We start from the raw sequence: 144,179 nt of genomic DNA on the forward strand, positions 1-144,179 counted from the left end.
AGTCTGATGTGGGGATCATGACCTGAGCAGAAGTCAGACACTTAACCCATTGAGCCACAGAGGTGCCTCTTGTCTGTGTTTTGCAATCTCTTAACAAATTGCCTGTGGTGCACATTACATTCTGGCTTAATGATTCCTCAATAATAAAACTCTTTCTTTTCTCCCTTTGTGGAGAGGTGTTCTGGACTGGCAGGAGATTTTGTTTTCATTTCCCCAGAAGAGGGCCCAGTGTCTTTCCATAATCGTTGTTCTTAGACGTCTCTCTCCCTGAAAGGTGATGCGACACTGTGAAAAGAGCCATAGCCTCTCATGGCTCTGCCACTTAGTGGCTGGGTAACTCTGAGCATTTTATACTAGCTTTGTGAGCATCAATTTCCTCCTAAGTACCTTGCAAGTAAGTATGGTACTTACTTTACTGTGTCATCATGAGGATTAACCATGTTTTGTGAATTGCCTAGCATAGTGGATTAAAAATGAAAAAACCTGAAAGTAGGCACCACAGCTTGGATCAGATACACTCGAAACTTCACTTGTGTCCCGGTATATGTTCTGACAGGGAATATGGAAAGGACTTTTCCTGCTTTCAAGGAACTCCCTCTCATGGTGACTGGAGGTCCATTCACCACTTCCCACAGCCATCGGGCTGCAAGACCTATGAGCTGAAGAATCCTCTGACCTACCACCTCCATTCAGATCAATCATTTCTAAGAGCACTTTGGACACACTCCATGCTCCAGGAGCTTCTGAAAACATACCGTCGATGTCAAAGGTCACACTCAGAGACCCTGGGTTGGGGGCCACATTGCTGCACATAATATGCTGTCAGCCCTAGGTTAGTCCACAAGGGAACGCTCTAACCTGAGACAAGTGTTATGATTCACTTTTAGGATTCATTGCTAAATGAAGAATGAAAATCTCTGAAACAGAGGGTTACGAATTTAGGTCAGGGTAGAGGAGGAGGAGCAAGAGAATATGTGGGCCAGAGAATTGTTAATAATGTGCACAATCCTGCTTTCTCATCACCCATTTTCTTTGCTTTGCTTTGCTTTGCTTTCTATCTCCAAAAGCCAAAATAAAGTTGGAGATTAAAATAAAACAATTTGTGGGGTAGCTGGGTGGCTCAATCGGTTGGGTGTCCAACTTTGGCTCAGGTCATGATCTCATGGTTTGTGAGTTTGAGCCCCATGTTGTGCTCTGTGCTGACAGCTCAGAGCCTGGAGCCTGGAGCCTGCTTCAGATTCTGTGCCTTCCTCTCTCTGTGCCCCTCCCCCACTTGTGCTCTCTCTCTCTCTCAAAAATAAATAAACATTAAAAATTTTTAAATTAAAAATAAAATAGAACAATTTGTTTCATATTTCTGTAACTTTAGAGTTTCATGAATCCATATTTTTTAGTATCAGGGACCAATATAAGCTTTCACTTATTTGTCTAGAAATTGTTGTCTTTCTCTAAACCATGCTCTTACCTCCTATAAGATCAGAAACTCAAAGATAAGAAAAATAAAAGCAAAGAAAGAGGCGAAGAAAGAAGAGGGGGAGTACATATGGGCAGAAGCAGGTGGAGAAAAAAAAGGGTAAAAGAAAATGGCAGAGGGTTGTTTGAACTGAAAATCATTACATGAGTTTCTCAACAGCAGCTTTGGGGCCAGAATCTGGGGAGAGGGGCTTTCCTGTGCATCGTAGGTATTTAATAGCATGTTTGGCTTCTACTCAATAGATGCCAGTAGCAGCCCCTCCCTTCCCCAGTGTGACAATCAAAAATGTCTCCAGGCATTGCTAAATATCCCCTGGGGAGCAAAAGTCCTGATTAAAAACTAATGATCTATACATAAACTTGATAAAGTGGAAACTTTCAGAAGATAGATAGATAGATAGATAGATAGGAAGGAAGGATAGATATTTCAGGTATTATTTATACTTGCCTAAAAGTTTTTACTCTATCAATTTAACATATAGACTATTTAATATTCACTTCCTCAGTCTTTTTCATGTATAGATAGTAGATAGATAGATAGTAGATATAGATATAGATATCTATAGATATAGATACACATATATAGATATATATAGATATAGATACATCCTGTATTTTTTATATACAAAAAAAACTGAGGAAGCAAATATTTTTCTGTCTACTATTATGATTCATATATCTTGAACTGTTATCATATCATTTGACTTTGATAAATGCAACAAATAAGATACAAGGAATGTAAAGAATGGAAATAGGTTATATATTTGTATTATTTACAAATATACTAATAGCATATGTAATGTGTATACAATTTACATATAACAAGTAATTCACAACTGAGAAGTTTCTCAGTCTGATCTTGTCTCAGGTTTCAGCTTCGTCAGTATCTCTTACTTATAACATATAAACTATTTCTCTGTTCCCCCTCTAAGCTAACATCTCCCCATTTTTCACATAAATTATTCTATTCAGAGTTTAAAACCTCAGAGTTTAAAGAAAAAAATATTCTTAAATGCTAAAAGACAACTCCTCCATTATCCCCAACACACACACACGAGCGCGCGGGTGCGCGCGCGCACACACACACACACACACACACACAAACGCGCACACACACGTGCACCGGCTCATGCAAGCACCCTACAGTGCAGAGGTGGACTAAGCCACAAGTAGGCGGAGCTTCCCACTACAAAGCCGAGTGAAGGTGCTTAGGGGCCGCCACTGCCAGATCTATATCATGAAGCTGATGGGTTACAGCAACAAAGTTAGCCCCAAATTCAAAGTATGATGCATATCAGTATTTAAAGGGACTTGCCATTAAGGTGTGTCCATACTGCCAAGGAGTCAAGAACCATGCAGACACAAATGAGAGTCTTGCTGGGCCTCCTGTGGCTACAGACTTGCTGTGAGTTGAGAACATCCCAAAGGGAACCTGAAGAAATTTCACAACTGAATGGGGAGATGCAAGGGAGGAAAGGAGAGGTGGAGGAAGAGAGAGAACACAAGTCTCTTGGGCTGTGTCCTCTACTATGAGGATGGAAACTAGAGAAAAATTTCCTGTACTCAGAAACAGCTACGGTCATTTTGCAGTGACCCTCCACTGTGTCTATTTTTCTCTTTCTCAACAGGGGTAAGAGTCCAGATGAATGTGGAGCAGAGTCCTGGGGTCCTGAACCTCCAAGAGGGGAGAAATACCTCTATGATGTGCAATTATTCTAGCATCATAACCAGTGTGCAGTGGTTCCAACAAAATCCTGAAGGACACCTCGTATCCTTGTCGTTCATCACTTCTGGAATGCAGCGAAAAGGAAGACTAATATTCACGCTCAACTTCCAGGAACGTAATAGCCACCTGCATATCACAGACTCGCAGCCTGGGGACTCAGGCACTTATTTCTGCACTGTGGAGGCACAGTGCTCTGCAGACACCTGTGGCCTGTACATGAAGCCATAGCTGGAGACTAACCCAACCCACAGAGCGGGGGGCAGGGGCCCAATATGATCAGAATTGTGTGTCCATTGCCTTGTCTCTCCTGGTTCATGCATAAAGCATTTCTAAATGAGCTACAACTTGACACTACAGTGCAGGCATGTACGTGGCTCATCCTGAGATCTCCATGGGGCTAGTGTTACTAGGTAAATACTGTAGATTGATCAACTCTCTCATATCTGCTTCTGTCTTTCTGGGCAGAATGAGCAGTCAACTCAACGTGGAGCAGAGCCTCCCTCCTTCATCTCTACAAGCAAGAAAATACCAATCTCACCTATATCTCCTGGGCATCTTTCTAACTTACATTGGTACATACAGAACCCTGAAAAAAGCTCCATGATCGTTTTTCTAATATACTCAAATGGGGAATGAAAAGAGGAGAAAAAAACCAAAGGGCCACTAGTAGTATGAAGGATGGGCAGAGCTTTCTGCATCTCAGCCCAGAGACTCAGGCACCTGCTTCCATGCTGTGGAGGCACAGAGCTTTCTAGGCACCTAAGGCCTGAATCGAGACATGTGGCCGCAGCCACCAAACCCAGCAACACGAGAGAGATGTTTGTATGCTTTCCCTCACTTCTAACGTGGTGTTGAGAAGTGCACACTTGATCAGTCGAAGTGGATCAAACATTTGATTCCACTTTCAAAAAACTTGGAAATGCTGATGAATATTCAATCTAGTAACCATCTCTGTCCTAAAATAAACCATTCCTAACACGCTAACCCCTAAACAAGGGAATCAGTAAATTAGCAATCCACTCATGACTTCTAATCACGAGTATGCTGTATCATCTTGAGCAAGGGAGTCATACTCTTTCTACCTCGGAATCCTCCTATAGGTGAGGAGAGTATTTTCCATTGCTGTTACTCGTATTTTCATACATTCAATCATTCAACAAATATATATTGAATACCTGTGAGATCCTGGATAGGGGGCTTTGAATAAATGAAGAGCTCCTTCCCTCGTTGAACATACAGTTTAGTGGGGAGCTCGTTTTTGTTATCATAAAGTCCCTGCAAACTAAAGAGAAGAACTAAATTCGGAGAGAAAAAGAGATTATGAAAACAGTCAGTTAGAGAAAGCTTTCTGGAGCATTTGACGTCCCAGCCTGAAACCTTATAGTTTAATAGGAGTTCATCAGGCTGAAGGACAGAAGAGGGTGGAGGAAAAGTGTTCTGGATCAAGGAAAAGTGAGCACAAGGGCACATGCTTTTGTGTGTGTGTGTGTGTGTGTGTGTGTGTGTGTGTGTGTGTGTGTGAAGCAAGGCATATCATGGCAAATTTAAGTCCTAAAATACAATTAGTGATCAAAACAAGTGATAAAACACAGTGCATGGGTGACTTTCATGCTATGAGAGTCTTAAAATGAATAAGATCCTTGAAATTCATTGTCTGTATATTACAATACAGTAAGATGAAGGATATGGGGACCACTTAGCATGCCTACATACTCACAGAGCATGGGCAGGGATAGATAACTGCATTGAGAACCAATAAAAAGAATGGTGAAACTAATTAGTGATAAGAAATATTACTTTTCTAGAGACCTTGATTCCTTTTTAAATGCAGAAAGCATTTCTAAATAAGCTGCACAAGGTATGATAAACATGATTCATAAACATGATATATTTTGACTGTTGAATAAAACCGACAATTGCCTTTAAAAGGAAATATGTGAGTGTGTTATCTTAAGAGAAAAGAATTTTCTGGCTCTTGCGGTATACCTGATAGTGGAATTATCTTCCAACTGTAAACTACTATAACATTGGGAAACATAGGAAAGAATTGTTTTTGAGGAGTGCAGACAGGGAATGCTTTCAGTCCTTGGGAGAAAGCAAGCCTGCCAAGTGATTCCCACATGCAGGCAACATTTCTCTCCTGAGGGTATTTTCTAAACCTCAGCATAAGGACTTGAAGCCCCAGCGGAGAGCAGCAGACTTGCTCAATGGCAAAAACAGAGATAAGAATCAGGGCTGTTAAATAACTGGCCTTTGAGGAAAACGGGTATTGGAGAGACATGAGCCTCCTATGATAGGACTGTGAAATCTGCATAGGGGGTTATCTGAGCCTACACTTCAGCTGCACATGTGCAGAGAGAGACATTGGCAAGCCTAGCAGAAAATAGCATCTGAGGGTGTAAAATCTCCGAATTTCCAGAGCTTGCACTGTGCTGGGAAGACATTGGAGCTCTGGCCTTTCCAGAGTGAAGACATCTTAGTAAATACCTTGGACTTTCAACTGAATCACCAGAAGAAGGACAGAAGTAAGGGCTATGGCCTAGAAAAAAAAACTGGAAAAGAAAATCTCTGCCTTACAAAGATTAAAGTAAGCCTCAACGAAATCTAAGTGATCTGCTAGTAATTTAACAGAGTTAACATTTTTCCAAGGGAGGCAAAATAATCCAGAGTTTCTGCTCATTATGACCCACATTGTGTAGCATACAATAAACAAAGTCACTAAAAATGTAATGAAGCAGGAGCAGGGGTTACATAAGGTATAGAAGCAGCCTCAAAGATGATTCACATTTGGAGTTAACACCAAAGGGTTTCAAAATAAATATGACTAAATTGTCCAACACTTTTTCCTGTTGCTGACTCTGTTGACCAACCACCACCGTATATCTGGCAATGGACCCATGGAGATGGTAGCCACACGTGGCTCTAGCTTCTCTAGATTTCTCCATCAGTTTCCCCTTCAAATCACACTTTCATAGATAGACGGGCTTGGTCCTCAGATTGATTGACTGGTTAGGGATTCTTTCTCTCTGACTACCCAACTACCCTTAGACCTTCATTTCCCCAGCTCTCTTCACAACCGTGTAAGATCAAGTTCCTGTAATTTAAGCCCCTATCCCATAGCACTTATGATAACTCTGCTGCACTGACTGTACCCTGATTTTCTAGGAAGATATAAATGAATAGCATTAGAATATTCTTTGTTTTCAGGAAATGAGTGTCCAGATACCGACTGGAAGAAATAATAATCAGAAACCTAGTGTGTGTGTTCGTTAGGGCCATCATAACAAACTACCACAGACTAGGTGGCTTAAACAAGAAAGATTTACTTTCTCATAGCTCTGGAGCCTAGAAATCCAAGATCAAGGTATTAATTGGTTTGGTTTCTCCTGAGGCCTTGCCTTCCTACTGTGTACTCACATGAGTTACAAAGTAATTTGCAACAGATGTAAGACTGTCAGCTGTCAACAAGCCACAGTCATCCACAGTTTGGTAAAAAAAAAAATTGCTCCAAAAAATTTAGAAAATGATAAACATGTTCCACCCTTTCTCCCAATCAAACCAATTTCCTGTGTAAGAGACAGACTATGATCCAACTCCAGTGATTCTGCATGGGGCTTGTGGCTTGTGCTTAAATATGTGCATTGTGTGTCATATGTTTTTGTTTACCAAAGTAGTGTGTGTGTGTGTGTGTGTGTGTGTGTGTAAAAGGGGGAGGTGTGTGCATTGCGGTCCAGCAGTTCCCCTGGGCCTAGAAAATCAGCCTTCTTAGTGTGTCAGATGTGGTACCTCGTGAACTGTATGTCATTGTCCTTTCTGACATCAGTTTAGAAACTTCCTACTGCAAACACTTAACTCCAGCTATAATGAACCAAGTTTCCCCCAGCACTCTGAGCTATAATTTGCCTGTTTTCTTTCGAAATCTGACCTTCCCCTACAAAGTCAATTTGTCAATCTTCCCTAAAATCAAGCTAAAGAGCTCTGCCTTTGTGAGGTCTTCCTTGACTCCACATTTCTAGCTTTCTCAGTAGAACTAACTGATAACCATTATGTTTTCCTCATTAAGCACCCTTATGTGTCATGTCGTGTTGTAAGGATGTAGTCTTTCAGTTTAGACCACCAGATATTTAAAGTTGAAGATAGTTCCATAGTCGTGTTTAAAACCTTAACCAAGCACAGTGTCAGGTACTTCAGAGAAATGAAATAAATGTTGATAAAATATATAAATACAATAATGAATCCGAAAACATTTCTTCACTAGAAAGTTTGAATTATGAAAGTTTCAACCACGTAATATGAAACAAGGACAACTTTCCAGATTGTCCTGAATTGGATAATTAGTGTAACCTCCCAGCTTGTTAGTTTCATTATAATTCAAATAAAAATTTTAAATGTTTCTTCCCATATAAAATATACATTGGAAATTGTTTTGTGCTCTGTGTCTTTGCTCAAACTAATTCCAAAAAGTTATTTTGAGATTTACCATTGGCAGTAATGACTAGTTGCCCTACTGATTTAGCATTGAAAGCACAATAGATTCTTCTTGCCTCTTCCATTGGATTAAGCTGGGAAGACATATACTAGATATAGACCAAGAGCGAAGACAAACAAACATGTTGCCTTTTGACATCTCCTGGTGCCTTTCAAGTTTATGGCTTCATTCTGTCTATAAACTTTACAGGATTGTGTAATGCTTTCTCATTTGTGAACACAGAACACACCAAATGATCACATCCAAGTTCTCAGAGAGGAAATCCAGTGCAGAGGGTGATTTAATATAGGGAATAAGTTTTGTTGTGTTAATTTGTGGTTTTAAGGTAAGTGTCCAGAATTTATATCAGATTAATTTTTTTTTTTTTAATTTTTTTTTTCAACGTTTGTTTATTTTTGGGACAGAGAGAGACAGAGCATGAACGGGGGAGGGGCAGAGAGAGAGGGAGACACAGAATCGGAAACAGGCTCCAGGCTCTGAGCCATCAGCCCAGAGCCTGACGTGGGGCTCGAACTCCCGGACCGCGAGATCGTGACCTGGCTGAAGTCGGATGCTCAACCGACTGCGCCACCCAGGTGCCCCAGATTTAATTGCCTTGTGGCATTTATTCATTCAGACCAAATATGGGCACCTCTGAAAACCATCTTGGAATGCAATTACATTAAAGGCTAAGCTATCAAACTCCTTGTATTCTAAATTTGTAACCATGGTAAAGATAGCACCATACCTTTGTGTTCTCCCCCAAACACCGCCAATACCTTATTTTAACTTCTTTATGGGGGAGGGAGTGCAAATTGATTTTAAGGAAACACAGAAATGCATTTTCAGAATTTTTCTACATGTGGGCTAAAGGGGGCAGTGCTTCCTCTCATAAAGATAAAGAGCTAAAAACAGTACTGTTCATATGTGAAATAGAAGCCTCTGTGGAAGGAAATGAAAGAAGTGCAGGAAGTTGAAGTCAGATTTATGGTTGTTTGGGCAGGAGAGAAGACAACCTGAGTCCACAGGAGAAATGGGCAAGCTCCTGGGGGTATCACTGTTGATTCTGTGGCTTCAGCCAGACTGTGAGTTCTGGGTGGGAGGTCTGAATACAGTAGAAAACCTTCAAGAAACACCACAAGGCTGGGAGACGAGATCATTGGGAAGTTTTGCTTTATTGTGTTTTGTTTTCTAGCTCATGCTGGTTTTCTGTGGGGACTTTAAGAATATAATTTAAAATTTACTCTCTTCCCAAACAGGGGTGAATAGTCAACAGAATGCTGACCAGCAGCAAGTTAAGCAAACTCCATCCCTGAGTGTGCAAGAACGAGAGATTTCTATTCTGAACTGTGACTACAATAATAATATGTTTGATTACTTCATATGGTACAAAAAATACCCTGCCAAAAGTCTTGAGTTTGTGATATCAATACGTTCCATTGTGGATAAAAAGGAAGATGAAAGATTCACAGTCTACCTCAACAAAAGTGCCAAACACCTGTCTCTGCACATCGCAGCCTCACAGCCTGGAGATTCAGCCTTGTACTTCTGCGCAGCGAATGCACAGTGCTCTCCAGGCACCTGCAGCCTATACACAAAACTGCAGCTGGGTCCATGCCTCTTTGGGGGCTCATACTTGGAGGCACATACTTGCTTCCACTTAAACAGAGCAGTAAGAGAAGGTATGCTTTAAAGTAGGTGAGTGGGATGAGCTTTAAGGAAGATCAGATACATAGTAAGTCCCTCAAATGAGTTAAGGATATTCCTTGGGTTTTAGGGTGTCAAAGAGTTTAATCATTCTCCTCTTTCACTTTCAGAGAGAGGTTGCTGGTTTAACTAAAGCATCAATCTCTGGTGATGCTTTGATCCCGCTAGACCTTGGAATGAGGATACCATTTCCCCTGTAGCTTAGGGGAAAAGATACCCTGGAGATGGGGAAACCAGCATTCTACTGCAAGTTCTCCCAGTGAATGTTTATGTGCCTATATGTACCAGCAATCATGTGCTTCATTTTTGTGTTAAATGAACAAAATAATCCCTAGTTATTGCTTCTGAATCACTGTGCCTTCACATTAAATGCATTTCAGGATGTATATGTTTTAAGTTACATGCATTTATTTGTTTCATCGCTCACAAGATACTTCTAGGCATTGCTTCAGTGAATCACTTACTGTGTATTCTTTTCCCCAGGCGGACATGGAACTATTTGACACACTGTCCATCAGTAAAAGGTGCTGCCCTGTGGATCATCATAATAAATACAGGCATGTCACGAACTTACCAGCTGCAAGCATCTTGTTTTGGGTAGCCATCCTGATTCTCTGTTGAGATGGATGTATCACACTGGAGCCTTTAGGATGCAGTTCGAAGGGTGATGAACCAGGCCAACATCACCCTAGGACCATAAGAAGTTAGAAGATGTAAGAAATATCCCAAACGTTTATTAATTATAAGTCTCCAGTAGGTTGTCAGTTAATCAAAGATACAAGCAGTTTTCAGCTTCAAACTTAAGTGATCTAAATGGCCCAAGTTACCTACGTGGGATTCCCCTTTCCTAACAAATAAGTGGTAATGAAATGAGCATGATGACTAATAAAAAATATCCTGATGTTTTATATTCTAAGTTCCACTGTCAATTTGTATGAGCTTGGCAATTTCATTAGTCACTCAGGTTCCTGTGAAACATGGGTTAGAACTAGATGAAATCATTTCCCTACAGCCCAATAAGTGTATGATTCCATTCACCTCAAACATTTACTGACCACTGGTTTTACGCTTTTCACTTATGTGATGAATAGAAGGAAATTAGTTAACCTGAATTTCTATGAAAAATTTTCTTCTTTTTAAAAAAATGTTTAGTGTTCATATATTTTTGGGAGAGAGAGAGAGACAGACAGAGCATGAGCAGGAGAGGGGCAAAGAGAGAGGGAGACACAGAATTTGAAGCAGACTCCAGGCTCTCAGCTGTCAACAGAGAGCTTGATGTGGGGCTCGAACTCACAACCTGTGAGATCATGACCTGAGCCGAAGTCAGACACTTCACTGACTGAGCTACCCAGTTGCCCTGAAAAAGTTTTCTTCTTCATGTCATGAATTCTCAGTCTCTTAAATGTAGAATTTCATGCTGAAAGAGAAAAAAAAGATGCCAGCTATCAGAATGAAAAAGAGAATTAGGATGAGACATCCATGGCTTTCTTGAGGGAACAAGATACTACTTGTGTAAATAATATATATGTAGAGACTAGGTGTCTGTGTGTGTATGTGTGTAATATTTGCAAAGGAGCTGTCTCCTGATTCTTCATCACCATAAAGCTAAAGGCGTCCCTGAAATACCTTTCTAAGAATAAAATCTGTGGCCATCCAACGTGGTCCCTGAAGAAGCTATTTATTTATATTACACAAGAGACAGTTGCAATAGTCATTCCATTTGGGATAGGTTCAGAGATCCCAGATCTCTGGACCCATGAGACATCTAATCATGGAGTCAACACAGAGTTCACTGGAGAGCCTACCTACTCTACTGTAATGCAATATAGTCTTATCTTCTAGAAGCCACACCATAGGCTGTTCAACTAAGCACCCACATCTCCTTTGCTATATCTGTAAGCTATTGTTACAATAATGGTGCATAACTCTAAAACTCAGGGGCTGAGGGGCGCCTGGGTGACTCAGTCGGTTGAGCATTCAACTTCTGCTCAGGTCATGATCACACAGTTTGGGAGTTTTAGCCCTGCTTCGGATCCTCTGCCCCCTCTCTGCCCCTCTCCTGCTCATGATCCCAGTCTCAAAAATAAAAAAATATTTTTTAAACAATAAAATAAAACCTAGGGGCTTAAAACAATAAATTATTTCACTCATAAATTTGTGAAGTGAGAATTTAGATTGGACTCAGATGAGCATTTCTTCTGGGTTTGGCTGAGCTCACTGTTAATGTCTGAAGACAGCTCGCTGTTGGCTGGCCTAGAATGGCCTTGTCTAGGATAACTATCACTATTCAACTCTTCTCCATGTGCCTTATCCTCTGGCAGCCTAGGTCAGGCATACATCAATCACAGGGGAGCAAGACTTGAGACATGAAAGCATCATTTAAACCTCTACTTCCATCACAATTTGCAATGCCAAATTGGCCAAAGCAAGTCTCAGATGCCCATCATATTATATCACTATATATTGTACATATATTGTGTGTATATATACCTGCATGTATATATGTATATTCCACATATGTATATTCCACAACGGCAGGGCATGGCTGGCGAAAAATACATAACATGACATAATATTATGTATTATTTTACATAACACATACTATTTATCTATATGTGTATTCTAATAATTATTATATGCTGTCTATTATTATGAATTCAATTTTTTATCATTTATTTTTAATAGCTTTTCCCCAACCTCTCCCTACTTCTCTTACTGCTCAGCCCCTCACAACCACTTTTCCACTCCTTTCTATGAGTTCAACTTTTTAAAAAAAGATTTCACATATAAGTGATACAATGCCGTCCATCTAAATTTCAAAATGTATGGAAATATGGATAAAAGTCTAGTTATTATACATTCCTCTTCTTAACAAAACTATTTCTAACATCCTAAGTCAATAAATCAAATACCTTTTCTTATCTTCAGATATATATTTAACATGATTTATAAATTATTCAAATTTAGTTATAAAGTTCCATTACAATGGACAGTTTTCACTCTGAGTGCCATTTATATTTACCCTAGTTCATGTCTATGTATGAGAGAGGCTATAATAAGGCAGTAGATTGATGTATTTCTACATTCCTAAGATGATATAAAAAGTCATACTAGAAAAGAGAATGCTTTATACAATCTCATCCCTATTATTCTTGTTCAAGCTCTTTATACTACAACGTTCACATTTTATTAATTCCCACACTCATCAGTCTATAGCCTTTTCTTATTTGATACACTTGAGAAGTGACATTAATAAAGAGTTGCTTTCTACCATTGACCTCGTCATGAGTGTGCTAGGTCATCGTGAGCAAATGATCAGCTTTTTAGCATCTTATATCAGGAGTAATTCATTCATACTCAAGTATTCATGAGTAATGCAAGGACAAAAATTTCCAGCTAACGCTGCTCTCAGATTTTACTCATTTGATCAATCAACAATTATTCATTGAGTACCTGCTAAGTTCTACACACATAGAACTTAAAAAGAGCTGTGAGAAAATGCAGAGTATAGTATCTTCTGTCACTCGATTTGTACTCTAAAGTGAATCAAGGACTAAGCTTAAGAAAGCAAAGGGTGATCTGAAGGCATATAGCATCCCATCCCCACCCAGCCTTAGTAGTGAGTCAAAGACAGTGTAGAGTCTGTGATGTGATGCCCAAGCTAAGACAGGAAGTTTAGCAGGAGTTAATCAGGTTGCAGGACAGAAGTGATGGAAGTGATCTTAAAAGTAGGAATAACACATACAAGGCAATAAAGATCATAGTGAATGTCAGGACTAAAGGCCAAGATTATGTCATGAATAACATTATATATTGTTTTATTTATATTTCTCAAACTAACACTGCAAAGCAGCCATAATCTCAGTTTTACAAATGAGCAATCATAATCTTTGTGGGTTTGCCAAATGTGTCCTCTATTGACTTGAGATTCTTATAATAGTTCATTCATTTGACACCCAACATGTGCCTTAGACTTCAACATAGGAGATGCAATCAGAAAAGAAATAGACATTGTGTATGCCTTCAGGAATCATGTAATATTGTGCAGTGTGTTACAAAATAGGGTAATCAAAGCTATCACAGGAGGCAAAAAAAATTAAACTACCTAACAGAGGCGTCTAAAGGGAAGGCTACCTGGGAGAGGTGACATCTAAATTAGGACTTATAAAAGCATTCGTCAAAGAGGGAGTCAGGCAGACTATTACAGAAAAAGAGAAATAGAATGTGCAAAAGTATAAAGACAAAATTAGAGAATTACATTAAAGGAATTCAGAATGTCTGGAGCATACAACTCAAAATAGGCAACAGTAAATATAAAACTAAAGCAATAAGCAGAATCCACTTTGTGAAAATAATTATAAGCCATTTTAAGAGGCCTTTACATTATCCCGAAGGCATTAATGAGCACTAAAAGGGATCTGAACAAGCAAATGGTACAGTGAAATGTTACACTATTTGAAATATTCTTCTGTTTTCATATATGCATACATATGTTTATATATAATTGCATACATATTTTTCCCTTGATTTTCCTTTTTCTCTTCATCCTGGAGTAATTCTCTCTCTAACCCAGTAGATTGATAGGCTCTTCCTTACAGCAAGAAAAAGACATATCTTAGATGTAAACTTATTAAAGAAAAGCCGAAATCCATTTTAATCAACATTTCTCAGCTTGGCCACAGGGAAGCATTGCTTTAAAAGTATTCTAGCTAGAGGTCTGTAGTTCTGTATGAAGAGTGAAAGAGCTGTGATGTCTCTCTGGTTGGTGGTCCTCCAAAGTTACAGTGTTCTGGAAACAATTGCAAACAGGCCTCACTCGGAACTTAACCATTGGCTGAGGAAGCCCATTCAGAAGCTGACTTGGTCCACTGGATTTCCTGGGGAGCCAAAGGATGGAGGCCCTCCTGAAAATGGTTTTGGGCACTCTGTTGTGGCAGTGGGCCTGGGAGTACAGGGTTCAGTCTGGGAGAGGCTTATAACAGTGACTGCAGCCTGAGGGCAGGAACTGGGTCATCCTTCTGTCCTGGGAGGGATCGTTTTGAAAACCAGATGCAAGAGGAAATGTGGGAAATGTTCTGTAACTATGTGGTGATGTTTATGTTTTGACTAAAGGAGGGGAGAAAATCACCCTTCCTTTTATGAGATTGATATATCATGTTCTATGTTCTGATCAGGCATGAGAAGCCATGAGACCTCAATCCTTGATCATCCAAGAAACGCAAGACTCAAAAATTTGCAATTCCTCAAAGACTTTATATTCCTAGGGCGCCAGGGTGGCTCAGGCTGAGTTAGTCAACTCTTTTGATTTTAGCTCAGGTCATGAGATCTCAGGATCTATGAGCCCCACCTTTGGGCTCTGCATTGACAGGGCTGAGGCTGCTTGAGATTCTCCCTCTTTCTCTGCCCCCGCCCCCCACTTGTACTCTCTGTCTCTCTCAAAAATAAGTAACTAAAGTAAAAAAAAAATGACTTTATATTCTTTAAACTGGTACAGGCAGAAGAGTGGTGAAGGTCCCATCTTCTTGATGATGTTACTGAGAGATGGCGAATCAAAGAGTCATGACAAAATAGGTGTCCCACTGAATGAGAAAAAAAAGCAGCAAAGTTCGCCATACATCATCATGGTGTCCTAGCTTGGTCATGCATATGATATGACTCACAGTCAAGAAGAAAGCAAATAGAAACTAACTTTGGGAGGGCACCTGGGTGGCTCAGTCATTAAGCATGTGGCTTCTGTTCAGGTTATGATCTCACAGTTCATGAGTTCGAGTCCCACATGGGGTGAGCTCGAGCCCCACTTCTGGTGAGCTTGTGCCCTATTTCAGGTGCGCCCTGCTCCTCTCTCTCTCTGACCCTTGCTCACTTGTGTTCTCATTTTCTCTCAAAAATAAATAAATAAATAAATAAATAAATAAATAAATAAATAATAGAATTTTAAAGAAGAAAATAACTCTAGATGGCTCAAGTTATTGAATTTAGCAGACAAATATTATAAAGTGCTAAGCAATTATGTACAAAGAACTAAAAGAATATATATCCCAAAAATCGAATCAAAATGTTCTTAGTAAGTGAACAGAAATAAAATCTCAGCAAAGAAATGCAAACCATGAAAAAGGAAACAAATGAAAATCTTAGAACTTAAGAATATAAAAACTGAATGTTTCGTGAGATGGTCTCAACAGCAGATTGGAGATGGCAGAAGAAAGAACATGGAGAAGAATAAAGAAACTGATATATTCACAAAATTGAATACTACTCAGCAACAAAAATAAATGACCAATTCATTCATTAATGTGTATGAATGTTTAAAACATTATTCTAAAGGGGGCACCTGGGTGGCTCATTTGGTTGAGTGTCTGACTTCAGGTGAGGTCATGATCTCACAGTTCGTGAGTTCAAGCCCCACATTGGGCTCTCTGCTGTCAGCACAGAGCTTGCTTCAGATCCTCTGTCCCCCTCTTTCTGCCTCTCCCCCACTCTCTCTTTTTCTCTCTATCAACAATGAATAAATATAAAAAAAAAAACATTACTCTGAAAGAAGCTAGGCACAAAAGAGTACCTCCTTGGTTACTTCACTTATAAGAAATTCCAGAAAACGGCAAATTTAATACAAAAATCATACAAGTGGTATGATTTTTTTCCATCTTGGTCCCCAAGGAAGGCACTGAGCACAGTGGATCATAAGGAAACCGATAGGGTGATAAAAAATAATCTATGCGTTAAGTGGTGTAGTGGTTACACAGGAGTATACATTTGTTAAACTCTCTAAGTATTACATTTGAAACGTGACTTTACATTACATAACTTAGATCCCATAAAACTGAGTTAAAAAATAAGGTGGATAAAAGCTGTTTAGTTTCTACATCTCTCGACAACAGTAACAGTTCTTTCAACTCAAGAGTTAAAGTTGTGGCAAGATGGCAGCTTAGGAGGACGCTGGGCTCACCGCACGTCCTGCTGATCACTTAGATTCCATCTACACCTGCCTAAATAACCCAGAAAACCGCCAGAGGATTACCAGAACAGAGTCGCCGGAGCCAAACGCAGACGAGAGGCCCACGGAAGAGGGTAGGAAGGGCGGCGAGGCGGTGCGCGCTACACGGACTGGTGGGAGGGAGCCGGGGCGGAGGGGCGGCTCGCCGGCCAAGCAGAGCCCCCGAGTCTGGCTTGCAAAAGCGGAGGGGCCTGACGGACTGTGTTCCCACAACAAGCGCGACTTAGCGTCTGGGAGGTCATAAGTTAACAGCTCTGCTCAGAAACGGGGAAGGCTGGAGGACAAAGGGAGGGAGAGCTGCTGAGCCCCCTGACAACAGAGCTCAGTTTGGTGGGGAACAAAGGCGCTCGCCAGCGCCATCTCCCCCGCCCATCCCCCAGCCGAAATCCCAAAGGGAACCGGTTCCTGCCAGGGAACTTGCTCGCTCCGCGCAAACACCCAACTCTGTGCTTCTGCGGAGCCAAACCTCCGGCAGCGGATCTGACTCCCTCCCGCTGCCACAGGGCCCCTCCTGAAGTGGATCACCTAAGGAGAAGCGATCTAAGCCTGCCCCTCCTGCCCCCGAGCACCTTGCCTACCCACCCCAGCTAATACGCCAGATCCCCAGCATCACAAGCCTGGCAGAGTGCAAGTAGCCCAGACGAGCCACACCACCCCACAGTGAATCCCACCCCTAGGAGAGGGGAAGAGAAGGCACACACCAGTCTGACTGTGGCCCCAGCGGTGGGCTGGGGGCAGACATCAGGTCTGACTGCGGCCCCGCCCACCAACTCCAGTTATACACCACAGCACAGGGGTGGTGCCCTGCAGGTCCTCACCACGCCAGGGACTATCCAAAATGACCAAGCGGAAGAACTCCCCTCAGAAGAATCTCCAGGAAATAACAACAGCTAATGAGCTGATCAAAAAGGATTTAAATAATATAACAGAAAGTGAATTTAGAATAATAGTCATAAAATTAATCGCTGGGCTTGAAAACAGTATACAGGACAGCAGAGAATCTCTTGCTACAGAGATCAAGGGACTAAGGAACAGTCACGAGGAGCTGAAAAACGCTTTAAACGAAATGCATAACAAAATGGAAACCACCACAGCTCGGCTTGAAGAGGCAGAGGAGAGAATAGGTGAACTAGAAGATAAAGTTATGGAAAAAGAGGAAGCTGAGAAAAAGAGAGATAAAAAAATCCAGGAGTATGAGGGGAAAATTAGAGAATTAAGTGATACACTAAAAAGAAATAATATACGCATAATTGGTATCCCAGAGGAGGAAGAGAGAGGGAAAGGTGCTGAAGGGGTACTTGAAGAAATAATAGCTGAGAACTTCCCTGAACTGGGGAAGGAAAAAGGCATTGAAATCCAAGAGGCACAGAGAACTCCCTTCAGACGTAACTTGAATCGATCTTCTGCACGACATATCATAGTGAAACTGGCAAAATACAAGGATAAAGAGAAAATTCTGAAAGCAGCAAGGGGTAAACGTGCCCTCACATATAAAGGGAGACCTATAAGACTCGTGACTGATCTCTCTTTTGAAACTTGGCAGGCCAGAAAGAATTGGCACGAGATTTTCAGGGTGCTAGACAGAAAAAATATGCAGCCAAGAATCCTTTATCCAGCAAGTCTGTCATTTAGAATAGAAGGAGAGATAAAGGTCTTCCCAAACAAACAAAAACTGAAGGAATTTGTCACCACTAAACCAGCCCTACAAGAGATCCTAAGGGGGACCCTGTGAGACAAAGTCCCAGAGACATCACTATAAGCATAAAACATACAGACATCACAATGACTCTAAACCCGTATCTTTCTATAATAACACTGAATGTAAATGGATTAAATGCGCCAACCAAAAGACATAGGGTATCAGAATGGATAAAAAAACAAGACCCATCTATTTGCTGTCTACAAGAGACTCATTTTAGACCTGAGGACACCTTTAGATTGAGAGTGAGGGGATGGAGAACTATTTATCATGCGACTGGAAGCCAAAAGAAAGCTGGAGTAGCCATACTTATATCAGACAAACTAGACTTTAAATTAAAGGCTGTAACAAGAGATGAAGAAGGACATTATATAATAGTTACAGGGTCTATCCATCAGGAAGAGCTAACAATTATAAATGTCTATGCACCGAATACCGGAGCCCCCAAATATATAAAACAATTACTCATAAACATAAGCAACCTTATTGATAAGAATGTGGTAATTGCAGGGGACTTTAATACACCACTTACAGAAATGGATAGATCATCTAGACACACGGTCAATAAAGAAACAAGGGCCCTGAATGAGACATTGGATCAGATGGACTTGACAGATATATTTAGAACTCTGCATCCCAAAGCAACAGAATATACTTTCTTCTCGAGTGCACATGGAACATTCTCCAAGATAGATCATATACTGGGTCACAAAACAGCCCTTCATAAGTTTACAAGAATTGAAATTATACCATGCTTACTTTCAGACCACAATGCTATGAAGCTTGAAATCAACCACAGGAAAAAGTCTGGAAAACCTCCAAAAGCATGGAGGTTAAAGAACACCCTACTAACGAATGAGTGGGTCAACCAGGCAATTAGAGAAGAAATTAAAAAATATATGGAAACAAACGAAAATGAAAATACAACCATCCAAACGCTTTGGGATGCAGCAAAGGCAGTCCTGAGAGGAAAATACATTGCAATCCAGGCCTATCTCAAGAAACAAGAAAAATCCCAAATACAAAATCTAACAGCACACCTAAAGGAACTAGAAGCAGAACAGCAAAGGCAGCCTAAGCCCAGCAGAAGAAGAGAAATAATAAAGATCAGAGCAGAAATAAACAATATAGAAACTAAAAAAACTGTAGAGCAGATCAACGAAACCAAGAGTTGGTTTTTTGAAAAAATAAACAAAATTGACAAACCTCTAGCCAGGCTTCTCAAAAAGAAAAGGGAGATGACCCAAATAGATAAAATCATGAATGAAAATGGAATTATTACAACCAATCCCTCAGAGATACAAACAATTATCAGGGAATACTATGAAAACTTATATGCCAACAAATTGGACAACCTGGAAGAAATGGACAAATTCCTGAACACCCACACTCTTCCAAAACTCAATCAGGAGGAAATAGAAAGCTTGAACAGACCCATAACCAGCGAAGAAATTGAATCGGTTATCAAAAATCTCCCAACAAATAAGAGTCCAGGACCAGATGGCTTCCCAGGGGAGTTCTACCAGACGTTTAAAGCAGAGATAATACCTATCCTTCTCAAGCTATTCCAAGAAATAGAAAGGGAAGGAAAACTTCCAGACTCATTCTATGAAGCCAGTATTACTTTGATTCCTAAACCAGACAGAGACCCAGTAAAAAAAGAGAACTACAGGCCAATATCCCTGATGAATATGGATGCAAAAATTCTCAATAAGATACTAGCAAATCGAATTCAACGGCATATAAAAAGAATTATTCACCATGATCAAGTGGGATTCATTCCTGGGATGCAGGGCTGGTTCAACATTCGCAAATCAATCAACGTGATACATCACATTAACAAAAAAAAGAGAGAAGAACCATATGATCCTGTCAATCGATGCAGAAAAGGCCTTCGACAAAATCCAGCACCCTTTCTTAATAAAAACCCTTGAGAAAGTCGGGATAGAAGGAACATACTTAAAGATCATAAAAGCCATTTATGAAAAGCCCACAGCTAACATCATCCTCAACGGGGAAAAACTGAAAGCTTTTTCCCTGAGATCAGGAACACAACAGGGATGCCCACTCTCACCGCTGTTGTTTAACATAGTGCTGGAAGTTCTAGCATCAGCAATCAGACAACAAAAGGAAATCAAAGGCATCAAAATTGGCAAAGATGAAGTCAAGCTTTCGCTTTTTGCAGATGACATGATATTATACATGGAAAATCCGATAGACTCCACCAAAAGTCTGCTAGAACTGATACAGGAATTCAGCAAAGTTGCAGGATACAAAATCAATGTACAGAAATCAGTTGCATTCTTATACACTAACAATGAAGCAACAGAAAGACAAATAAAGAAACTGATCCCATTCACAATTGCACCAAGAAGCATAAAATACCTAGGAATAAATCTAACCAAAGTTGTAAAGGATCTGTATGCTGAAAACTATAGAAAGCTTATGAAGGAAATTGAAGAAGATTTAAAGAAATGGAAAGACATTCCCTGCTCATGGATTGGAAAAATAAATATTGTCAAAATGTCAATACTACCCAAAGCTATCTACACATTCAATGCAATCCCAATCAAAATGGCACCAGCATTCTTCTCGAAACTAGAACAAGCAATCCTAAAATTCATATGGAACCACAAAAGGCCCCAAATAGCCAAAGGAATTTTGAAGAAGAAGACCAAAGCAGGAGGCATCACAATCCCAGACTTTAGCCTCTACTACAAAGCTGTCATCATCAAGACAGCATGGTATTGGCACCAAAACAGACACATAGACCAATGGAATAGAATAGAAACCCCAGAACTAGACCCACAAACGTATGGCCAACTCATCTTTGACAAAGCAGGAAAGAACATCCAATGGAAAAAAGACAGCCTCTTTAACAAATGGTGCTGGGAGAACTGGACAGCAACATGCAGAAGGTTGAAACTAGACCACTTTCTCACACCATTCACAAAAATAAACTCAAAATGGATAAAGGACCTAAATGTGAGACAGGAAACCATCAAAACCTTAGAGGAGAAAGCAGGAAAAGACCTCTCTGACCTCAGCCGTAGCAATCTCTTACTCGACACATCCCCAAAGGCAAGGGAATTAAAAGCAAAAGTGAATTCCTGGGACCTTATGAAGATAAAAAGCTTCTGCACAGCCAAGGAAACAACCAACAAAACTAAAAGGCAACCAACGGAATGGGAAAAGATATTCGCAAATGACATATCGGACAAAGGGCTAGTATCCAAAATCTATCAAGAGCTCACCAAACTCCACACCCAAAAAACAAATAACCCAGTGAAGAAATGGGCAGAAAACATGAATAGACACTTCTCTAAAGAAGACATCCGGATGGCCAACAGGCACATGAAAAGATGTTCAGCGTCGCTCCTTATCAGGGAAATACAAATCAAAACCACACTCAGGTATCACCTCACGCCAGTCAGAGTGGCCAAAATGAACACATCAGGAGACTATAGATGCTGGAGAGGATGTGGAGAAACGGGAACCCTCTTGCACTGTTGGTGGGAATGCAAATTGGTGCAGCCGCTCTGGAAAGCAGTGTGGAGGTTCCTCAGAAAATTAAAAATAGACCTACCCTATGACCCAGCAATAGCACTGCTAGGAATTTATCCAAGGGATACAGGAGCACTGATGCATAGGGCCACTTGTACCCCAATGTTCACAGCAGCACTCTCAACAATAGCCAAATTATGGAAAGAGCCTAAATGTCCATCAACTGATGAATGGATAAAGAAATTGTGGTTTATATACACAATGGAATATTACGTGGCAATGAGAAAAAATGAAATATGGCCTTTTGTAGCAACATGGATGGAACTGGAGAGTGTGATGCTAAGTGAAATAAGCCATACAGAGAAAGACGGATACCATATGGTTTCACTCTTATGTGGATCCTGAGAAACTTAACAGGAACCCATGGGGGAGGGGCAGGAAAAAAAAAAAAGAGGTTAGAATGGGAGAGAGCCAAAGCATAAGAGACTCTTAAAAACTGAGAACAAACTGAGGGTTGATGGGGGGTGGGAGGGAGGAGAGGGTGGGTGATGGGTATTGAGGAGGGCACCTTTTGGGATGAGCACTGGGTGTTGTATGGAAACCAATTTGTCAATAAATTTCAGAAAAAAAAATAAAATAAAATACAATTGGAAAAAAAAATAAACATATTAATTATATTATTAAAAAAAAACTCAAGAGTTAAGTAATTTTTCTATTTTAACTTGGAATAAAACATGAAAGAAAGAGAAGCAGAAGGCGGGGTAGGTGACAAGTAGTATGTAATCAAGTTCAGTCTCAAAAAGCTATTGGGTCCCAAGTCCATCATTCACTAGCTCTGTCATATCAAGCAAGTTTCTGGGGTGGGAGGAGTAATAATTTCTCACAAGTTTCCTTGTGCCTTGCCACAAGGCAAGGATTAAGTAAGATCACATGGATGAAGTTCCTAGAACATGTTAAGTGTTCAGTAAATTTTATCTACTGTTTTTATTGGGCTATTTATTTACTATTTTTATTGTTAACCAAAAGTGGTCATTGCAAGTGAGTCTAGTTTCTTTAAATAAAATTGTGGGAGATGACCAACACGGCATGGAGGTTCCAAGATTTCTTTTTTTAGTTGGGTAGTGTGAGGGGCTGGAGGTGAGAATAGAGCAAAAAAGGTTATTTTTGCCAAATCTCACAGACTGGTTAGTGACCTGGAATCAGGGAAATAACATCTTATCATAGACATGATCTGTTGTTATAGTTGGCCCCAGGGCAGATAACATTGAATAAAATGGAAATTTTCTTTTGTCTAATGAAATGTAGTTACTTACATCACAACCAGAAGCCTAATCAGAAATATAGATAATCAGATAAGAGAGTGGACTTCAAAGAAAAGTGTTTGAAAACATGAACTGAGCAGGAAGGGAAACAGAAAAGAATGCATGGCTACCAGTATTATCATGAAATTCCATGTTGTAAAAATATCTATCTACCCCCATACAAGGATGGAGATCCTCATTGGTATTTTAATTTAAAATATTTTTTCTCTGGGGTGCCTGGTTGGCTCAGTTGGTTAAGCATCTGACTCTTGATTTTGGCTCAGGTCATGATCTCAAGGTTTGTGAGTTCAAGCTCCAAGTCGGGCTCTGCACTGGGGCAGTTTGGGATTCTCTCTCTCTTTCTCTCTCTCTCTGCCCTCCCCCCTCTCTTTTATGCATGCGTGCATGCTCTCTCTCTCAAAATAAATAAATAAACTTTAAAAAATAAAATATATTTTTTTATTTGGGAAAGAAAACACAGGTATTATATTTTTAAAAAAAATTTTTTTAATGTTTATTTTTGAGAGAGAGAGAGAGAGAGATACCACAAGCAGGAGACGGGCAGAGAGAGAGAGGAAGACACAGAATCTGAAACAGGCTCCAGGCTCTGAGCTGTCAGCACTGAACCTGATGCGGGGCTCGAACTCTGAACAGTGAGATCCTGACCTGAGCTGAAGTCGGATGCTCAACCGACTGAGCCAGGTATTATATATTTTTAATGTCAAACCAAATCTGAGAATAAATGTACATGGCCCCCAAATTTCTGGAGAATAACTGAACAGCTTTTTCAGGAGGAAAGCAACTATCTTAAACACAACGAACAGCTCAACTTAGTCCGTGCAAGTGTGAGCAGGATATGATCTGACAACCTTTCCCTATCAAACCTGTTTTGATTTTTTTTTTTTAATTTTTTTTTTCAACGTTTATTTATTTTTGGGACAGAGAGAGACAGAGCACGAACGGGGGAGGGGCAGAGAGAGAGGGACACACAGAATCGGAAACAGGCTCCAGGCTCTGAGCCACCAGCCCAGAGCCTGACGCGGGGCTCGAACTCAGGGACCGCGAGATCGTGACCTGGCTGAAGTCGGACGCTTAACCGACTGCGCCACCCAGGCGCCCCCTCAAACCTGTTTTGAAACAGCTGCAGTGTCCCTCTCCACCAATTCTAGGTGGAGCTTTACAAAAAACTGAATAAGAATGAATCCCAGGCTCTGAGCAGAAGATTCCTTTCCTAGAGATAGAGGTGCCAACATGACTCTTCTCAGCATATCATGGGCACTGGTGGCCTCTGTCTTCCTTGGTAGGGATAGTTGCTACAAGTGAAGCTGAGGACAGTTTAGGATTGAGAGGGGATTGGAGGTAGGGAGCAAAGGGGATGAACAATGGCTAACTATGACAGACATTCCCGGGAAAATAGAAGGAAAGAGAAAGAACCAGAGTTTTTACTCCTTCTGCCTTGACTGAGGATTTAACTCATACCCTGGTAGCCAGCTCCCTTACAGATCAGTTCAGGGGATCAGCCTTGTTACCTTTTCCATCTACAGAATCTAGCATGTCCAAAAATGTCATTCAGTCCCAACCAACAACATCTAGGCAGGAGGGCAAGATTGTGAAACTAGACTGTTCATATGATGCCAGGGTTATATGTTATGTATTGTATTGGTGCAAAAGGCCTCCCGGAAGGGAGAGAATTTTCCTCATTCCCCAGCACACAGATACAGAAACCAGTGCAACACAGGGTCAATATTCTGTGAATTTCCAAAAAGCAGCTAAAACTATCAGGCTCATCACATTATTTTCATACTTGGAAGACTTCAACATATTTCTCTTGTCTCAGAGACGGCCTTACAAAAAGCCAGAACTCAACCTGTGGCAATTTCCTGTTCTTGTACTCCCCGGGAAGTCTCAAACTTTACCCAGACATGTGTTAGCAGCTGGCAGTTACAGTGTGTAAGATAAGATCCAGAAAGGAAGTTGTTAAATACATTCCAAGAAGTACTCTTTCACAGCTGGTTCGGGGACCACTCAGAACCATTTGCAAAAGTCACAGTCCTCAGATGTCATCGTATATCTATTTCTTCCCAGGGAGTATGGCATTTTTAAACTAAAGCAGCACATGAAGGACAGTATTTTAAAATTATATTTGATTATTCTAGATTTTATACCTGCTCAACTCAATCTTTTGGGGCAGATAGTTCTTTTTGAGTTCCTGGACTCAACTCCATTGTGGGGGTTGGAGGGACTTCCCGTGACACCAAGCAATTGGCCAGACACTAGCTGGGGGTCCTACAATTCAACTCAACTCTGACACTATCTGCCTGGAGACAGATCCCACTGGTTGAGGGCTCAGTCCCACAAGACTGCTCCCCACCACTTCAGATGCAGTTGAAAGTCCACGTTGTTACCTGAACTTCTGACCAACTTACTAGAGATGAGAGATTCCAACAACACCTTCCTTAGACTCCTGATGCCAGTTCCAAGTCCAGGTTGCTATCTGTACTTCTGACAGACTGGCTAAAGCAGAGGTACCCATGACCTCCTCCTCAGGTCTCATTAATTTGCTAGAGTGGTTCACAGAACTCAGAGAAATGTTATACTTACTAGATTACTGGTTTATTAGAAACGGATGTCAGGAACTCAGGAACAGCCAGATGGAAGAGGTGCAGAGGGCAAGGTATAGGGAAGGAGTGCGGAACGTCCATGCTCTCTCAGCCACTCTCCCAGCACCTCCCCATGTTCACCAACCCAGAAGATCTCCTTTTGGGTTGTTACAAAGGCTTCATCACTCAGCTACGACTGATTAAATCATTGGCCATTGGCAGCCTCCAGCCTTCCTCCTCTCCCTGGAGTGTAGGGGGTGGGTACTGAAAGCTGCAATTGAATCACAAGGCTGGTCCCCAGCAGCAGTCCCCATCCTTAGGTTGCCTAAGCACTTTCCAAAAGTCACCTCATTAACATAAAAGACACCTTCAAAGCTCTTAGCACAGGAAATTCCAAAGATTTTAAGAGCTCTGTGCCATGAATGGGGTTAAAGACCAAATACATATTTCTTATTATAAATCAGGGAAGACACTGGGGAAAAATAAGCACACAAAATAGAAATTTATATGCTGGGATGCCTTGAAGACCGACCAGAGAAACGGAACCTCAGCTAAGACTATGGACAGGACAGAAGCATACCACACTAAGTAGGATAGTAACCTATTCTGGACCAGACACGTTTTCTTACCTGTTTGGGCTGCATTTCATTCTAACCCTTGCCAACTTCAGTTTGGCTTACCATGCCCTTTGACTCCCATACTCCAAGTAGCTGGTCTGTTGAATGGAGTCCCCCTACAGTCACGTGGCCATCACAAGCTTTAATTAATCATCACTGAGTTAAAAGATGCATGTGATGAGGTACTACTATATACTCTAGGGTCTGCAGTTGAGTTTGCATCTACCTGACTTGTTCATGGAAAACGAAAAGTTAGATTGCAGATTCTAAATCACAGAAGGTTTTTTTTTATTCAGTCACCTACTTCCCAATGGGTTTTTTGTTTTCGTTTTTTGTTTTGTTTTTTTGTCAAGTCCACAGGACTGGTCTTTCGATTCTGATGAGTCATTGTCCCCAAAATTCCTCCTAGGAATCCTCTGCTAAGGATAATGAAGAGACCCTATCTCACATGTCTGCAGGTCTGACACAGTGCCAAATCATTCACCTCCTTTCTTCTTCATGGTGTGCCCTGACCTAAGGCTTTGACAACTTATGAGAATCAAAAATGAAATACATCAAGTGTCAACTTTTTTGTGGTTATTACCTATTGCTGGACAATTTGGACATTCCTCCCCTGAAATTGTATCTTTGTGTACTGAAATTAGGATTGCTATGCTTGTTGAATACTTACTCCCATTGGTGTCATCAATTACTTGTTCATTCCGAGAATAAAAATTAGATTCTAGGTAAAACCATTCAGTTGTTTCTAATTGCTTTAAGGGAAGTGTCTGTGTCCAAGTTCCCTTATATATATTACAAAATATTCCTCCTCATGATCTTTGGAATCAAGACCAAGGTGAATAATAATAGAGAAGATGTTCCTTGGATATCTATACTATCCATAAGCTCATCTTCAGGACCTATTTTTAAAGGTCCCAGAAAGAGCCCATCTGGGCCAGAATAAACTATCATTACCTGATTCCTTGGCCTTGCAGTGTTTCTTTGGGATTTATTCTTCTTGGATCCAGATTTACTCCCATGATTCCCAATCATGGGAATCTAGCTGAAATCACAGAATCAGCAAAGATCCCTTCTGGAACTTGCCTGTTCCTTCTTCAGCAAAGATCCAATGAAGATTCTAGTTTCTACAAAATTCCTAAAAATAAAATATAAATAGGCTCATTTTCTTAAAGGGGGTTTAGCGATCAGTAGAAGTCAAAATACAACCAGCAGAAGGTAAACCAGCGCTGTCCTATTCTGATTGAATAGGAAGGAGATATTTCAATTATGAATTGTGACTTACAACGATCATATATTTTGCAGTGCTGCATTCCTGATGCCAATATTTCAATTTTAGGTGCACTGGAAGATGGACAGAGTTCCAATTTGTCATAAGATATATAAAGCATGAAAGAGTGTCATATCCACCCTACCATGTAAAACTAGATAAACAGCAAAATCATAACTTTGCTTTTACCTATTAGAGACCTGAATTCACAAGGAAACCAAGTAGGCCGGATTCCAAAGAGGAACAGGGTACTCCAAGGACGAGTAGGCATCTGGACTGGCACCACAGTAGCAGACCATAGGTAAAACAGGTGCTGGCTGCCTTATAAGCAAGAAGAAATCAGCCACAAGACTCAGTGAGGGCTCTCATGACAATGTAGAACTGCAGCGAGTCACAGACTCAAGAGGAGTCTGTATTCACTGGTGGGACCATTTTCACAGATCTCCACCTTGTGCTCACAAAAATGACTGGGAGCAGAGAGGGTGACAGAGGGAGCCCCATCAGAGATGTTGGTCTGCACCATGTGATTGGCTGTGACAGCAGGGGGCAAAAGTCCCTTGCCTAAGAACCTTGCCCAGGTCAGTCTCGCACAGAAAGGAAAAGCCTGAGGCTGTTGGGCATGGGGATAAAGAGCAAATTCTGTCACATGTGTGTATACACGCCTATGCACGCGTGCGCGCACACACACACTCACACACACCCCTAGGGCACAGTTAAGATCCACTGCAACAGAGAGAATAGTCAAGGAAAAAGCCATCTACCTTTGTCGAAGGGGCAGGAAAACATTCTGAGCTGAAAATCCTATAACAGTTCCATTAATCATTCTGCTACCAACTGTAACTGAACAAGCATGAGTTCTCTCGTTGGTGAGTTAACAGATAGAGACCACACCGGCGGGGGGCGGGGTGGGGGAGTCATCATACAAAGTAATCTTTATTTGCAGCAAATAAGGAGGTCACAGGGAATAATTTCCAAAGCATGACTCTCTGCATATTCACGAAGGGGCTTGACAAAGGAGAGTTCAGTATAGAATTGTGACAGAAGCCATCCTAAGACGGCAGAGTCCAGGTCCTAGTTGATTGAAGTCATGAAGGCCAGCAAGGGTCAGTATCTTCAATTCTCTGCTCCAGTTAGCGTGGTGTTTGAGGCTCAAAGGGGCTTAAATCCTGCAAAAATGATTCAAGAATGTGTGTTAGGTCAATCCTTACTTTTGAAAAGGCACTGGGAGTTTTACTACTGATTTACCATATCTGATATGTTGGGCTTTGTAGAGACTGCTAGTTTTTGCATTCCCTTTGTTTCCTTAAAATCTTTAACTACTGAGGTTTTTGCATTTCTTTGTAATTTCCAACATCTTTTCAGAAATTCTGCAAGCAGGATGCTTGGGCAAGTAGTCCTGTTGGGCATAAATCACAAAAATAGATGCGGGCCTGAAATGATTTCTCTTGTGTCTTGAAAGCTATGCTTCATCTTTCTTTTTCTGAGGACCCCCTAACTCTGCTTACACAATGAGCAAGAGACAGAACATTTTCCTACACAAGACGCATAGAGAAACATGTGGTGTTTGGCTGACACAGGAGCAGAGGCCCTAATGCTGAGAAAATCCAAGATCCAAGGACTAGGTACATGGATAAGTCTAAGACTGACACTGCACCAAGATAACAGAGGCTACCTACCCACACAGTAAGCCTAGCGAGCACTGAATAACAAACAGCCATCTCTTGTTGCGGGGAGCAAGAGCAAATACAGAAAGGGAGACATCTCACTGAGCAGGGACAACTTCAAGTTGAGTGTGGAGTTAAAAATTTGAAGTGGAGGGGCGCCTGGGTGGCGCAGTCGGTTAAGCATCCGACTTCAGCCAGGTCACGATCTCGCGGTCCGTGAGTTTGAGCCCCGCGTCAGGCTCTGGGCTGATGGCTCAGAGCCTGGAGCCTGTTTCCGATTCTGTGTCTCCCTCTCTCTCTGCCCCTCCCCCGTTCATGCTCTGTCTCTCTCTGTCCCAAAAATAAATAAACGTTTAAAAAAAAAATTTTTTAAGTGGAGTACTCAAAAAGAAAGAGATTCCTTTTTAACATAACCACAAGAGTGTTCTTTTCTTTTTTTTTTAAATATAATTTATTGTCAAGTTGGCTTCCATACAACACCCAATGCTCATCCCAACAGGTACCCTCCTCAATGCCCATCACCCATTTCCCCCTCTCCCCCACCCCCCCCCCATCAACCCTCAGTTTGTTCTCTGTATTTAAGAGTCTCTTATGGTTTGCCTTCCTCCCTCTCTGTAACTATTTTTTCCCCTTCCCTTCTCCCATGGTCTTCTGTTAAGTTTCTTGAGATCCCACAATAGTGTTCTTAAGTTTATATACATTAACAATAATTCAAGAAGCTGGATTTTCAATGGCTCATGAAACAATAAGATTGTTTCAGGAAAACTTTGGTACTTAGGTCAGGGCAGCCTTATTGTAGAACTCTAGATTTTCATGGCTTCTATTTTCTGCTCCTAGAGATGACGTGATTGGACGCTCCTGACAGAGATGTTAATTCATACACTTTTATTCGCTAGGTATAATTCTGAGGAAGTTGGCCAAAAAAAAAAAAAGGACGTTTCTTATTAACATATTTTTCTAAGATTTGTCACAGATGCTGACACTGTGAGTCCAAGGGTTTCTGGAAGGATCCATCACAAGTCTGGGGAAGGAAAAGAGGGTCATTCTGGTTCTCAAGTTTCCTATAGACTCTAAAAATAAAATGCAAATTCTGAAAATTATCCAGTAACTCAGCTTCATTGCTTCAACAGGGGTGAGTGGCCAAAAAAAAGGATGTGGGGCAGAGTCGATCAATTCTGAATGTCTGGGAGAGAAAAACAGCTGTTATCAAGTACAGTTATACTGACAGGGCTTTGAATTATTTCCTTGGTACAGGAAGGAAGCAGAGAAAGACTCTACATTTCTAACAGACTCATTCAAATGTGGATAGAAAACAGGACAGGAGATTCACAGTACTGTTGAAAAAAAAAGTTGAATGTGCCTTCTTGCATATCACAGCCACCCAGTCAGGAAACTCAGCCTTGGATTTCTGTTTAGTAGTTATATAGAACTCTTCAGGCACCTGCAGCCTGTAGCTGGGGACCCAGCCACATTCTTTGTCCTCGAGCAGGTTTGGGATTGAATGGCTTGCCATAATGTGTTTATTTCCAATTTGAAATGAATGCAGAGATCTCATCATTGTGATTATTAAAAATTCCGTTTTCAATAACTCAAGATGAGCTACTACAATTTGTACTAGCTCCAATATATTATATTTCTAGAGAAATAGTGGTGTTTTTAAGTCAATAAATAAATTGTAAGGATAACCTCATTGGGGTATTTAAGTTACTTTCACTGAAATCTTACATGGTTCATAATGTGCCAAAGAAATCTAAAACTCTTCTGGGTGACAATGTGGAAGGCCTTCAGAAAAAAAATATTGCCTTAAATAATTATGATAAAATTAACACATGCTCATTATGGACACTTTTGAGAGTATAGAAAATGTGATAGAAAAGTTAAAGTCATTTAAAATTCCGCTGCCCAAAGATAACCATTTACTATAAATATTTTTACTCTAGATGATCCATCTGCATATGCCTCCGTATCAGTCTAACATATAAAATATACTTTTCATGTAACATTTATGGCCATTCTCCTTTGTACAATCCATCTTCAAAGTATTGGGTGTTCGTTATAAAAGATGCAATTCAAGGAGCAATCAGAAAAATTCCAGCAAAACTTTTTCACATTGCAACTATTCTACATTCAACAAATATTTACTGTCTGCTGTGTGTCAGACACTGTTTTTGAGTAGGATAAACAGGAAGAGATAGCAACATGTAACTCTGCCTCTCTCCTCTGCTCACCAGAAATAACTGGGAAAGTTTTTAAGGAATGTCTATACTCAGGGTTCAATTGATACTACTCATGAGTTTTGAGATTTTGCCCAAACATACCACCGATTTCTTTCATTCCTCACAGGTCTATATATACATCAGCAATGGTATGAAATTTTTCCATTTTTCCCAATGCTCCTTTATGAAAGGAAAGTAATAACTATTTTAAACAAATGATTCAAATATGAGGGGAAGACACGTCACCAACTCCTTTATAAGGCAAAAGAAAATAATATTTATAAAGGAAAGCTAAGAGTAGTGAAAATATTTGTAATACAAATTACTTTTGGATTTGTGAATAGGAAATAAAAACACAAGGTAGAAAATAAAAATTATATAAAAGGAAATATAGTGAAAATATGTATAGTATATTTGGGAAAGTAACATTCCCTGTCACCTTTATCTCCACCAACCCTAGCAGTCTAGGAAAACCCTATTAAAATTAAATTTTTCCTTGGGTTATTTGTCTTTTTATCCTTAAGTTGTTCTTTATATATTCCAGATACTCAACCCTTAACAGATATATGATTTCCAGATAGTTTCTCCCATTCTGGGGGTTCTCTTTTTTACCTTCTTGATGGTATCTTTTGAAGTAGAAGAGATTTTAATTTTGATGAAGTCTAATCTATTTTTTCTTTAGTTACTTGTGTTTTGATGTCATATTTTAAAACCATTGCCCGATTCAAGGTCACAAAGATCTACATCTATGTTTTTTTCTAAGAGTTTTATGGTTTTAGTTTGCACATTGAGGTCATTGATCCATTTCAAGTTAATTTTTTAGTACGGTGGGAGGCAGAGATAACAGTTTCATTCTGTTGCATATGGATAACAAGACAGTGGGAGTCCCTAGCCAAAAGAAAGCTGAGGAGCTATACCAATATCAGATAAAGTAGACATTAAACCAGGAATTATTAGAGATATAGAGCAACTCTTCAAAATGATTAAGTGCACAATCTACCAAGAAGATAGAACAATTCTATTTTTATATGCACCTAATAGCATGGCTTCAAAATATATCAAACATAAATCAGTAGAATTAAACCAGTAGAATTTGTTGATGTAAAAATCAACAAACAAATATACAACCACAGTGGCAGGCATTAACACACATGTCTCAGTAGAAATGTAGAGAAAATATGACCAACACAATTAATATTCTTTACCTACTTTACATATCTCAGAACACTTTAACCTCAAACAACAGAATATATATCCTTTTCAAATGCTCACAGAATACTGATCAAAGTTGACAATATTCAGGATCTTAAAGCAAGACTTAATCAGTTGCAAAGGATTTAAATCATTCAGAATATAGTCTCTGATCACAATAATATTAAGTGAGAATTCAATAACAAAAAGATAATTAAACTTCATTTTTGTACCTTGCTGGATAGAATAGCCATTTTTCAAGTGTATTGCTACAGAAGAACATCAAGGCAAAGCAGAGGTTTGCGGTGGGATAGATTTTCAGTCTCTGCATATAGCAGTGGGACATCCCACTTGTGAACCTTACTTCCTATTTGGGGACAGAAACATCTTATAGCCCCAGGAACCCTACACTCAGAGACTCAGATAAGAGCTGGTCTCTGGACTGGAGTGAGACAAAGAGAAATTTCAACCAGAAGAATTTCTATCATGCTCTGCCCTGGCCTGCTGTGGGCATTCCTGGCCTCCTTTGGCTTCAGTAAGAGTGGCCGTAAATATGAGGCCTCAGCTGCCTCTTCTAGTTCGAGAATGGGACTCTGCAAGCTGTAACGAACAGGGATATTAAGAGGGAAGAGAGATGATGGGGAAATGAAATGCTATGTGGTTCTTTTCTTTCTCCTTGTGTCATAGATTAATCCAGTCCTCATGACCCATCTGAGACATTTCAGAGAACCAAACTTCCTTTCTTTTTCCATAGGATCCGGCATGGCTGAGAAAGTGATCCAAATGCAGAATACGGTAATAATTCAGGAAGGAAAAGCTGCCACCATGGAGTGCAAGTATGAAACCAGTTGGAGTAATTACTATACTTTGTATTGGTACAAACAGCCTCCCAGTGGAAGGATGCATTTCCTCATTTACCAGGATGAAAACAAGCCAAATGCAAAGCAGGGTCGCCTCTCCATGAACTTTCAAAAGACAGAAAAATCCATCGCTCTCACCATCTCTCTCGTACAACTGGCAGACTCGGCGGTGTATTTCTGTGCTCTCAGTAGTTCCACGGTAATAAAAATAATAGTGGAAGATGAACAAAAACCTTGGAGCTCCACAAAGGCAGCCACCTGCTTAGAGGCTTAGGAAAAACCCATGAACCACTGACAGGAAGAAGGAAGGCACTGTGGTAGCCCAGTTGAGACTTTCTAATGTAAACTTCCTTTCTATTAAAAAAATGTTCTCCTAATTGAGCTCAGTGTATAAAACAATATTGTTCCCTGAGATTGCCAAGTATTACATTTGTATCTTGGGTTAAAGTAAACCACCCAGTGCTTCTCTAATTGTCCCTAAATAGTTAGGCTTGTTAAAAAGGAAACAGAAGGCTCAAAATGGAGTCACTTGTGCTAAACCCCACATCAGTAAACCAAGACTTAATCCCTAACCTAACTGTAGTTCCAACCTTCCAGGAATGTAAACTTTAACCAGTTAACATGGAATTACCTAGTCAGCATTAGTGAGATAACCTGCCAGATAGATCCCCTCTGTTCCCCTTAGAAAAGCGACTTGCCTAAAACAATGCATTATTTGCTAATAGTTTCCTTTTTCTGCCCCCTTTTCACCAAATCCTATGCTAAACAACAAACAATGTGGGCTTTGGGAACTGCCTTCAAACACAGGAAGAAGAAAGTACTAAGGAAAGTGAAAAGAATTTGGTTGAGAGTGAGTTTTACAACTACTTTTGGGAGAAAAAACCTAACAGAAATAGTTCTAAAATCCCTGAGTGACTGAAAATAATTCAGTCTTTCATCTCAGAGTATTGTGGTAGGAAGGTCTTCACTGAGTCTTCCACTAGAGGGAGGTATCATAGACAAGGTATTTATCTTTAGACCTAAAACACAAACCTTGAAAGACTGTGGACAGACTTGGTTCCTAGTTCTAAGTAAAGAAGTTCATACACACGGTCACAAGAGGGGGCTGTTACACCTGCAAACCAAAGCTCCTTCCAGACTGAGGGGGAGATTATCATTGAGTTGCACAAAAATTTCACTTTCCTCCCCTGTCACCTTGCACTTCATAATCTCACGTGGAATGAGAACACAGCCTCAAGGACATAGGTAAACCTCTTACCCAATGCAGAGCAAAGAGCGGACCTCTCATGGGAAGAAAAGAGAGAGGTGATTAATAGTTTAATTTTTAATGGCCAAATATTGGCTCCTATAGTAAAGTGATAAGTTTAGTTATTAGAGCAGAGAAGGATGAAAAATTTTAACTTTATTCTATCCCATTTCTTTAATAACAACCACTTCTTTAGAATAAATAGGGAAACTCTTTTATGTTTATTTCCACCTCTTGTAAAATGGCTTCGTTTCAAATAATATCTTCTTATTCCTTCCTTCTTTTTAGCGGACTCAATGCACACCACCACTAGGCTTGGAGATGAGAAAATATGTGTTGAAGATGGGCCCAGGTGGGATAGGAATAAGTACCATTCAAGTCATTGGTTTCTGTATCAAGACCAGAGGCATCCAACAACGTCTGTCTGGAAGAAGCTTAAAATATCATTTCAGGAGCCAACATGGAAGACCTGAATACCAGGCACCTTGGCTTTTTTTTTTTCACTTTGGCTTTTACACTGGATTCCAATTTTTTCTTTTCCTGTTAGAGTACGCACAGTAGTATCATACAACTGTGAAGTTATTTTTGTCATAAACTTGCAAATGTTTTCTTCCAATGTTATTGGATTTTTAGCTCAGCTTATGGTCATTTTTTTTTAACCAGAAAGAAGTTTCTAACTTTTGAAGTTAAATTGTTACTGCTCCTGAGATGTACTGTCTCTGGCTGAGCATACAGATAGGAATTCTCGTGTTCCTTATACAGTCCAGGGCTAAATATAGGTTTCTTGGATTAAAAAACAGGGCTCAATATAGGTTTCTTGGATTAAAAGACATTCATACCAGCTCAGCGGAACATCAAGTTATCAATTAGTGGTGGGTTTTACCTTGTGCCACAAATGAGAGTTGGATAATCTCTTTGGGGATGATTTTGCTCATTCAGCTGCACTCAGACCTAGCCAATTTGAGTTTGAGCCTTGAAAAGGATCTCAGTGTAAGCCCTTTAAATTAGGCCTGGACATTGGGAAAATATCCTTGTTCTCTTTTAAATTTTTTTGTTTAATCCTAGGGGTGGGAGTAGACCCAATCAAGAGACTGCTCCGTGTTCACCTGATGCTTGTCTTGGAAACACCCAACTGGAAAGCTGCCTGGCAGAGGGCTGTGCTACTGGCTGCCTAGGTCTTGCTGGGACCTCCCCCAATGTAGGCTAAGATACAGATCCTGAGCTCTGCGACCTGGGACTCCAGTTTGCACTTGAACTATGAGATCACTGACGGGATTAGCTATTCTCCTAACTTTAGGTAAGTGATCTAGGTCTAATAAAGAGAACTTTCTCAGCTAAAGCAAAAGGCAGGCATCTGTTTCTTCTATTTCTACCACTATACTTACCAAATGACTGGCAAAATTTGCATTTATACACTTCTGTTCATCTATGTTTCTCTAGAGAGTGTCTCTGAGTATCATTGTGAGGAGCAAATCATACCCACTATTTACAGAAGACCTCCTGAGTCTCACAGCTCTCAGGCTGTAAGGAGTTTTGAGGTCCTTGAAACCAAGTGTCATGGAACACAGAAATTTATCTTTGGCCTTGTGGATCTGGAGGGATCAATAATACATGCCAGTAATATTTCTCTTGTCCTGTGTAGCACACACAAAAATGTTTAGGTTTTGGGACAAGGCCAAGAGGAGAGTTCTGGGAATGCTTGTGAACCTGACCTTAGAGGCACCCACAATTGACCACCCAGAGCTAATCTACTGTCTCTCAACCCCTCAGGTATTATGAGCGATGCTAAGACCACACAGCCAAATGCAATGGAGAGTACAGAAGAGGAACCTGTACGCCTGCCCTGCAACCACTCCACAATCAGTGGGAGTGAGTACATACATTGGTATCGACAGATTCCCCACCATGGGCCAGAGTATTTGATTCATGGTCTAAAAGACAATGTGACTAATGGAATGGCCTCTCTAACCATCGCAAAAGACAGAAAGTCCAGTACCTTGGTCCTGCCCCGGGTTACCCTGAGAGATGCCGCCGTGTACTACTGCATCGCCAGAGACACACACTGGGACAGATGGGGTCGCACCTGTACACTATCTGCCTGGCGGAGAAGGGAGGGGAAGGGGGGGAAGGGAAGCAGCAGCTGTCATCTCAAGAGGTCACTGCACAAGAATGAGCAGGAGCCCAGTAGAAGAGACGTAAAGAAGAAAAGGGGGAAGAGGTGAAGAGAAGATTGTAAGGAAGTCAAGGAAGAAAGAATAAAAGGATCAAAGAGGATGCAGAAGAAGGGCTTAGTTATTAAAGGGAAGGACTAAAACGCTTGCAAGGAAACGAAGAGACACAATTGTAAACCTGCCATAAAGGGAAAGGGAAATGAGAATTTGCCATAGCTCTTTGTTTTTTTTTTAATTTAATATATTTTTAATTAATTAATTAATTAATTTTAAATCCAAGTTAGTTAACATATAGTGTAATAATGGTTTCAGGAGTAGAATTTAGTGATTCATCACTTACATATAACACCCAGTGCTGCCATAGTTCTTTGTCTTCATCAAACGTTGCTTTCTATATAGGTCTCCCCAAAATAGGTGGGAACAACCATTGGGTTGTCTCACAGACTTTCTTCACTCAGATCGGAGGAGGCACCCAACCTCTGGATATCGCACCAATTAGTCCTTCCAACTTCTCAAAAATGCGAATGAATTTCAGAAACTGATTCATTTGCCCTTGAAAAAAATTTGGAATTTTCTTTGTTGCTTATCTGTACAACACACATCACCGGGATAGAGGCAATTTGGGGAAAGGGGTAACTATAGGACAAATATGTGGATATTTCATTTTTAGGTTTTATGCTAAGATATTATTATTACACAACACACACACACAAACACACACATCTTCTCTCATCGCAAAAGACTCAAGATATTATTACATAAGGACGTGGAGCAAAGCCTGAAAGTCCAACACTGACTCTCCCAATCTCCACTTCATTTCCTTCTCAGCTCCTATGATAACCCATTTTGACATCTTGGAGTATGTCTTGACAATCTCATCCCCTTTCATTTATAAGAGCGTTCATATAAATACCCAACTCCCTTATATAAGTTGGACTATACCATGTGTATTTTCCTGCAGCTTGGGTTTTTTTTTATGTAAAAATGTATTCTTGAGGGGCGCCTGGGTGGCTCAGTTGGTTGAGTGTCCAACTTCGGCTCGGGTCATGACCTCACAGCTCGTGAGTTCGAGCCCCGCGTCGGGCTCTGTGCTGACAGCTCAGAGCCTGGAGTCTGTTTCAGATTCTGTGTCTCCCTCTCTCTGTGCCCCCGACCCACTCACATTCTGTCTCTCTCAAAAATAAACATTAAAAAAATTTTTAAATGTATTTTTGAGATGTGCTCATAGACACACATGTGCCCACACAGACTTTCTAGCATGACTGCATAAAAATTTAATTAACCTGCACACTTACTAATAATATTTAATTTTTTTTACTTCTCTTAGTTATCTTAACCAGAATCATAAATCAACAAATATATATACATATGATATATATACATATATATTTATATATGGATGATTTCTTAGAAGTGAAATTGCCAGTCAAAGGATATGCCTATTTTATATTTTTACAGATATTGAAAATTTGCCTTCCAAAATGGCTCTACCAGTCTACACTGCAAAACACAGCATATGGGAAACCTATTTCCCTGCATTTTGGTTAACACTATTATCTATGTGTTTTAGAATTTAGACACCTTGCAAGTATTTTGTTGGTTTCATTTGCATTTGCTTGATGGTTCAACAACATAGGGTAGTTGAACAACTTAGCTTGTGTGTTTGCACTTTTATAGATTATCTTTTTCTTGTTTATTTGTAAAAATTCTTTTTAATAATATGAATTACTTTCCCTGTTATATATATTGCACAGACTTTCTCCAAATGTATTACATCTTTTAAGTTTGCTTATTCAATGATTATTGGGGATATTGTAATTTTTATACCATCAAATCTAAGTCTTCTAGGAAGACTTTACCTATCTCAAGTTGATAAATTGAAATTCTTACATTTTCTTCTAATCGAGAACATTCTTTTAATCCGTTTGAAGGAGGAACTTGTGAGCCCTGCTAGGGTTAGATATTTGACGAGGGGAGACAGGACTCTTGATCAAAATGATGGACTCCACAATTCTGCACTTTACACACACACACACACGTTGCAGTCCTAACCTCCAGTACTTCAAAATATGACCTTATTGGGAAATAGGGTCTTTACAGAGATAATCAAGTTAAAATCAGATCATTATGGGTGGGCCCTAACCCAACATGACTTCTATCCTTATAAAAGAGAAAAATTTGGAGACAGACACACACAAGGCAAATACCTTGTAAACATGAAGGCAGAGATCAGAGTAATGAGTCTTCAAGCCCAGAAGAGAGGCATGGAACAGATCCTTCTCTCATGCCCCTCAGAAGGAAATAATCCGCTGACATCTTGACTTTAGACTTCTAGGCTCCAGGGCTGTGAAACAATTTATTTCTGTTTTTGGAGCTGTGCCGTTTGTGGTACTTTGTTCCAGCAGCCCTAGCACATGCTACATTGTTCAAATTCCTTCCAAGTGGGTGAGATCTAGGATAGGAACACTCCTGCCTCCCCATCAGTCAGCCAAGGTGCCCTTGCACACTTGTGCCTGTGATGTTCTTCACTCGAAGTGACACATCTATTTTATTCCTTTCCCTAAACTAGAAGCTGCTCAGGAAAATGCTTTCCTCAGAAGGCAAAATAAAGGCATTCCCACATAAACTCAGATTGAGAAAATCCATTGCTAACAGGGATCTGCTTAACAAGAAACACTACAGGAAAGTTTTCAAAATGAAATGAAATTATATTAGTACACTTGAAACTAATATAACACTGTATGTGAATTAGACTTCAATTAAGAAGAGAAGAAGGAAGGGAATGATATCAGATGGTAATTTTTAAAAATATAGTCTCAAAAAGAAATCACCCATCGTGGGGCTCAAACTCATGACCCCAAGACCAAGAATTGCATGCTCTATTGACTGAGCCAGCCAGGCACCCCTCAGATGGCAATTTGAATGCATCTAAAGAAATAAAACGCACAAGTAAAAGTAATTATAATTATACAAGTAAATATATAGAAAGGAAGTATACATATGTTTTTCTTTCATTTTCTTAATTGATTTAAAAGAAAATTGCAGGGGTGCCTGGGTGGCTCAGTCGGTTGAGTGTCCGACTTCGGCTCAGGTCATGATCTCACAGTTCGTGGGTTCGAGCCCCGCATCAGGCTCTGTGCTGACCGCTTGCTCAGAGCCTGGAGCCTGGAGCCTGCTTCTGTGTCTCCTACTCTCTCTGCCCCTCCCCCGTTCACACTTTGTCTCACTCTGTTTCTCAAAAATAAATAAATGTAAAAAAAAATTTTTGAAAAAAAAAATAAAAGAAAATTGCATGAAACAATAAGTTTCAAACTGTATGGCATACTTATAGTTTATAAACTTATAATATATGTAATAATAACAAAAGAAGGGGCCAGGGAACGGAACCATTTGGGAGGAAAGAAAAGACATCAGACAATAATGCAAAACCACAGGAAGAACACTGCAAATAGTCAATATCTGGATTATTATAAAAGGTCCTTTAAATATGTTTTCTCCTTTCTCTTCCTAATTTTTAAAAAAGAAGATAGTAGAAAGTAAAAATTATAATGCACTATTGTTGGGCTTATAGCATACATAGACATGATATATATGACAGGAATAGCCCAAAGGAGGAGGGAAGAAATTGAGCTACCTTAGAGCAAAGTTTCTGTGTTTTATTGCAATTAAGTTAGCATTAATCTAAAAGTGATTGTAATAAATTAAGACGTACATTGCAGAAACTTCCGTTTTCAGTTTCCACATGGAGGGAGCTTGGAAGTCATCACTCCATTCTCATAACAAGTAAAAAGCTGAACAAACTGAAAAACTATCAACTCTTCTTGGTGAGGAGGCCACAGGCCAACGGGCCACACCCTAGACTGGAAAGACAGACAAATACTACAGGGATTCACTGTTTACTGGAGCAGAGATTCGCAAACAGAAATCACCTCAGGAGCCAAAGCCTGATAGGAAAACCTGAATTGTAATTCATGAATTGCTGGAGGCTCAGTGTGGACAAGTCTGAGAATTAAAAACTCCAGGAGGCCCCGGTAACAGGGTGTGCCCACAGTTTTGTGCAATAGATCTCCAAAGGTTTTCGAAAGTAAATTTCAGAGAAAAATCCCTTTCTGCTTCTGGCAGGTGGTGGCAGGAGGGGGGGGCGGTGGAGGGGGGACTGGCAAGGGCACTCTGTTCAAAAAAAAATTTTTAATGTTTATTTATTTTTTTGAGAGAGAGAGAGCACAGGAGCCAGTGCAAGCAGGGGAGGAGCAGAAAGAGAGGGAGACACAGAAGCAGAAGCAGACTCTAGGCTCTGAACTGTCAACACAGAGCCCAGTGCTGGGCTCAAACCCATAAACTGTGAGGACATGACCTGAGCCAAAGTCAGACCGTTAACTGACTGAGCCACCCAGGTGCTCTGCAAGCATCAAATCAGATACAGCAAGGATGCTGGAATTATCAGACCAAGAATTTAAAACAAGTATAATTTGCTAAAGAACTTAATGGATAGGGCCCCCCCCCCCCCCCCCCGGGTGGCTCAGTTGGTTGAGCATCCCATTTCAGCTCAGGTCATGATCTCACTGCTTGTGGGTTCAAGCCCTGCATTGGGCTCTGTGCTGACAGCTCAAAGCCTGGAGCCTGTTTTGGATTCTTTGTCTCCCTCTCTGCCCCTCTCCTACTCCTTCTCTGTCTCTCAAAAATAAATAAATGTTAAAAAAAAATTTTTTAATGAAAGAACTTAAAAAAAAAGAACTTAATGGATAAACTAGACTGCACATAAGAACAGATGGGCAAGGTAAGCAGAGAGATGGAAAGCCTAAGAAAGAACCAAAAAAGGAATGCCAGAGAAGACAAACACTGTATCAGAAATGAAAAATGCCTTTGATGGACTTATTAGTAAATTGGACACAGCTGAGGAAAGACTTTCCGAGCTAGACGGTATATTAATAGAAGCCTTAAAAATTGAAGAGCAAAGAGAAAAAAGACTGAAAAAAAGGAACAGAATGTCCAACAACTGTGGCAACTACAAAGGTGTGACATACACATAATGGGAATGCCAAGGGTAGAAGAAAGAGAGAAAGGAACAGAAGAAAGATCCATGCAATGAATGAGACCAAAAGAAAAAAGAAAAGACAATCATATGCGCAAAGAAAAAGAAACTCCTGGTTTACAAACAACATAATTGTCTATGCAGTGAATCCTACAGAATCTGTGATTTCAAAAAGCTACTATAGGGGCTCCTGGATGACTAGGTCTTAGTTTCAGCTGAGGTGGTTATCTCATGGTTCGATTAGTGAGTTAGAGCCCTACATGTGGCTCTGTGCTGACAGTGCGAAGCCTGCTTGGGATTCTGTGTCTCCCTCTCTCTCTCTCTCTGCCCCTCCTCCTGCTTGTTCGTTCTCTCTCTCTCTCTCTCTCTCTCTCTCTCAAAAATAAATAAACATTAAAAAAATTAAAAAAAATTTTAAAGCTACTGTATAGCTATCAGTGAGTTTGGCAAAGTTACGAGATACAGTCTCAAACTACCAATTGTACTGTGTTTCTATGTTTTAATAATAAACAATCAAAATTGAAATAAAATATAATACATATCATACAGTTTATAATGGCATCAACAAACTAAATTTAGCAGCCAATTTGACAAAAATGTGCTACACTTGTACACTGAAAGATATACAAAAATTTCAGAGGGAAACTTCAGAGCTAAATAAATGTAGAATTATTGTATTCATGGCTTGGAAGACCCATATTAAATGTTAATTCTCTCCAAATTGATTTACATATTCAATGTAATGCCAATCAAGATCCCAGCAGAAAGTTTTGTTGATATTGACAAAAGGATTGTAAGGTATGCATGAAAGTTAAAAGGGACTATGTTAGTAAAAATATTTTGAAAGCAATAGCAAATTTAAGGAACCAACACTACTAATATTATTGTTTTTATGAAAATACAATAATTGAGAAACTATGGGATCAATGTAAAGGTAGACAAATGTAACACTGGAACAGAATAAAAGGTCCAGAAATAGGCTCACACATATATGGCCCATTGATTTTCAGTAAAAGTACCATAACAAGTCAATGAGGAAAAAATAATCTTTTTAACAAATCATGCTTAATAGCTTAATAGCATGGTTGGATAGCCATATTCAAAAATATAAACCTTAACCCTTAGCTCACACAATATAAAAAATTGACTCCAAATAGATTAGAGAACAAAATGAGAGGGCTAAAACTGTGAACTCCTAGAATAAAACACCAGGGAAAATCTTAGATACTGTGGATTTGGCAAAAATCAATTAATTATGATGCAAAGGATACATGACATAAGATTTTAAAATCTACACAAGTGAAAAATAGAACTACCATATGATCTAGCAATCCCACTTCTGGGTATATGTACAGAGGAATTGAAGTCAGGATCTCAAAGATATCTGTATTCCCATGTTCATTGCAGCATTATTCACAATAGACAAGACACGGAAGTAACCTAAATGTCCATTAACAGATAAATGGATAAAGAAAATGTGGAGGCGCCTGGGTGGTTCAGTCAGTTAGGTGTCCGACTCTTGATCTCAGCTCAGGTCATGATCTCACAGTTTGTGAGTTCGAGCCTGCATCGGGTTCTGTGCTGACAGTACAGAGCCTGCTTGGGATTCTCTCTCTCTCCCTCTCTCCTGCCCATCCCCCACTCTTGCTCTCTCAAAATGAATAAATAAACTTAAAAAATGTGGTGTTTACATACAGTAGAATATAATTCAGCCTTTAAAACAGAAGAAAACCCTGCCACTTGTGACAAATGGATGAACCTGGAAGACATTATGCTAAATGAAATAAGCCAGACAGAGAAGAACAAACATTACATGATCCCCTTATATAACAAATCTAAAAATCATTGAATTCATAGAGGCAAAGGATAGAATAGTGGTTGCTATGGGCTGGAGGAAGCAGGAGTGGGGAGATGTTGGTCAAAGGACACAAGTTTTCAAATATGCAAGATAAATATGTCATAGAGATCTACTGCAGAGCACAGTGCCTATAGGTAACAATATTATATTGTATACTTTAAAATTTGCTAAGAGAGTAGACCTCTGTTTAGTGTTTCTATCACACAAAAAAATAAAAATTTAAAAATAGAGAGCAGGAGGAAACTTTTGTAGGTATGGATATATCTATGGCATTGATTGTAAGGATAGTTTCATGAATATAGATTTATCTCCAAACTCACCCAGTTGTATACATTAAACACATATAGCATTTTGTATGTCAATCATACCTCAATAAAGTGGGTTTAAAAAAATCAGTACCGTGGACTTCACAATATTAAAAATGTTTTCTCTTTAGGGATGCCCGGATGGCTTAGTTGGTTAAGCATCCAACTGTTGTTTTTGGCTCAGGCCATGCTCTCACGGTTCATGAGATTGAGCCCCACATTGGGTTCTGTGCTTAACAGTACAGAGTCGGCTTGAAATTCCCTCTCTGCCCCTCCTTCATGCATACACACACACACACTCTCTCTCTCTCTCTCTCTCTCTCTCTCAAAAATAAATAAACTTAAAAAAAATGTTTGTTCTTTAAAAGACATTGTTAGGAAAATAGAAAACAGAAGCCATAGCCTAGGAGAAAATCTTTGCAAAACATATACCTAAAAGCAGACCTATATCTAGAATATATATTTTAAAAGCTCTCAGAACTTAATAAGGACAGTCAATTTTTTTAATGGGTTAAGGATTTGAGCAAACACTTAACCAAACCAAACAAAAACCCTATGTATAGTAAATAAACACGTGGAAAAAATGCTAGCATCATTATTCTTAAGGAAAACGCAGATTAAAATGACAGGATACCACTACATACTTACTAGAATGGCTAAAATATAAGTGACAGACCATACCAAGTATTGGTGAAATCTTGGAGAAACTGGAACTCTTACACTGTTGGGAATGTAAATGGTACAATCACTGAGAAAGCAGTTTCACCGTTTATTAACAAGTTAAACATGAACCCACCATTTAGCCTAGCAATTACACTTCTGGGTTCTAACCCAAAAGAAATTACAGTTTATGTCTACATAAACAATTATAAGTGAATCTTCACAATTGTTTGGAAAACGGTAATTGGAAATAACCAAGAAGTCCATCAGCAGGTGAATGGATAAATACATTGTGGTATAGCTACACAATGGAATACCAGTCAACAATGAAAATGAATCAGTTACCGATAAATGTAACAACATGGATGAATCTCAAAAGAAATATGCCAAAAGACACCAGATGAGAGAATACACACCCTATGATTCTATTTACATAAAATTCTAGAAAATGCAAGCCCTTTTAGTAAGAGAAGGCAGACCACTGATTGCCTGGGGCTGAATAGGGGTTGGAGTGAAGTGCCAGGAAAGTATACCAGAGGGGTTAAAAAGGAGCACGATGAATAGGGTCACAAGGTGGGGGGTGGGGATCTGAGGACGTGCATATACTCAGTATGTTGATTGTGATGATGATTTCACATTTGGATGGGTGAAGCAGAGCAGAGACTCAGTGTTTTAGAAGACAAAATTATGGAGAATAATGTAGCATAAAAAAGAGGGAAACAAAGGCAAAAGACCAAGATCCAAGACTTAGAGAGCTCAGTGACTTATGATTTCACATTTGTATGCCCATGTCAAAAATTATCAAATTGTACATTTTAAATATATGCAGTTTATTATGTCAGGTATGCCTCAATAAAGCAGTTTTTTGAAAGACCTAAATCAAAAGCAGGCAGAACTAAATGTTGAAAACCAATTAATCAGGGTTATAGAGAGCAGAATTTTTCATTTTCCTTTTATTACAAGGGGAAACTGTTTCAAGCATGCAAAGGTAACAGGATATTTTCTATATCTAATAATAAATACCATACCTGGTGTAATAAATAAGTGTACCTCATATATATAAATTAATTTTGGAAGTCCTCCATTATTCAATATTTCTCAGTCTGGCCAAAAGGTGGCAGTGTTTAAAAAGTGTTTGAGTTCAGGTTTGCGCAGCGCTGGAAGAACAGGAAAACAAGCCTGGTCTCTGGCTCAGTCTCCTCCCACCCATGAGAGACCCCAGAGCTAAAGTAAACTGTGCTGTGAAAGCTCATATGACAACACCTGATCGGGCTGTGTTTTCTGATGAACCAAAGGATGGAGACTCTCCTCCAAGTACTCATAGGAATATTAGAGTTGCAAGTGGCCTGTAAGTATACGGTTCATCTAGGAGAGTCAGGGGATGGTGACAGCTCCCGGAGGGCAGGAATTGAGTCCTCTTCTTGTCCCGGGTAGGCCCATTTGAGAGCCAGTTACATGTTGGAAAGATAGACAATATTCTATGTTGATGTGATAACGTTGTTCCTGGGGGGAGGTGAAGAGCTCGGCGGAGAAAAACCACCCCTACTGGGGTCATGATGATCTTACGCCGGTCTTCTGTATTTTCTTTATATTGTCTCTTTGAACAGGGGTCAGTAGCCAAGAACTGGAGCAGAGTCCACGTTCCCTGATCATCCAAGAGGGAGAAGATTTCACCATAAACTGCAGTTCATCAAAGACTTTCTATACCCTGGGCTGGTACAGGCAAAAGAATGGTGAAGGTCTAAGCTCCTTGATGATGTTACAGAAAAGTGGGGAAGAAAAGAGTCATGAAAAAATTACTGCTAAGTTGGATGAGAAAAAGCAGCAAATTTCCCTGCATATCACAGCCTCCCAGCCCAGCCACTCAGGCATCTATCTCTGTGCAGGAGATACACTGTGATCTCCAGACCTGTACAGGCTGTCCCCAAACATGCAGCTGGGCCACAGATGCTCTGTTGACACAGGGCTCCAAAGGGGTGACTGGACACTTGCCAAGATGAGAAGCCTTAGGAAGATGCCGTAGTCTCATTGCAAAACAAAAACAAAAACAAAACAAAGAAACAAAAGCAAAAATTCAAACAAAAAAAAACAAAAAACAAAAACACACACAAGAAGAAGAAAGTTCTGGAGTGAGAGTAGGGGAAGCTCTACCTTGATTCCCTAATTTCATTTGATTTTCTGTCTAGGTAATTCGTACTTTTTAGTAGATAGAACCTCAAACTGGGATAAGAATGGCATGGATTTCAGTGATTTTTGCAATAACTGTGCACAAACCTTGTGCCTTTAGTGTCCCAAGGAAACTCTTTCCCTTCTGCTACTCACTCAGCTTATTAACAGAAAGAAATTCTGAGTCATTTAGGAGATTCCTTGTGGCATTTTAGGCCTATACCATGAGTATCAGGGCAGCAATATTGTCGCACTGGGAGGAGTCAGGGGCAATATTTTTTTCCTAAGTTTATATTACAAATATAGAGATAGACAAATGGATGGATAGATAAATGACAGAGAGACCGAAAACAGTTCTCAGACTGCCCCTCTCTTCTCCAACAATAGGGCCTCACCCGTTCTCACTGCCCATTGGCTGCAGCCCCTCACTCTGATGTAGTTTCAAAAAGAAACAAATTATATTTCATCCTTGCAGCAGCATTCATCTTACAGACATTTTTCCCACTTGTCTTATCCATTGTCTTTGATAAAAGATGTGCACTTAAGGCCAGATGCGCATGCAGAGATTTTGTCCTTAGTTTTTCCCCATCCCCACACCTTTATGAACCTCCCTCCTATCAGCCACTCCTGCTTTTCCCCAAACTCCTAATGTACCCTGCGACCTTTTAACACCCTTTTGCCCACCCAAAGCCTAATGTTCCCAGTCACCAAATTGCTTTCCAAAATCTTCTCCCACTTTATCGATTCCATAACCATTTCCCAGCTCAGTCTCCAAAATGAAGTTGGTTTGTAACCTAACATCTCAGTGCAACATTCTACATTAGCTCTCCCTGGATTGCTTGTATTTGAAAAGGGAACATTGGAGGAGATTCAAAGGGAGTCACCTCCAATGGTGCCCTTTCTCTTAGGGTGACTGTTGGAGAGAAAGGAGATTTTGTGTCAAATGCTGTTTCCCACACTGCTAAACCATGGTGTACCCATCTGGGGTGGCTCCCGTGGGCAAGGGTACAGGCACCACACTGCAAAAAAAAATTTTTTAAATATGTTATTATTCAAATTTGCTTAGAAGGATAATATAATCCAGAAAAGAAAAAGAACAGAGATTCTATTGCTTGACACTACACACAGTAATTTGTAGTATCTCTTATCTAAGATAGACACAATCTACGTACAATCATTGTGATAGATGTGTGCAACACACAACATGGAAAGAACCATGGCCATTTAGATTCAATACCATAAAAGGCATAGAATGACAGATATTATTATATGCATTTTACTCATGGGAAAGCTGAGTGAGAGAAGATATTAGCATCAATGAATGCTTTTGAAAACTGGAATTCTAGGGGAACACATTGGACGCCACAGCCACTCCAGAGACATAGAGGCCACTCGCCTATCACGTGATGAATCCTTACCTTGCCTGCTTCCTTTTAGTAGGTGCCCCTGAACAAATTTTCTGAAGCCAGAAGGCAGGTTGTGCAATGCATTCTGTAAAATGCATATCAGAAAATGATGGAGATGTGGTATATACACTTGGAAATCAAAAAGAATGAAATCTTGCCATTTGCAACGATGTGGATGGAACTACAGTGTATTATACTAAGTGAAATAAGTTAGGCAGCGGAAGACCAATATATGATTTCACTCATATGTGGAATCTAAGAAACAAAACAGATGAACATAGGGGAAGGGAACCAAAAACAAGATTAAAATAGAGAGGGAGGCAAAGCATAAGAGACTCTTAAATACAGAGAACAAACTGAGGGTTAATGCAGGGGAGATGGGTGGGGGATGGACTAAATGGGTGATGTACTTGGAGGGCATTTGTTGGGATGAGCACTGGGTGTTGTATGTAGGTGATGAATCACCAAATTCTACTCCTGACACCAATACTACACTGTATGTTAACTAATTTGAATCTAAACTTAAAAAAAATAAAAAATGATGGACACTGGGTTACTCTGCTCCTGACCCCACCAGGTAACTGAGTTAGACCTTTTTTGAGTCTCAAATCTCTCCACTGGGACAATGTATGCAGCCTATGTATCAGTGTCCTGCACTTAAAAGTGGTGGCCTCTCATATTTACTTTACTTTATTTTTCTGGGGTTCCTGATTGATATCTATTTTCTCCTCCAACTTTAAATAGTAATAATCTACCCTTTTTTGGCAGGGTTTTCATTCTGCACAAGCTCACTAAAGCCATTTGCTGTGCTTGATTTTCTGGCAGAGTCATTCTAGTTAGAAAATTATCTGAACAATTAAATTAGAATACATAGCAACTGTATTTCTTAGGTTGTAGTTTGCACACTTAAGACATATATGGGTCCTCTCATTAACCTCAGTGTTTTTGAAAGTTTTCCTACAAATTCCTGCTAACAGCTAGGAGAGTGAGGCTGTATGCTCATAGGCCCGTGAGATGTTGTCTACTATAGAGATGATATCTCTTTGAAATCTCATGTTCTGTCTTTAAAATTCATGTGTCACATTCTATTCTGTAATATGCCCTCATTTGTTTCAAAATACCAAAAAAAAAAAAAAAAAAAAAAAAAAAGCTTTAAATTCAGGATCCAGAAAAGTATGACATGTGCTTACTGTCACCCTTCATACACTGCTACCTGGCCTGTTCTCTGTTAGGGGACATAAATATTCTGCCAGCAATCTCAAGAAAATGGGGGTGCTTTCAAGCCCTAAGACATCAGGGATTCATGGAGAACTGGAACAGTGGCTCATCATCAGGGAGACTGCAACAGCCACCTTGATGATTACAAGGGGGCAGTAGATCTAGTGATAAACTTGACCTGTCCTCTTTATGCCTCCCACATATCATTAAAGATTACCAGATTAATGCAAATTTGTTTTTATCTAAAAGGAGATGTCCCGGTTTTTTGTTTATTCTGTTTGCTTTGTTTCTTTTTTAAAAAAATGCATTACTTTAATAAAATATTGCAGCATCACTAAAAAGCAAGAAAGGGCACCTGCCTGGCTCAACTGGTAGGGCTTGTGACTCCTGATCTCAGAGTTGTAAATTCAAGCCACACATTGGGTATAGAGAAAGAAAGAAAGAAAGAAAGAAAGAAAGAAAGAAAGAAAGAAAGAAAGAAAGAGGAAAGGGAAAGGGAAAGGAAAGGAAAGGGAGAAAAAAGAGAATGTTAGGTTGCCAGTATTTTTGCTTTAGGAAAAGGAATAGAGAAGAAACAAGGTAAATATACACACAGAAGTAACCCTCTGGCAAACCTAGACCTACAATTAGCATTGACCCTAAAAAAGCCCTGCTTTCCTAAGTCTAAGAAGCACAATGGGATAGAAAATGAATGCCCTGGTCAGTACAAGGTAGGAAGCTCATTTATGTAAATCAGGATAGAAGCTACAAGGTGTTCCTCAGGCACTCAGCCCAGATCCTCGGCATTTGAAACTCCAAGTTGTCAGATCATTTTTTTTTCTTAAAGACAAAACTTCCCCTCTAAAATTCCATTCTATAAAAATGAGTCTTTGCTATTATTCAAAGTTTTATTTTCTTCTTTTAAAAAAGTCAGAATGTTCACCCTACTCTGTCAGTAAGCAACGGTAACCTTTTTCCTGCATTGTCACTGTCAGGGTCCTTTTCTCTTTTCGTTCTCGTCTCTGCCTTTCATGTTAAGGTAATCTTGTCAAATGCCCTGTGATCCCAGATGCTCATTCATACTTAGTGGGATATGAATGTGGGATCTGAGCAAAGGAGGTGGCTCTGGTTCCTCTGTTTTTCAGTATTTGCCTCATTTAGTTCTCAATTGAACTTGGTATCCCAGACTCTTATATGCCTCTTTAGTCAATATCTTTAGAAAAAAATAGGGTATTTTTTTTTCTCCATGAAAGCAGGTGGAAAGGAGTGGACATCTGACTTTTCCAGGTCAGGATGGGAGATCTGAGAGTATAACTTGATACTTTATACTTTATACCTGGTACATTCTGTTTAAAGTTCCCTTACCCTGCACCCCTCACTCTGATCTTCTGAAGTATCAAGTGCCCAAATTCTTGAGATTTTCAGAGCACCTGGGTTTTGGTTGGCATTGCCCTCTGTGGGCCCTTAGGATTCAACTTTCTTCAGTCAGCTAAACCAGTTACCAGTTATCTGTTCACAATCAGTTCCCTAAACGTCTTACAGGCCGTCATCATCTCTTGTCTCTGTTCTATATGTCCTTTGAGGTTCGTGACTTTTAAAAGAATGTTTACTCTCAGTGGTTTCTGAGAAAGGCACAGAGAAAAAAAATATGTCTCCGATTCACCATGCTTAATCATAAATCCAGCTCTCACTGATTTTCCAGGGAGATATTATAAGGTGCCCAGGTGCAGAGTTCCTGTCTGTCTTGTTCATATCTCTGTATTTCCCTAGCAGATAGTGGGTACTCATAAGGGTTCATCAAATGAATGGGAGAAACAGAATTATTTTTACAACTCTCCAATAGTGGCATGAAAGAACAGCAATCCAGTGACAAGTCATAAGGGGGCGGTGTCTCCATTCAGACTTAACCTTCAAGATCAGCTCCAAACTCAGAGAAACCTCCAGTTAGAGATCAGATTGGCTGAAACACAGAACAGATATTTTAACATCACGGTGGTATTTATAGCGTTACACGAAGCTCAGAGGAGTTTCTTGAAGCAAAAACCCTTTTAGGAAATAATTCTTTGCTGAACGACTTGTGATAAGGATGCTCCTCAAAGGTTCATTAATATTCTTGTGGACGCAGCTGACATGTGAGTCTTGGGGGTTTCTGAGTCTCACACAGAGAATTCTAAAGAGGTGGAAATTCTGTGAAGGCAAAAGGTGATGTTTTAGTCAGGTCTATGAAAAGAGAAGCAGAAGGAGAAAAGCTAGACAGGGAGGGAGGAAAGAAAAAAAGCACAGTGGTAAAGCTGGGAGTTAGGGAAGAGTGCCCATCACAGCTCCAACAAAAGTGACCTAAAAAATGATTTTGAATACCTTCTTTTGTCTTTCTAAACAGGGGTGAATGGCCAGCAGGTGAATCAGAGTCCTCAGTCTGTGTCTGTTCGGGAAGGAGAGGATGTCTCCATGAACTGCAATTCCTCAAGTACAATCAACACCTTACTATGGTTCAAGCAGGATCCTAGGGAAGGCCTTGTCCTACTGATAGCCTTATATAAGGCTGGTGAAGTGACCAGAAGTGGAAAACTGACTGCTCAGTTGGGTGCAACGAGAATGGACAGCTTCTTGAACATCTCATCCTCTGAGACTAAACATGCAGGCACCTACTTGTGCAGTGCACAGCACTGTGCTCCCCGAGCACCTGCAACCTGCACATAAACTTGCAGCTGGAACCCTAGTCACTATGCTGCCTCGAGCTGCTGCTCCTCTTGGCATGAAATATGAACATACACACAACCTATGTGCCCTGCTCTCCCATTACTGCAAACTCTCATGGGGCATTGGTGGTTCAGTGGTAGAATTCTCACCTGCCATTACTGCAAACTCTCATGTATTCAAGGCTTTATCTTCTAAAGATTGTGCTCTTTGCTTAATGAACACAACTCCTTTTTAATATGTAGAGAGATTTATTTACTTTATTTTGTCAGTACGTAAGGAGAAATGATCAGTACAAAATCACAGTAGAAGATTTAACACATCTCTCTTTAAAAATGGATAGATATCAGTGGAGGAGAATTGAGAGTTCAGGAGTAAACCCAGACATCTATAGGCAAATGATTTTTAACAAGGGTGCTAAGACCATCCAATGGGGAAATGGTGCTGGGACTACTGGATAGCCACGTGCAAAAGAATATACACCTATTCAAATATTAACTCAAATTGGGGCACTGGGTGGCTCAGTCAGTTGAGCATCCAGACTCTTGATTTTGGTTCAGGTTATGGTCTCATGGTTTCATGGGTTCGATGCTTGCATCTGGCTCTGTGCTAATGGCGAAGATTTTCTCTGTCTCCCTCTCTCTCTGCCTCTCCCTCGCTCATGTTCTCTCTGTCTCTTTCAAAATAAATAAATGAAAACTGAAAAAAAATTTCAAGTGGATCAAAGATCTAAATGTAAGAGCCAAAACTATAAGCTCTCAGAAGAAAATACAGGCAAAATTTTGGTGATCCTGGACTATGTAACCATTTCTTAGACATGATATCAAAAGCACAGCAACCAAAGAAAAAAATAAACTGCACTTTATCTATAGTAAGAACTTTTGTCAGAGACCACAAAGTTTTCCACCAATGAAAATGAAAAGACAACCCACAGAATGGAAAACTATATTTGCAAGTCATATATCTGATAAGGACACAGTATTGAGAATATATAAAAAATAACTTACAACTCAACAACAAAAAGGCAAATACCAATTTTAAAATGGGCAAGGGATTTGCACATAATGGAATATTACTCAGCCATAAAAAAAGAATGATATCTTGCCATCTGCAACAACATGGATGGATCTAGAGGGTATAATGCTAAATAAAATAAGTCAGTCAGAGAAAAGCAAATACCGTATGATTTCTCTCATATGTAGAATTTAAGAAATAAAACAAATGAACAAAGAAAAAAGAGACAAACCAAAACACAGACTCTTAACTATAGAGAACAAACTGATAGTTACCGCAGGGAAGGTGGATGGGGATGGGTGAAATAGTTGAAGGGGATTAAGAGTACACTCATCATGATGAGCACTGAGTAATGTATAGAATTGTTGAATCACTCTATTGTACACCTGAAATTAATATAACATTGTATGTTAACAATACTGGAATTAATTTTTTCTTATTTTTTCTAAATGTTTATTTATTTTTGAGAGAGAGAGACAGAATGTGAGCAGGGGAGGGGCAGAGAGAAAGAGGAAGACACAGAATCTGAAGTAGGCTCCAGGTTCTGTGCTGTCAGCACAGAGTCTGATGTAGGGCTTGAACGCACGAACTGTGAGATTATGACCTGAGCTGAACTCAGACACTTAACCGACTGAGCCACCCAGGCATCCCTGGAATTAAATTTTAAAAAAGCATAAAATAATTTAAAATAAATAAAAAATAAATGAACCAATTAAGACAGTTAAGAAAGGGAAATTAAAAAGAAATTTCATTTATGAAAATAACTGAAAATTTTTAAATTAAAAATATGGACAAATATAAACTAATCATGAATATGTAACATAAAATACTATGAGTAAAGTTTATCTTAGAAATGTGTGGAAGGCTTAACATTAGGAAAATCTATTCATATAATTCCAACATTAGCAGATTAAAGGAGAAAAATGACGAGTATCTCAATGGGTAGTACTTTGATTTATTATTATTATTTTTTATTTCAGAGAAAGAACGTGCATGCGAGTAGTGGGGGAAGGGCAGAGGAAGAGAGAGAGAATCTTAAGCAGGCTCCACGCTCTGCATGGAGTCCTATGTAGGGCTTGATCCCGTGACCCTGGGATCATGACCTGAGCCGAAATCAAGAGTTGCTGCCTCCACTGACTAAGCTACCCAGGTGCCCCAATAGTATTTTTAAATTAATGTTTTATTATGGACATCTCCAAACAAGCACAAAAGAAAGAATAATATCATAAATATGTACTCATCACCTGAATTCGACAATGATAAATTATCACTCTATGACCAATCTTTTTCATCCATACTCCTTTTTTCTGACCCTTACCCAGCTGAATTATTTTAAAGCAAATTCTAAACGTTAGTCATTCCATCTATAAATAATTCAAAATACATCCCTTGGGATAGGTCCGTATTTTTAACATAATCAGAATTACATGATCACATCTAAAATATGTAGCAGTATTATTTGTTTATTAAAGAATACATTGATAATACTGATTCTTTGAGATTTGTGCAAATATACATTATAGTCTAATGTTTAGTTATTTTTTATTATCTGCATGTGCTTGAGAAGAAATATCCTCTCATTTTTTGTGCAGAGTTCTATATATGTCTATTAAATCAACTCTGTGTGGGTCTTTTGTATAATAAATAACATTTTGTCTCCTTGTCCTGTCAGTAATTGATAGAGATATATTGAAATATCACTATAAGTGAATTTTTCAATTTCTACCATTCCATCAATTTTTGCTTTATGTATTTAATATTAAATACATGGAAGTTAAGAATCATTCCATCATACTGGAATTAAGTAAACTTTTATTATTGATTAAAGACCTTCTTTATCCCTAAAAATATTTCTTGCCTTAAAGTATTTTTTTCCATTATTAACATAGATTCATAAGGTTTTTTTTTTTTTTTTTGGTTAGGATTTCCCTGCACATATTTTTCCATCTTTTACTTTCAAACTTCATTGACTCCTATGTTTAAGATGGTCTCTTTGAAAAAGATGTGACTAGATTCTGGCTTTGTATCAATCTTACAATCTCTACTTTTTAATGGGTGAGTTAGTTCTATTTACATTTTTTATAATTTTTCAGAATTAAGACTTGATTCCACCATCTTAACGTATTCTTTTTTTTTAATATTTTTTTAAGTTTTTTATTTTTGAGAGAGAGACACATAATCTGAAGCAGGCTCCAAGCTGTCAACACAGAGCCCGATGCGGGGATTGAACTCATGACCTGTGGGATCATGACTTGAGCCCAAGTTGGACTGCTTAACCAGCTGAGCCACCCAGGATCCCCTTAAAGTATTCTTTATATTTGTTTTCTCCTTTTCCCCCTTTTGCGTGTGGGGAAGTGATTCAATTTGTGTCTTCTTTTTTGTTATTTTTTTTTCTTTTGTTTTTTCTTATCCCATTTCCCCCTCTTTTGGTTTGGAAGTTACATGCTCCTTCTAAAAATAATCCTTTAGTATTTATCTTTGAAGATTTACCATGCATACCTAAAATCTAAAGTTAATCTATGGCTTAACCACCTTTCTGAAAAATTTTCAAACCTTAAAATACTATAACTTAAATTGAACTTTACTGGCTTCCATGCTATCATCAGCTGTTTTAGATCATGACTTTAAAAGGAAAAAACATCGCTGGGGCAAGCTGGGTGGCTTAGTAGGTTGAACATCCGACTTTGGCTCAGGTTATGATCTCACAGTTTGTGAATTCGAGCCTGGCATCAGGCTTCTCTGCTGTCAGCACAGCACTCGCTTTGGATTCTCCCTCACACTTTCCCTCTCTCTCAAAAATAAACATCTTTTTTTAAAAAGGAAAAGAAATTATTAATTATTAATATTGGCTTTTACTGCTGATATTTATTTAGATTATCCCTGTGTTACCAATTCCTTTGCTCACTATCCCTTCTTGCATCTCAGACCTTTCTTCTGAGATTATTTTACTCCTTCCTGAGGTACATCCCTTAGAATTGAAGTTTTGTTGGGGATACACTTCTGTAGCTTTAGTTTCAACTTCACCCTTAAAGATAGTTTACTTACAATTCTAGGTTCATAGCTATCTTCTATCAGCACTTTGAAGGTATTTTCCAGTATATCATGCTTCCATTGCTGATTTTAAGGGGTCTGCCTAGGTGTTTTTGCCATTCCTTTGTCAATAGCCTCTTTTATTTTCTGACTGCTTTTAAAACCTTCTCTTTGACTTGGCAGTATTTCTAAAACTTGGTTGTTTATACAAATAACCTGTGCAGGCATCCATTTGGAAGTAAAGGATTATGAACAGGTAAGTACAGTTCATTCCCTCTCTCTTTTTGTGACCCCTGAATCAGTGTTGATTACAAACATACTCCTGGTGGGGCACCTGGGCGGCTGAGTTGGTTGAGCGTCTGACTTTGGCTCAGGTCATGATCTGAGGGTTTGTGGGTTCAAGCCCGGCATCGGGCTCTGTGCTGACAGCTCAGAGCCAGGAGTTCGCTTAAGACTCTGTGTTTCCCTCTCTCTGCCTCTCTCCCGCTCATGATCTATCTCTCTCCCTCAAAAATAAACATTTAAAAAATATCATTTAAAAAACAAACAAACAAACAAACATACTACTGGTAAACATCCCAGTGCAATTTACTGGAATATAAATGAGAGTCTTTTAGGGGCTGCTATGAACTTACTCTGCTGTGTTATGTTAGAATTGGGGAGTTTTTTTGTAATGAAGCCTGAAATTAAAGAATTTAGGATTCAGCTGGCTAAAGAATGGAAATTAGTCGTGCAGCCCATCTAGCTAAGTATCCAGAGAGATGTAAGAATTAAAAGAATCCCAAACTAAATGGTAATGTTGTGCTAAGATTCTTGCCCTTACAGTCACATTACAAAAAAAAAAAAAAAAGACTAGAAGAACCCTAAATTTAATAAAATTATCAACTAAAAATTCACAATAAACATGATAGTGAGCAGAGAAACTAGGAACTATGTATTCAGCACTCAGTAAATGATTAAATAATTAAACATCTATACTACAGAACACTCCAGTCATTAAAGAAAAAATGAAGTAGAACCTCACATAATGGTGTGGAAATACATTTAACATAGACTGTTCAAGCGACAAACGAGTTACAGAATAACCATAAAATAAAATAAAATTTTATTTCCTTTAAATTTCATTTTCCCTTGATTTGAAAATCTAGCCATTTTGTCTTTTTTCACTCTCATTCAACCCCTTATGGATTGGGTCATGACAGGTCACCTTGCCTGATAAGGATCGTAAATATCTCATCTTCCCCAGAACTCAAGGAAATAGACTCCATATTTCCTGTTCCTAAAGCATAAAGTTCTGCTTGAATGAATCATGGAGACTCTTCTAGGAGAAACGAATGAATAAAGAAGATAATGAGACTTTTGATGTGAAGGGATAAAGAGGATTTGTAAGGGAAGCCAGGAGATGCTGGAGAGTCAGGAGGAGGGGGACATGCGATGTCAAGGCCCCTGATGCAAGAAAGGAATTAAAAATGGGCAAGAGGCAAGAAGGAGCAGCTGCTAAGACACAGTTTAAGTGCCCAAGAGCCAACCTAGTTGGCCTTCCCCACCCACTAGCCTGCTCTCCAGGTAAGTCTCCAGAAGGCTGACGGCCCCTAAATCTTGTTCCAGGTAAATTTTCACACTTCATGCAAGTGGCCACTTCTCTCTCTCGGCAGCAAGAACCCTTTCAGCCCCCAACCACACTTGAATACATTACCTTACAGCACCTTTAGAACAACTCAAGGCCAAATGGTGTCTTGGACACTTAGCAGGATGGTTGGGAGGTTCTCTAGCAACCATGCACCTGGGTGAGAAGGTGGGGTGGATGCCAGAATTGAGTACATTAGATTATCATGCACTGGGACAGTTGGGGGAGGGGCCACTTCTTTCTAAATGTTAAGCTGACGTTCTATCTAGTCATCCCCCCACCATTGCTTAAAGTCTATAATGCTTTAGAAAATTGTACAAAATGAGAAAAGAAAGTAACTTTATTTTGAACAAATCTATGATAGGATACAAAAAAAGAAAGTTTTGGATGGCAACATGTTGGGGGTATAGGGTAGAATTGCAAAGGATTTATATTTTCTGCCTGGTGCTTCCCTGTGGTTTCCAAATGTTCTGCAATGTCCATTTATTTCTTTAATAAATCAGAAAAAATGTATTTTCAAAGAATAAGTAGAAATCATTTTTTAACTTCTAAAGGGGAGAGACTCACATCACGATTTATGTAGGAATACTTATCCCAAAATATATGGATGAATATACCTTAGTAATATACAGTACAAAATGTGTTCCCCAGTGTTGTGTTGTCACCATCTGGAAATGTATTTAGTGCAAGAATTTAAAGAAAATAGAAGTCTATGGGGCACCTGGGTGGCTCATCGATTAAGAGTCCAACTCTTGATCTCAGCTCAGGTCTTGATTTCAGAGTCATTAGTTCAAGCCCCACATTGGACTCTGTACTGAGCATCAAGCCTACTTAAAAAATAAAATAAAATAAAATAAAATAAAATAAAATAAAATAAAATAAAATAAAAAATAAAAATAAAATAAAATAAAACAAAAAAAAACAAAACATGAAAATAGAAGTCTATAGAACAGGTGAATAGGATAAACAATGAATTGCTGGGTAGAAAACAATATTTTCCAGAGGGAAGGGTCTCAGTAGATTTAGAAATGAGGTTATAGGGGTGATGTCTTGGTATTTGTTTTGACCAAATTGTGATGAAACAGGAAAGAACACTTCAACAACTGCCTTTCATCCAAATATACCCTGTGAATTATCAGAGACCCTGCTGTTTATTAGAAATACTGCTTTCTAAGTATGTGTTCCCCGATAATGAGATCAACAGTGAACCTTCAAAGAGCTTTTGGAAGGACCTTTGCCTCTTTCCCCACCTTTTCCTCCAAGTCTCCAGAGTGCTGTAGTCCTTTACCTCACAGGGTAGGTTCCTACTTGAATGTTAGTTCAGCCTTTTCCTACTTCCCATCCCTCTCTGCCCTCACTGAGCCAAAGAACCCTGGACTATTAGAAATGTGGGTAGCTTTGGATAGGCTATCCTTCAGCCATGAGACAATTTTGGAAGAATCTGTTATCGGTAAAACAAGTGGATACAAGTTTTCAGCTATTCTGCACCAGCTCACAAGATGGCAGTGCTCTCTTTTGAATGACTCCTGAGTGCCTGAGTGGGAAGGATTTGAATTTGAATTAGGGCCAAATGACATTTATTTTTCTGGTTGGCTGAAGAGCAAAATTGCTATTTCCCTTTCAGATTATGTGTGTGTTTGGGGGGGGAGGGGGCGCGGGGGCGGGTCCTGGGGGAAAGGGTGTTGTTTCAAAAAAGAACAAGAAAAGCTCAGGGCAGTGAATCACATTTTGCTCAGGAAAACCAACTCAAGAGTGGAAGGATGAAGAAGTGGCCACTAGCTTCACTAGCAATCTTTTGGCTGCAGCTGAGCTGTGAGTAGCATTATCACAAACGGCAGGGACAACCTGGAAAACCTGAGGACTGATTCTCAGAAAAGTGGCATTCATCTTGACTTATCTGCTGTTCCAGTGGAGACTAATTATGATCTCTGAGAAGACTTGATCTGACATCACTCTTTCTCTGACTGATTTATTTAATTCTTTTTTTTTTTCTGAACAGGGGTGAGCAGTGAAGACAAGGTGATACAGAGCCCCCCATCTCTGGTTGTCCAGGAGGAAGACAGTGCAACTCTCAACTGCAGTTACCAAGTGACCAACTTTCAAAGCCTACTTTGGTTTCAGCAGCAAGAGAACGCTCCTACCTTTCTGTTTAGACAAATTTCAAATGGGATTCAGAAGTCAGGAAGGTTAAAAGGGACATTAGATAAGAAAGCACTTCTCAGCACCCTGCACATCACAGCCACCCAGCTCGGAGACTCAGCTACCTACTTGTGTGCAGTGGAGGCACAGTGTGGTCTAGTCAGCTGCAGCCCGTCCCCAAATACTACAGCTGAGGCTCCTGCGACTGTTAGATGGGAACCTTGCTAAATCAGGCACAACCCCAAAAGTAAACTGTAAGGAAAAGCAACCATCAGTTAAGACCCTCATGCCCATGTTGACAATTACTTGTGGCTTACTGAGTCCGATCCCTGCATTCACTACCTTGTCTGTGCTTTTTATGGACATCTGCATAACAAATATTTTTACAGGGTCACTCATACAATACCAACTCTATAACAACACCATCATGCCCTGGGGGAGAAAGAAAGCCCTTTTTGCCAGGATTGCACCAGCAACTTGTATGTGCACCACAAATCAGGGACTGTACCTAACAGCATGATGTATGGAAAGTCTGGTTGATTTGGGTCAGCTATTTCCACTTAGAATAGGCACATTTATAGGTAGAGTTCTGCCTGCCACTTTTCTTGCTGGACTATTAGCAAAGAACAAAGGGTGGGAACCAGAAAACACCATTACTTGATTCAAACAAAAGCTTTTCTTCATCACTTGCAGTGTTCTTACTTACTCCCTTCATCTTTGGGTGGTTGCTTAAGCTAGGTGCTTCATGAGGGTAGCTTTCTCGAGAACTTGCACATTAATTTGAAAACTTAGTGCCAGAAGCAGTCTCCCAAAAGAAGGAGGCTAGCTAAACTAAGTTAATGCCAAGCTAACATACACTTAGCTTAGCTCTATTACGATATATTTTTTCAGTGAAATATATGAACTCATATATATTGTGTTTACAGAGTTAGCAATGGAGACTACTGTTTTTTGAGAGTAAACATGATAGGCCTTGTGCTTGGCAAATATTACCTCATTAAAATTTCAAAACAACTGTGATGGATCATTGTTCTTCTTCTCAGTTAACAGGTTAGGAAATGCAAATTCGGGAAGATTAAAGTTGCCTCCTCCCTTCTGAAAAATAACTGCTAGAATTTGAAATCAAATCCATCTGACTCTGAAGGCCATGCTTTTTCCATTACATGCCCCATGTTAAATATCCCAGGAGAAAAATAATTACCAACAGTGTGACCACAGTTATATACCAAAAAAGTACATGAAACACTGGAATAAGATGTGCTTGCCATGTGAATAAAATAACATGTTCACAATAACACCACAATGTTTATCACTGTATCAGTATTTTTTGAGTACGGGGCTTAACACTGTTTATTTTCTACTTTATAATAGTCTTTATTTTTCAAACAACCCCACAGGAACTCAATACCGAGCATTATTTCACAAATAGAAAAAAATATACAATACCCTCTATTTTAAAATGCCAAAACCCAAGTAAGGTGAAACTGCATTCTGTGGTTATTATCTGACACTCATGTTTAGCTGGATTACAATGATTAACTATACATGACCAAGCGACACAGTATTAAAACAAGATTTTTGATTGCTAGCCCTTCAAATCACTGTGGACTAATGCTCCCTTAAGTGGGGAAGGTGTAAAAGTTACAAAAAGACCTACCTCTCCTGATAATTGATTTCAATGACTATTCCTGTACATGGAGTGTTTTAATGCCCTATTATCATAGGCTAGTGAAGACAGTAAAGGCAGCTTGAACTCATGAGTTTGTTAGGAAATGCATTGCAGTTGAGTGCAGTTTAGATTCCACTGTCCAGGAAATGAGACAGTGTGGGAAAAGGGCCAGTAGTTATTCAAGGAAAAGGAAAAGAAATAGGATAAAAACGACTGCAATGTACCTGCTGGTTTTCAGCCTGCACATGCCTCTGCCCGTTTTCTCTTCTTCCCCCTTTTCTATCTACACCAAGAGCCAGAAACCAAGATGTGGAGATGGGAGGAGAATCCAGCTTTTCTTTATTTAAGATTATAAGATAGAAGTGGGAAATCCTGGGTAAGTCTCCCCAGTGTTTCTAAGGGAAATACTGTAAAGTAAAAACAATAGGAAGAAGATATATTTATTTTGTTTTGTTTCATTTGAAGACCCAGGAAGAAAAGAGTCAAAGGAAGACGAGTAAGTAATCGCTCTACAGGTGGCCATCGTTCACACATGAGGTATGTTCCCTGAAAGTGGTGTGTGAACTGGATTTTTTATCTTATCATCCCCCTCATTAGTCCTCAAAATCTGTAAAAGGCCAAAATTGAAAAATAAAAAAAAATTCACAGCATCAACTCTAATTTTTCACTGCAAAAACCATCCTACCCTTAGCTGTTTACAGTGTGCACATGCCCTCAAGTTCTCCCATACAAGACACCTGTTAGAGGCTTAGTCTCCAGGCATTTAAGACAGTCAGATGGAGAGAAGTGCCTACCTATGGCTTTATATAAAGGATCACAAAATTTTAGCAGTTATTAGATCCATATAGCATGTAAACGAAGTCTATTAAATTATTTTATCGGATTTTCAATCTGTTTAAAATATTTCATAATGTTAGACATTTCTTTCATGAGTAGTAGGGAGGGGTCTTATGAGACTTCCCACACATGGCTGAATGCAATGATATACACTGGGACACAGGCTTTTACCCGGTCAAGGTCATTCTCATTCTTGGCTATAACTCACATGGGTAAAAGGTAAACGATCATGAGTTTTGACCCATGCATCCCTAAGGAGAAAATCTGCCAAGAGAGCAACGAGCACAAGAAACATGAAATTTGAGGTGCTGCCTCCAAAATTTTAAAACAATTTTAATATTTAGCCATGTTAGAGTATGTTTAGAAAAAACCACCTCTAAAATGTAAAGATTATAAAGTGAGATAGGAAATGTCTATAGGGTAATACTAAGTTAAAGAAACAGACCATCACCCTGTTCCTCAAGTATTCTCACTCTGATTCCCACTAAATTCACTTGTTTTCTTTAAGCTTCTCTCTCAATAAGTATGTTTCTTATTCAACAAGGTTCTTAAGGATCTTCTCACCACCTTCTTCTTTTTGTCCTTGCCTGACACAGCTGGACCCAGAAGATCCCATAGCTCTTTGCAATATCACTGAGAGTCCTCAGGAGATATACTCAAAAAATAAATAAAAGTGCATATTTTTATAATCTTCCAAGGCCCTGAGCTTGGGCCCAAACCCATGCATCTGGCACAAGCATTTCTTTATGGATAGATATTATCTTGTCTATTTAGGACAACTGCTGTGATAAATAACTATATCTATATTATATAGATCTATATTACATATAGATTTTTAAAAATAGATTACAGGATCAAAGGATATCTTCATATTTATTTTTAACAGACTTTTGGATTACTTTCAAGTAAAGGTATAGCATGTCACACAATTGGTGTGGATTTTCCCTTTATTCTCACTAGTTTTAGACAATATGGAGTCTTTCAAATTTACAAATATGATAGGCCAAAAATTAATTCATTGTTGCTCCAATTTGCATTTCTCTGATTTCCAGTAAGATCAAAAGTTTATGGCAGATTGGGTTTTCTCTTGTGTAAATTGTGTTTTGTATCTGTATCCATTCTTCTTTTAGGTTATTTACTTCTCATCAATAAAATATATGCTAGGGCTGTACAAACTTTCCAACACTTCCTCAGTCCACTTGTTTTTTGACTTTTTTAATAGTATATGGCATGGTATATTTTGTTTTTGAATATACTTCAAATTTCATATAGTCAAATACACTGTTTCTTTATAGCTTCTGATTTCCACCTGTTGGAGGAAGTCATCAAGCAATACGACCACTGGTTGGACCTCAAGCTGGACCCCAGCAATTGGAGGTTTCTCACCCCCTTCCCTATCTTGGAAATGTACATTCTACCCACCACTCCCACACTAGCAGTCACTTCAAGGATGCAGCCTTAAGAGAGCATTGTGTTGGGTGGCTGAACCTAGGTGGCTCAGTTGGTTAAGTGTCTGACTTAGGCTCACATCATGATCTCACCATTCGTGAGTTCAAGCCTACCATCAGGCTCTCTGCTGATAGCTCAAAGCCTGGGGTCTGCTTCAGATTCTGTGTCTCCCTCTGTCTCTGTCCCTCCCCACCTCAAAAATAAAATAAACATTAAAAAAGAGAGACAGAGCATTGTGTTGTTGAGACCATCTGGGCTGAATATGTGACTGAACCCAGTTGGCCTCTATATGACCTTAAGATTCAGACAGGCAGGGGCAGACATCTACTCGTCCTGAGGCCACCCAAGACAAACCTCATATGTAAGTCTCCTTGCTTACTAAACTTGCTACCTACTAATCTGGAGGGTTCTGTCTTTCCTCACTCCCTGTGTATCAGGGTCAATTTCAGATTTCACTTAGGAAGCTCCCAAGGTTTTGAAATAACATTACCTTACTTACATCATCTCCCATAATCCACATGTATACAAATACTCTTAGATTTTTAGCCAATAGTCTGATTTAAGCTTTCTGAAGACATCAAATTTTTTCTTACCAATTAGCATTCACTAAATCATGGTTGAACGAATGAATGACCCACGTGTCATATTTATAGCTAATAACCTACCTTTATAGCCAACGGTTAGAATTTATATGGAGACAATTTTCAGCTAGAGGTTTTTCAAAACAAAACAGACTGCTTTGAAGTGTAAAATATTCCTCATTACAGAAAATATTCAAAGAAAAGTGGAATGTCCATTTTCCAGTGATGATAAAGAATTACAAAATTATATGATTTTGTGCAAAATTAAGAATTTTAAGATTTGAATGGAGAAAATGCCATAAAAGAACCTAACTAAAATGCTTCTAAAATTTGCCACCAATAAAAAAAAATCACTTCCAGATTCATGGAAACTGAATGAAAATTAGAAGTTTTTAGTATTACTAAAGGGGATAATTTTTATTGGGTAGTACTGTGAGATAATACGAAATGTCAGTTTGAGCCAATTATTAATCCAAGAGACTACACACAGCCCAGAACCGGGTTCCTCCCAAGGAGAAATCATGAGATTATATGTCTTTACCATAAACAAAATTAAAAAATAACTTGAAATTGTTTTTCAGAATGAGATGTTCATCTAAATTTAAATTGTTAAATAACTTGAAATTGTTTTTCAGAATGAGATGTTCATCTAAATTTAAATTGTTAAATAACTTGAAATTGTTTTTCAGAATGAGATGTTCATCTAAATTTAAATTGTTAAATAACATCAAAGATTTACTTTTATAAGCACATTTCTAAATGTATGGAAATACTGGATTACCGTAATAATTGATCCAACGAACATATAAATTTTCTTTTCTCTGAGCAATTCAACCACCAATGAATAGCCCATATTGGAGAAAAGGAAAAATCTAAATGCTTTTTCAAGTGTGTTTCAATTTTATGATCACTTTCCAGCCTGAGTTTTGTTTGCAGGAAGGGGAAGACTAATTGCTTTTTTCAATTCATTAACCGCATAAAGAACAAAATTTTAAATCAAATACTACAGACCAAACAAATAAAACATAGCTACATTCTGTTTCACATTAACTCTTAGAAAAATATGGTTGGGTGTACGTAAAACAGAATGGTTCTTCAGGCAGCAATATGTTAAGTTTTTAGGGGACTTGTAGTTCTTTTTTTCTATTAATTGATGCAGGTTTTGAGACTCAAGTAAACACTTTAAAAAGTAGACATAGAGGTGTCTGAGTGGTTCAGTTGGTTAAGTGACCAATTTCAGCTCAGGTCATGATCTCGTGGTTCACGAGATCGTGCCTTGTGTCAGGCTCTGTGCTGACAGTTCAGAGCCTAGAGGCTGCTTCAGATTCTGTGTCTCCCTCTCTGTCTGCCCCTTCCCTGCTCGCACTCTGTCTCTCAAAAAAATAAATAAACATTTAAAAAAAATAGACACCAACTCTATAGTAAAACTAAAATGGTTGTTCTGCCTTTTGGTGATTTCATCTTATTTCCACATCATTCAGAAAAGAAAGACATTCTTTAAAATTAGAGACTGATAACAGTGAGAAAGAGAAATCTATGTTATCAAATAAAAGGCTTTCTATAACATTATTTGGTGATAGATGAAGTGAGAGATGTAGAAATTTTCAAAGTCTGCACCTTTTATTTCCATCAAATATCTACAATCCAATCTGAAAAAACAGTCATTAGAGTTAGAATTATGTCACTCACCACTGTTCCTGTCAGGGGAAGATTTTCTTGGTGCAGAATTTGGGCAATGCTATGATAGACTCATTTAGGATCTTGAATGGTGGAAGAGACCAAGAACAATTCAGAGGAAAGAGAGGAGAAATAGGAATGGGCCATGGACAGAGAAGATTTGTCCAAAAGGGCGCACTTAAGATTTGTTATTAAATAGGCTTCCAGCATCTCAAAAGTTGAAACCACTGTGGACAAGAGAGTAAACACAAAGACGCAAGAATTAGTATAACTGCTTTGCAGACAGATTTCTTTAAGTGGACACCTGTGGCTTTCATGGTTTTTTTCTGTCCAGTAAAGCCTCCAAGTTTTTGTGAGTTGTGCAAGTTATTCACTGCACAACATTTGGGAGTATCATTCACATCTTAGTCTAAGAGTCAGAAAGACAGTGCTGAGACAGGAAGAAGGACAGATTTCAGAGAGCATAATCTGAACCTGTAGATCCAGCTCTGCCTGGAGCTGCAAAAGTCAAAACACTGTCTTTGGGGAACAAGCCAGCATGAGTCAAGATTTTGTCATTTACAACCAATAGATCCATAATTGATACCCAGAGATGGGGAGAGACTCTTGATTGATTTTGCATTATTTTATGGGCTGAATTTGTGGTGCCTAGAAGCATTGTCTAGTCAAAATAGTTGGAATTATATAGAGGCGGATAATCATCAGTTTACCTTCATTATAGTGAACATCAGTCATGTTAGTCTTAGATATGTTTACAAATTTCTGAGTGGAAAAAATAGAAAAAAATACTAAAAACATTCACAGATAAGCACTCATTATTTTCACTTGTTTCTCTTTCACTTTTTTGTACTTCATGACATCGTATTGTAGGAAAAATTTTATGTTCTTTTATTAACAGTTCCGTTTCTGTCTTTTAAAGCCTTGCGTTCATAGTTTAAACTGATTGATGATCTACTGTTCTACATCATAAGTATACCATACTCAACTTTACAATTGTCATGTTTTGATATATTTTGATTCTTTATTTCTTATTTTAAATAATTTTAATTTTTTTTTATTTTGAGAGAGGGAAGGAGCATGAGCACAAGCTGGGGAGGAGCAGAGAGGTGGGGAGAGAGAATTTCAAGCAGGCTCCTTGCTGTCGGCACAGAGCCCGACTTGAGGCTCGATTTCACGAACTGTGAGATCATGACTTGAGCTGAAATTGAGTTGGATGCTCAACCCACTGAGCCACCCAGGTGCCCCTAAATAATTTTAAATAGCATTATGGTAACCATCTTAAATCTAAATGTTTTTTAAATATTTTTTTAAGCAATCTCTACACCCAGCGTGGGGCTTGAACTCACAACCCTGTGATCAATAGTAGCATACTCCATGGACTGAGCCAGCCAGGTGCCCCTTAAATCTAATTTTTTTTTTACAGATATTTCTTTTTTTTTAATTTTATTTTTTTAATTTTACATTCAAATTAGTTAGCATATAGTGCAACAATGATTTCAGGAGTAGATTCCTTAATGCCTCTTACCCATTTAGCCCATTCCCCTCCCACACCTCCTCCTATAACCCTCTGTTTGTTCTCCATATTTATGAGTCTCTTATGTTTTAAAAATATGGAATGCTTCACAAATTTGCGCATCCTCCTTGTGCGGGGGCCATGCTAATCTTCTCTGTATTGTTCCAGTTTTAGTATATGTGCTGCCAAAGCGAGCACCCTTAAATCTAAATTTTAATTTAAAATGTTCATCATTTCATTAGGACAGCACCCTAGAACTAGAATTTGTGGCTCAATGGGTAAAACCAGTTTACACATTTTCTGTTTCTTGTCTTTCTTAAAAACAAAACTCCTTTAAAATGTTTTCTAAATTAATGATCTCTACACCCTACCCCCTTTATACTTGAACCCACTCTAGTCAGATTTTCATCCCTACCTTTCCATTGAAATTACTCTCGCTAAGGTCCCAAATGAGTCTCCCATCAACAAACCCAATGATCCATTACCATTCCTTATCTTATTGAATCTTGAAGAATGTGACGCTACAGCTACTTTCTCCCTGAATCCCATCTTTGTCCATGTCCTCCTGGTTTTCCTTCCACCTCACAAACCACTCCTGCCCTGTCTCCTTCCCTAGACCTGCCCCCTCCCGCTGACCTCTACATGTTGTGTTGTCGCAGGGTTCAGTTCTCAAACATATTCTCTATCTACATTCATTCTCTTTAAATAATCTTAAAGGAGGTCAGGACATGCCACCCCAAAATGTGCCACTTTGGCATATTGATTATTTTGAGCAGAAGGCACTTGGAAAATAGCAGGTGCAAAAAGCGCTTTTGGCATACCACCCCTCTCCCACCACCTCTTTTTCTTCCTGAGAGAAGGAGGTGAAAAATGATACCCTCCCTCACCCAGAAAAGAAGCATTCATAACACCAGAGATGGAGGTTGTGCTGAAGGAAATCTGTGCAAACAGACCTTGTTAAAGTCACTCCCCTCTTCCCCTTTGATCTACCCATATGTTTTATTACTTGTCCACAGTTGTCTCTCTTTGTTCAACTTAGCATATAAATACTTAGGCCTGGCTACTTCTTGGGGTTCCCATTTTTCTATGAAGGCTTCCCTGTACATGTAAAAATTATTAAATAAAATCTACATGTTTTCCCCCTGCTCATCCATTTTCTTTCAAGTTAATTTTCAGGCCTAGCTGGAGGAAAAGGTAAAGCTCTGCCTCCCCTACAATCTCATCTAGAAATATGATTTTAATTACCACTGACTTACCCATTGATGACTCACAAATTTACATCTCCAACCCAGCCTCCTCTGTTGAAAGCCAGGCTCATATATACTGTAATTGGTATAATATCTACACTGGATGTCTAATTGGCATCTTATATTTAACATATCCAAAACATAATGTCTGATTCCCTTCCATAGGCTATTCCCTTGCTCTTTTCTATCTCAAAAAGAAAAGTAGAGAGAAGAAAAGAGAAGAGAAGAGAAGAGAAGAGAAGAGAAGAGAAGACAGAAAAGAAAAGAGAAAAGAAAAGAAAAGAAAAAAAGAAAAGAAAAGAAAAGAAAAGAAAAAAGAAAAGAAAAGAAAAGAAAAAAGAAAAGAAAGGTAGTTATATTAAAGCCAAACACCTTGGAGTCTTTAATTCTCTCTTTCTTCATACCCCACACTGTCAAACAAACTGGCCACATAAGATTTATTTCCTGTCAGAAGAAGTCTGACTTCGTTTTTCAATTCAAATAATGATGTTACATGCTGGGTTTCAGTGACAGTAATGGGGTTCATGTCAGGCCACCCCAAATTATGCCACTGTGGCATATTGGTTATTTTGAATTAAAGTCACTTAAGACACAGCCAGGGCAAGAAGGTCACTCTGACCCTCCTCTGGCCTCCTGAAAGCAGGAAATAAATTCCCCATGTGAAGCCCACCATTCCTGCTCCTGGAGGGTAAAAGCAATCCTTATTACTAGAGGTAGGGAATTTAAGGCTGAGAAGGCTGTATAAACAAACTTGCTACTTCTTTACTAATTTACTACTTCAAACCCAAGCCCCTTTGTCTTGTCAATTCCTGACAAATGTATTGTTTCTTTGTCTAAAAGAAAAGCTGCCTGCTTTGGTTCCTTCTTTGAGACTCATATATCTTTGAACTCCTTACAAATAAATAAATGTTTTTCGTCTGTTAATTTGTCTTATGTCACTTTAATTATTAGACCAGCCCAAAAACCTAGAAGGGAAGAAAGGAAATGTTTCCCTTTCCCCTGCAACAACCAATTCATTTCTAAACACTAATTCTAAGATGATAGATAGATAGATAGATAGATAGATAGATAGATAGATGATAGATAGATAGATAGATAGATAGATAGATAGATAGATAGAAACAAGGAATCTTGTCTAGAGGTTGTTGTCTAATTGAAGTATAGCCCTGTCTTGTTATAGTTCTTGCTTAGCTGTTAAGAATTCTCCCTCTGAAGAAGCCATTGAATTATCTCCTTGTATGGTACCTTGGAGATTTGGCACTCTGTAGTAATACACCATACTAAGATTCAGGATGGTTGAGATGTATACTACTTTTTTTCTTTTATTTTTTTTTTAAGGGAAGGGTAGAGTGGAAAGGGAAATGGGAAAGAAGCAGCAGCATGACATCTGGATCTCAGGCATGTTCTAGAGCAGATAAGTTTTAAGAAAATCATATATAGTTGGATTCCTCTAGAATTATCAATGCCTGCAGAACCCATGGAAACTCTTCATACAACTCCAAGAGCACATAAACCCCAGTTTGAAGACCACTGGTCTAAAATGGGACACTATCACAATCTAATAGAAGCAGTTAGAAGAGATACAAGTTATTACAACATACTGAGGAGTCATTCCCCCCACCACCCACACACACTGATATGAGATGCTGTCAGTCATGTGCTAAATACCCATACACAGTTGGGCCGATTTATTAACTTGCCATTCCATTTAACTGACCTGTCTGCCTGGTCTGTTTGCACTTAAGAATTTTCCTTCCTTTCGGGGCACCTGGGTAACTCAGTCATTTAACTGTCAGGCTCTTGATTTCAGCTCAGGTCATGATCTCACTGTTTATGGATCAAGCCCTGCATCAGGCTCTGAGCTGACAGTGCTGAGTCTGCTTGGGATTCTCTCTCTCCCTCTTTCTCTGCCCTTCCCCTGCTCTTTCTCTCTCAAAATAAACTTTAAAAAAAAGAACTTTCCTTCCTTTCTCTTTCTTTTTACTTTTATGCAATAATGTGCTCATTTCTTCTACATGTTTTTTTATCTGTTTTTTTTGGGGGGGGGGGTTGCATGTGAATGCTATGAATACTGTACTTAAACTGTTGTTTATATTATAACCTGTCTTTTTCTCTTTTAGATATTCTGGTATATAATCATTTCTTCTGCAAACGTGCAGATGATGTTTTACTTCTTTCCAATTCTTATGCTTCAAATTCTTTTTCTCTGAGCTGACTGCATTATCTAGTAGCTCCAACATGCTGTTAAATATTGGTGAGGATAGCAGACTTTGTCTTTCCCTTACCTTTCATAAGGAAGTCTCTAGCATTTCCCCATAAGTAGGTGTTGGTTTGGGGTTGTGACGTACGCATATGCATTTTTTTGTGTTAAGGAATTTGTTAGTAATTCCTTTTTTTTTTTTTTTAGTGTTTTTAACATGAATGGGTTTTGTATTTTGTCACATGCCTTTTCCATATCAATGGAGATGAACATGATTTTTCTTGCTAGCTCTTATGCCAGTTATTAAGCTACTCATTCTTTTAAAAGTAATTTTTAAGTTTATTTATTTATTTATTTATTTATTTATTTATTTATTTTGAGAGAGAGAGAGAGAGAGAGCACTAGTGAGAGAGAGAACCCCAAGCAGGCTCTGCAGTGTCAGCTCATAGCCCAATGTGAGTCTCAAACTCACAAATCATGAGAACATGACCTGAGATGAAATCAAGAGTGAGATGCTTAACCACTTAACCAACTGAGCCATCTAGGCATCCCGAAGCTATTCATTCTTAACTGCAAATATTTCACTCATATACTTTGCTTATATTGTTATAAGTGCTAATACCTATCATCCAGTGCCCTCTAGAGTTAGTTAACTTTACACTTGTTTTTCCAGCCTCCCCCAACTGCATAATTAGCATATTCTATTTTGTACATTTTATTAAACATCCCCACAGGGTTAAGTTGAAAGAGCTTTTGATAGCAGGCACTCAACATTTATTGTTGACCCACTACAACCCCTGTCCACCATTGCTCAGGAAAATTGTTAAATCACCTTTAACCAGACATATTCCTGTTGGCACCTATCTGGCAGGTTGAAATGATCATACCTGAGACAGGAAAGAAAAAAAAATTCCAAGGGAAATGCTCGTATAATTGCTACTTCTCCCAAACAACTGAAACAATTCCTTTTATTCTTCCCAGACTAAAATTCCCACCTTTGAGAACATTCGTCATCAGTGGAGAGAAAATCTTTAAAAAGACACGAAGAAGTTTTGCTAGTTTTTTTGTGGTTCCAGATTTGACGCCCTTTGACGGTGCTCTGATTAGGAAAAGAACCATCATGTTCCCAAGAAAGTGTAGCAATTTACAAGCAGCCAGATTCTCCGCTGACCACCCCATGGGTCTGTTGTTTTCTTCTCAAGCAGAAATCAGAGGACAGGGGAAGGTAAAGCATAGTTCTCCTCTGACTCTGCAGATCCAAGAGGGAGCTAACTCCTAGCTGAGTTACTATGACATGGAACTTCAGGAAAAACGCTAGAAGAAGCAGTCTCCCTGTTGTACATAATTTCATACATGCAGAGTGGAAGACTGACATCCACAATGAACATCAAAGAAGATCACAGCCCTTTACTCATCACCAACTCTCAGCCACTTAGCTCAGCCCCACAGCAAGAAGTGAAGGAGGGAAGGATGGGGATTGGTGTGTCAGGGCCAGGGCTTCGGCCATGGAAGATACCTGAGGAAATGTGGTTAAGTTGATTCTAGGTCGGTATCTAGAATCATCAGAGTGAGGACTGGATGCAAAGGATAGAAGAGAACTTTCTTCCTTAATCTCTCCTCTTCCAGTTCCTAATCCTTTCTGTAAATATAGGCGACCATAAAACAGGGTTTCAGATAACTAATATGTAAAAACTAAATAGGAGAAATTACTGGACCTTGCACAGGTGCCCAGACTGAAATGTAAGAAACACTCAGATTTTTGCAAAAGCACTACCATTTTCAGAGTTAGCCAGACACCAGGATGCTTTCTCACATCTGAGAATGTATTAAAAGAAAAGATATTGGGGACGCCTGGATGGCTCAGTCAGTTGAGCATCTGACTCTTGATTTCTGCCCAGGTCATGATCTCATGGTTTTCATCAGATCAAGCCCCATGTCAGGCTCTGTGCTGGGTGTGGAACCTGCTTAGGATTCTCTTTCTCTCTCCTTTCCCTCGCCCCTTCCCCCTTGCATATTCTCTTTCTAATAAAAATAAAATATAAAAAATAAAAACATTTTTAAATTAAAAATATATATATTATATTTCCCTCCTTTATATTTTCAGGGAGAATCTGGAAGAGCTCTGACTTTTTCGGCTAATTTAAACCTGTTCAGATTGAAAGATACAACAAAGCCATGACAGACCCTAATCAACTGAGGAGAAGGATCAGGTCTTTCCTCAACCTTTGATTTATATCCCTTAGAATGTAGTATGGGGTCATATAGGCAATGAACTTTGTAGATTTTCATTAAAGGTGAGCAGTGGAAGGAAGAGCATTCCAGGCACTAAGAAGATTCAGACAGTCATCATTACTGGAGAACATTTTAACACTATGTTTTGTTTTGTTTTTTTTCTATTTTGTTTGCTTCCCCCCTCTCTGTATGTTCTATCATCCTTTGATCTAGCATAATGAGTTACATTGTATTAAAGGGGAAAAAAAGGAAAAAAAATATAATAAAAAAAGTTCAGACCACCTGGGGGCAGTGATTCCACTGGCAAAAGTGATTGCCTGGGAACTAGACTGAGTGATGGGAGAAGCAGGAAAGAGTATATTCAATGATGAGTTTGACGTGACAGGTCAGCTTTTGATTGGTTGTGCAACAGTATGAAGATCACCTAAGCTTCCAAACCAAAAGAGGCAGAAGAATCCAGAACAGTGAACCAGGCTCAATGAACATTGTCAGTTCCAGGCCTCCAAACTGAATGGTCAGAGACTCCAGGAAGAAGCAGGAATGGAGATTGCCCTACAAGCCTTGCTGATGCTCCTGTGTGTGAAGCTAACCTGTGCGTGAGGGGGAGGGGAAGGCATAGGGTGCAGCTCTGGAAATGAAATCCAGAGGGATCCTCGGGGTCCCTCAGGGAAAATTCTTTAAAACAAAACAAAACAAAACAAAACAGTTTCTTATGTATGAAAGTCTTCTCACTCTCTCTGAACAGGGTCAAATGGACAGCGTCCAGTGGAACAGAGCCCTCCTTCCCTGACAGTCCAGGAAGGCGAGAGCTTCACAATAAACTGCACTTACAGAGACAGTACTCTGGATTTCTTCCAATGGTTTAGGCAGGATCCCACGGAAGGCATCCACACTCTGATACATATTCGATCAAATGAGAAAGAGAAGATCAGAGGAAGATTTACAGCCACGTCTAACAAAGGGGACCAGCACTTTTCTCTGCACTTGAAAGATTCGCTCCTCTACGACTCAGCCACCTTCCTGTGTGCAGTGGATAGCACAGTGCTTCTCAGACACCTGTGCCTTGCACCCAAACCCTGCTCAGCCCTGCGCCAACTTCTACAAGGGCTCCAGGGCGCTGAACTTAACTTTGAGCAAACACAAGGGGCTTTTAATAACCTGATGTCAAATATTTCATTTGAAGATCTTGGGCAGAGGGATAATGTTTTCAAATGCCATCTAATGTATTTTGTTTCTCAGTGTGAAGTCCTTACTCCATTAAACCTAGTCCAAGATCCTGAGGCTTAACACCAGAAAGGGGAGAGCACTAAAGAACAAAGAGAGAACAGAATAAAATTCTTGCCCTTGAGCTCTTTTGTAGACTTTTACAAATACATTGAAAATACAAAATCTTAAAAGCCATGACCATCAAATTCAGTAGTGAAAGAAAATATATTTTGACATTCTGAAAAGGCTGGCTTAGAAGATCAAGAACAAAAAGCTGAGGGAAAATGGTATAAAGTTTATAAAGGACGAAGTGTAAAGATAACACAGTATGATAGAAAGTCTGGTTCCTCCTGAAAAGTGGAGGCTGGCTGGTTAGGGAAGAGTCAAGGGGTATAACCAGAAGTTACTAGCCGGAGGTCTTTCAAAGTCCCAAACAACTGCTCTTTCTAGGATCAGAACCCTGAGAAGGTGAGTGGGAGGAGGACGAGTCACATTTGGGGCACCGATGAACTCAAGAAGCAGTGAGTGCAGGCACGGTGTTCTGGTCATTGTGTCTCACATCAATACCCACCACAAAGCATTCACTACAAGGAGCTCAATGTCCATGTGGAAAAGATGACCCATTCAGAGGACATCACCAGCCTGTCTCTAGTCCATTTCTTTTTTCTTTTTTTTAAATATTTATTTATTTTGAGAAAGTGAGAGAGAATACAAGTGTGAGCGGGGGAGGGGCAGAAAGAGAGGGAGAGGGAGAGAATCCCAAGCAGGCTCTGCACTGTCAGCACAGAGCCCGACTCTGGGCTCAATCCCATGAACCGTGAGATCATGACCTGAGCTAAAATCAAGAGTCAGACACTCAGCTAACTAAGCCACCCAGGTGCCCCTCTAGTCCATTACAGTGCTTACATAGGCTTGTGAACACATTAGCCAAGGTGGCAGAGTAGGGGTTCTCCATGAGCCCAGAAGCATGGGTTTTCTCTCACTACATTGGATTTAGCTACTTTGCTGCCAAACATCCAACCTGTCAGCAGCAGATACAACACTGAGCCTTTAATATGCAATCACCCCTCAAGGGCACCAGCCAGCCACTGGTTGCCAAGTTGACTACATTAGACCACTTCCACCCTGCAGATAGCAGAAATCTTTTCTTATTGGGTTGTTGGGGTTAATGCATACTCTGGGCATGATTTGCCTTCCCTTCACACTGCCACACACAGAAACATGGACTGAGGACTCAGAGTGGCTGGTTGATTATCATGATGAGTAAAGGATTTCACATACCTTTGCATCAACAGATCCGCTTGATTGTAAGGAGGTGTAACAATGGACATGTGACCATTGGGTATGCTGACGCTTCTGGAGTATTATCCACAAACCACATTGGAACGATCACTTAAAGTTTCAGTGAAAGGACCAGTTTAGGGATAGTGCTCTGAAAGGTTGGAGAGCTATTCTTTATGATGCTATGTTCCTATTAGATAAAATACATGGAGCCAAGGGGTGGAAGCAGGACTATCTCCCCATCGACTCTCACCTTCAGTGACTCACTTGGATGTTGATGTATCCTGTCCTCACACTGTTCTGAACCAGGGGCCCCAGTTCCCCTTGAAGGGGAAAGGAGGGCACTGCTACTAGGGAAACACAGAGGTTTTTCACCTAACCTGATGTTACATAAATCGCTTGGTCATTTGGAGGTCTTTGTGCCAGAAGACCAGAAGGCCAAGAAGGGGGTTACAACACTGGCAGGAGCAATCAACTGTGATTATCATGAGGATATAGGGCGGTTGCTACCTAATGGGCACTGGGAAAATACGGCTAAATTTCAGGGGATTTACTGAGGTGACTTTGAGTGCTTTTGTGGCAGTGATTACTATAAATAGGCCATTGTAACAACTATGGCCTGACAAAGGAAGAATAATCAGGGGCTTAGACCCTGATAATCAGGGGTAAAGATCTTGGTTATCTCACTGAGATAGAAACTTAGACCAAGAGATGTATTAGCCAAAGGTGGAGAGGATCAAGAATGAGTGGTATAGAAGGTAGATGGAGAGAGATCGTATATATGAATTACAGCCATGAAATCAACTATTGCGATTACAATTTGTCTCACTAATCCTTTTGTTAATCTTTCTTAAGAACTAATGATCTGGGCGGATTTGGCACAGAGCATGAGTGGATACCAGCAGTGCAAGGGACGGGCTGTACAGTGGCTATTGGTGTTCTGTTCATATCCCCTTGACAGTCACCTCTACATGCTGAAAAACCCAGCAACTCTGAGGACTATTTTCAGGCCATGGGAACACATGTGGCCAGCGTGCAGGGCTAGCCAGATGTGCTGGAGAGTTAATGCCCCCAAAGCAGCCCTCACTCAGTGATGAACAATGAGTTTACGGATGAATTCTCCAGCTCCTTCATGCCTCACTTGGAATAACTCCAAAGGGTATGCTATGCTGTCTCCCAGATTTACCAGTTAGATTAAGTTCCAACTGCCAATGGTATTAATTGGCTTGTTGACAACATCCTGTATTGGCCTCCTTCCCCCTCCTGATTTACTTCTTGCCAATGTTTCCTGGAATGACCTGGAAATAAACTGCTTACACACAAATCCTTGTATTAGAACTGACTTTCAGAGATCCAAAACCAAGATACAGGAATTCAAATCACAGGGCAAAGATGGAGATGATCTAGAAGAAATAATGGTGCTCCTTCCTCCATTGCTATCAAACTGGGTTTGGTGGAACATGGGATTTTCATAGCCTCATTCAGGGCTGGTCCCAACCGTCATGACTCCCTGCACATCTCTCTGAGTGGAGAGACTCAACCACCTACTTCTGTGTCACAGAGAACCCATGCTCCTCAGACACTAACTTGTCTGCGACAAGACCCCATTCTTACTCCCAGCTTGGGGACTCTAACTCCGGAATTACATAAGTATCTCTGTCACTCTGCCTGGAAAAGCAACATTCTAATGAATCATAGTATGTTTTTTTAAAACATTCTTTGTTCAACAACGTTTCCTCAAGACGGGATGAGAGTCAGGAAAACAATTCTTCATAGGAGTTGGGTGAGGCAACTCAGTGCTAGTTGTTTTAGCATTTCCTGATACAGAACAAGGACTTTTTTTTTTTCTTGAAGAATCCATGGAAAATACGAGCATAGTTAGACACATGTTCTGCTCCTGAATATAGTCAGTGCTCTTTCCAGTTACAAACATCTGTCTTTAGGAGTGCCTGCGTGGTTCAGCGGGTTAAGTGTCCAACTCTTGATTTTGGCTCAGGTCATGACCTCACCATTCATGAGATCAAATCCCACAGACAGTGCAGAGCCTGCTTGGGATTCTCTCTCTCTCTTCTTCTGCCCCCACCCCCACTGTATGTGTGTATGCATGTGCATGTGCGCTCTCTCTCAAAAAAAAAAAAAATCTATCTTTATCTCATTCTGTATGTTAGGAAATTGTAGAATACATTAACATAACAGGTATATTCTCATCATTCATAACTAATTGTTCATACTTTCATATTTGTTTTGTCATTTTTATTTTTGTTTTTTTTTAATGTTTTATTTATTTTTGAGAAAGAACACAAGCAGGGAAGGGGCAGAGAGAGAGGGGGACAGAGGATCAGAAGCAGGCTCTGTGGCAGGCTCTGTGCTGTCAACACAGAGCCCGTTGTGGGGCTCAATCCTACAAACCGTAAGATCATGACCTGAACCAAAGTCAGATGCTTAACCAACTGAGTCACCTAAGCACCCTGTCATTTTTATTTTTGAAGGAAAAAAAAAAAGAAAAATTAGAGGGGTGCCTGGGTGGCTCAGGTCATGCTCTCACAGTTTGTGAGTTCGAGCCCCGCGTTGGGCTCTGTGCTAGGAGCCTGGAGCCTCCTTCAGATTCTGCGTCTCCTCCTCTCTCTGCCCCTCCCGTGCTCATGCTCTGTCTCTCTCTTTCTCTCAATAATAAAACAAATGTCAAAAAAAATTTTTTTAAGAAAAATTAGAGTCTGCCGTTGTCTCAAAGGAAACCCTGCCACTTCCAGCCACCACCCAAGGTCCCACTCTCCTCTCCAAGATTGGGGCATATCAGAAATAAATTTGCCGGCTCCCTGTCTCTTTTATTTTCATCCCAGAATAGAAGGACACAGAAAACATTTCACATTTTCACATTTTCATTTAAATGATACAACCAAAGTCCTATTTTCTGAAAGGGAGACCAGAAAGTGTTAGGAAAACTTTCCTCAGTGAGACATAATCAGCCACCCACCTGTCAGATCACTTCCTGCTCTGAAACAGAAGTGCCTCGGAGCACAGAACACCCAGCTGAGAGCCAGAGCCTCTTCTCACCCTGCAGGGGACAGCTGTCAGCATGCCGCTGGCCCGTGTGCTGTGGGCAGTCGTGGTGTCCACCTGTCTTGGTAAGGAAGGTGGAGGTCTTCATGCATAGTGTTATCTAGTGGGGCTGTGAACCAGAAATTAACAGCACAGGAACTGCATCGCCTCAGAGCCCAGCTATGGGGAGGCAGAAAGCTGATATGTGCTGCCTTGGGTTTGGATCAAGAGGAAAAGTGGTTGGGGATGGGATCAGCTTGTGAGTCTGCCTGCCTTATCTGTCTGGTGTGATACCCTCTCCTCTTTTCCACAGGATACAGCATGGCCCAGAAGGTCACCCAGACTCAACCAGAAATGTCTGTGTACGAGGCAGAGACCGTGACCCTGGACTGCACGTTTGACACTCGTGTCAGTTATTATTATTTGTTCTGGTACAAACAGCCTCCCAGTGGGGAGATGGTTCTCATTATTCGCCAAGAAGCTAATAACCAAGAGAATGCAACAAATAATCGCTTCTCTGTGAACTTCCAGAAGGCAGACAAATCCTTCAGTCTCAGGATCTCAGCTGCCCAGCTGGGGGATGCTGCGATGTATTTGTGTGCTCTCATGGAGGGCACAGTGACAGGAGCAACAGAGAGAGGTTTACAGAAACCTCAGACCTCAGCATCTGTGCAGAGGTCGGGGTGGGAGGAGTGACTAGGGCACCAGGAACATAGAAAATCATTGACTTCTCTTGGAATAAAAGCTCCTTCTATCCGAATATAAGAAAAACAGAGAGATGGATATCTGTAAGCTACAATCCTTAAAATAACAGTAAAAATAATAACATATGTAGTGTTTTCCAGTTTTATGAAGTATCTTCATACATCGTGTCACATGTAACCCTTCTCGCTTTGCATGGTATACGTGACAAATCAGACTTCCTAAGCATGTCCTCTGCCCAGCAAATCTTTATAATTTGCCTGGGAGCTCATGCTTCCAAAATTCATAATGTTTTCCATTTTGCTGGTTGGTGCTTGTTCTTTTAATTGTCCATCCATGTCCAAAACTGAATCTCTCAGAACAAGGTACCCATTTTACAACACAGTGGATGTGACTGTTGAAGGCGTGACCAAGGAAAGGATCCACTGGTCCTACCATGAACCAAAAAGTTGACCTAGACCCATGGTACCTAGGTCAGATGACCTAGAAAAAGGATGGAATGGCTTGTTAAAAGCTCAGTTAAGAAGCCAGCTCAACGGCATCACCCTTAGTGGTTGGAATGCCATGTTCCCGGAAGCGATAGTATTCATTAAACCAAAGGCTGATACATGGTGCTCTGGCTTCCTAGCTAAATTATGCAAATTCAGAAATGAAGAGCTAGAAGTAGACTAGACTGTTCTATCACTCCCTGTAACTCATTTCCAGAATTTGTGTTGCCCTTTCCTACAGCCCCAGGCTCTGCTGGATTAGAGTTCCTAGGACCCTGCAGAAGAATGCTTCCACCAGAGGATCCAATAAGGGTTTCACTGAACCTGCAGCTATGACCGCTGCCTATGCCATTTCAAACTCCTTGTGCCAATTGTCCAGCAGGCAAAGAAAGGAGGGGTAATTGACTCTGATTATCATGAAGCATCGGGTTGTTATTACACAATGGGGGCAAAAAGGAATGTGTCTGGAATCTGTGTTTCACATTGAGTATTTCATGCCCAATAAAAACAGCAAGTGGCAGTTGTGGCTTGAAAAGGACAAAGTAAACAAGAACTGAGACCCCTGAGCAATGAAGGCCTGGGTCCCCCTATCAGGCAAGCAATCTAAGTCCAGTAAAGTGCTATCCAATGGCAAGGAAATCTAGAGAGTGGGGGGGGGGGGGGGAGGAGAAAGAGTTTTAATTACAGCCTTGGGACCAGTTAAAGAAGTGGGGCCTGAAGGTCATGTATTAAGTGTTTTAGATGGAATTCAGTCCACCACAACCTTGAAGACTCAGTGACGTAGTGAAAATAATACAGGGCAAACACCCACCTGAGTAGTGCAAAGAAAGCATTGTAATCAAGATCTGATGTGCTTTCTGGTCATGTCCAAATGCCCAGCTCCGATTCTATCAATAGGTATGGTAGATAATTCTGTGGACACTCACACCCATCTCAGCTGATAACATCCAACATTTCACATGCACTGTGTATTTTTTTACTTCTTACCCCAGAGCCTTCTCTGACTCCTCAGGAGCTCACTCAGGCTGTGGGTAAGCACAGCCTGAAAGAAGAATTACCACCTCCGCTGGCAAGTCCCAACCAGTGGGAGGGAGGATGAAGGCATGCCCTAGCTCCCTGCCTTCCAGCAGAGGGTCCCAGAGGGACTTCCTGTGTGCTTGCCAGGAGATCCGGGCAGAATCAAGTTCCAATCTTATGCTACCTATTTTCTCACTCCTGCTGCCTAAGATTGCTTCCTAAATAAACTACTTTCACCTGAGTCCTTGCTTCAGGCTCTATTTGGGGACAAGAAAAATTAACACATTCTTTGAAAATTTAATAGAGAAAGAACAGAAGAGAGTTTGAGGTGAACTTTACTGGGCTGATTGCTAATAACAGCAGGTGGGTACTTGAGTGATTAATTGGAAATCTTCCATGTGATTCAACAGATCTGTCTGATCTGATTCAAACAGGTCAGATATATGAAACTCCAGGCTCTGCAGATGTGTGATCATGTCTTTTCATTGCACAGAAACTTTATGTTCCAAATCTAAACTCTCTTTATCATTATCCCCTTCCCTATGTCTGCTCACCCTCTACTTTTTAAACCTCATTCTTACTTCCTCCCAAACCATAGCTCTATTTCAGTCTATTCTCCTCACTGACCCATAAACACTTCAAGCTCTTGAATTTCTTTTCTGCTTGTTCTGCTCACCCAAATTTACCAAATATACTTTTATGTATATCTCAGGCTGGCTAAATCATATTAGTTCTATACAAGCACACCTTAAGGCTCTATCTCATCCAAAGATTCATCTCTAACAGAGAATCCTTGAATTCCTTTTCTTCTAAGGTCATGCAATTAGGCATTGAATCTGAACCATACAATTTGACTCTCAGTGATATACCTTCTTTTTTTGAAAGAGAGAGAGAGAGAGAGAGAATCAATCTCAAGCAGGCTGCAAACTCAGCATGGAGCCCAACCAATGCAGGCTTGATCCCACGATCCTGAGATCATGACCCGAGCCAAAATCAAGTCAGATGCTCAACCAACTGAGCCACCCAAGTGCCCCGTGACTTACCTTTGTAAACATTTGGTATTGTTTCAAGGTACCGATCTTGCTTCTTACTCTAGTCTCTAGGAGGACAGAATTTTCCCTTGTATACTTCAACATTCCTCAATGTTCTTGGCACAGTGTCAGGCAGATGGGAAGTGTTCGGTAAAGCTAAAGATTATGCTTAAAACATATTTAATAATCATCATATATTCATGACAGAATATTAAGCAGAAAAATCGGTACATTCTAACCTTGTCACAGAAAGTTTTCTTTGAAAAGGTAAGACAGGATAAAAGGTAGGATTTTTAAAAGCAGTGATAAAGGGAAGAATAAGGTACATTCTAAATATCAAGTTCTCTTCATTGAGTGTAAACAGAATTCTGAAATTTATATAAACACATTACTTCCAGAACAGATTTCTTGACAAAACCAAGTTCTTCTTGTGTAGAGGACTGAATCATAGGAATTGCCTCTGTTATTATTTCTTTGAACTGAAGAGAGCACTGCTTGCATTCATTGACAAAAGTTATTTGCAAAAACCTGTCTCTTATTCCAGCATCTCTGTCCCTCACACATATGAAAACTCTGGAACAAACCCTTCTTTATCTGAAGAGTCTAGGTCAGATTTCCACATTCCAGAATCAAATCTTCTGTGGACTTAGGAAAGCCAAATATAAATGAGCTTCTAGGAGCCACATTTATGATCTGGTGGCTTCAGCTGGGAGAATTTTATTTTATTTTATTTTTTTAATGTTTATTTATTTTTGAGTCAGAGAAAGACAGAGCATGAACAGGGGAGGGTCAGAGAGAGAGAGGGAGATACAGAATCTGAACCAGGCTCCAGACTCCGAGCTGTCAGCACAAAGCCCGATGCGGGGCTCAAACCCATGGACCGCGAGATCATGACCTGGGCCGAAGTCGGATGCTCAACCGACTGAGCCACCCAGGCACCCCCAGCTGGGAGAATTTATGTCATCAGGAACCCAGAGGACCCAGAAGTTTCCAAGAACTAGTGTCTATCTTTTGTAGAAGGGACTCAAAGAACAAATGAATTTTGTAATCCGCTCTTTAGCATTTTCTTTTTAAGAAAATTAATCACCAAATGAAAAAAGAGAAAAAAATCCTTCCTAAAACTGATGATCCAAGGAGGAAAGAATTTTAATGTTTACTGTAATTGCTTGAACAGTATTTCAGATCCACGGGTATAGTATGGAAAGTATGTAAAATAAATCTGATGCTTTTGTTTTTGTTCTGGGTCAACAGGGCTTTGGAGCACAAGGGATGATCCTGTGTTAGTCCCAGCTCCCCACCTCCCTGCACATCCAGACTGTGCACTTGAGAGTCTCAGCCACCTAACTCTGTGCTAGAGGAAGCTCACGGTCCCCAAAGAGCACCCAAGTGCACTGGGACTTACACCCTGCATGGGGACCACCAGTCAGAAGCTAGTAAACAGTCTCCATCATCTCCTCTGACAAAAGAAAAATGTCAGTGAATATAAAGAATATAAATAAAACTTTTTAAAAAGATTTTTTTCACCAGTTTTTTTGTTCACTGTATTTTCAAATACGGAAATGAGATCACGAGAATACTACACAGGAGATGGCAGACGTGACTGGGGCCGGGACCCTCAGTGTTCTTCCATGAGATCCACCCAGCCAAAAGGGAGTGTCCTAATGTCTCGAGCAGCTTCTCGCACTTGAGCCATGAGTTGTTGAAGCGCCTTAGTTTCTGCCTCTGTCAAACTTCTTCCATGAGAACGTGAGAGTAGACATGTGATGTCCACATATTTTTCTCCTAGTTTTGACTTTTTATAGTCAAATCCTGTGAGGAATCCTGTGATGGTAGTTGCCAGATACTATTGCTATCCCAAGGGAGCACAGTAAACTCTCTCAGACTGCCCGCATGGGGCACTGCTTTTTGTTTTGGGGTTTTTTTTTAAGTTTTTAAAAATATTTTTTAATGTTTATTTATTTTTAACAGAGACAGAGAGAGAGAGAGAGAGAGAGAGAGCACACGCATGAGTGGTTGGAGGGGCAGACAGAGAGGGAGACACAGAATCGGAAGCAGGCTGCAGGCTCTGAGCTGTCAGCACAGAGCCCAACGCAGGGCTTGAACTCATGGACCCTGAGATCATGACCTGAGCCAAAGTCAGAGGCTCAACTGACTGAACCGCCCAGGAGCCCCTGCTTTTTGTTTTTTAACCTCTTCCTCTATTCTCTTCACCCTTCCTTTCTGCTTAATAATCTATAATCTGGATTTGCTCACCACCTTCTATAGGTTTCCTAAACAACCCAACCTAATGACTGTTCTGACTTAAAAGAAAAAAAAAAAGCAAGGATCATCTAGATATAATATCTATCTTTTAAAAAAATAAAAAGGAGAAAGGTAAATTCAGCTTTCTGCCCACCCCCATATTTGCTCACTTGAAAATTCTTTCATATGAATTATCTTATTCCATCTTCAGAGTTCAATGGCCTGATCAGCTGTGGCAGCTAGGGGCTGGCCAGATGATGGATAGAAGATATTAAAATTCTGATTGGTGGGGCCCAGAGGATCAGGAAAAGACGCTCTGGCTAGGGATCCCCAAACATCATCGCGTGTGCAGTGAACACAGGCAAGAGGCAGAAAACACTCCCTCCTGAGAGCCTCGTTTGTGAATTCATAGCTTCAGTGGGACTGAGATGGAGACAAAAGACAGTCCATCAATCTAGAGTTTCCTATAAAAACTAAAGAGAAAAAAGGAGAAATTGTAAAATAATCACAGTTTGGCAAATGTCATATGACCCCAACCAGAGGCATGGTAGAAATTTCGTCACGAAACAAACAGGAGAAAGGACTGTACCAACTACAGCAATTCACCAGGCTGTGCTTTAAGTTTTCTGATGTTAAGAGCAGCGTCGGTGGCAAAATGCCTACTATTTACCACACTTCCCGAGTGGAACTTATAAACAGGTTGGAAGACGTAAAGCCACCGTGCCCTATACAGCAAGACAGCTTTTAACTTATCTTTTGTTCCCCTTTCTGTTATGCAGAGGGAAAGTTTACATAAAGCTGGACTACAGAGATGGCCTTTTTTAAGACTGGATGGCAAAAACTCGGTAGGAAGAGAAAATTAATGCTAATGAGTGGTTCCATACGTATGAGTTTTCATTTTAGCTCCATTGTCTCCTCATAGGAGAATGTGTGCATGAGGAAAAATGGCGTGCCAATGAAACACTGTCAAATGGGCAGCACAGACTGTTCCCAGATAAGTTTTATACCAATTATTCTGATTCTTCATTTACGCAGCCATGAATACATGTGCACAAAAGTCCTTATGGGAACATTTGCCACTCGTATTTTAGAGCTCATTGACCTCACCTAAGCCAGATATTCTTTAAAAAGGGAGAGCGGGGCCTGGGTGACTCAGTCAGCTGAGCTTCAGACTCTTTATTTCAGCTCAAGTCATGATCCCAAGGTCATGGGTTGGAGCACCACATCAGGGTGAGTATGGAGCCTGCTTGGTATTCTCTCTCTCACTCTCTCCCCCTCCCCCACATGCTCTCTCTCTCTCTCTCTCTCTCAAATTACAAAAAAATAAAAAATAAACTCTTCAAGCAAATAACAGTGCATTAGGTATCAAAATCCTGGTTCCAATTTTCTCTAGACTATCTGAGCATTGCTGTTATCTTTATCATTATTTTGAAGTTTGGAGAAATAATTAAAATACAGAATCGGTCAAAGAACAATATAACCAAAACTTGTGTATGGCAACCCAGAGACCATTAGGATATTGGTTTCAAAACTTTAAAAAAGAAAAGAAAAGAAGAGAGAGAGAGAGAGAGAGAGAGAGAGAGAAAGCTGGCAGAGAAACCTGAGGTCATTAGATTAGCTTTGCTTGTCTTTTCCCCACCCACCCTATCCTCCCCTCCTAGATCTTTACAAAAACAATTTACCAGCTCCTTCACTTCTTGATTGTTATCTCAGAATAAATTACAGTTCTGACATCTCTTTTCATTTGCCACTACAACCAAACTTTCATTCTCTGAAGCAAAAGACAAAAAGCTTTGATGCACTTCTTTAAGCAAGACAGAACCAACCACCCACCTGCCATACATTTCCTGGTCTGGAGCAGTGACGTCACTGAGCACAGCTGATCCCCCGGTTTCAGATCAGAGCAGGAGAATTTTCACCGTGCAAGAGAGAGCCGCCAGCATGGTTTGCTCTGGTTTGCTGTGGGTATTTGTGGTTTCCACCTATCTTGGTAAGAAAGGCACACGTATTTGCTTTTATCCAACAGGACTGGGAAATAGGAAGAAAGATCAGTAACACAGGCATCTTACCTCCTCATTGGTGCTGGCTCTTTGGGGCAAAGAAGTTTATGGATATTGCCTGAAGTTTGATCAAGAAGACGAAAGGTGGTAGGGAATGGGATCAGCTTGTGAGTCTGCCTGCCTTATCTGTCTGGTGTGATACCCTCTCCTCTTTCCCACAGGATCCAGCATGGCCCAGAAGGTCACCCAGACTCAACCAGAAATGTCTGTGCATGAGGCAGAGACTGTGACCCTGGACTGCACGTTTGACACTAGTGACAGTAATTATTATTTGTTCTGGTACAAACAGCCTCCCAGTGGGGAGATGGTTCTCATTATTCGCCAAGAAGCTTATAAGCAAGAGAATGCAACAAATAATCGCTTTTCTGTGAACTTCCAGAAGGCAGACAAATCCTTCAGTCTCAGGATCTCAGCCGCCCAGCTGGAGGATGCTGCGATGTATTTGTGTGCTCTCATGGAGGGCACAGTGACAGGAGCAACAGAGGGAGGTTTACAGAAACCTCAGACCTCAGCATCTGTGCAGAGGTCGGGGGGAAGGGGGAGGGTGAGTGGTTGGGGTACCAGGAGCATAGAGAGGGAATCATCAGCTTCTCCAGAGAAAAAACATACTATTCTATCAAACCAGAGGAAACACAGAAAAGATGTCTGTTAGTAATTCTCAAAATAGTAATAAAAATAACTGGTCCCTCAACATGGAATGCCCATCCCCACTCAGCCACTTCTCTAGTGTTCAAGGTGTTCTGAAGTGTCTCCTCTTCTCGAAGTCCTTGTCCCCAACTTGTCCAGGTAGTGCTGACCATTTCCTCTTTTTTCCCTTAGGTTTTCAACCCTAAGCGTATTCTTTGTTTGTTTGTTTGTTTATTTGTTTGTTTTAAGAGCAAGCTTTACTTATTAGAGACTGAATTTTATTCATTTCAATGGCAACAGTACCTACAATATTCCTTAATTCACAGATAGGATTTTTTTTAATGAAGTTAATTCATTGATAGTATTTTCCTTATTTCCTCAATAAACATGATACAACAAAAGTTGATTCTGGGCTAACTCAGAGGAAACAGAGACTATATGGTATACAGAAAATGACTAATAATGACAATATTATATTGATAATAATAATAGCTAATACTTAATAATAATAATAGTAGCTAACACTTATTGCATATGTATGTATGCCCCACATTCTGATAGGTGCAGAATATGGATTATTTCACTTAGTAGTTTGAGCAAGTCTATGCTTTAGGTACTTTTGATAACCCTATTTGATATGAGGAATTAAACCTCAGAGAGGATAACTTGCCTAAAATCACACACTGTGTGTATGGTTCATTAATCAGTGGACATTCTGCATCCCCAGAGAGTGGCAAATGCTACAGCCTGTCAATCTTATTAATTTGACAGATACATAGATATATTTTGAGAAAGAAATGCATGAAAATGGTGCTATAATGTGCACACACTTGTATAATATGCACACTGTTCTCACTCTTTCTAGGGTGTAATTGCATACTACCTGATTTCATTTATCATTATTAGTTAAAGTTAAAAGTAGAATTAACAGTAGTACCATTATTATGCTTCTACATAGAGAATTTGTACCTTAATACTAGTTTATACTTATTTGGCTTGTGAATTTTTAATATTTTTAACTTGTCTGATGCATTTTTCAATAGCATTTCAAAATTATTTATTTATTTATTTAAGTTTATTTATTTATTTTGAGAGAGAGAGAGAGAGAGAGAGAGTGCAAATGGGGGAGGGGCAGAGAGAGAAAGGGAGAGAGAGAAAATTCCAAGCAGATTCTACCCTGTAAGTGAGGAGCCCAATTCAGGGCTTCAACTCCTGAACCAGGAGAATATGACCTAAGCCAAAGTTGGTCCTTTAACCAACTAAGCCACCCAGGAGCCCCAATTACATTTTAAATTTAAAACACGGTTTTTGGCAGTGGTGCTCCATAAATGTTCCAAGTGTCACATTGTGTTAGTCAATGAATAATGTAGTTTTAAAAAACCCAAATTATCATAGGAAAACCTTTTTTGTACCTTTTTGAGCTGTTTTTCATAGGACTGGGTATTGCTGTGAGTGCTTTTTTTCTGATTTTTTTTACCTCTAGTGCGAAACTAATATATTCTGAAATACTTTCCCACATAAATAGTTTTTCCATTGCATGAGTTCCCATGGCTATAAAATTTTACATCTTTGGGATGTACCTTAATTTGCTCAATCAGTCGCTTTTGCAGATGAGCACAAGTATATTGTTACCAAACCAGGGTTATTATGAGTAAAATTGAAGTATTAAAGAAAAATACTGTACATAAAGCTGTATAGTGATGTGGGGAACAAAGGCAGAAAGAAATGTAGATCAAATTAAATTTCCTTATAACCTGCAGCCCACTGACAAATACTTGAGGCAGGCGGAGTAGAACATTCCTCCAGGAACTCCTACTGTCTTAATGTTAATACTTTCCTAGAGGGAAAACAACCTTAGCTTGACAATAGCCAGGCCTCCAGGATCTTGAGAGTTTTCTTTAACATATGAAAGTCCTTTTGGAAACTTCCCTTTGTCTTTACCTCTCCCAACTCCCAAGTGTAGAATCAGTCACTCCTCACAACCCCAATGCAGCAATTTCTGCCCACAGGTCTTGTCCCTTTGCTTTAATAAAACTACGTTTTTGCACTGAAGACGGCTCAAGAATTCTTTCTTAGCCGTCGACTCTGAGCCCCAGTATTTTCCGCATCATATGCAAGTAAGAAAGAGCCCAGGTCAAAGTGACTGAAGCAAAAAACCAAAAAACTAGTTGGCATAAAAAAAACTGAAAAACCCAAGCTAACTACCTCTTCAAGAAGTCTGGGTCCAAGTATTCAAATGATGTCACCCATAACTTGCCCTGCACTAGCTCTTCTTTATTTTGGCTTTATTCCGAAGTAAGCTTTGGCCAAGTGATGGCAAAAACAGCCACCAGCAGCCTCAGACTTATAACCTGCCGTATTGGTTTCCTATCGCTGCTGAAACGAATAATCACAAATTTAGTGGTTTAAACAATATAAATTTTTTATCTTATCTTCTGAAGGTCAGAAGTCACACCAAACTAAAACCAAAGCATTGGCAAGGGAGCCGGCATGCCTTCTAGAGTCTCAGGGTGGGGTTGGGGGAAGGGTAGTGAAACCTTGAGACTTTGCCAACTTCCAGCAGCTGCCACACTCCCGGCTCGTGGCTGACCTCCATCTTCAAAACCTGCAACTGTATCATTTTGACCCCTACTACCACTGCCACATCATGTCCTTCTCTGTCTTGACCCTCCTGCTTCCCTTTTACAAGGACTCTTGTGGTTACACTGGGCTCACCCAGGGGTGGTGTCTCAATGGGGTGTCTCAGGATAGGATGGAGGCCCCCAAATGTGGGGTGACAATCAGGTGGAAGCCGGTGGACAGTGAAAAGATTCACCTGAGGCAGAACAAAGGCATAAAGTTTATTGAATACACTGCCAGGGAGTGGTGGGCAGGACAGCAGAGGACAGGCTGTCTGCAACAAGGCAGTGGGTGGGGGCCATATTTACAGGGGGAAGATGAGGCCGTATGGCGATGTGTGGGATCTTCCTTTTTTGGTAACTGTGCCTGGTTCTAAGTAGCCCATTGGTCAGTTAGGGCTGATGGATATTTTGAGGTGGGTCATCTGATGGGCCTGTTTATATTCAGCCAGGTGGACGCCGTGGTCCTTTCTACATTCCAATGCTCAAGCCTACTTGCCTGAAAGTGGCCTCCACACCGGGTATTTCAGGGTAGTTTCCCCATCTCAATATCCTTAATTTAAACTTTAAAAACCTTTTCTTTGTGTTTCTCCATTAGCCCACATTAGCTTTTTCTCACCTATTAGACTATTTGTTATATTTGTCATGTGTTGTATGTATTGTGTTTCCCTCCAGGTAGGGATGATATTAAAAACTTTTAGCCTGATATCTAATAGCCTGTTTGGATTTGGTATGAATATCGGAATGCACACAGGTTGGGAGGAGACAGTCATAGTGTTAGAACAGAGTCCTGGTGGGGACCCCTTACTAAGCCAAGGAGTTTACTGTTCAGTTGGAAGTTCCAACCCTCTAATCATATGGTTGGCTCCTCTGCCACCAGCCATCCTTAGGTGCCTTTCCTAAATCGCTTCATTAACATAAACAAAAGACACCTCTATCCCTTTCACGAAATGAAATTCCAAGAGTTTTGGATGCTGTGTGTCAGAAGTGGGGACACAGATCAAATATATATTTCTAATTATAAATCACAAATATTACACGTGCCTATATTAATCTTAGCCTTTGCTTAAGAACTTGATCAGAGTAGAACCTTTAGGTATGGAGACTGCATTAGTTAATCCTTATGCCTATTTTGCTTCTTACTAATGTGCTTTGCTATCACTTGTAGCCTGCTCTGGTGGTAAACAAAAACTGGCAGCATGAGGCTTTAAAGCACTCACTCTCCTCTTAACTTGGGCTTTTATTCTTAGATCTACTCCTCTCTGGACGCTTTATTCTCTACACCACCAGGAATCACTCATTTTTTTTAAGTTTATTTATTTATTTTGAGAGAGAGAGAGAGAGAGCACAAGCAGGGGCGTGGCAGAGAAAGGAAGAGAGATAGGATCTCAAGCAGGCTCTACACTGTCAGCACAGAGCCTGATGTGGGGCTGAAACCCACAAACTATGAGATCATGACCTGAGCCGAAGTCAAGAGTCAGGTGCTTGACTGAGCCACCTACGCGCCCCAGGAATCAGTCATTTTAAACAGAAGTTTCAATCTCTTGACAGAAGGAAACACTTCTGCTTAATGGGGAAGCTAAGGCAGATAACCTGAGATACTGTAGGGACAGTATCTCAGAATGACAGTTTGATAATTTCTCGCACACAATGTCTGCAAATTGAGAAGGATGAATGCTGTCAGATCTAAGAGTCCCTTGTTCTGTCTTACTTCATTCATACTCACATTTAAGGAGAAACATTCAAGCGGCCTCATGAATTTCAGTGATATTTTCCACCAGCCTATAGAAGATACAAATTTAAGAATGGCTAAAGGATTACACACACATATACGTTGACAGTAATTCTGCATGCCATCAAGGCATGTTCATATTTGTAGACCAACCAGTGCATTAGATTAATGGCAGTCAAACTTAGGGAAACTATGTGATCAACATTTTGAAGATGAGTTCTAAAATATTTGATCATTACTGTAAATGTTTAAATAGCTATGGAGGTTATAAATTCCACTGTATTATAAATATTGACATTTTCAAATAAAATTTTAGAAGAGCTTTTAAATATATGCGATGAAATCTTAATACTAAAGTGATTTGCTACCCATAAATACCCAATTAAAATTTATGAACAAAGTCTCCATTAACAATTGAAGATACAATAACAATTGCTTTTTTTCTTTCCTTAAAATCATATTTCCTTTCAACTCCTGAAGATTTAATGTCACATATTTTTCATGAAAATTATTTTATTGACTCAAAATTTCTGCGACAAAAACCTGTATGAGATCGAAATTATTATTCTTTTTATTTCCTCGGACCATATTGCTCTGTTTTTTTTTTTCAGAGTTGAATTGTAAACACAATTATTAATAATGCACATTTGATGAAAATTACTTAAAGATACTACCATTTCAAAAAGATTTTTAACATAAAAGGTAAAAAGTTCTTTGCAAGTGCATATCTTAATGAAATGACTGGGATCTATAATGATTTGATTGAAGGAGGCTTCCCCTACACAAACAAAAAGAAGTACTCCTTTCCTTATTGTCTTAGAGTTGTTTTTTTTTTTCTTTTCTTTCTTTTTTTTTTTTTTTTTTTTTGTCCTGGGGTTTTTAAACTGCAGAAGAAAGATTCTTTCTTGTGTAATGTGAAGAAGCACAGCTGTGAAATGAAAACTACAGTCAAGTTCTCCGGCAGATCATTTTCAGGAAAGCACACACAGAGAAGTTGAGGATCTAGATGTTGATTCCCTTAAAACATCTATCTGCTCCTTTGTTTGAAGATCACTGCATTGGACTGCTCTAAATATTACTGATTCATTCTCAGTAAGTGGAAGTCTTCGTTCAGGAAGGAGGTGTGAGGAAAATAAGCAGGGAATTTGAAGGAAAGAGCCTTAAATTTCAATCAGCCTAATAAATTGCCTCAAATCTGTTGGACATTCCTGGATTGGAAGAATAGCTACTGAGGAGTTAGAAAGCAATAAGGATCGAGTTCCTGCGTGACACAAAGTCATTTTGCACACTAATGTGTATTGGTTTATTATGATTTCAAATCAACTTGTTTATGACTTAAATGAAGTTGTTTTAATCCACCGGTTTGTGACAGACAAAAAAGAATGAAGTGGTTTTTGGAGGAAAGTTGTTTTGGTAGAAGAATGAAATACATTGTGTCAGAGTGTTATCATATTATCTATTTTTACCAGTAAGAACTCAGTAGCTGAGCTACAGAGGGGCCCCACTGAGGGCTTATCAATAAAAACACGAAGAAGTGACTATGTCAAGGTACATTTAGGACATAATTACCAAGGGTTTGTGAGGAGTATCTGAGAGTGCTTGGTCTGAACAAGGGACCTCTGCTGACCTAAAGAGATCTCTGAAAAAACCATGGGGCAATTAGCTTCTGCCAAGGTAAAGATCTGTTTCACCAACATTGAAGAAAGCCGTACAGTGGCCCCATGAAGAACAACCTGTCCCTCAACACCAACCCCATAGTTCCCTAGCAACATGCTCTAGCAACAGGAGACTTTTACTCTGGGGCTCGAAGCTGGACATCAGCTTTTGGTGGGGCTAAGCCATCTCTCCCCAAGTACCAACTCCTATTAAATGTATACTTCAGGGGGTGCCTGAGTGGCTCAGTTAGTTAAGCTTCTGACTCTTGGTTTTGCCTTAGGTCATGATCTCACAGTTTCCTGGGTTCTGAGCTGGCAGCTTGGAGCCTGCTTGGGATTCTCAGTCTCTGCCTCTCTCTCTCTCTGCCCTTCCCCCAGTTGTGCTGTTCCTTTTTCTCAAAATAAATTAAAAAAAAAAAAGTACACCTCAACTAAATATGAAATTTTTTCCTTTCATCTCCCCTTGCCTGGGACAATAGTGTGATTAATCTATCATTGGTTCAGAGCATTATTTCTTTATTGGCTTATTAAGAGACATTTTCCTGCATGCTATTGGCTTGTGAAATTCCCTCCGTGAATCCATATTAAATAGATTGCTGACAAAGACAAAGTCAGTCTCTGAGCATAATTTGCCTCCTCAAAACAAAACACACATGTGTCTTTATCTTGGGAAAGGCAGTTTTAAATGCCATGGCCATTCATTAATAACATTGTGAAAGAGAAAGTTGTCCCTTGGGAGAAAAAAATGATGATTGCCAGACCTTTTTTTTTTTTTTTTCTCTATCATGCAAGAGCATTTCCCAGTAAGAACTTACCTGACACTCTCAGGGAATGTACCTTGGCTGTCACAGCATATTTACCTAGCAATCCATAACTGAGAAAGGCTCATATGGTTTACACTCCTGTGTATTGGAGGTTAACCTACAGAAATGGAAGAGGTGTTAAGAGTTCATAGCCTGGAAGACAAATTAACCTCAAATTGTTGTATCAACTCTACCGATATTTTATTTTGCTATCTGTACATTTATATCTTTTTTCCTGTAAGCACTCGTGGAATCAGCTATTTTGATTATTAATGTTCTCTCACCAAAAACTTTAATAAAACTTGGACACAGACTCACTCTTTATTTGTATGAGAATTTTATTTTTTAGCACATGTAAGGCCATTCTGGCTCTGAATCAGGTAAGTCCTTCCTGATACCTAAACTATAAAATCTTGGTTCCATACACATCTAGGTTGGACAGAAAAAATAGCTGGCCATTTTTTATTTAGTTTGATATCCGGACATTTAAAGATTTCTTTGTGAGAGGAAATCTAATGGACCACATGTCTTGAGACCTTCCTAATTATTTTTCAATAGTCTGGATTTAGTGATGAAGGGAAACAAAAATAGATGATTCATTTATAGTAATACTGTCAAATCACATGGACTGTATACCTTTCTCTCCAACCACATGGCACATTCTGGCTTTGGACACCAGCTTCACAAAAGCAGAATCTGCAGGCATGCAGATTTTCCAAAAAGAAAACTCAAATCCATATCTTCCTTAAAGGGTTTCAGAATTCTAGGGCACAGTTACTCTGGGAGATAAAGAAAGTCTATCAAATGTCAGCACGAATTTCCCCCCTACTTGAAATGACCTCACTAGTGTTGTCCTGGTATCCGGCATAACAAAAGCCCACCCTGACTCAGTGCATGCTGGGAGTACACTTGTCATGAAAGAACTCAAAAGCATGACTTCTCAAAGTTCTCCAGGTTTTCTCCTACCTTCTTAGCCCTCCCTACTTTCCTCTTCTTTTGAAGGCTGTACCTTCTCTACCAGTTTCTTGAGTTCTGGGGTTCCTAATCCCTCCACTAAAGGGAAACAGAATATGCCACCTCAAAATGTGCCACTTTAGCATGCGGATTATTTTGAGCTGAAGTCAATCAAAATCCAGCAGATTTAAAAACTTTTACTTTCCCCCTTAAACTGCCTAAAGGAATTTAGATAGGGAGCCTGGCACACAACTTTATATCTGAAAAATCTATTCATATGGCAGGGCAAACATCTGATTTCCAAATATTTGCTCTTTGTATCATCCTGTGAATGCCCCTCCTCCCTAGTGAAGCCCCAGGCCCCTATCCCCGTCCCTTTCCTTAGCTCAGGATGGCAAATAAGCCTCAACTGCTCAACTTGCCCTCAGGTCTCCTATCTTTGAAGCTTCCATATGCACTAAATTAAATTTCCTTTCTCCTATTAATCTGTCTTATATCAAGTTAATTATTGGACCAGGCAGAGAACCTAGAAGGGAAGAAAGGAAAAACGTTCTGCCCCTAGACTACACACAGATTCTAAGCCATCTCATCAACTCCTAACCTCTGAAATACCTATTAACTGTCTCTACTGACAAATTGGTGTCAGTGACCCAGCCCCTTCTCAGTACAAACCCACCTAGATGCTTTAATCTTGAAAGGCCCCAAATTAATTAAGCTCATTATGTCACCACTCCACCTCCTCCAGTGTCCCCATCCTAGTGAAGTGAAGGAAATCATCATTCCATCCAGGTATTTTCCTCACTACAGCCAGTTATTGAAACACACAGTGGTGATAATTTCATTCTTGCTTAAAATTAACCAATGACTGCCCATTTCCCATAGGACAAAACCTAAGATCATCACCAAGTCTCACAAGCCTTCCTTGATCTGGGCTTACTTCTCTGGCCTTATCTCCCATCTCTCAGTTTTCCCCACCTTGGACTGTGTGTTTAGTATCTCCTGTTTGCTTTTCCGGGTCCTCTCTCCATCCTTCTGCACCCTGCTCTGTGCCCCAGGTGGCTGAACTGTAGGAACTGCATCAACAGACTCTCTTGTCTGCATTAGTTGGTTTTGGCCCAAGGGGAGCACCTGCAGAGATAAAGAGGAAGAAGAGGAGCATAAGGTCAGGGTATCTATTCCCCCAGCATCTTCCCTGTCTTCCCTGTGAGATTCACCTAGGCTGACATTGACCCTCTATCACAAGGTCAGCTCTTTAAGATGGTCTGTCCAAACAGCCTCTCTAGCTCCAGGTTCCAGTAATCAGTTTGTTCCACTTAAGGCCTGGACGGATCCTTGTCCCAGAGCATAGCACTATCCTTTATATGTTTCCTACATCTTGCTTGTACTTTTATAACTAGAGCCACATAAACTCTCCTCAAATTTTGCAATTTTTGTGTGCACAAGTTTCCTGCTAGAACCCTGGCTGACAGGGTCTGCTTTCAGATCCTAAAATGTGCCTATTTGAACTTAAATGTTACTTCTTCGGGGAGGCCTTTCCTAGCCCTTTTGATTCATGTATAACTACCTGCTAAATCTCCTATGGCGCTATGTACTTCTGCTGTCACTCATCCTCCATGCCTAGTGACAATCACTGAGTCGTGTTCATGTCACCTTCTCTAGGAGGCTGCACATTCCAGGACATTAGGGATTGAGTCTGTCTTGCTCACTGTCATAATCTAAGAGTTGAACCCGGGACCTGGAAGACAGTGGGTTCTCAATAGTTATTTGTTGAATTCAAAAATGGATTGAATGAGTTCATGAATGAGCCCACTTTTATTCAAAAACAAGGTTGCATCAGAAAACTATAAAGCAAAATCTGTCGGAAATATAAGACTAATTTGACAATAATAAGTATGGGGTACTTTAACATATATTTCTCAGAGAAAGAAAGAGAAAGAGGGAGATGAAAAATAAACTTGTGTGTATATATATATATAAATGTTCTATAGCTGTATATATATGTATGTGTATATATACATATATACACATATATACATATATATACATGTATATATACATATATATACATGTATATATACATATATATACAGCTATAGAACATTTACCAAAAGATGAGCATATATTATGACTCAAAGAAGCAATAGGAAAGATTCATAAGAGCTATATTCTCTGAAAATGCAATAAAGCTAGAAATTAATAATTAAAAGATAGTCAATAAATGAGTTGGAAGGAAATTAACCACTTACGTTATTCTAAATAATTTCCAGTTCAAAGAACTAAAAGTTAAAACTGCAGGTCATTAAAAATTAACACTAATGATAACACTACATATAAAAACCCGTGGATTTGTTCAAAGCAAAACCCATAAGAAAATGTGCAGCCTTGATACATTTATTAATAAACAGTCAAATAACGGATCTTCAATTCAAGAAATTAAAAAAGGATAATAAGCAAAATAAGCCCAAATGAAGAAGGGAAAAGTCTAATAATAAAAGTAGGAATTAATTTAAAAGCAAAACAAAAGTTGGAATTTATTAAGCCAAGAGTTCTGGAAAATCTGTTAAGAAAAAAGAGAAAACATGAATACACATTAAGAATGACAAAGGTGATATAAGACCATCTCAGGAAGGAATTTGAAAAATTATCAGTACTTTGTGTAAATAGACTTTGATGACATGGATAATTTTTAAAAATCTATAACTTTTCATTTGAACCCTAATTTCCTAAAAATTTATATTATTTTATAATTCCAAAGTCTGCATTAAATTATAAAGGACAAAACCTGTCTCTTCTATGTTCCCCACACACCCAGCAAGTTACTACATATATGTGTAATTCCTCCCACCAAGTTGAACGAAACATTTGCCAGTATTGAAGTCTTTCTTGCCCTTCGCCCCATTTCACCCATTCCCAACCACCCTCTGTACCACTGCCACACCCTTTTTTAGAAAGTATCTTTTCATTATATATCACTTCAGTATTCAAAATCTCATAGTAGTTCCGATTTTCTACACAAAAGTAAGCCCCTTTGGCTAGCTTTCAGTGACCTCCATCATCCACTTGTCATTTTATCAACCCACCTCCTTTTCCAGAGGCTTTTTCCTAGCCTATGTTTTCTATGTTAGTCCTACCTTTCTTATCACTTTCTCACAAATTCATCCTCCTCACTGCTACCTCCCTATGTTCCCTGCAATGCCTCTGTCTCTCTCTGTGTCAAACACTATGTATTCTTCTGGTCTCAATTCCGCCAAAATGGCTGCATCAGATTCCTGCAGTCTCCTATAATCTGTCTCTCCTTTCTGAATTTACAGAAAGCCTATATCCCATCCCCACCCCCAAAAACTGCACTGCTTTCACTTTTTAACTTTTGCTCTTTGCATGTTATTTTAATCTTCCTAACTTACAACTCCATTAAGACCTAGACTAGCTCTTGTGAAATTATTTAATACTCCCATCCCATCATTTATCACATTACCTGACACTTGGTGGGTGCTTGGTACATACCTTTGACTATAAGGTATAGTCAAAGTTCTTTTAGTTCTTCTAATATTCTTCATTTTCTCCTCAGGTGTCCTTGTTAAGAAGAAAAATCAGTACTGAATGGGTCTATCAGTTATAGAGAGTTCATGCAGGAAAGGGAATTTTAGTGGGAATTTGCCCGAGACAGTAGAGGATTGGGTTTAGGATTTTTAAAAAGAGAAATTAGATGGATGAAGCTGTTCCACATTGTCCCACACTGACTGCAGTGAGGGCAATGGGTAAAAAATCACTGCCACCAAATCCTAACCAGAAGCTTGTTACACAGAAAAGCACAAGACTAGGCATTAGCTCAGTAGTTAGGCAATTGGGTTGGAATCCCACCCCATCACTACACCAGCTGTGTGATCTTAAGCTTAACATTTACCCCTGTAAATCCCACTTTCCTCTTCTATAAATTAAAGATATTCTGAGGAGTAAATGCTATCATTCATTCACTTAACACAGTGCTTAGAGTATAGCACCGGTCTGTATATATTAGTTATGATTATTATCGTATTTTGTCTTTTTTCCACAACTTGTGTAAGAGGTATTTGAGGACCTAAAGAAGCTGTGATGGGGGGTTCCTGGGTGGCTCAGTCAGCTGAGCACCCGACTTCAGTCCAGGTCATGATCTCATGGTCCATGAATTCGAGTCCCACATCGGGCTCTGCTGACAGCTCAGAGCCTGGAGCCTGATTCAGATTCTGTGTGTGTGTCTCACTCTCCCTGCCCCTCCCCTGCTCGAACTCTGTCTCTCTCTCTCTCTTTCTCTGTGTCTCTCTCTCAAAAATAAATAAACATTAGAAAAGAAGAAGAAGAAGAAGAAGAAGAAGAAGAAGAAGAAGCAGCAGCAGCAGCTGTGATGGTGTTCTCCAAGAGTTAATGTGAGTCAGAAAAGGTATACGGCTTGTAGAAAGCCAAAATGATCTCAGAAACTAACTCAGTTCATCAGAAGTAGCTACTCATGTTTAGGGGAGTCCTAAAGAAATGAAACCTTCTCATCCTCCCAATCTCCACCCCCACCCCCAAGAGTCCACACAATTGAGACAACGCTGTTGTGGTGGGCATCTAATATTTTGTTCGCTTAGAACAGCAACTCCCTCCTGGTAAGAGATAAAAACTCTAACCATGTGGTCTGAATGGAGGCTGTCATCTTACTTACATAGCCACCTGGGACACCCCCAAATGACCCAGACAAGGACACATGCTCGAGCTGAGCCAATCACATCATGTACACTCTGCTGCAGTCACAGATTGACCCCCTGGAGGAAAACCTGACTCAGACTAATATAAGCAAAACCCTACCCCAGAATTTTTTAATTTGGGGTGGGAAAGAGGGATCCTTGGTCCTTTCTTGGTGGCTACACTGTGAGATGAACTCCAGGTAGAGAATGGTTGCCACCATGTCTCCTTTTTTTGTGGTCTGAGTGAGTAAAGCTGATATGCAGAGAGTAGGAATCCTTGCAGGATTCAGTTCCCTGGCACCCTGGATACCTGAAACCCATATGTACTTCTGCATTTGCCAAGGTTGTAGGAGCCGATGGATTTCTTTTCTGCCTAAGCTTACTTGGTTTTCTGTTTGTTTGTTTATTTTTTAACTGTTTGATTTCACATTTATTGCTTGCCTACTATGTATGAAGCAGGAGAAGATAACCCAACAAAGAGACAGGGAGCCCCGCCTGAAAGACATGTTTCATACATATTCTTAAATACACTTTTACCTAATTGAAGTCAGTTGGTACATATTCTTATTTATTTATTTATTTATTTATTTATTTATTTATTTATTTATGGATGGGGTTCAGTTGTTGTTTTAAAAATAGTGCATCGTGTTGGTGCTTTTAGTGCCTCACCCACCACTAGTCCATAGCTCTGGCTCCCAGTGGCTCTGAGTGTTGGCTGCTAACAGCTCACGGCAGCGTCCTTGTCCGGATAGCTACCCTTGGCCAAATGGGAGTCATCTCATTTGGTTGACCACTGCCCCAATTTTTTCACCATTCTCTATACTGCAAACCCTGCACAACAGGTACAAAATGTTAGCTCTCTTGCACTGGGGAGTGATCACCCTTGTGGTCTCCCGTGGAGGCCACATCCTGGCTGAGCCTTCCCCACTTGCCTAAGCCTGCCTCCCTCACTCCCTGACAGGCTTATCCTGAGAGAACTCCCTTAATAAATCTCTTTCCCCAAAATCCCCATCTCATTTCCTAACCGGGCACTGTAGTTCATACAAATAATATATTGAAGAAATTTAAAAAGATGCATGTACATACAAACACAGTATATATTCCCAAGAAGAGATTTTTTTTGTATATATATTTCAGATATATAATGATTGCTATTTTGTTACTTCTGCTTTTGTCTACGTTGAAGAGTATTTACAGCTGAGAATTCAGCCCAAACATTATTTGTGCCGAAAGGGTACTAAACTGCTGAATCATGGTTTATCTGCTGTCTGTGATTCTAAATATCCTTTTTTTCTCCTTTTCTTTTTTTCCTTCCAATTTTATTTAAATTCAAGTTCATTGACATACAGTACAGTATTGGCTTCAGGAGTGGAATTTAGTGATTCATCGCTTCCGTGCAACACCCAGTGATCATCAACAAGTGCCCTACTTAGTACCCATCACCCATTTAGCCCACCCCCCACTCACCTCTCCTCCATCAACCCTCAGTTTGTTCTCTGTATTTAAGAGTCTCTTATGTTTTGCCTCCCCCTCTGTTTTTATCTTATTTTATTTTTCCTTCCCTTCCTCTATGTTCATCTATTTTGTTTCGCCTGAGCTTATTTGTATTATATTTCTGTCACTTGACTAAATGTCCTGACTAATCAACCAGATTTTTAAGGATTAATTTGCTAAGTAATTTTTATTTTATTTATTTTTTAACGTTTATTTGTTTATTTTATTTTTTTTAATGTTTTTATTTATTTTTGAGACAGAGAGAGACAGAGCATGAGTGGGGAAGGGGCAGAGAGAGAGGGAGACACAGAATCTGAAGCAGGCTCCAGGCTCTGAGCTGTCAGCACAGAGCCCGACGTGGGGCTCGAACTCACAGACTGTGAAATCGTGACCTGAGCTGAAGTCGGACGCTTAACCGACTGAGCCACCCAGGCGCCCCTAACGTTTATTTATTTTTGAGAGAGAGAGAGAGAGAGAGAGAGAGAGACAGAGACAGAGCACGAGTGGGGAGGGGCAGAGAGAGACACACAGAATCTGAAGCAGGCTCCAGGCTCTGAGTTGTCAGCACAGAGCTCATGCTGGGGGCTTGAACCCACAAACCTAAGATCATGACCTGAGCTGAAGTCAGAGGCTTAACTGACTGAGTCACCCAGGCATCGCTGCTAAGAAATATTTAGAAACACCTTGTTGGCTTACAAAAAGCAAATTCTACTTGTGTACACAATAATTCTATGGGTTACTTTTTAAGTAATTTCTCAAAATATCCTGCAAGGGACACTGTTTCCATGCGCGCACATACATGCACACTAACTTCTGTTCAAAGCATAAGAGGAGGAACTGAGTGAATTGCATGAGGTGATTCCAAGCAGTTTTAACATCTGCTGAAATTGTGCTTCTCTGGAGAAAGCAAATATTACATATTTGGAGATCCCCAGCTAACTTTTAAGGCACCCAAATCTGAGTCTTCACTGAACTGAACAGGAAAGAAAGAAAGGAAAGAAAGAAAGAAAGAAAGAAAGAAAGAAAGAAAGAAAGAAAGAAAGAAAGGAAGAAATATCTGCCAACAGTGACTCTGTGGCTTCATCTAGACTGTGAGCTGAGAGTTTATTGGAGAGGGAACCATGGAGGCAAAGAAATTGTCATACAACATTCAGGGATGGAGACCCGGCTCCATGTGACTCATCTGAGGTTCCTCGGGGAGGAACTGGATCACAGAGATAATGATACTCCTCCTTCTGAAATGTTCTCTTTGGACAGGGTTAAATGCAGAGGTAAAAGCAGAGCAAAGCTGCTGCCCCTGAGCACACAGGAGGGAAAAGACTGTTCTGCCTGGTGCAATGATTCAAGTGCTACTTCAGACTGCAGGGTACAGACAGGACCTGGAGAAGAGCCTGGAATCTGTTTTTATTGGCTTCAAAAGGGGCAATGAAGCAGGAGGAGGATTCACAGCCTCACTTGATGCCAAAGCCCATGGTGGCACCTTGCACACCTCCACCTCCCAGGTGGCCTCTCTGCCACCTACTTTGGTGCCATGGATGCTCACTGTCCCTCATGTTTTCAGTCTGTACCAAGACCTGAGCTGAAGCTCTGGCCACCCCTGCTGCAGAGACTACAGTTATGAGGCTTACTGAACTGTCACTCTAACTCTTCCTGCAAGGAAAATTCTAAAATGAATGAGAAAAGATGGTGGCTTTCACTTTTATTTTCTTTACTGTGAAAATGTTCTTAAAAGGAAAAAGGATTCAAGGAGGAAAAAAATCCTAAATGTGTCTTTTTTGAGACTATGAGATCTCATTCTTTACGGCCTCAGTCAAAACCGTTAGTCTTCTATACAGAATGATTTCGCATTAGTGCAACTGTCACAAATAATTCCTATGAAACATGGACCTATTATTTGTTTTAGATGTGAATACAGCATACAGCATTTACCAATGGATGGAGAAAATAAATAAATGCTTTATAAAAGAACATTCTACAAGAAGGTTCTTACCTTCCTCCCAAAGCACTGACTACAGTAGTTAATATCCATATGGTCCAGATACTTATTTATATCAATGAGTGGAGATATTCTTATTGTAGGGCCTTAAAAAAAAGACAAGAATAATTGGACAGAGCAGACCATACACTGTTAAATGAAAACGTTATGCACATACCTGATCTATAAACCCAGGATACAAATATCGTCAGGTCTCTTTTATTTTTCCAGCTAATGGTTAGAGCAACTATCTGCCAAATAAGCAGCAAGTTTATTGTCTCCCTCTTGAGGCTTTCCCCACTCCCGCCCTTGACCTGTCGGAATAGACAGGCTTAGGCAGTGCAAAAAGGGCTAGCCCCACTTCCACGCCCACGAAGTACCCCCCCCACAGTGGACTCCTGCCTTGTTTCTTGTTGGCACTTGGCCCCCACCATGGTCTGAGAAGGAATGCTGGACATCTACTGATCCAGCCCCTGAAGGGTGACCCCACTCCTTCAGGGTCAGCCTGGCCAAGGGATGCCTCACACTTGGGCTCCCAGGGTTACAGAGACCTGTATTCTTCTTCGTAGACACAAAACCATCACCCAAGCCCTGGAAAACCAAAGAACGCTGGGTTCAGAGTAATCCTGGCATTCATAGGGTGGGTCCACACAACACTGCCTTTTCCATCCTCTGAGATCCATAGCTAAGTGATAAATATCTTTTGTTTTGCAAGTCTCAGGCCCTGTGGGTCTGATTACACTCACTTTCTCCAGAGTGACTATAGGGTTATGCCCTGACCCTCTTAAGGAAAGATATTCTTAAAAACCCTGAGAATCCTACAGCCTCTCTTCAATCAAGGTTACTTTCAGAGACTCAAGGGTGATTTATCCCCAAAATGAGACTCTCCGAGGTGATCTATGCTAGTTTTCTAAGAGGGCAACCATAATGGTTCCATAGTATCAATCTTCCTTTTCTAAAGGATGGTAACTTCAGTGACTATACAATAGTTTCCTGGCTTTTCTTCCTAAATAATAGAACTAACCCAAACATTACCACTGGTAGGTCCCCTACTATGTGCTTTTGTGAAGTGAATTGAGCACAATTTAATACAATGAAATAAAATTACACATTAAGTTCTAATCTCCCCGCTAAGGGATTGGTTACAACACGTTAGTTTATTGCCAAAGAAACTAGCATCTACTTTGATATAACCTAGGTTTACCTTTTTCCAGGTCCCATTATGCCTCTACTTGTCTTGTAATGCTCTCGTTTGCATTAATGCAACAGTTTGCAATGAGAGGTCACTGCCTGGTTTAAAGACCCTGATGAAACCTCAGAATATTTCTAGTGTTTATGTATACACTTTCTCAAAGTCATAATATCAATTCTGTATTGTTTTAGAGGCTTTGCTTCCCTCTAACTGTTCTGCAAAATGTCCATGGCTGCCTTTCTTACCACATTGGCACTGTTCACAGCTCTCCTGAAGAACATAGCAGAGTCTCTATCCTGAGTCTGGTGGTTTGTTTTGCACCCTCTTCCCTGTTGGGCAATGCTTGTGAGAGGGGCTGGGTTAGTTACTAACCAAACTCCCGAGCTCAAACAGATTCCTCCACTATATAGAATAGATCCTGTGACACTACATGAACATCGGTAAAATCCACACAGGCCATAAAAGGTCAGGGATGTGGCTTCTTGGTCATTGAGTATGCAGTAGTGTTTGTATCTGTAACCTGTGATCCATTTTCACCATCATTCAGGAATGGATAAGGAGCAATGTACAGATACAACAAATAAAAATAGAGATTTATTCATATTGTACATTGGATTTGATACTATAGTCCCTGAATAACAATTTTAAGAGAACACAGCAGGACTGCTTGGTCTAAAGGCTTTGGTGCTTCTTTTTTCCTCTTCTTTTCATATTTTATCATTGGAACTTTATAGCAAAGGAATATGATTTTTTGTGTGAATGAGAGACCCTACTGGTTGATAAATACTGAGTGGGAGACCCAACTTACTGACTGGGTGAATAGGAGAAAATATGCTACAAGAGAAGAAACTTTTTTTTTTTTTAGAGAAAGAGAGAGAGCAAGGAGAGGGGCAAAGGGAGAGAAAGAGAAAGAGACTCTTAGGTAGGCTCAACACTCAGCATGGAGACCTACTCAGGGCTCAATCCCATGACCCTAGGATCATGACCTGAGCCGAAATCAAGAGTTGGATGCTCAACCGACTAAGCCACCCAGGTGCCCCAACAAGGTTATTTTGACTAAAAGATTCCCTGATCATCCCAAATTCGTAAATGTGAAAGCCTCAGAAATGACATGGGGCTTCAATTGTGCTGTGAGTTGCAACAGGAAACAGTAAGGACACTATTCTTTGCCAAAATTACTCCAGCAGCATTTGAAATAGCTTTTATGAAATAAAGTCAGGAGAAAATCCTAATGGCTAACTTGGAAACTTTTTAAAGGAAGAAATTGAATAAGAGAGCCATTCATCATGAAGCTTATCTTCTAAAGCAAATCAGATTTAAAAAAAAAAATTATGTTTATTTATTTTGAGAGAGAGAAAGAAAGAGACAGAGCATGAGTGGGGGAGGAGCAGACAGAGGGAGACACAGAATCTGAAGCAGGCTCCAGGCGGTGAGCTGTCAGCACAGAGCCCAATGCGGGGCTCAAACTCACAAACTGTGAGATCATGACTTGAGCCGAAGTCGGACTCTCAATGGACTGAGCCACCCAGGCGCCCCATAAAGCAAATCAGATTTTTAATAACTTTCCACCTTTTTAATTGGCACTGGGGCGGGGGGGGGGGGCAGGTGGCGGGCAGAGGGAGAATGGAAAATAGAAGGTGTATAAGAGCCCTGAGCATGGTGGTGTCTCACCTCAGACAAGCTGAAGTTGAGGAAGATGGCAAAGTTCTATGTAAACACCAGTAGTGACTGTCTTTGATGGTGGAATTTATTGTTTTCTGTCCTCCACGGTTTCCACATCTATGGATAGGGTCAATGATTGAGCAGCTTTCTCAGTCCGAGGAGCAATTTTGGAAAAATAAGATACTGCAGCTACCAGTTAACAAAACTGTACTTAAAAAAAAAAAATCTGTCGAAATGTGGCTGTTTCTTTGCCACTAGCAATTGTGACCCAACATCCTTGTGAGGCACTTTTCACATGCTCCCAAGCTCTCTACTACATAGAACACCTCCTAAAGACGTTGCAGGGTGGAATCTCAGAAAAATCTAATTTTTGGATCTGACTTAGATTTGCCTCAAGACTGAGTGTCCTTGCCAGTCTGAAGAATATAATATTTTTTCTTATTATCCACCGGTTCCCTCTTCTTCTCCCTCTATTTTTGTTTGTTTTTATTTTGCTAAATTGTGAAATCTACTTAAACTTTGCCCTTTTCTGCTAGATAAGAACAAATTTCCCTGTCAGAAAAATCATCCTATAAGAATGAGATTTACATAAAAATAATTGAAGACAAGTTTTCCGGTCTACAAGAGAGATGCACAAGGCTTAATCAGTACCCTCAGATAGATACCAGTCTCATCAGATTTTCCTCCAAAACTCTGAGAAAAATAATAACCTTGCTTCGGTCAGGACTTTAAGTGAAAATATTCCAGAAATAACAATACAATGTAAAAGCTGACCTTAACATTTCAATATTCAGACCCTCTTAAGCAACAGCACATTTTTTAAAAAATGAAAAATCTTATTTTTCCAAATAGGCAGAATCTCCACAGGCTAATCAGCATCCACAGCAACATGCTGGCAGGTTAAGAAAGGTCAGCTCCAGCCATGTACAGACCAAAAGCTCTTCAAACCACTCACAACCTCCAGCACTGACTATAATAACTTCCATATTTAGACAAAATGAAATTTCTCATGAAAAACTGACTTGGTTCCATCTTCCCTCAAGTCAAGCAGAGGCTCCATTCCTACAGATTAGGTTAAAAGAACTCTGACCTTAAATTTATAAATGTTCATAATGTACCTTGAATTTCAAGTTTCCTGAACTGCTACCAAAGCAAGCTTCCTTATTAGTGACTTCCTGTGAGGAAATTTTTATTTTGCACTTATGAACTCACTCTCTGCATTGTTATAATCAGACAATTGTTTTATATCAAATTTCCTATAACCTTTCTGTAACATTTAGCATCATGTCACCATGCCTTGATTTTGCCGTTGAAAGCAGTTTCACAAGGAAACCATTCATGACAGGGAAAAAAAAATCATTGTTCAATCCGATTGAGTTTACTGAAGGAACAACTAATTCACTTGAATCCTCAAATCTCGTCCTTAGTATAGAGAGGACTTGGATTCTGAAATTAACTTTTGAGTCTTCTTAGGGTCAAGAATATAAGCAAACCCCAAAATAGATGAATATGACTCAGACATTTATTTTTTTTAAGTTTATTTATTTATTTATTTTGTGAGAGAGACAGAGAGCACTAGCGCGCATGAGTGAGGGAAGGGCAGAGAGAGAGAGAGGGAGAGGAGAATCCGAAGCAGGCTCCCCACCACCAGCTTGCAGCTGGATGGGAGGTTCAAACCTATGAACCATAAGATCATGAGATCATGAGATCATGATCCGAGCCAAAATCAAGAACCTGGTGCTCAACCAACTGAGTCACCCAGGTACGCATGATTCAGACATTTTACAGATAGCCATTAATTTGAAATTTAAAACATAAAAAAGTAAGCTCTTCTCACCTCCCTTACTGGCCCTGCACAACTTGTGAATACACAGATTTTTTTATTTTCTTCTCCTAGGATCACTTAGTTTTAATGAAAATATATCATTAGGTGTTACAAATCCAGGTGTTCACAACTGAACCAGTTGATTTTAAGGGTATGATGGTATAGTAAGAAAATATTGTCAGAGTTGAAAACATCACCAACATAGCAGAGCATACTAAACCAAGTATGTTCACCCCTGGCGGGATATCCGTAAATGTTTCTGGTGGTGTGAATCCCAGCTTCCAGCAGTTGCTGCTAATGACCAGAGCTTTTACCAACAAGAAGGTCCATAAAACACGCAGAGCTTCATCCTGATCAGATGCACCAGTTACCAAGCCTGCTCATGCTAAGGATTAGGAAAAGAGAAACTTTTCTCAATTATGCTATTTATGTCTTACATTCTTCCACTCTGTCCCACAGGTTTTGGTGTGAACCATTCTTTTCCTTTGCTTTTGGCATCCTTGGCTACTTTTAATTTTGACCCTGCTCCAAGGTTTATCTAGAAATTCATTTCTTCATTTCAAGAGTTAATGTATTTTACCTTTTTATATATATTTTTTATACTTTTAGATTAATTCGATTATGATCAGAGAATATGCCTATAAAAGCTCTACTTTTCAAAAAAATGTTAAGGTTTGAGGCCAAGTACATAACCATAATTAATTTTATCTGAAAGCTATGAATTTGTATATGTGCATATAGCTGTGTACTCAACCTTTTTGATTGTATCATTAAATTCTTTTATGCCCTTGTTTTGTTTTCTATTGAATCTGTCACGTTCCTAAAGAGGGCTGTTGAAATCTTCTACTTATTTTATCAGGTTCTTCTCGCAAATTGCTTTTTTTCCCTCATTTACCGAGCTTCTGTGTTTTTGGTGACTATGGTTTATGACACATCTCTCCATAAAGTCTGTCTGTTTAGCATAATGCCCAGAAAATCATCTATTTCTCATTCACCTTGTGTAATAAATACAGACTGCTATTTCCCTCAATATCCATTCTGCTCTCTTTCCCTCCTCTATTCAGTCTCAGAATAAAATCGGTGTTGCCCAGACTTCCTGGAAGCTAGATATGGCCATGAACTGAGTTCTGGTCAATGAAATGTAAGTGTAAATGCCATCTGGCAACTTCAGGAATTTCTCTAAGACCAAGCATGCAAGCTCTTCAGTCTCTCCCAGCTATCTTGACTCCCAATTTCTTTCTTGCAGAAGTTGCTGATCCTCTGAGATTCAACCACGTCCTTCTCTGCACCATGGTCTCTGCACCATGTATCTTACTTAATGAGGTCCCCTTGGCTGGCACAGCTATTCTCAATTCCCAGCTACCTCCTATGAACTCCTTCAGGCAAGCAGTATTTTCAGATATTCTTGAAAAACAGCATTTAAATTGACCGTATTACTATTTCTACTCTACTGTGGCTGAAATGCATAGGAATGTATCATTTTGCAGAGCTGGGTCCTCTCAGCATTCCAGACAGAAAGCAGAAAAAGTTCCCTCCACATTGGATAGCCACTATCGTGTGTTTTTTTTTATCACCAGCATTACTAACTCAGGGTTTTAGACTCAGAATTCATGATAAAAACCACCCCAAAACATCAAGCTTTGCTCTTGACATGTAAATTTTCAAAAGGTAAAATAATCATGTGCCAGGATCATGCAACTCAAAAATGCTTTCATTTTTAGGACATCTTCTCCTCCTAAGACTTTTAAAGTCTATTTTGAAACACAAAGCCAAGAATTTGAATCTTTGGTCTCGTTGGATCCTTTTGTGATCTCCCTTTCCTGGATCAATAAAATTTATCCCCAGAATTTATGACAAAAGGGTTAGAGGGGAAAAAATGAATTTTAAAGAAGGAAAATATGTCAGATTATGTTTGAAACTCTTATCCCACTGCATATAGAATTGGAGATTCTAATAATACAATAGCATGAACACCAGACTTGATGTCAGAAGGAATTTGTTGGTATTCAGACTTTTCTACTATGAGTTCAGTGCCTTTAGGCAAGTTACATAAGCCTCATTTTTCTTATCAAAATATGTGGAAAAATAATATCCACTTGCCAAAGTTTTTATGACATTTAAAATGAGATGGAATATATGTCAAGTAAACAGTACAAATACCAGACCTAGAATAGTGCTTATTGAGGAAACTCACAAAGAGAAGGAGCAGGTCTGTGGTTTCCCCAAGGACAGCACACACACCCCTCCCTTGACATCCTGGGGTGCCAAATGGCACTCTAGCAGGACCAATGCCACACTCTAAGAATGAGATCCCAGTCTTGAGCCATGCAGATTTTATGCTGCTTTATCGGGAAGCACCAGGCCTTATCTCAGCATAAGGACTGGGCTCCAAACTATGTAATTGAAACAATAGAAAGTGATGGACTGTTATCAGTCCTTATCTATCACCCCAACACTTTTCTGAAATCGGTTGACTTAAGCATTGGGTTGGAGTTCTTCAAGAAGCCAGCTTTCTCTCTGGAAGGGCAGCCTGCAGGAAATCAGTTATCTTTACTTCTAAGTCTGTGAAAACCACATGCACAGTGCCCAGGAGAGAGTTGGTATAAATGTCGAATGAATGTATGTGGCCACGGGGCCAACGTGTCCAGTCCCTTTGTACTATAGGAAGTGTGTTTTTTGAAACTCTTATCCCACTCTTATCCTTATTTAATCTCAGATTAAATAATGTATTCCACAAGTGATTTATGGAATGTCCACTCCATACCAGGCTTTCTTCTAGGCACTTGAGATTTACCTGTTAATGAAATGTTCAATGATGTCAGACATTCCAATAAGCACATAAAGAGTAGGTTATATAATACTTTAAAAGATAAGCCTGTGGAGATAAGAATCAAGGGTAAAGGGAAGAGGGAGTGCGGGGTGAGGGGTGGAGCACAGGAAGGTGGTTCCCCTTGTAATTTTAGGTATGGTGGTCAGAGCAGGCTCACACATAAAGATGAGGGAGTGAGTCTTGAAGATATCCGGGGCAAGAGCTTTCCAGGCAGAAGAGAGAGTCCAGTTCTAAGTAAGAAGTTCCCAATGTGTTCAAGGACTGGGTGGAACGAGGAGCCACAAGGAGAATTTTGAGAAAGGAACGATATGATCTGACTTCCATTTAAAAGTCTCAGTGTGGCTGCTGTATTGAGAATAGACTATAGGCATCAAGATGAATACAGGGAAAATTGTGTAAACATCAGAACAAACAGTGTCTGATGTTCCCCTGAGCTGAGAGTTTTCTTCCACAAAGAAAGCTGGTTCAGGAGTGGCTGTCATTTCTGCTTCTGCTGATGGAGAGGTGGAGACATGTTTGATAACCTCTCCAGGAATCCTTGAACTGTGGATGATCTGTAAGTTTGGGGAAAAGGATTAGAAGGAGTCCTGATTCCAGATACCAGAAGACTTGTGAAGACACCTTCTCCAAGGACAAATATTGGAGTTTTCTTCTGTTGTGTAAGACTCCCTACTCAAGGTTAGGCATATTAAGGACCTTAGAAAATTGTCCCATGACAATGAAGGTAACAAGAAACAGAAGCTGTTATGAAGCAGAGGGAAAGTATAAATGCCTGTGAGTGGCCTGGCAATAAGGATCACTGCTGTCTCATTACTTTGAGCAGGGGTGAGTGATCAACAATGGAGAAGAATGCTCAGTTCCCAACCTTCCAGGAGATACAGGCCTGTAAACAGGACTGTCTACAAAATTGGTAGGGCCCAGTGCAAAGCGAAAATGCAGGGCCTCTTGTTCAAACTTAGTAAGAATTTCAAGATGGCAAGAGCAGAGCATTCAACTAAGCATGGGGCCTTCTGAGCATGGGGTCTTACGAGACTGCTAAGGTTTAATACCCATGAAGCTGGTCCTTGGCTTTAGCTTGAATTTGCATGAGCCAAACAGATAGTCCAGATACAGATGATACAGACAGGAGCATGGGAAAGAACTTGCATTAATTTGATAATAGTTCAGCCACACAGAAGACAGAGGGAAGGCAAATTAACTGTGCCATTTGGGATGGCACATCACCTCTTCCACATACTTCTGAGCTGGTGAGATGCCCTGTTCTCTTGGCATCTGAAGATTGAATATAATCCGTTTAACTAGGACCCCAGTGGCACAGACCAAGGTAATAGGAGAAATCTATCTGCAAAGGAAAATAGTATAATAAAGGAATTATTAGTCAAAACAAAAAAGAGGCTGAGTTTTACCATGAGATTTTTTACGACTTCTAAGTGAGAAGCATCTGTTGTCCTTCCCCATAGGAACTATCTAGGCAGGTGTTGGAGGAGGTCTTCAAGAGGACATGACTGGTGGCCCCAGGCAATCAGAGGCTCCTTATCCCCTCCTCTGTCCTTGGAATGTATGTTCTGCCCACGGTTCCCACAGTGGAAGCCATTTTCAAGGATGCAGCCTTAAGAGAGCAATGAGTTGTTGAGACCATCTGGATTGTATACTTGACTGAGCCCCATTAAGGCCGTTATAAATTTTAAGATTCTGGCAGGTGGAACTGGAATTCTATCATCTTGTGGCCACCCAAGACCAGCCTCACATGTAAATTCCCTTGCTTTTTAAACCTGCCACCCACCAATCTGGAGTGGTCTGCCTCTTTCTTCAGCCCCTCCCTGCTCTCTGCATCAGGGGGCCAGTTTGTGCACCATGATCAGAGTCCCCAGATTTGTCTCTCCTGATAACGTTTCAGAGTTCTCCCCTCACAGAAGAAACTGCATCATCATAAAAATAATTTATCATAGCCAACCTGGGACTTTTTGTTGAAAGCCTTGGTTGTCTTCAAGGACAAGGAGCAAAAATGTAAAGAAGTAATGCTTAGAAAGGGCATATGTTCTAGTTAAACTCCCAGGTTCTGAAAACAAATACTCATTCACTCACTGATCAATTCATTCATTTATTTGACCGATATTGAGCTTCTACTATTTGACAGACCTGTATAGTATCTGAAGCCTAGTGAATATCTATTCAATAAACTGTGACCAGATACACAAGGCCTGCAGGCTCAGGGAATGGAGAGACAGATCTGGTGTTGAGCAGTGTGTGACTGTGGATGATTTATTTAGCCTCTCTGATCATTAGTTCTCTCATCTGTAAAGCAAGAATGACAATAATATTAACATCTACTTTTTATAGCTTTATGGATTAATGTATGCAAAGCCTCTGGTTCAATGCCCAACGCTTAGTATGCCTCAGGAAATACTAGCTATTGCCATCATTATTAATTTCTTTTGATTTAACTAGACACAGAGAGGGCAGCATGTGTTTTATAAACCAGAACTTCTCTCTGCTAGTGACTAAGTCAATAAAAATTATAGGAAAAGCTCAAAGTTCACTTCCTACCCATGGTAGGGTGCCACTTTGTTTTATTTTGTTTTGTTTCTTCCTCCAGTGCAGAAATAATCGTGTGTCTTGGCATATCTAAGATAAGGAAGATTCCTACATGGAATCACATGTACTTGTATATTCATACTGCTAAGGACCCAGCAGATTTAGTGAGTCTCATACCTCAAAGAGAAATCACGGCTCAAATGAGAAAGTCCCCAAAGTCAAAAGGAGGGATATGCAAACACTGGTACAAGGTGGCAGCCTTAACCCTCACATGTGCTGTGTGGCACTCCCAAGACAGGGCAGGTCTTGGGGCACAACCAATCCACAATCCTTTTTCCATGGAGAAATTGTGGACTCACTTAGAGCAGCCATGATCTGTGCCTCCACCTTGATGCCTGAGACGTTATTACTCTCTGGGAAGCAAAATGACGGTTTAAACCTCTGGCTGGTTTTGTAATTTCTCTTTTTTTTTTTCAATGTTTATTTATTTTTGGGACAGAGAGAGACAGAGCATGAACGGGGGAGGGGCAGAGAGAGGGAGACACAGAATTGGAAACAGGCTCCAGGCTCTGAGCCATCAGCCCAGAGCCTGACGCGGGGCTCAAACTCATGGACCACAAGATCGTGACCTGGCTGAAGTCGGACGCTCAACCGACTGTGCCACCCAGGTGCCCCTGTAATTTCTCTTAATTCTCATTTTATTAATTGAATTCAATGCTGTTTCTACTCATTCTAATAAAAGCTTTGTTTAAAAATAAAAAAGAAAGCCTTGGATTTTCAGGAAGAACCATTGGAGACTCAGTGACCCAGACAAGGGACCTCTCTTAAGGGATACACCTAACATTGAACTGCACGTACCAAGCCAGTGACTCCCCTTTCCTCTTTTGGTATGTCCAATATCCCAGAGAGGCCCTACACTGCCTTCTCTGATGCATCAGGAAAAATGAAGAGAAAGATCACAAGGTTTTCAGGTCCATCAGGTTAGGAGCAGAACTTCTTTCCAGCTACAGAAATCCTACATCTAAGTGGCAGGCAGAACTGGGTACTTTGTGTTCCTAATGACATAGAGAGAAGGACCAAAGGAGCAGCTAAACACAAATCCCAAGGGGGCACAGCAGGGGCTGGTTGTGTGCAGTCATGGGTGAGCAACTTTCTTTTCCCTTGACACAGAGCCCTGGAATGTGGGGACATTTCTGGGAAGGTGGACAAACCTTATGTTTGGCTATCCCAGGTAAGAACCATTGTGAGACTGCTTTTTGGAAACGGGGAAAGAAAAGATTTATCACAACCCTGCCCAAGCCAGGCAGGAAACAAATTATTGTTTAATGTTGGCTCATTGATCAAACCTACAAGCCTAGCAACGCCGTAAAGGAAGTTTCTTTACCATCAGTTATTTTAAAATATGCGCCATGTGATTTTCTGATAATATCCTTGTAATTAAAATGTCCATATAAATCAATAACAAAAGTGTTAAGATGAAAAGTACAGCATAGGGAATATAATCAATAATATTGTAATAACTTTGTATGATGACATTGCTATGTTGTACAGCTGAAACTAATATAACATTGTATGTCAACTATACTTCAATAATTGTTTCAGAAACCATTAATATCCTGGGGGGGTGGTGAAAATGCACTTCACAAAAAGAAGTACAAATGGCCAGTCAATTTATAAAGAGGTACACAAATTCTTAGCCATCAAAGAAACACAAAAAATTACAATGTGACTCATTTTTCCATCTATCAAAATAGTGAAGATTATGTACACACACACACACACACACACACACTCATGATCATGGAATTCCTTCTTATTCCTTCTCTGTTATTCCAAGGACCTCCCCCAACCTCTCCCCAAATGGGTACCACAAGTCTTGAACCACCCACTCTATAATCAGAAATTAAGACTGCAAATGCTCAATTCTTAAGCCCAATCACATCTAGCCTCAGTGCAGGTTTATGTACCCAAAGAACAAAGTATCCAGTTTTGAGAAACTAGATTAAATGATGTCAGGGCTGAGGAAGAAAGGACAGGGGAAAAAAGCAATCAAGGAAAAGAGAACAATGTTAAGTGCACAAACCATTTTGTAGGAAGGACAACTTCAATAAAGTTGCACCAACTTTCAGGTCCAGGTGAGAAGGGAATGAATGTACCATTGGCATAGCCCTCTCCCAGGAGAGCAAGCCAAAAAATATCTTGCATTACTGCATTTTCAATACAAAGTTTTGCAAATGTGAAATAGAGTGATAACAGGAGCAAACAATAGACAGCCCTGAAAAGTTATTCTTCCTGTACTGTAGTGTCAAATTTTACAAATTTGAATGCTAAAGCCTTTAATAATACAATTATAATAATAATTAAATTTTGAATACAAAATTGGGTTTATTCTTGTACTACTGAAGTTAATTCTACTTTGTTGATGTTCAGGTTCACCTTTAGCTTTGGCCTAACATCTCAATGTTGAGCATCTGACCAAAACGTGTTTCCAGTGCACGATATCTTAGGGAAATAATGGGAAGTATGGATGAAATTCATGTAAGCATACATTTATCAGCATTGTTTATAAACACTGGGCAAAAATGGAAACTACTTTATCTACAATACTGATATAGTTGTGATGTCTAAGTTCTAGTGGAAGTTATTCTCCCTCAGAATATGTATCCTAGAAACAACAGATTTATTAGAGGTGTAGTAACTCTCCTTGCACTGAAGAACCAACTTATACCCAGCTGGTCCCTTAAGATGAGGACGGTAGTGAGAAGAGCAGATTTTTGAATCAAAAAGACTATTTTATAATTTGTTCATTAACTTGTCACACAGAGGCGCTGTTGCCAACACTATCATCATTTATGCATGAATTCTGAGCACAGCTGTGATCCCTGTGTATCTCCATTTCAATAGTGATCCCTCCTTCCGGTAGACCAAACACACTGGCAATGAACTCTTCTCTGGGCTCTCTCATTCTGATCTTAATGTTTGGTAAGTACATTTTACTGAAATGGGGTTTTTTTTATTATTTTTTTTTAATTTCAAAATAATGAAAACTTTCTCTAAAAGATAGAACTCTGGTCAAATTCGTGAAAGAAGCCCTTTGTTTTTTCCTTACAGGAGGAACCAGTGGCAATTCCGTCAAACAGACAGACCAAATTACTGCCTTGGAAGGAGCATCTGTGACCATGAATTGCACGTACACATCCACACAGTACCCTACTCTTTTCTGGTATGTCCAATACCCCAACAAAGCTCTGCAATTTCTTCAGAAAGAGACGATGGAAAACAGCAAGAACTTTGGAGGCAGAAATATTAAAGACAAAACCTCCCCTATCACAAAATCCTCAGTCCAGGTACAAGACTCGGCAGTGTACTACTGTCTTCTGAGAGATACACACAGTGCCAAGGGCGTGGGAGGACCTGTACAAAAACCTCAGGGGCCCAGGCAAGGTATGCAGTGAGCCTGGGAACCCCAAGCTGAGGAACCTTGTTCTCTCTCACAGTCCTGTTGGGACATTGTTGGAAGATAAATAAAAACAAAATCAGCTGCAACTGCCTCTAATTCCAGGGGGTTCTTTAACTGAAAAAGACATGTGGGGAAAGGGAAATTATTCCATCAGGCAGAATAATTTTTGAACTGGAAAGAAAAAATGGGAAAGGATAAGTGAAAAGATACAAAGAAAAGATTTAGATGCTTTCAATATAATCAAGTCTTCTGGATCATTTAAATTAATTTCTAAAACACAAAAAAGAATTTTCAGGCATCGTTTGAGAGGTATTGGGCAAGATCTTTGAAAGCCTAAGGGGAATGAAGGAAATCTCAAACCTATAAACAAGGAAGAAATGGATTGATATCCAGCAACAACGTTTTCAAGCATATTATTAACAGATAATGTGTGTGCTCTTAGAAAATAATGCAGGAAACATTATGAGCTAGAATGAATTCCCTAAAGATATTTTTTAAACAAACCTGCTGAATTCAAGTTACTTCGCTAGACTAAAACTGACTCAAATGTTTGCAAGACATTTGACTACTTTGTTTCTCATTAGATCATTAGGAAAATAAGTAATATCATACATCACTCACTGAGTGATCTATTTATCACAGGCCCTATTGTACTATCAATAATAATAATAGCTAGCATTTATCAAGTGCCCAACATGTATGACGTTTTGTTTTTTTTTTTCAAAGTTTATTTATTTTGGGGACAGAGAGAGACAGAGCATGAACGGGGGAGGGGCAGAGAGAGAGGGAGACACAGAATCGGAAACAGGATCCAGGCTCTGAGCCATCAGCCCAGAGCCCGACGCGGGGCTCGAACTCACGGACCGCGAGATCGTGACCTGGCTGAAGTCGGACGCTTAACCGACTGCGCCACCCAGGCGCCCCTATGATGTATTGTTTTAAATGCATCACATAAATTCATTCATTTAATCTTCCCTACAACCCCATGAAGCAGGCTCAGTTATTAGTCCCCAGGAAACTAAGGTACAGAGAAATAGCCCAACTTGTCCATGAACAGAGTTAGGAAGAGAGCTGGCATAGAAGTACAGGTAGATTAGACCAAAACCTGTACTCTTAACTGCTGAACTTTGTTAACTCCCAGTGTTATCAGCAATTTTTACCACAAACCACAAATTTGGTGCTGTTATCCCCATTTTATAGGCAACTGAAGACTAGAGCATTTTGATAACTTCTCAAAACCCAGTATCTAGCAAGTGGCAGGGCTAAGACTCAAACTGAGGTCTATTAGGCTCTCCAAATCATATCCACTTTTCATGTTGCCGCTCTGCGTAATGCTACAGTCCATGGTCCTCAGCTGAAAGAATGGCTTATATAAAGATTCAATTGGGAACACCATCTCTATTGTTGTTTCACATGATTTTATCCTTCGTCTTACTGGTTCATATTCACTTTATGTGAATTCACATAAGCTGTGCCCATCAAATAGGCAAACAGCACAATACTGAGATAGGTAGTTAATGTTAGGTGATATTAGATGAACTGAAATAGCCAAAATAAAATTTTATGGGGATAACTGTGTGTTTCTGCATGTAGTTTTATCAAAATCTATTCCGATACATACTAAGGGGAACCATGGATGGACAGTACTTTTTGTGAAAATGATTTGGGCATGTAATTTGCTCAACCTAACTAGAAGAAAAGGAGATTTGCTGAAAGGATACGGAGGAGTCTCATAAAATCTATTTGTGAAAAATACAGCTGAGCCTCCCAAGAAGGACATCATCAATTGCTTATTCTTTCTGAATCTACTTTTCTCTGAATATATAATCAGTTCTCCTCTTAGGAGACTAGATTCCATGGTAAGCCTGTTAGTTTCTATTCCACAATAACCTGAGTTTGAACATACCCAGCTTTGCCAAGGGATGATTGGTTCAAACTCCATGGGGTTTTATAGCTCTAGCGACTAACACTATCTAACAACTGTTTGTATACCCATAGTCCAAATTCATAACCCCAGTGTTTACCCAGATCCAATAAGCTACAGCCAGGGAAAGGTCACTTAATACAAATATGACCTCTAGATGTGTTCCTTAAGGAGCACCTCTGATGGAGGGGCTAGCAAGGAGTCCCCAAATTAAAAAATGACTTCAAGCTCCAGATAATTCAACAGAGTGATAAAACTACTGAAACAATCAAGGGAACAGTCATAGATGAATGGAAACCAGATGAATAAAATGATACTGTGGCAGGATAACATTTGAAACATATTTGGTCAGTCATGGACAAAAATGAAAGATTAAAACTAGGAAAGGAGACTGAAATCATATGACACGGAGAAACAGGGCTGTCATGTGAAGAAACCAGAGATATTTATAAGGAATGCCTTTAAAAAACAGAACAGAATAGTCCTTGGGTTTTTTAGGAAGGTATAAAGTGGCACAGACAGGTTGTCATCTACTCTACTTGATCTGGAACTGCCAGCTGAAGCCAAAGATTCATCAGACTTTTCTTCCCCACCTTACCCCTCCCCACCCACCCAGCTCCAGCCCCAGTCCCACCCCCACCCCGGGACTCCCAGCTGGGGGAGGCTAACTTTGGTTCTAGATTTGTCTTGGTTTTTTTCAGAGTACTTGACCTACATAACAAATGACTGTGCATCTAGCCACTAGGTGGCAATGTGGGCATTTTAAAGACTGTGAACGGCTCATTGTACAGGTAGCCCTATAAATAGTGCAAACATGTACATTTGTGCTGTCTCTGATGGGCTGGGGATCCCATTTGATTTCTAAAGTAACTGTGCAGAAGTCATAATAATAAAAGATTCCTCTGACCAACTAACATATATTCCAAATCCTATAGCAGAGACCGTGTGAGCCTTAGCTGCAGTAATAATGGTGAAGACCCAGCAAGTTTTGTTGGCTACTCTGTGGTTTCAGTTCATCTGTAAGTTGGGGAGTTTGGGCATATGGGAAGAGGAAGCCTAAGTGGATATTTTTGCAAGATTCTGAGGAGGGGAGATAAGGGAACTCTGAGTGGCTAACCCAGAGGACCCTCTGGGAAATGTATAAAGGAAAACGTTTTGGAGAAATGTTACAATAATAGTAATATTCTGTGTTTGACCATGTCTTTGAGAATAGGGGCAAGTGGCAAAAATGGAGTGGAACAGAGTCCCCAGTCCCTGACTGCCCAGGAAGGCAATTTTGTCACAATCAACTGCAGTTTCTCAGTAGGAATGACCGCTTTGCACTGGTTGCAACAGAATCCTGGAGGAGGTATTGTCTCCTTGTTTATACTGAGCCTCGAGATGAAGAAGAAAGGAAGAATAAGAGCCACAATAAACACAGAGGAACTTCACAGCTCTCTGTACATCACAGCCTCCCAGCCCAGAGACTCTGCCATCTACCTCTGTGCTGTGGAGACACAGTGCTCCACCGTCATCTGGAGCCTGTACCCAAACTCTGAAGCTCAAAGGCATCATTTCCCCTCATTCTTGTCTTTCTAAACTTGTCTGTCTCTCTCCTTGGGCAGATGATGTCAGTTTTTTTAAGTTTTTTTTAAATGAAATATTTTCTAAACCACCTCTAAAATGTAAAGCATCATCACCAAGTATTTTAACCAAAACAACACGTGATCTATTATATTAGAAGTAGAATATACAGACTCTGGAACTAAATAGCCAAGGTACAAAAATACTGATTCTGCCACTTAACTCACTGGGATGATCTTGGCCAAGTTACTCTTTCTCAGTTTTTCCTCAGCTATAAAAAAGAGAAAACAGTGTATCTAACTCCTACGTGTGGGAATTATACAAGGTAATACATGCAATACATGTAAAGCGCTTAAAACAATCCCCAGCACATAGTTAGTATTATGTAAGTGGTAATACTATCATACTAATACTATCATTAGTATTAGGTTTAGATGTACCGTGAGTTTGCCAATACTCACTGATGGGTTAATACCTTAAATCTTTGGAGAGATAAATGAAGATAAATAACAAGCACCTAATAATACTTAGAGTTTCCAAGTTATTTACTAATAATGCCCAGTAGTCATCAGACTTTAAAAATTGTATTAGGAAAAACATAGAGTGGTTTTAGAAAATCTAGTAGAAGGATGACACTACAGTTTGGTTTCTGTGTGGAGATAGACAGGTAAGAGCAGTCATGGGGAAGTCAGTGCCTTCCTTTGGAGAAAACGCAGGTTCTAATTTTCTCACCTGGAAATCCCTAATGGAAACTGGCGTTTATAAAAATTCATGAAAGAGGGGCACCTGGGTGGCTCAGTCAGTTGAGCATCTGACTCTTGATTTTGGCTCACGTAATGATCTTATGGTCATGGGATTGAACCCTGTGCTGGGCCCTGTGCTGGGCATGAAGCCTGTTTAAGATTCTCTCTCTCTCTTTTCCCCTCTGTCTCTCTCCTCTCTCTCTCTTTAAAAAAAAAACCCCAAAAATTCATGAAATGAAATATCAACCAGTAGGTCTCAATCACTGGTTCTCCACCTTTCTTTCACCAAGGATTCCTTACACCATTCTTTCCCATCCACTGGAATTCTTATGCTGAAACATACTATTGTTGTCATTGTTCTTGTAACTTACAAAATTAATTGCATATATTAACATACAACTAAGTCTTTTTCTTTTAAGGTTAAAGTTTTTTTTAAATCAAACTACTACCTGCGCATATCTAAAAAGTCATTAGTGCTACAAATGTCTGTTCCCCTATTCCTCCACCCAAAAAAACAGCAATACCATGCTCTACTCCCACTTTCCAAACCAAGTCCACTTTAACAATTTCTAAATTATATGTTTTTCTCTTGATTGATCAATATTAGGCATGATCTATTTACCTCCTTTTATGGTAACACACTACCACTCTCACCTTCTTAACACAGTTATATCACAATACGGAGTTAAATCAGTAGTCAGTACAGATATGATTATGACTATGTAAATATTTTCACTTTCCTACCAACCTGAGTATTATGATTACATTTCCTTTCTGGTACCATTTGTGTTTAGCTAATCATTACTTCATTTTTTTTCATTTATTCTATATCAACTTCCTGGGTTTTTTCTAAGTTCTTCAGCAGAGTTCTAAAAATACTTGTTAATGGGGGCACCTAGGTGGCTCAGTCAGTTGAACATCTGACTCTGGATTTTGGCTCACATCATGGTCCAGGGGCTCACATCATGGCTCACATCCATGATCCCCAGGGTCGTGGGATCAAGTCCAGTATTGAGCCTCAGGTCAAGCCCTGCACTGAGCCCAATGACGAGCCCTACGTTGGGTTCTGCACTAAGCATGGAGCCTGCTTAAGATTCTCTCACTCTCTCCCTCTGTCCCTCTCCCCCTACCTTGGGTGTGCTCTGTCTCTCTAAAATTAAAAAATAATAATTTAAAAAATGCTTGTTAATAATTTCCCCCAAATGCACATCAAGTTGATTATCTATTTTTTTTCTTTTTTCCCTAGAGATTCCCTCTCCCTAGACATCTATCCTTTGGCTTGTGTGAACTGATTGCTCTTTGGACCTGGGGCATAAATGTTATTCTAGGACGTTTTTGTATCACTGACCATTTTTGCCATCTTGCATCTTGAATCTCAAATATCTTCATCTCTTGGTTTAATCCTTTCTTTTGCTAAAACACGTTCTCCAAAACTTCTGTAATAAAGCACACATAAGATTTTTTTTCAGTCTTCACATGTCTGAAAATATCTTTATTCTACCCTCATACTTTATTGCTATTTTGACTGAATATAAAATTAGAAAATTATAGGTTGAAATCCCCTCAGCATTTCCAGTATTTGAGCAGAAAAAGTATTTTCACTGACTTTTTTTTTTTTTTTTTTTTTTTTTGGAGAAAAAGTGTGACAAGTACTCCATTCTCCCTTGGTATTTTGAGGATATCATTCCCTGATGTCCTAATATCCAGGATTGCTGTTAAGAAAGGTAATGTCATTTTGAATCATTCTCTTTTATGACTTTTTTTTCTCTCTGAACAGGTTTAGGATTCTGTCTTTTCTTCCTAATACTCTAAAATTTCAATTCAGCAAATATACGTGAGTAACTAAGTAGAAAGCATTTCTAGGCTCCATGCATATAATATTCCTGAGACTCTCTGGTGTCTCAGAGGAGCCTATAACCTAATAGTATCTACTGCTCCTCCTGTAATTATGTTCACTTCATACATGTCCACATTCCTTGCCCTGGATGGGACTATCATCCAGGGAAGTAGGCAGGCACAACTTGCTTTTCTGAGTCTACCACACCTATAAAAAATTGATAAGAATAAAATATTTCCTCAACATTAAAAGAGAGTTCTCTTCATTAAAAAGCCAAGTAAAGTAATGTTGAACCATCTTCCCTGAATGGGAGTAGGAAAACACTTTTTTTTCAAAGATGCTGGGTACATAAATCGTATTGTTTTATTCACTTGTTAATTTAATAAGTATTTGTTGAAAGGACTATTAAGGGCCAGGCATTATTCAAGACTTTGGGTACACACCAATGAACAAGACAAGCAAAGTCCTTCTGACCATGAAACTTATATCAATCAAGGTATAGAGAGAGACATAAAAATACAGAAATAAATACGTTCAATAATTCCACAAATATTTATTGAGCACCTACTATTTACCAGATATATTCTAAGCCCTGAGGACATAGCAGTGAACAAAATAAACAAAAGAATCTACTCCCATGGAATCAATATTCTAGTGAATAAGGTAAACCAGATATTATAAATATTCAGAGAAGATAAAAGAGGCTGTTATGATGGAATAAGAGTGGACAACACTTACATCAAGTGGTGAGGGAAGAAATTCTGTGAGATGATATTTGGGCTAAAACTCAAAGCAGAATAAAGACCAGGTCATGGGCAGAAAGCATTCGAGGCACAGGGAAAGCAAATACAAAAGCCTTGAAATGAGGGAAAGCCCGGTGTATTCCAGGAACAAGAATAAGAAGGGAGAAACCAAAGTGCAGTGAAGGAGCCAAGTGAATTAGGTAGTTCCTGGAGGTGACTTGTAGAGCCTTACAAAAACCACGGTGAGTTGGATTTGGGATTTATACCAAGTGTAATGAGAAGCTGCTCGAGAATTATAAACAGGTCAATGACATGGTATGATTTACTTTTTTTTAAACGTTATTTGGTCCAGTGTGCAAAGTAGATAAGGAGAGAAGAGTGGAGGAAAAGCAAAAAACAAAGAAACAAGAACATTTAGTAGACTGTTGAAATAATCCATGCAAAAATGATGGTGGCTTAGACTAGAACGGGAACAATGGCGACGAAGAGAAATATTCAAATACGAGATATAGTTGACAGTGAAATTAACAGGATTTGCTCAGGGATTAAATGAGGGGCAGGGCAGAGGAAAAGGAACAGAACCAAGAATGACTTCTTGCTATGTGGCCTAAGCAACTGAGTACATCTCAGTATGAGTTCTTGATGTAGAAAAGACTGGGATACTGAAGAGAAATCAAGATTTGTGTTTCATTTTATTTTTATTTTTTTGAAAGAGAAAGAGAGGGAGTGTGTGCAGGAGAGAGCAGAGGGAGAAGGAGAGAGACAGAGAGAGAGAGACAGACAGAGAGAGAGAGAGAGAGAGAGAGAGAGAGAGAGAGAGAATCTTAAGCAGGCTCCATGCCCAGCTCAGAGCCCAACTCAGGCTCCATCTTATAACTTGTGAAATCATGACCTGAGGTGAAATCAAGAGTCAGACGCTCCAGCAACAGAGCCACCCAGGTGTCCCAAGATTTGTGTTCTAGCCATGGTAGGTTTATGATGCCCATTAGAAACCCAAGTAAAGATGTCCTAAAGAAATTAGATAAATTATTTTTGAGCTTAATAGAGAGGTCAGGGATCGAGATAAAGCCTCAGGTGTCATTGACGTGTGGGTGGTATTTAAGGCCAGTTGAGATAGATTTGCTAGGGAGAAAATATAGTGAAGGGATAAGAGTTTGGGTCGGGCTGGAGCACTCCAGAAGAAGGTGAGCAGAGAAGAGAGAGAGAGAGCAGCACAGGGACCTAGAAGGAGTGGCCATAAGGTAGGGGAAGGCCAGGAGAGTCAGGAGAGGGGAATGTCTAACTGTGAGAGGGTACTGGTCTGCCAAGAGGTTGAGTAAGACAAGAATGGAGAGTTGACAACTGGCTGCAAGGAGATTCTAGTGCATTTGACAAGAACAGTTTCAGTGAGTGGTGGGAATGGGAGATGAATTGAAATTGGTTGAGGAGCTAATGGGAAGCAAAGAAATAGAAGCAGGAAAAATAATTCATTTGAGAAGCTTTGTTCAGAAGGGAGCAGAGAAATGGAATACTAACTGAACAAGAACCAGAGGTGAGAGAGCAGTTTGTTATTCTGTTGGTTTGTTGGTTGGTTGGTTGGTTGATTTTAAAAATAGGCAACAACAGAGTATGCGTTCAGAAGACAAAGCTATCTGAAGGTGCTACTTTATTGTTACGAGTGATAGAAACTCATCTCGAATTTATAAAACTGTAGATATTCAGGATTATATCACTAAATAAATACAAGTGATTCACTTGCAGAAAAGTGATCTCTGGGGATTGCCTAACATTCTTACTTCCAATTTAAATGTATTTTCCTGCATCAGCCCTGAGGTTTGAGCAACTCAGGTTTAAGACCTTTGAGTTGAATTAGCATATGGCCTGGTTACACTCCTTATTAAGGCAGTACCTGAATCTCTAGTTGGGTAACAAATGTCTGAAAAACTAAATGATGACTGCGGAAACACCAATATCGTGTCAGCCAAAGTGAAGCTCTGAGGGGAAAGGAGAATTTTTAATCATTTCCCCAAAACCTCATGACATTCCTCTCTTTGTCTAACTAAATTCAAGATAGCACTTCAGAACTAAATTTAGCCTCTTTGCAATCACTGCAGTTGGAAGGAAAGATCTGTAAAACAATCATGACCCAAGCAATGACAGCTACCTCAGCATCTGTCACACAGGTGACACAAAAACCCCAGATCCCCAAGACTCTATCAGCAGTACTTTTCCATGGCACCACTCTGGAGGGCACCCTTCTTACTTTATTCTATGTGACAGTACCTTCTAGAATTTTACAATACAAAGGCCAAGTCAGCCAGACACTGTTTACCCTAAGAACATAGCCCACAAGCCCAAGAAGATCCTGAAAATCTATAGCATGGGTGTGTACCCACAAATTTCAGTTTGTGTTTTCCTTTCCACTGATTCCTATCCAGGTTTGGAATAGATTTCTGTTAAATTGGATGCTTTTTTTCTTTTTTTTAGTATTCTTTCAAAACAGAAGTTTGTGGGACACCTGGGAGGCTCAGTCAGTTGAGCATCCAACACTTAGTTTCAGCTTAGGTCAGGATCTCAGTTTCGTGACTTAGTGTAGCTTGGGATTCTCTCTCTCCCTCTCTCTCTGTCCCTCTCCTGCTCATGCTGTCTCTGTCTCACTCAAAATAAATAAATAAATAAATAAATAAATAAATAAATAAATAAATAAATAAAACAAATTTGTGGTGACTTGAAGCATGTTTGCACACCTGTGTATGTGAGACTCAATGATATTTTATGACAATCAAATTCCCATTTTATTCTGATTTACACAAAAATAGGTTTGGATCAGGAAATAAGTTTTATGAATGAAGTATCTTTATTTTGTCCCTCTCCTAGAAGTCACAATGTGCTCTCATGTAGAAAGATCAGGATATCAGAAGATATAAAAATTCACTTATGTAAGATGGTCTTATTATAAAGTTTAGGAACATCACTGCTTGGAAGCTACAGAAAGGACAGGATGACCCTTAAATTTGTCTGTTAGTCACGAGTCAGAGACTTCATACATTACATACACCCCAACACCACAGTCTGTGATATGGAGGGAAATTCTAGACGATCCCTAACAACCTCTCCCAGCCTGAGAGATCTACATTTGGCCTCAGGTGTGAAGCACCTAAAAATAAATCCTTTAAGGATGAGACCAAAGACTCTGGTGATCACCGGGACTTATAATAAAACTCAAAGTACAAATGAACAAGCAATGTTTTTCATTTAGGCAGCATTGTTGTGGAGTTTGTGAAAGCATATAGATAGCATAGTTACCTTCAAGGTAAAAGAAGAAGTTATTTGCTCGAGACAAGGAGAAGGAATGAACAAATGTTGAAACTCCATTTATTCAGACTATGCCTCCGATGAATGGGTCCTGTCAGGCAATAAATAAAAGCATCTTCTAAAGAGGCTTATGATATTGGAAAAAAGTCACAGGACACTATTCCATACAAGCATCCTGGAGATCATGGACATTTTCTGCTTTGGGGAAGGACAGTATGTATTTTCTTAGTCTTGTGGTCCTTTCTTTATGGCACTCTTATTAACCTAGCTGATCTGTTCCAGAAGGAGCATACGATCTGTGAGGGAGAAAAGGGACAGACAGCCAAGGTCAGAAGGATCAGAAAAAAGACCCTCCCATCCAGCAATCCTAGAAACTACATGACTCCAGGTGTCCCTGATTCTCCCTTGGTTGCTCTGAACTGAGTCATGAGAGCACGAAACCTTTATATTTCAAGGGGCTGGAAGCGGGAAGAATTAGAAATTAAAGTCCATTGACAGCCACACAACTCCATCCATGGGCGCAAACTAGTCAATGGGAATAAGGTTAGATGTTCAGCTCTAAAGGTTTCTTATCCTGCCTCACATACCACTCAGAGAAGCCATATGGCTTCCAGGTGCAATATTATTTTTTTGCCTCTATGACCTGTTTTAGCTCTCTCTCATTCTGCCCTGGCACATTGATTAACATTAGTTGACTCTCCACTTCCTTTTCAAACTTGGCAGGTCTTCTTGAATTCTGAAACATTGCTCCCTTCTCCATTTAAAGAAAGATGCCAGACTCATCTTCTAAACCCCATTTCCAAGTCAAGGACAGATATTCATCAGTCATCCATCAGACATATGTTCATTTCATTTGTTTAAATCTCCCACTATTTCAACTACCAATAACATGTGTAAATCTCTTTAGTGAAGTCTTAAGGTAATGGATCTTACACAGATTTCTGCTGAGAAAGAGGGTTTTATAAGCAAGTTGTTCAGACAAAGGCACAAAACTGGCCCTGAGACCGTGCTCCATGGATGACAACTGGGGAAAAAACAAAAGAGGATCAACTTTAAACAAGCACGAAACCTTCAAAATAGGATCCCAGTAGGAGTGAGAGTATCAATGACAGACTGGAGGAATCCATCAAAGACCTTTCACCACCCACCACCATACCCCAATCACTTTTTCTCTCTTCTTTTTTCTTTTGTCTTCCCTCTTTCTTTCTCTTCTATTTGTCCTTGAGACTCAACAGAGTTCTCCAAAAGCCTAACAATCTCTCCTAGCCTCAGACATGACTCCATTTCCAAAGTCTTATTATATAGCCGTATCAAGTCAATGCTAATTTCAAGTACCCATTTCCTGGTGAGGAGCCAATGTTGAAATTCCATGAGGTGTGAACGAACTTCTAGAACACCTTTTGTTTTATTGACAGTTGAAACAGTAGAAAGCAGAAGCAGTGAGATTTAGTCAATGATGTCTTGGTGAGTGGATAATTGAAGCTGAAGTTGAAGAACCAAAAATATTCCTAGACCCAGGCTACTGGAAAATACGAAACAGCTAGGACCTATGGTTTGGAGCCAAATAGGAGCAAACACTTTGCGAAAAGGGAAAAAAGATGGCAAGTGCCAAATGGCTTATATCAGATGCCTCCTGGACATAACTTCCTAGTGCATCACCTGCACCTTTCCTGTTGTCACTCTTGTGACAACCAGGTTTCTGCAGGCTTCTTCTGGCTGGATGCATGCGCAACATCTCAGTGCCTCACCTCAACTGGCCAGAGAGGTGTACCTCTTGTTTCCCGACTGGGGACTTCTCTGACATCAAGGTGTGGGATACCTTAGGAACCTGCTGGACACTCATCACACAACCAAGAAGGGCAGGAGAAATGAATACTCTTGGGACTACTTTTGAACAATGGGGAAAAAACCCACCAAATAAATGGTTTCACCTTCACACCAACCCCACCCTCCACAGAAGGCAAAGTCTGCAGCACATTCCATAAGGCTGTTCAGAAGGTCCCAGCAGGACCAAGCACTGGTGTAACAACGGCGGCCAGCTCCATCATGCACCACTGAAGTGTGGTTTTTCCCCACTGTCCAGTTCTGCTTCCTTTATCCTTCACTCCTGCTCCTGGGGCGCACTTCCCAAATAGATGCCTTGCTCTCTAGTTCTGCTTTTAAGGAAACTAAGGCTAAGACACTGCTTTCTCTCCCACTGAAGAGACAGAACACAGAACAGGAAGACATGCAGCCCCTTCCAATCTGCTCTCAGGAGTGCCTCTTCCTCTTCAAAAGCCATAGATGCTGGCCCATGCAGCTGTCTCAGTGACTACCAACAACATTCTCCTTGTTGTGATATGTGTTCCTAGCTTTACGGATGGGACACACCTACATCACTTTACTGAAGTCAAGTGCTGAAGTCAGAGGATCTGAGTGAAATTACACAGTGAGACAGAAGAGAGACCCAGGATACGCTGACACTAGCAGAGAGGAAAGGCAAAAATCTATTCTTGTATAAAATATTTTATCTGCCTGAGGATCCACTGGTCCTTCCCAAGAACCAAAAGATCTTTTCCATCTGATAAACCCACATGTAAAAATAAAGAGAAGACACAAACAAGGATAAAAGCTGCTTCATTGGGTTGACAAGATCATTCACAAAGACAGACTTCTGGGTCTCAATTTTTCTAAGTATCCTCAGTGATTATTGCCGTGTGGAAGATTTGAGCGCAGAAAGATTCTCTGGTGTAAAGGTGCCAAAGCTAACAGTTCATTTGTATCCTTTACTCTGAATAGAAATCAATACCCTTTTGTGGCCAAATGAATGAAGTGGTGGAAACTGGTCCATCGAGAAACACGGCTTGGTCAGCTTTTCCTCTCTTGTATCTTGTCCTCTGTCACTAAATCAGGAGGTACTCATAGAGCACTTACCAGGCATCAGCATCAGGCTGGTGCGACAACTGCAAGGGAACTGTTAGAACCCTCTTCAGAGAAACTCAGTCTGGCCCAATGTGTCTTACCTCAAGCCTCATTTCCATGAATCAGGCTGTTCCTGAAATTGAACAACTCCAAGGTCCATGTGGCCAGATACCACATGTCTTGGTCATGACTGTGTGCCTAGTGCTTAGCACAGTGCCTGGAGTGAGGAAGGTTCTCATTGATCTACCCAGTTTTGTCATCTGTTTCGATAATGAATGTTTCTTCATGGCAGGGGGATATTTTGTTCATTTTCACATCCACAGACTTATTAGCATATTACTTTGCCAAATGTTGAAACAGGGAAAAAAATGCGGAATTGCATTACTTTGCATTCATCTTTTTCATTGGAAGTTATTTGTTCCTTCTGATTTTCTTTCTATGCCTCCCTATTTTGCCTTTTCATTGACTCATGGATTGTCTTTTTGGCTCACAGAGAATGTAAGTGAGCTCAGAGCCTTGTGTGTCTTGCTCACTGGTATTTCCCCTGCAACCAGTCCAGTAACTGATATCTAGAAGAAATCCAATAAGTGTTTTCAGGAATAAGTAAAGTGAACAGAATAGTTTCTAGGATCCTGTTGAAAAAAACTTCTTGGGGCGCCTGGGTGGCGCAGTCGGTTAAGCGTCCGACTTTAGCCAGGTCACGATCTCGCGGTCCGTGAGTTCGAGCCCTGTGTCAGGCTCTGGGCTGATGGCTCGGAGCCTGGAGCCTGTTTCCGATTCTGTGTCTCCCTCTCTCTCTGCCCCTCCCCCGTTCATGCTCTGTCTCTCTCTGTCCCAAAAATAAATAAAAACGTTGAAAAAAAAACTTCTTTGCAGCATTTAGTGGGCAAAATCCTGGACTCTTGATCCCAATGACCTTAGAGAAACCATATCACCACTTCCAGCTTCATTCATCACCTGGAAAACCAGGATAATAATAAAAACCTTACCTTTATCAAAAGATATTAGCTGAATAAGTTAGATGATGTATAAAGATTTATTTATTTAAAACAATCATGAGAACTTTATTTAAAAGAAAAGAGAAGGGGGAAAAACCTAAATGTCTAAGGATAGAAGAATTGATTTAATTTTTGGCACATGTGTATAATAGATACAACACTAGAAATCATCTTATTTGGATTTCTGCTTCTAGCCAAGATGGAAGGACACAGACCAGATTTGCCCCTTCCATCTGAAACAACCAACAGAAAGCCTGAGACAAATTACATGAAGCAACAGTTTTTAAGACACTGTCTACCAGGCAATGAATGACAATGATCTCCGAGAGGTGAGAACAAATGAGGTAAGCCCTAATATTGCCCAAGATTATTGCCTTTAAGAGAGTTTCCAGATCAGGGCACAGGGAGGAGAAATTGAGGCAGAACCTAGTGGCTTCCCTGAGTTGAGGAGACAGAGCTGAGATTGGAGGAGCTACAGTTCATAGGACAGGATACCAGAGAAAAGAGAGGTGTGCAGAGAGAGGTCCCAGAAGGTGTGCAGAGAATCGCCTCAAGTATTCAGCAGAATGCTCATCAGGCATGTGGAAAATACCTGAGGCCAGAGAAAAAGCCATCCAAAAGCACTAGAGGGAACAATGCCTCTTCAAGTATATCTAGAATTTAGAAGGGAGCTTATTGTTTGACCATATACCTCTTAAGTCTATTTTTAAATAGATTTACTTAAAAATTTTTTTGATCTTTTTATTTATTTTTGAGACAGAGAGAAAGCACAATCTGGGGAGGGCAGAGAGAAAGGGGGGACAGGAACCAAAGCAGGCTCCACACTGACAGCAGAGAGCCCAATGCAGGGCTCAAACTCATGAGCTGTGAGATCATGACCTGAGCCAAAGTCAGATGCTTAGCCAACTGAGCCACCCAGGAACCTCCCTCTTAATTCTTTAGTTAGTAATTTCATACATTTCATTTTCTCTGGCTCTAGTCACTAGTAATTGTTGGCCATTTCAAACAAAAAAATCATTTATATAAATATTTAGAAAACAGCCCCATCGATTTGAGATAAAGAATAAAAACAAAAATAAATGATACCTATGGATGGCATTGGCAAAAATAGTTACTAGTAAACGCATTTGGGTTTTTTTCTGATATCAATAATACACCTGCCTTTAAAAACTAGTTTTTATTTCTCATCCCTGAATTCATTTACCCATAATTCATGTCAAGTTAGGATAAATTCAAACTATACTGACACTTGTAATAATGTGGTTTTGTAGGATGTAGAGCCCTTAAATAGCTTCAAACCTCAGCTTTACTCAGCTTTTAATGATCAAGTTCATTATACTATCTATTGTAACATTACTAAATTATAAAGTACTTTCCATAATTTCTCTCATTCTCTCATGTTAAACTGAGAATTTCTAATTCTTTGGAATCTTTCTTTTATTCCTATAATCATCTTTGTTGTTTTATCTCTTTGGGCATTCTTTTTTACTTTAAAGAGCAACTACCATTGATGGCTTCCAAAAAGGACTCAGACATGATCCCCACATTGACAGTTCCATATGCTATGAATTCTGCCTTGTCGAGTCAGTTATTTTTGATAACTGGATTTTCCAGGGTCCCTTGCAGCTGGGGTGTGGACCTGAGCTTTTACTTGGGAAATGAGCCATGTGAAGAACAGTCTAGGCAGGGACATCCTTTTCCTAGTTGGGGACAGTAGAGGCTGCATGGTTCTGGGATTGGCAGGAATGATATCTTTTTGATTTGGCCAGGAGCACAGCTTCCTGGCCGGGCCAGTTTGGCTGCATGTTCTGTGGCCAGTGGCACTGAAGGCAGCTTCCTGATCTGGACATTTAGCATCACCATCAAGTGGTCCTGTGATTGGGACAGAGGCAGTGACCTCGTTATGGGACTAGTTGTACAAATGACTCCAGTCATTGCTCCTAGAAGTCAGGGCCAGAGTATTTCCCCAGCTTGCTTGATGATTCTGTGAGTTATCTAATATCCCTCCCCAAATCCCTGTCTTCTTAGACAAGGTAAAGCCGATGACTCTCTCTTTCTCGTCATCTATCACACAGATATCTCACAGTGTTCAATCTGTGGCTTTCATTCCAATATACTTCAAGCTGAGTATTAGAGCTGCTTAACCATCTCACTGGGGCACATTCAGTTCGTCTTAACAAGGAACAGTTCATAATGCTTTACAGTGATTTCTGGTTCCTTTGCCTGGCAGGACTGTGACTATGCAAAGGAACAAAGTCGATTTTGATGGCTGGTGCAGGAAATGTCATGGAATGAAAGCAGAATGGCCCTCTTAAGCTTGATTCTACAGACACCAACCTCCTGAATGCTAGAGAGAGCCTTCAATTGCCACAGACATGGGAAAGAGATGAACTTAAAGCTTTCCAAAGCCTTCTCTTCTTGGAGTGTTTCTTCACAACCTCACTAAATATCTTCACTAGATTTCTTTTTGACCCCCAGAGTCAGTTAGGACCTTGGATACAAAGGACCTTTGAATTTCAAGTTTAATCAGGGAACAGTTTCCTCATTTAGTGGAAGTGGGGAGGCAACTCAAAGACTAAATTTAAAGCTTACATCATGCCTTTCTTACCAGCTCATATCAAATCAGTTTCCAGTCATTTAGCTAATCCTTACCCATTCTTGTAATCTTGAATTAAATGTCACTTCCTCAATGAGTACTTTCCTGCCCCCAATCTCAATTTGTTCCCTTTGTTTTATTGTTTCAAAGAACCCTGTAAGTTCTACGAAAGAGTGAAACAGGTTTTACTTTATTGGCCTTATCACAATTCCTATATATTTCTGTGTGATTATCTCTATAATGAATAGTTCTCTTTCCTATCAGCCTCTAAGTTCCACTAAATGCCCTGTGTTCAGACTAGTGCATGGCACAAAGGAATGTGATAGCTGATGAATGAATGAATCTGAGCCATCAGGCATCTCTCTTACTCTACACTGGACTGTTCTGTAAGTGGGGATGCTCTCAGTGACACATCCATTAACTCAAACTCTCAAATGCCCAAAGAGGATTGGAGACACATGATGCAGTGTTTCTGGGAGTGCAGCTGTAGTTCAATGAGTGAAGACAAAAAACAAAGGCTTTAAAGAGAATTCACATAAAAGCACAGTATAACCTTGGATTGCGAGTAACTTGTTCTACGAGTGTTCTGCAAGATGAGCACACATTTCTAATAAATTTTAACTTGATAAACAAGTGATGTCTTGTAACACAAGTCATATGTGATGCTGAATGTCACATGATCACAACTGAGCCATGGTTCTCTCTCTCTCTCTCTCTCTCTCTCTCTCTCTGGATTGTGGGTGATCGTCAATGCAATGTCATATTTCTGCAAAATCCTCAAAAGAAGGCAAAAACAAGTGTCATTGGATAGATTCCTTGTTAAAGATACACAAAAAGAAAGATTCCATTGAGTCAATAGATAGCAGTGATTCCATTAGTGATAGTGAAAGTCATCCTATACACTAACCCTCCTCTCTCTTGTCTCCCTCACAAGAGCCACAAAGGTTTTCAAAGGTAAATGCAAGTTAATTTGTATTTTCTTTTATATTTTGTGTTTTATTTATTATTTTGTATTATATTAAAGTATTGTAATCATTTTTATATGAATATTTTTGGGTTATGGAAAGAATCATCTGAATTTCCATTATTTCTTATGGGGAAATTCTGTTTGATATCCAAGTGCTTTGGATTACAAGCATGTTTCTGGAATGACTTATGCTCTCAAACCCAGGTTTAATGTAAATGTGAAAAACCACAGAGAATATGTTTATATGGAAAGTGGACACAGTATCAACATACTAATCATCTCCAAACTTGAACAGGCTAAGGTAAGAGATCATAGTGGACCAGGCCCTGAAAGACAGTGGGAAACCTTGGATTACTTACAATGGGATTTGCTTACTGTTCCACTAAAGGATAGGAAGGAAGTTAGCTTTGCCTAAAGGTGGGACTTTGTTCCAGCTCCTGGGAAGTAACTTATAAATCCTTGGATTTTCCTGAATCATAGGACTACCTTCATTATGGATGGTGGGCCTCTCGGATCACACCTGATAGTTTCTGCTAACAAGATGATTCAGCATGGGGCTGGCCACACCCTATAGTCTCAGGGTAGGGAGTTGACTGTGCCAAAAATAACAACCATATAGTTTGTGGTGGAGGCTTTGGGTTAATGATATCAATTAACCCTGAGACTGAGCTCAACCACGTGGGCAATCAATCATGCCTACATAATGAGGTCCAATAAAAATTTGGGACACCAAGGTCAAGTGAGTTTCCTGAGTTGGCAATATTCTGTGAATATTTGTCACATAGTGATGTTGAGAGGGTAGCCCATCTCTGAGAACAATGGAAACTTCCGAGTATGGAAATCTCCCAGACTTTCCTATTCACCTTTTACTTTGGATGTTTCAATGTATTCTTTTTTTTTTTTTTTTTTTTTGTAATATAAGTAACCATGAATATGATAGGTTTCAAAGAGTTCTGTCAGTCTTTCTAGAGAATGATGGAACCTAAGGTGGTTTTTGGAAACTCCTAAACCTGTAGCTGTCAAAAGTAAGAATAGTCTTGTGTACATGTTTTCCTTTAACTTTATAGTTGGTTCCTAACTCCATGCAATTGGGGTCACAAGTTCTGGGTAGACCTGTCAGTCCAGAGGTCTAAACCTCAACCTAACAGTGTGACCAAATCTTGGCGGCTTCATTTTGTATTGAGCAATCCCATGTGGATAAAATAAAGTGTCTGTGTTGATGCCTGAACAACTAATCAATTACATCAAGAAAGTGAAAAAAAGTGAAAAGTTGACAATATGGGCAAAGCAACTGAAAAGGGAAGTGAATGTCTACACGTGTCATTTGGAATACATGTGTATATGAGATAATTACTTTTAAATGTTCTCAACACATGTGCTGGCAACATCTAATAATAATTAGTATTTGTTAAATGCTTACTATTGAAAGTGTCTGTTCTGAATGTTCTACATATGTTAACTAATTTAATTCTCAGAACAATCCCAGTTATCAGCCCAGTTTATAGAAAAATGAGGCCCAAGGAGACTAAACAATTCGTCTTAGGTTATGTACTCCCAGGATTTGAATCCAAACCATCTAACTCTTTAATTCTGCTCTTAATCAGTGCTCCATATGGCTTCTCAGAAAGTAATCACTTATATTTTCTTTGATCTTATAGAAAGGTGTTAGTAAACTGGTTATCTTAATTCCCAATCTTAATCTTTGTGACAGAGTAAGATTTTTCTATGAGCAGATGTGTATTTTATTTCCGACAATCCCCTTGCACCCTGTGATCCTTCTCATGTTAGGCAGGAAGTCCTGACTTCTTGTACTGGAGGAGAGAAAGCATAATGAGCACAAAAGAAAAAGGAATAAGTAAATGCTTTGCTTTCAAACTTCAAAATAAAATTTGGAAACTTTCTCTAGAAACAGTACAATGAAATAAAGGAGTCTGAGTCTGGGTTATGTCTTTTGAGTCTAAAAGAAATCTATGCCTTAAAAAGATCCCTGAGAATGTAAGTTGATACAAAGAGCAATGAATGCAGCCCTAGATGTAATGCAGACTTTTGGTGTATGGGAATCCCTAGGGATGATGAAGACAAAAACAAGGAAGTAAGACATTGGTGAAGATCCCTGTGTCCTACCTCCTTACCCGTCTCCCACCAATGGGGTAGAAAGGGCAATAATGAAGCCCCAAAGCAGTGTGTAGGAATCTGAGCATAAAGGACTTACAACTAATTCCTGTCAGAAAGCCCTGGTGACAATATCCTTGCAAGTTTCCAGAGATGGCTGTGCTGTAGTGCCAATGGGCTCACAGAGCCCAAGATAGCCTGGTTCTGCCAGACTGAGGTTAGAGCAGGTGACTTTTCACATGTACACAAAAAGCATGGAAATTAACCAAGAGAGCCTTAAGTGAATCTGGAGTGGCGTTAATTTTATGATAAGAAGGACACAGAACATGTGGATCAACAACCAGAAACCTTCAGGGACTCACACATCTGGACAGATAGAAACAGTAGTGCTGCAGGCTAGACCCAGAACTTCATCCTAGCACATGCCAGTGGGGGCCAGGTGTCCCCAAGCGATGTCAGGAACATTTCAGCACTCTAGAACTTAGATGTCATTCCAAGAAGGTGGGGTGGGGGGATGACTTGAACTGGTGGGGAAAATCCTGCACAGATTTCAAAAATCATGATTTAATTATGAAAACCCTCTTTTGCTTAAAGTAAGTTTTCTGATACCAGGCAAATGGTTGCCGGAACTAGACACTCAGGTGTTAGAGAAGATAAAGCGGTCCTGGTTTGTATCTCTGAGTCAATTGCAAATGGTTTACCCACTACATCTCTATTTATCAGATCAGCCATATTCAATAGCTTTTCTGCTCCTACACAAATGACAAATGGATGGCTTTCAAGTGTATTACACCCCCCCTGCCCCCCCCCCCCGGGGCTTATCAAAGCTTATGTGCTCTTTCTAAGACCAGAGAAATGAAAACACTACGACTGAAAACCACTCACCTGGATACTTACTAAGAGAAATAGTTTGGGTTGGTATGGAATTTGGTATAACCCTCAAATATGGGAATCTGTTACGAGAGGCACCAGAGGAATACATATTCTCTGTTAGGGACCCTGCTGACAGTGAAAAGAATGGAGGTGGTGACTGGCAGACAGCAGTTTCAAAAAGGCACAGAAACAAACAAGGAGAAACAGTAAACACATAAGATAATTCATTCGGACACTTTTATATGCAGCTTGGCTAGGATTTAAAATAACATTCCCAAGTTAAACTGAAACCATTACTATGTAAATACCACAACTAAGCCAAATGAAAGAGTAAATACCAGCCTTGCAAATGGGTCTCCCTTAAGGGCACTCGAGGCTAGGATCGCAAGCTGCTTTCTAAAGAAATGTCCTCCTCTGTATCAATCTTCTCTGTTTTGACAGCAAACCCATTGACCGGGCATATGTTTTAGAATTTCTGAACAATTGACTTTCAAGGCCTAGCAAACACTCATTCTCCACCTTCTTAGAAACCTCATAGGAGCCACCGTTGCCAATTAAAAACATCATAAATCTAACCCCAAAACTGCATCACTCCAAAAAGAGAATGGACGCCCCCACTCCCCACGTTGTTGGCACACATCTGTGTCGGTCCTTTTGTTGAATTGGCCATGCCAGCAGAAGATCATCAATCAGCCGGTGTCACCAAGCACAAGTACAGAATGGCTTAATAGGAAAGTGGAGTCTTTTTTTATTCCCTCTTGTCACCTACTAAAATGTAAGTTCCTTGTTGATCTCATCACACTGAGTTATGTTTTAGTGAAGTGTTGAAAAGACCCAGCCTGCACATATTCTGGAAGTTTTGAAATAATGTCTCAGTGAACAGATGTATACTTTCTCCCAGCAGCTCTTTGTGGAAATGAATTTTTATGAGCCCCAAACATCCTTGATTCGACCCCGAATAAAAGTTATGTTAAAATGAAATGAAAATAAAATGAAAAACTTCTTACAAAAAGAGAGAAATTTGACCGAAATGTCAAGAAGTTATTGACACAAGGACATTTAAGACTGAAAAACACTGGGTTAACAATAAGCCTTTTTTTTTTAGTGCAACAAATTTATGGTATAAGGAGAGAGATAAAGAGCACAGGCTCCAGGTACAGACAGTCTGCATTCAGATCTTTCATATTTCAGTCCTGTGACCTTGAACAAATCATTCCACTTCTCTGTGCTTCGGTGTTTTTGAAAAATTAGGAGAGTAAATAATAGATACCTCATAGGGTTGCTAGAGCTTGACACATAAGTGTTTGGTTAATGCTAATTATTATTTGCATATAGGTAAATAAAACAGCAGTTAATGATTAGTTATATGCCAGCGACTATAAAATGTAAGCTAAATCCATGCTTTGTATTTTATATTGATAACAAAGTTTTTTACTTATCTGTTCAGCAAAAAAAGCAAAGAGCTTTCCCATAATATTGAAAATATTATCCTAATGGCTCCAAGAACCATTAAGTAGGAATGTGTGTTACAGAAACCTCACTTGTTCTGTGAGAAAACACTGATTATTGTAATAGTAAACTATGTTTGCCGTGAGAGGCTGTTCTGACTCACTGACCTGTGATTAATAAAAGGCTAGACGTGGCATTGCTGATGTAGGTCTAATTCATTCAATCAATATAGAAGGACTGAGCAGATTCGCCTAAATTTTGTAACACAGCTGAAGGCATTTCTCCTTGTAAAAATAAATTTAAAAAAAATAAAATGATTCTAACAGATTTACTTTAAATCACAATGCAATTTCTCTGTTTGAGATGACAACAATAACTTCTGTCTGACAGCATTCAACTTGCTTTCAGATTTATTCAGTGTTTTTCTAAACTTCAAAAGTACTTGAAAATCCATAAGGGAGAGAAAAAATATCTTTTTTCATTTTCAATAGTTACATTAAGGATACTTTGCAAAAGTCCGATTTATCGTGTCTTCAACAGGGAACTCTGACAAGTACTAAGAGTATGATAGTGATGAGGCATAAAAATCAATACTGTTCCCTTCCTGTCTTTCGCTGTGTGGAACAATGCAATGTGTCCTTTCCCTAAACTCTCTGACTCCACCAGGGTGAGGAGATGTGGAGGATGTGGCTGAGGACTAAGGGATCAGGAGCTCCTCAGCCCTGGGGGCAGTTTGGCTGGTTTCCTGTGGCCTGGAATCCAGGTCGGAAGGGCAAAAAGGAAGGAGGAAAAAGAGGAAGCGCCAATGTTGATTACCAGGCCTTTTTCCCACTGGGAATAGGTGATTAGCAGACATCCAGATGTGTTCCTTCTTCCTCACACTCACTTTTGGCTTGGCTCTTAACTCCTACCCAACCCTCATGAAACCCTGATAATGTCCAGAAGAGGCCACCCAGGCTGAGTGAGTCATCAGATACCACAAAACAGCCTCCAGAGAAAACCCATCGTCCCCCAACAGGAAACCTGCTTCTCCTACCAGGCCTGGGAACTAAAAATGGGTACACGGGCATCTGGGTGGCTCAGTCGGTTAAGCCTCCAACTCTTGGTTTCGGCTCACGTCACGATCTCACGGTTCTCGAGTTAGAGCCCCGCATCGGGCTCTGTGCTGACAACTTAGAGCTTGCTTGGGATTCTCTCTCCCACTCTCTCTGCCCCTCCCCCACTCATGCTGTCTCTGTCTCTCTCAAAAATGAATAAGCTTCAAAAAAATAAATAAAATAAAAATAAAAATGGGCACAAAAGTGAGGACTATGAGATAGGTTCAGGTTACAGGCCAGAAACAGAGATCAAGCTTGATGTTTAAATATCTGAATTCCTGAAACTTACCCAGCCATCGATCACACTTTTAATCTGGTGTCAATCCTCACTGAGAGAGGTTCTGTTCCAAGTCCCATTCATTGCTGGGCAGATCTCCACCTTTTTAAACATGGCGACCTTTTTAAATCCAAAAATTTTGCAAATAGTAATAGATTTTCAATATTCACTGATTGAAAAATAGGATTATGAATATAGTAATATTTTTAATAATATGGGTTTTTTTTTTTACTAATCACAATACATCCATGTGTTTTTTAATGCCAATTTTTTGCTTTTTAATTTTTTTTTTAATTTTCTATTTGACATAGAGTAGAAGCAGGGGAGAGGAGCCAAGGGAGGGAGAGAGAGAGAAAATCTTAAGCAGGTTCCACTCTCAGCCCAACTCGGAGGGCTGACTCCCATGACTCTGGGATCATGACCTGTGCCGAAATCAAGAGTCTGACACTTCATTGACTGAGCCACCCAGGCGCCCCATCCATGTGTATTTTTAACCCAAGAGGACAAATATGTATCAAACAAACTTATTACAGGGTCTGACACAGTGAAAGCACTCAATAAAGAGTAACTACTAATGACAGCTGTTGTCGAAGTTTATTCAATCCATGGGTAATGCCTGGTGCACAGGTGGAATCTCAGAGTCCTTACAGTTCCTCAGTAACATATGAGTTATATACTAGTCTCCAAATTTTCCGGAGCAGTAACTCTGTCTGATTCATACTTCAACACCAGCAGCACTGAGCACCGTGTCTTGCTTATAGACAATTCTTGATAAATTAATTGAATTTAATCTACTTCCCTCAAATGTCATGAAGTATCTCGGCTTTTCTCTTTGGCATTTTTAAACTTCTCCTAGGTTTCTGCTTCCTAAAGAAGGAGGAGGAGGAGGAAGTGGAAGGGGAGGAGGAAGAGGAAGAGGAGGAGGAAGAAGACCAAGAAGGAGGAAACAGCTCCTAATGTTATTCATAAAAACAAAAGGAAAGTCTTCTTGGAGAAAAAAAGATACGGCAGTACCCTGCCAGAGTTTGTTCTCAGCATAAACTGAGCATAAATATACTTGAAAAGCCAGGGTGCTGTCTAAGAAGGACTCAGCTTCTGGTTACCCTAAAAGTGGTAACAAACAAAATTGGTCTGATGGCCTCTTGAATAATCTGAGTTCCTGTCCTTTTGTAACAGATTGGTTTATGTCCTTAAAAAGGAAAAGTATTTATAAACAAATAAGAAAATTTAATACCTCAATGGAAAAGTGGACAAGTGCCATGAAAAGGAAATTCATAAAAGAAAAAAGAATGGTTAATAAGCATTTGAAAATGAACTCAACCAGGGCACCTGGGTGGCATAGTCGGTTAAGCGTCCGACTTCAGCCAGGTCACGATCTCGCGGTCTGTGAGTTCGAGCCCCGCGTCGGGCTCTGGGCTGATGGCTCGGAGCCTGGAGCCTGTTTCCGATTCTGTGTCTCCCTCTCTCTCTGACCCTCCCCCCGTTCATGCTCTGTCTCTCTCTGTCCCAAAAATAAATAAACGTTGAAAAAAAAAATTTTTTTTAAATGAACTCAACCTCACCAATAATTAACAAAATACAAAATCAAATAACAAAGTGTGGCATATTTTTACCACAAGTTGATGGAGGTTTGTGGGTACAGATCCTTTCTAGAATATTGAGGCTGTGGTGAAACACACTGCCATACACTGCTGATTATCATGAAAACTAGTGCAAACTTCTTAGATGCTAGTATTTACTAGAACCCTCAAGAAGATTCATATTAATAACATGAATACTCATCAGTAGTAGACTGGCTTGCTAAATAATGGAATATGCCTGTGTGGTAGTTTGCAAAAATGGGCGCAGTTGCATGTGCCTCCCTGAATCCATGCCCTTTGCAACTTGGTGGCTCCTCCATGAAGAGGTTGACTCCTTTTCCCCACCCCTTGAATCTAAACTGGACTTATGAGTTGCTTTGGCCAACAGAGTGTGGCAGAAGTGACAGTGGGCAAGTTCTGAGCCTACATCTCATGAGACCTTGCCTGCGTGAGACTTTCCTGCCTGCTTTCTTGAGACCTCTGCTTTTACTCTGTGAATAAGCCCAGGCTAACCTCCTAGAGGATGAGAGACCATGTGGACCATCACCACATCAGCCCAGTCCCAGCTTAGGCCCTGGACAGGTGAGAGAGCCCAGCCAAGATCAGCAAAGTTGACTGGCAGCTGATCACCCTGGACTTCAGATCCTGAGGGAGTCTAACTAAGACTAGAAGAAATACCCAGTTGAGTCTCACTTAAATTGCTGCCCCAGAACTAGCAACTAATCTAGAATATCATGATTATTATGTAGCCATCAGAAAGAATATATTATTACCATATACATTGGCCTTGAAGGATGTTTATGATATATTTATTGGAGAAGCAAAGCTAAAAAATATTGCTTATGGTAAGATTCAATTTTCTGCAAGAGCAAAACAAAATAAAACCTATAAACATAAAAGCCTATATAATGAGACATGTGTAGACATGAACCACTGGTTGCCTTAAGAGGAAGGGCTTGGCAGAAGAGAAGGAGCATGGTGTGGGAGAGGAAGCAGAGGAGCAGAAGAGGTTGACTTCTTCACCCATCTCTGTCTTATATGATGGTAACAGCCAGCATGAATCATTTTCACAATTTAGGGATTTAGATTTTTTTTTAATGTTTATTTTTGAGAGAGAGAGAGAGAGAGAGAGAGAGTGGGGGAGGAGCAGAGAGAGAGGGAGACACAGAATCCGAAGCAGGCTCCAGGCTCTAAGCTGTCAGCATGGAACCCGACGCGGGGCTGGAACTCACGGACCACTAGATCATGACCTGAGCCGAAGTCAGACGCTTAACTGAGTGAACCCCCCCAGGCACCCCTAGGGATTTGGATTTTTAGGAAAATTTATAATGGCCAATGCTGAAGTGAAGAGCTAAGCAGTGCTTTGGAAAACCTGAAGCCTTCTGATTGGAGACACAAAGGTCCAGTGGTGGAAAGAACATGTACTTTGGATTCTGAGCTTTGCTGCCAGGAAGAGAAAGAAAGAGAGGGAGAGAGAGTTAGTTTATGTGCTTGTCTCATTAATTCTACTCTTACAAATTTAATTCATAGGAATTAATCTAAATGTACATAAATAATTATACAGAAGTATTTCATTGTGTACTTTTTATTATGTCAAAAATTGGAAAAATATAAATATCTACCAGTTGTAGAATGGTTAAATAAATCCTGGCAATTTCTCTTCAAAAGCGGCCATTAAAGCCATATTAATAATCTGAAAATACTCTAGCTGTTAAGAAAAAAATACAATAAATACAAACTGAATATACCACATTGTTACAATTCTGTAAATGCACATATATAAAGCTAATACACAAGTTAACAAAGCTTATCTCTGCACATTTGATTTAAAAGCTGCTTTTATTTTCTTCATATTTTTTCCTGTGCTTTCCCAATATATATAATGAATATGCATTCCTTTGAAGGCAGAATAAAAAAAAACATAAATATTTTTTAAAGAATCCTAGGAGAGGGAGAAGAGGGGTATAACAGACAAATAGGTGAGAAACCCCACATTTTGTTTTTACATCCAAGTGATAGCGAATCAAAAACTGCCAACTAAGAGACATTTTTCAGAGGGTATGAGACAACATCGATGATAGTATCGAATATTGACATATACTGACTGGAATGATCCATCAGGGAGAAATTGACAATGTTGAGGGAGAAGCTAATATTATAAAGTCCTTGAGTTGGCAAAAATGGAGGACAGGGTCCAGCGCACAGAGGCCTGAGCCTTAAGATAAGCATGGATGATTCACCTATTAAATGGATGGAAAGGCAGAGAACACGGCTTCACGTGAGGCAGGGTTGGCAGGCAGACTTGGGGTGAGCAGGTGAAGGAGTTGTGCTCCATTTGCTTCTATTCTCTTAGTGAACCAAGAAGTGAGATTATTAGTTGAGTCTGAAGAGTGGGAAAGGAGGTGCGTGAGTGTCCAGGTGCTGCCTGGTTTTCCTCTTTCTCACCTCCATTTGCAGTGTAGCAGAAAATGCCACATTCAAGAAACATTTTCTAAGCACTCTTAATGGTTATATGCCGTTTTTTTTTTCTTCAACGTTTTTTTTTGTTTGTTTGTTTGTTTGTTTTTTGGGACAGAGAGAGACAGAGCATGAACGGGGGAGGGTCAGAGAGAGAGGGAGACACAGAATCAGAAACAGGCTCCAGGCTCCGAGCCATCAGCCCAGAGCCCAACGCAGGCCTCGAACCCACGGACCATGAGATTGTGACCTGGCTGAAGTCGGACACTTAACCGACTGCGCCACCCAGGTGCGCCAGCCGTTTTGTTTTTTTTTTTTAAGAAGAGAAGAAATGGGGTTGTAGAACAAGCTTTCCAACCATTTGTGGATGAAATAAAACACGTAAGAGATAATAAGGG

The 144,179-nt window shown here is 39.9% G+C and overlaps 1 long non-coding RNA gene, 1 other non-coding gene and 3 gene segments (V, D, J or C); 3 read left to right on the forward strand and 2 right to left on the reverse strand.

Annotated features, from left to right (window-relative positions):
• The first annotated feature begins 8,429 nt into the window (after positions 1 to 8,429).
• On the forward strand, positions 8,430 to 9,360 carry LOC122468077. The segment is given in 2 exon segments: positions 8,430 to 8,752; positions 8,927 to 9,360. Coding segments are annotated over 2 exon segments (486 nt in total).
• Positions 9,361 to 28,270: 18,910 nt separating this feature from the next.
• On the reverse strand, positions 28,271 to 86,770 carry LOC122468866. Its single transcript, XR_006293332.1, has 2 exons — positions 86,079 to 86,770; positions 28,271 to 28,522 (listed from the first exon to the last, which is right to left on the reverse strand). It is a non-coding gene; the product is annotated as an uncharacterized LOC122468866 (long non-coding RNA).
• Positions 35,586 to 36,975, forward strand: LOC122468852. The segment is given in 2 exon segments: positions 35,586 to 35,830; positions 36,304 to 36,975. Coding segments are annotated over 2 exon segments (492 nt in total).
• On the forward strand, positions 59,359 to 60,728 carry LOC122468856. The segment is given in 2 exon segments: positions 59,359 to 59,508; positions 59,696 to 60,728. Coding segments are annotated over 2 exon segments (420 nt in total).
• Positions 67,653 to 67,759, reverse strand: LOC122469679. The gene has a single exon (XR_006293574.1). It is a non-coding gene; the product is annotated as a U6 spliceosomal RNA (small nuclear RNA).
• Positions 86,771 to 144,179: the final 57,409 nt, after the last annotated feature.

The sequence above is a fragment of the Prionailurus bengalensis genome, chromosome B3, assembly GCF_016509475.1.
Source record: "Prionailurus bengalensis isolate Pbe53 chromosome B3, Fcat_Pben_1.1_paternal_pri, whole genome shotgun sequence".
NCBI classification, from domain to species: Eukaryota; Metazoa; Chordata; class Mammalia; order Carnivora; family Felidae; genus Prionailurus; species Prionailurus bengalensis.